Source organism: Pristiophorus japonicus, chromosome 1 (genome assembly GCF_044704955.1).
Source record: "Pristiophorus japonicus isolate sPriJap1 chromosome 1, sPriJap1.hap1, whole genome shotgun sequence".
In the NCBI taxonomy this organism is placed as follows: Eukaryota; Metazoa; Chordata; class Chondrichthyes; family Pristiophoridae; genus Pristiophorus; species Pristiophorus japonicus.
Window position 1 is genome coordinate 516,491,114 of NC_091977.1, and position 144,179 is coordinate 516,635,292.

Sequence of the window (144,179 nt, forward strand, 5' to 3'; positions counted from 1 at the left end):
TTGTTGCCATGGCTAGTTTCAACTAATTTTAAAGCAAATGTGCAGTCTAAATAATAATAATAACTTTTATTTATATAGCACCTTTAACGTAGTAAAACGTCTCAAGGCGCTTCACAACAGTGTTACAGACAAACAGATAAATGTGACACCAAGTCACAGAAGAAATTAAGGCAATGATCAAAAGCTTGTTTAAAGAGATAGATTTTAACGAGCTTCTTAAAGGAGGAAAGAGAGGTAGAGAGGCGAAGAGGTTTAGGGAAGGAGTTCCAGAGCTTAGGGCCCAGGCAGCTGAAGGCACGGCCACCGATGGTTGAGCAGTTATAATGAGGGATGTTCAAGGGGCCAAAATTTGAGAAGTGGAGACATCTTCTGGGATTGTGAGGCAGATAAAGATTACAGAGATAGGGAGGGGCAAGTCCATGGAGTGATTTGTAAACAAGGATGAGAATTTTGAAATCGAGGCGTTGTTTAACTGGGAGCCAATGTAGGTCAGAAAGCACAGGGGTGATGGGTAATCTTGACTTGGTACGGGTTAGTACACGGGCTGCTGAGTTTTGGATGACTTCACGTTTACGTAGTGTGGAATGTGGAAGGCCGGCCAGGAGTGAGTTGGAGTAGTCAAGTCTAGAGGTAACAAAGGCATGGATGAGGGTTTCAGCAGCAGAATAGCTGAGGCAGGGATGGAGGCGGACAATGTTACGGAGGTGGAAAAAGGCGGTTTTAGTTATACCGCGGATATATGGCTGGAAACTAATTTCAGGGTCAAATATAACACCTAGGTTGTGAACAGTCTTGTTCACCCTCAGATTGATGTCAGGGAGAGGGATGGAGAGAGTGGTTAGGGAACGCAATTTGTGGCAGGGACCAAAAATAATGGCTTCGGTCTTCCCAATATTTAATTGGAGAAAATTTCTGCTCATCCAATACTGGTGTCGGACAAGCTGTCTGACAATTTAGATACCAAGCAGGAGTCGACAGAAGTGGTGGAAAGGTAGAGCTCGGTGTCGTCAGCGTACATGTGGAAATTACTCACAACAAACTTCCACAATCACATGGAGTGATTGAGGCGAAATACATTTAAGGGGAAGCCAGCTGATAGGAGAAAGGAATAGGAGGATATGTTAATATGGTGAGATGAAGTAAGGTGGGAGGAGGCTCGTGTGGAGCATAAACATTGGCATAGATCCGTTCAACTGAATGGCCCATTTCTGTGCTCTAAATTTTATGCAATTCTATGTAATTTCCACGTTGCAGAAAATAAAAAGAAAGACTTGGATTTACATAGCGCCTTTCACGACCACCAGACATCCCAAAGCATTATACAGCCAATGAAGTACTTTTATAGCGCAGTCACTGTTGTAATGTGGGAAACGCGGCAACCAATTTGCGCAGAGGCAAGCACCCACAAACAGCAATGTGATAATGACCCGATAATCTGTTGTTGTTCTGCTGATTGAAGGATAAATATTGGCCAGGACACCGCGGATAACTCCCCTGCTCTTCTTCAAAATAGTGCCATTGGATCTTTTACGTCCACCTGAGAGGGCAGAGAGCGGTTTAACTTCTCAACTGAAAGTACGGCACCTCCAACAGTGCAGCATTCCCTCAGCACTGCACTGAAGAGTCAGTCTTGAGTGGGACTTGAACCTACAACCTTCTGATGAGAGTGCTGCCCACTGAGCCACAGCTGACACAATAGATTTATTGTAAGAAAAATTGTGCATTGTTTTATTATTGAAATTGTAGGGTAGGGTTTGCCAATTCAGCACTCACAAAGTAATTCTTGGCACAGGGTGTCTAATGTCCCAATATGTCCGGATGGTCTGCACCTGGGCAGGACCGGAACCGATGTCCTCGGTGGAATGTTTGCTAGAGCTGTTGGGGAGGGTTTAAACTAATATGTCAGGGGGATGGGAATCTATGCAGGGAGGCAGAGGAAAATAAAAAGGGGGCAGAAGCAAAAGTAAGAGTGGAGGACAGAGAAATCAAGAACAAAAATCAAAAAGGGCCACATTACAACATAATCCTAAAAGGACAAAGAGTGTTAAAAAAAAACAAGCCTGTAGGCGCTGAGTCTCAATGCGAGGAGCATTCATAATAAGGTGGATGAATTAACTGCGCAGATAGCTGTTAATGGATATGATGTAATTGGGATTATGGAGACTTGGCTCCAGGGTGACCAAGGCTGGGAACTCAACATCGAGGGGTATTCAATAGTCAGGAAGGATAGACAGAAAGGAAAAGGAGGTAGGGTAGCAATACTGGTTAAAGAGGAGATTAACGCAATAGTAAGGAAGGACATTAGCTTGGATGATGTGGAATCTATATGGGTAGAGCTGCAAAACAACAAAGGGCAGAAAACGTAGGTGTGTACAGACCATCAAACAGTACTAATGAGGTTGGGGATGACATCAAACAGGAAATTAAGGATGCGTGCAATAAAGGTATAGCAGTTACCATGGGTGACTTTAATCTACATATAGATTGGGCTAACCAAACTGGTAGCAGTACGGTGGAGGAGGATTTCCTGGAGTGTATAAGGGATGGTTTTCTAGACCAATATGTCGAGGAACCAACTAGAGAACAGGCCATCCTAGACTGGGTCTTGTGTAATGAGAGAGGATTAATTAGCAATCTTGTCGTGCGAGGCCCCTTGGGGAAGAGTGACCGTAATAGTGTGGAATTCTTCATTAAGATGGCGAGTGACACAGTTAATTCAGAGACTAGGGTCCTGAACTTAAAGAAAGGTAACTTTGATGGTATGAGACGTGAATTGGCTAGGATGGGCTGGAGAATGACATTTAAGGGGTTGACGGTGGATAGGCAATGGCAGACATTTAAAGATCACATGGATGAACTTCAACAATTGTACATTCCTGTCTGGCATAAAAATAAAATGATGAAGGTGGCTCAACCATGGCTAACAAGAGAAATTAGGGATAGTGTTAAGTTCAAGGAAGAGGCATATAAATTGGCCAGAAAAAGCAGCCAACCTGAGGACTGGGAGAAATTTAGAATTCAGCAGAGGAGGACAAAGGGTTTAATTATGAGGGGGAAAATAGAGTTTGCTGGGAACATAAAAACTGACTGCAAAAGCTTCTATAGAAATGTGAAGAGAAAAAGATTAGTGAAGACTAATGTAGATCCCTTGCAGTCATAATCAGGTGAATTCATAATGGGGAACAAGGAAATGGCAGACCAATTGTACAAATACTTTGGTCTGTCTTCACTAAATAACCTCCCGAAAATACTGGGGGACCGAGGGTCTAGCGAGAAGGAGGAGCTGAGGGAACTGAGGGAAATCCTTATTTGTCAGGAAATGGTGTTCGGGAAATTGATGGGATTGAAGGCTGATAAATCCCCAGGGCCTGATAGTCTGCATCCCAGAGTGCTTAAGGAAGTGGCCCTAGAAATAGTAGATGCATTGGTGGTCATTTTCCAACATTCCATGGATTCTGGATCAGTTCCTATGGATTGGAGGGTAGCAAATGTAACCCCACTTTTTAAAAAAGGAGGGAGGGAAAACAGGAAATTATAGACCGGTTAGCCTGACATCAGTAGTGGGGAAAATGCTGGAATCAATTATTAATGATGTAATAGCAGTGCATTTGGAAAGCAGTGACAGGATCAGTCCAATGCAGCATTGATTTATGAAAGGGAAATCATGCTTGACAAATCTTCTAGAATTTTTTGAGGTTGTAGCTACTAGAGCGGATAAGGGAGAACCAGTGGATGTGGTGTATTTGGACTTTCAAAAGACTTTTGACAAGGTCCCACACAAGAGATTAGTGTGCAAAATTAAGGCACATGGTATTGGGCTAATGTAGTGACATGGATAGAGAACTTGTTGGCAGACAGGAAGCAAAGAGTGGGAATAAACGGATCCTTTTCAGAATGGCAGGCAGTGACTAATGGGGTACCGCAAGGTTCAGTGCTGGGACCCCAGCTATTTACAATATATATTAATTATTTAGACGAAGGAATTGAATGTAATATCTCCAAGTTTGCAGATGACATAAGAACATAAGAACATAAGAATTAGGAACAGGAGTAGGCCATCTAGCCCCTCGAGCCTGCTCCGCCATTCAACAAGATCATGGCTGATCTGGCCGTGGACTCAGCTCCATTTACCCACCCGCTCCCCGTAACCCTTAATTCCCTTATTGGTTAAAAATCTATCCATCTGTGACTTGAATACATTCAATGAGCTAATCTCAACTGCTTCCTTGGACAGAGGACACTAAGCTGGGAGGCAGTGTGAGCTGTGAGGAGGATACTAAGAAGCTGCAGGGTGACTTTGACAGGTTGGGTGAGTGGGCAAATGCATGGCAGATGCAGTATAATGTGGATGTGTGAGGTTATCCACTTTGGTGGCAAAAACAGGAAGGCAGATTATTATCTGAATGGTGACAGATTAGTAAAAGGGGAGGTGCAATGAGACCTGGGTGTCATGGTACATCAGTCATTGAAAGTAGACATAGAAACATAGAAACATAGAAAATAGGTGCAGGAGTAGGCCATTCGGCCCTTCTAGCCTGCACCGCCATTCAATGAGTTCATGGCTGAACATTCAACTTCAGTACCCCATTCCTGCTTTCTCGCCATACCCCTTGATCCCCCTAGCAGTAAGGACCTCATCTAACTCCTTTTTGAATATATTTAGTGAATTGGCCTCAACAACTTTCTGTGGTAGAGAATTCCACAGGTTCACCACTCTCTGGGTGAAGAAGTTCCTCCGCATCTCGGTCCTAAATGGCTTACCCCTTATCCTTAGACTGTGACCCCTGGTTCTGGACTTCCCCAACATTGGGAACATTCTTCCTGCATCTAACCTGTCTAACCCCGTCAGAATTTTATATGTTTCTATGAGGTCCCCTCTCATTCTTCTGAACTCCAGTGAATACAAGCCCAGTTGATCCAGTCTTTCTTGATAGGTCAGTCCCGCCATCCCGGGAATCAGTCTGGTGAACCTTCGCTGCACTCCCTCAATAGCAAGAATGTCCTTCCTCAGGTTAGGAGACCAAAACTGTACACAATACTCCAGGTGTGGCCTCACCAATGCCCTGTACAACTGTAGCAACACCTCCCTGCCCCTGTACTCAAATCCCCTTGCTATGAAGGCCAACATGCCATTTGCTTTCTTAACCGCCTGCTGCACCTGCATGCCAACCTTCAATGACTGATGTACCATGACACCCAGGTCTCTTTGCACCTCCCCTTTTCCTAATCTGTCACCATTCAGATAATAGTCTGTCTCTCTGTTTTTACCACCAAAGTGGATAACCTCACATTTATCCACATTATACTTCATCTGCCATGCATTTGCCCACTCACCTAACCTATCCAAGTCGCTCTGCAGCCTCACAGCATCCTCCTCGCAGCTCACACTGCCACCCAACTTAGTGTCATCCGCAAATTTGGAGATACTACATTTAATCCCCTCATCTAAATCATTAATGTACAGTGTAAACAGCTGGGGCCCCAGCACAGAACCTTGCGGTACCCCACTAGTCACTGCCTGCCATTCTGAAAAGTACCCATTTACTCCTACTCTTTGCTTCCTGTCTGACAACCAGTTCTCAATCCATGTCAGTACACTACCACCAATCCCATGTGCTCTAACTTTGCACATCAATCTCTTGTGTGGGACCTTGTCGAACGCCTTCTGAAAGTCCAAATATACCACATCAACTGGTTCTCCCTTATCCACTCTACTGGAAACATCCTCAAAAAATTCCAGAAGATTTGTCAAGCATGATTTCCCTTTCACAAATCCATGCTGACTTGGACCTATCATGTCACCTCTTTCCAAATGCACTGCTATGACATCCTTAATAATTGATTCCATCATTTTACCCACTACCGATGTCAGGCTGACCGGTCTATAATTCCCTGTTTTCTCTCTCCCTCCTTTTTTAAAAAGTGGGGTTACATTGGCTACCCTCCACTCCATAGGAACTGATCCAGAGTCAATGGAATGTTGGAAAATGACTGTCAACGCATCCACTATTTCCAAGGCCACCTCCTTAAGTACTCTGGGATGCAGTCCATCAGGCCCTGGGGATTTATCGGCCTTCAATCCCATCAATTTCCCCAACACAATTTCCCGGCTAATAAGGATTTCCCTCAGTTCCTCCTCCTTACTAGACCCCCAGACCCCTTTTATAACCGGAAGGTTGTTCGTGTCCTCCTTCGTGAATACCGAACCAAAGTACTTGTTCAATTGGTCCGCCATTTCTTTGTTCCCCGTTATGACTTCCCCTGATTCTGACTGCAGGGGACCTACATTTGTCTTTACTAACCTTTTTCTCTTTACATATCTATAGAAACTTTTGCAATCCGTCTTAATGTTCCCTGCAAGCTTCTTCTCATACTCCATTTTCCCTGCCCTAATCAAACCCTTTGTCCTCCTCTGCTGAGTTCTAAATTTCTCCCAGTCCCCAGGTTCGCTGCTATTTCTGGCCAATTTGTATGCCACTTCCTTGGCTTTAATACTATCCCTGATTTCCCTTGATAGCCACGGTTGAGCCACCTTCCCTTTTTTATTTCTATGCCAGACAGGAATGTACAATTGTTGTAGTTCATCCATGCGGTCTCTAAATGTCTGCCATTGCCCATCCACAGTCAACCCCTTAAGTATCATTCGCCAATCCATCTCAGCCAATTCACGCCTCATACCTTCAAAGTTAGCCTTCTTTAAGTTCTGGACCATGGTCTCTGAATTAACTGTTTCATTCTCCATCCTAATGCAGAATTCCACCATATTATGGTCACTCTTCCCCAAGGGGCCTCGCACAACGAGATTGCTAATTAATCCTTTCTCATTACATAACACCCAGTCTAAGATGGCCTCCCCCCTAGTTGGTTCCTCGACATATTGGTCTAAAAAACCATCCCTTATGCACTCCAGAAAATCCTCCTCCACCGTATTGCTTCCAGTTTGGTTAGCCCAATCTATGTGCATATTAAAGTCACCCATTATAACTGTTGCACCTTTATTGCACGCACCCCTAATTTCCTGTTTGATGCCCTCCCCAACATCACTACTACTGTTTGGAGGTTTGTACACAACTCCCACTAACGTTTTTTGCCCTGCAGGAACAGCAGGCAATTAAGAAAGCAAATGGCATGTTGGCCTTCATAGCGAGAGGATTTGAGTATAGGAGCAGGAAGGTCTTGCTGCAGTTGTACAGGGCCTTGGTGAGACCATACCTTGAGTATTGTGTTCGGTTTTGGTCTCCTAATCTGAGGAAGGACATTCTTGCTATTGAGGGAGTGCAGCGAAGGTTCACCAGACTGATTCCCGGGATGGCAGGACTGACATATGAAGAAACACTGGATCGACTAGGCTTATATTCACTGGAATTTAGAAGAATGAGAGGGAATCTCATAGAAGCATATAAAATTCTGATGAGATTGGACAGGTTAGATGCAGGAAGAATGTTCCTGATGTTGGGGAAGTCCAGAACCAGGGATCACAGTCTAAGGATAAGGGGTAAGCCATTTAGGACCGAGATGAGGAGAAACTTCTTCACCCAGAGAGTGGTGAACCTGTGGAATTCTCTACCACAGAAAGTTGTTGAGGCCAATTCACTAAATATATTCAAAAGGGAGTTAGATGAAGTCCTTACTACTAGGGGGATCAAAGGGTATGGCGAGAAAGCAGGAAGGGGGTACTGAAGTTGCATGTTCAGCCATGAGCTCATTGAATGGTGGTGCAGGCTAGAAGGGCTGAATGGCCTACTCCTGCACCTATTTTCTATGTTTCTATGTTTCTATGAGATGAGGAGAAACCTTTTCACCCAGAGAGTTGTGAACCTGTGGAATTCTCTACCACAGAAAGTTGTTGAGGCCAGTTTGTTAAATATATTCAAAAGGGAGTTAGATGTGGCCTTTACGGATAAAGGGATTGGGGATATGGAGAGAAGGCCGGAGTGGGCTACTGAAGTTGCATGATCAGCCATGATCATATTGAATGGTGGTGCAGGCTCGAAGGGCTGAATGGCCTACTCCTGTACCTATTTTCTGTGTTTCTATGTGCTCCCAGCTTGTGCCAGGGGACTAAAACACTGGCCATGATGTTCATGCAGGTTTAATTTAACATCCAAATTTTGTTGCTCCTATTGTCTTTCTGCAATATTCCACTCTTGACATCAAGGGACCATGCATGCCAACAAATACTCTCGACCCACTGCCTGCTTGTCTGCATTTACAGAAGAAAATTGGAATGGGTCAATCTTTCCACATCTCGCTGAGGTTGTCCTAGTGCCACTGTGACTCTGTTGGAATGGTCCTGCTTTGCAATCGGCTCTGCCCCTCACCACCACTCCTGGCTTGGACCTTAAGCTGCTGCTGGTTAAAATCAAATGCACATTGAAGGAAGCAAAGAAAGGGATCGAAATTCGGTTTCTTACGCCGCCCATTGCCGCCGGAGAGAGGCGGCTGACAGGCGGCTAATTGCTTACCGTTGGCGACGACCGGGTTCCTGGGCTCACTGTAAATTTAGTTGGGCGGTGGGGGCGGCACCAAGACGTACCGCTGCGTGCTCGGCCGCCACCCACGTGGTGATGTCATCGAGCGTGCAACGCCCCCTTGTTGCCACCGCTGGGAAATTAGGTGAGTACAGTGGCCTTACCGGCAGGGGATCCCGAGGCGGTAGTGTCCAGGGGTCAAGCTAAGTGATTATGTTTATTTTTTTTTAGCATTTGTGTTTTAATGGGATCAGTGGGGAAGTGTGGGTGAGGGAAAGTGTCGGAAAATGTATTCTTTTTCATTTTTTTCATCTCACATGCTGGCAGCCTACTGTCGGGAAATTTGGTCGGCCTTCTGAAATGCTGCTCGATTGGCGCCCGAGGATGTGTGTGCAATGCCACTTTTAGTGCTGCTCTCTCATCTTTGGGCAGAAAGACTGAATTTTGCAGTTTGAGGTGGCACCTACCGCCTGGCGTTAAAATCAGCACTCAGCCGGTGTCACCGCCTCAACAACGGCGGGAGCGAATTTCGACACCAAAGTCCTTTTGAAGTGTAGTCACTGTTGTAATGTAGGAAACGCGGCAGTCAATTTGTGCACAGCAAGCTCCCACAAACAACAATGTAGTTATGATCAGGTAATCTGTTTTCGTGATGTTGGTTGAGGGATAAATATTGGCCAAGACATCATGGACAACGCCCCTGTTCTTCTTCAAAATAGTGCCATGGGATCTTTTACATCCACCTAAGAGAGCAGGCAGAGCCTCATCCTTAATGTCTCATTCAAAAGACAGCACCTCCGCCAGTGCAGCACACACTCAGGACTGCAGGGAAGTGTCAACCTAGATTTTGTTGTACTCAAAGTCTCTGGAGTGGGACTTGAACCCACAACCTTCTGACTCAGAAGTGAAAGTGCTAACCATTGAACCACAGCTGATAAAGGAGGCAACTGGAAGTCTCGTCAAATGAAAGTGGCCTATCGACCCGCCTTGAATGATAAAATAGGTTTTGCCACTTGTACTTCTAAGGACGCAGGGAAAGGGTAGGCAGGAATTCCTGATCTCATGGGAATTTAACACAATAACCCACAACATACCATAGCATTTGATCCCTGGAACCGCAACAGATGTTAATGAGGTGGGATTTTGGTTGGGGATTCAAAGGAAAAAAGTGCGCTGTGTGAACTGTGGGAGGGGGGGAAGCTACCTTGACAACCATGATAGAAATTTAAAAAAAATATGATGAGGTTTAGTCACAGTGAGCACTAACACATAGCCTGAAATTTCTCTATAAGGGGTCTCTTCAAGTTTCACCACAATCGTCTGATCCAATGCTTAAGTTATGGCAAGCCTGTGCCCCACTGCACCTTCAGTATAACTATTTATGATATAGGACTATATTCAGGCCCAGGACGGATTACGGGTGCCTCGAGCCCTGGGCAGTCCCCGGCCATGGGCCCGCTACTCCCATTCACATCCTGCAGCAAATGACATTAGTGAGCCAAGTCACAGGGCACTATACTGAGTATGCATCAGGTCAAGGTCAGGTCAGGTCTACATCTCAGGTTATGTTCTCATTGATACTATGACGACACTCATTTAATATTTTATTATGTTTCCAAACAATCAAGCCGATAACTTGATGAAACCCTGTATAAACAGTAAACAACAACACTTTAATTTTTAAAACTCCTTATATTTTGAAACTAATTCGACAATGACATCAATTTAGAACAAGACAGCGCAATTTTTTTGGAAGACCATCATTTGTCATTTGCATTCCATTTTCTCCACTGAGGCAACTACAAGTATAATATTACATTGGTCTTTTCCTAGACTTTTGTCAGCTAAACTCGTCAATGATTTTCGAGAAGTCAAGTCCTCTTAGTACTTCGCTCTCGATGCTCATGATTGAAAGACTATTAAGTCGATTTTGTCCCATTCGGTTCCTGACCTCATCCTTGATGTGTTTTAGTTTCCAAAAGCACCGCTCATCACTGCAATTTGATACCATCATCGACAGATATATCGGAACAGCTATTTCAATGTTAGAAAAGGTTTGGGTGAGGGCGTGTGTATGGAGGAATTGGTACATCGCTGACTTAGTTTGTTTGACACAAATTGAGGTTTGAAGCTCTGTTGAGGATGCCACCGAACTAGAAAACTGGATGAATTCACTTTCAATCAGAGGTTCCAGATCTTTGGGATAGGAGCGGGCAAGATTTGTTATGGCTTGCTTGATCTCATGAGTTGAGAGAGCGGCTAGCTTGGACAGGAATTTAACTTACAGTTGATTTCCTTGTATGCTTCAAGCTGGTGTTTCAAGGTACTGATTAGTTGATCAATGATGACAACATAGAAACATAGAACATAGAAAATAGGTGCAGGAGTAGGCCATTCGGCCCTTCTAGCCTGCACCACCATTCAATGAGTTCATATCTGAACATGCAACTTCAGTACCCCATTCATGCTTTCTCGCCATACCCCTTGATCCCCCTAGTAGTAAGGACTTCATCTAACTCCTTTTTGAATATATTTAGTGAATTGGCCTCAACAACTTTCTGTGGTAGAGAATTCCACAGGTTCACCACTCTCTGGGTGAAGAAATTTCTCCTCATAGAAACATAGAAACATAGAAAATAGGTGCAGGAGTAGGCCATTCAGCCCTTCTAGCCTGCACCGCCATTCAATGAGTTCATGGCTGAACATGAAACTTCAGTACCCCATTCCTGCTTTCTCGCCATACCCCTTGATCCCCCTAGTAGTAAGGACTTCATCTAACTCCCTTTTGAATATATTTAGTGAATTGGCCTCAACTACTTTCTGTGGTAGAGAATTCCACAGGTTCACCACTCTCTGGGTGAAGAAGTTTCTCCTCATCTCAGTCCTAAATGGCTTACCCCTTATCCTTAGACTGTGACCCCTGGTTCTGGACTTCCCCAACATTGGGAACATTCTTCCTGCATCTAACCTGTCTAAACCCGTCAGAATTTTAAACGTTTCTATGAGGTCCCGTCTCATTCTTCTGAACTCCAGTGAATACAAGCCCAGTTGATCCAGTCTTTCTTGATATGTCAGTCCCGCCTAGCCGGGAATCAGTCTGGTGAACCTTCGCTGTACTCCCTCAATAGCAAGAATGTCCTTCCTCAAGTTAGGAGACCAAAACTGTACACAATACTCCAGGTGTGGCCTCACCAAGGCCCTGTACAACTGTAGCAACTCCTCCTGCCCCTGTACTCAAATCCCCTCGCTATGAAGGCCAACATGTCATTTGCTTTCTTAACCACCTGCTGTACCTGCATGCCAACCTTCAATGAGTGATGTACCATGTCACCCAGGTCTCGTTGCACCTCCCCTTTTCCTAATCTGTCACCATTCAGATAATAGTCTGTCTCTCTGTTTTTACCACCAAAGTGATAACCTCACATTTATCCACATTATACTTCATCTGCCATGCATTTGCCCACTCACCTAACCTATCCAAGTCGCTCTGCAGCCTCACAGCATCCTCCTCGCAGCTCACACTGCCACCCAACTTAGTGTCATCCGCAAATTTGGAGATACTACATTTAATCCCCTCGTCTAAATCATTAATGTATAATGTAAACAGCTGGGGCCCCAGCACAGAACCTTGCGGTACCCCACTAGTCACTGCCTGCCATTCTGAAAAGTCCCCATTTACTCCTACTCTTTGCTTCCTGTCTGACAACCAGTTTTCAATCCATGTCAGCACACTACCCCCAATCCCATGTGCTTTAACTTTGCACAATAATCACTTGTGTGGGACCTTGTCGAAAACCTTCTGAAAGTCCAAATATACCACATCAACTGGTTCTCCCTTGTCCACTCTACTGGAAACATCCTCAAAAAATTCCAGAAGGTTTGTCAAGCATGATTTCCCTTTCACAAATCCATGCTGACTTGGACCTATCATGTCACATCTTTCGAAATGCACTGCTATGACATCCTTAATAATTGATTCCATCATTTTACCCACTACCGGGTATGTCAGGCTGACTGGTCTATAATTCCCTGTTTTCTCTCTCCCTCCTTTTTTAAAAAGTGGGGTTACATTGGCTACCCTCCAAAAATTGCAGTTAGCAGAGAATGGTTTTGATCCATCAACCTTTGGGTTATGGGCCCAGCACGCTTCCGCTGCGCCACTCTGCGGCTGGAACACTTTAGTTTTGAATTGCTCCTTGGGTGACAGCTCCTTCAGCATCACCATCGTCATAGCGGCGGTTGTGTACCCGGAAGCACCTCTGAGCTGAATTGTACTCGTTGTGGCCAGACAATTTAATCATTAGGTCTTCGAAGTCCTCAAACTCTGTCCTCTGGGTCTTGACAAAATCGACAAGGGACTCGAGTAAGGACCCATGACATTCAGATTCAAGCCAGTCTCTTGAAGCGAGAGATTGGTCAGGTGAAAGCGCTTCAAGACTGTGTTCCAAATAACAATGAGAATACAGATTGCGCGTCCAAAATCCAGAGTTCCGGAATCCGTAATGTTCCGGAATCCGGACTTCGGATCGATTGGTGGCAGGGTCGACCGGAATCCGTAAATGTTCCGAAATCCAGACCCGCCGACCCTGCCGACCTCGAGGCCTCGCCGCTGCCCGACCTCGGGCCTCGCCTCCACTCGCCTCGCCTCACTCGCCACCGCTGCCCTTACCCACCGCTCCCCTCACCTCACTCGCCACCGCTGCCCTTACCCACCGCTCCCCTCACCTCACTCGCCACCGCTGCCCTTACCCACAACTCCCCTCACCTCACTCGCCACCGCTGCCCTTACCCACCGCTCCCCTCACCTCACTCGCCACCGCTGCCCTTACTTGGGGCCCCCTCACTGGCCCGGTCCAACACCCCCTCTGCGACGGGGCCCGCCAGCCTGAGCACTTCCTTGGCGGTGGAGCCCGCCCGAACACTTCCACTGCGACGGGGCCCCACCCGAACACCTGCTTGGCGGCTGGGCCCTGCCCGACGACCTCCTTGATGGAGCCGACGACCTGAACAGCTCCTCGGAGACGTTCCGAAATCCGGAAATACCCGAACCTGGGCTAAGGTGTTTCCGGATTTGTGATGTCAGAAAGACGTTCCAAAGTCCGGAAAAATGCAAAATCCAGAATGGCCTCGGCCCCAATTTGGGATGCGGCACCTGTAGCTGAATCCAATTCGCCCAGTTTGTCAAGGATCATTTCGGCATTCAACTTTCTGTTCCACGTCAGTTGCAGGGATTCCAACACTTCGCATATGGGAGTGTAAGGGCTGACATTGCTTCATATCTTGCTGACCATCGAGTAGCAGAAAGCTGTTTGACAACAGACAGCCCTAAAGGCTTTAGTTTTTCATAAAGCAGTCGCCAGCGATACATCAATACAGAGAGAAAAGTTATGACTTTTGTACAATGTCAAAAAATGTAACGATCACTGGACTGCATTTGGCACTGTTTTTCCCCACAAGGTTGAGTGAGTGCGCTGCGCATGGTATAAATATCGTATATGGACATTGCTCTTTGATGATAGTTTGGACACCAATGTATTTCCCACTCATATTTGAAACATTATCATCAGATTGTCCATGACAATTTTGTATGTCAATCCCATTCTCATCCAGAAAGGCCAGTATTATTTCTCCTATTTCTTGTCCAGTGTGACCCCGATTATCGGCAAGAACTTTAGGAACCTTTCCTCAGGACCAGTCGGTAGAACATAGTGGACGACAAATGTCAGCTGATCCGAGTGTGTGACATCTGGCGTTGAATGAACAGATATTGAATAGAACTTCGCTGATTTCAATTCCTGGATAATTGTCTCAAGTATTTTTCCACCCATCAGACTAATCGGTTCTTCACAAGGGGTGCAAGACAAGTATGAAGTATGCCTCTTGCCTTTGTTGGTGAAATGCTTGATGTGTTCTGCAAGAAATGCATCGTAGTTTGTGAGAACCTCCAGCACACCCAGATAATTACCATTACTTGGAGACCCTACGATGTTGTCTCTGCCTCGCAATGAAAGACCTCGTTCACAGAGAAACGTTATCGCACAGACAGCCCGCTCTAGCACCTTGCGCCAGTACTGCCGGTCATTTTCAAACTGAAAGACAATATGACCATCCACACAACCAGTGCCTGCTTGTCTACTGCACATTACCATCATGGCTTCTCTATGCTGGTGGGCTGTTTGCATGAGGTGAAATCCTCTCATCTCCATGCTTCCAGTCATTAAACCCATGAATAAAGTGACTACTTTGTTCGTGCTGTGACCTTGCAAGCAAAGCAGAATACTCTACCGTTTGAAGGTGAATAACAGAGCCACATTCGCTCCACACATTCCCGGGTGCACACGGGTGAAGAAGGACTTCGAGCAGTATCGGCGACATCCTTCCTTGGCATGAGCTACGCCGGAGTTTTGGAAGTCTTTATCACAGTTTCAGCAGTCCTCACTACCTTTTGTAATCCAATGTCTTTGCATGTCTTCAGAGATATTGTCTCCCCACAGCCCAATGTCACTCGTAAGTTGCGCCTTTTTCAGCTCAGTATGCGCCAGTTGGTTTTCATCTTCTTCAACTTTTTGAACTTGGAGCTCCAACTCGGCCAACTCCGGGTCTGGTGCCACCAGTGGTGTCGTTGTTGAAGTTGACTGCACAGCGTCGTCTTGGCCTTCATCTTCATGATCGTGTGTTTTAATTGGAAAAATTATTTAGTTTAAGTAGTTTAGCGACTTCCCGTCTCATCGCATAACGTGCCCTTTCTTTTTCTTTGCCCCCGATTTGTGTGTAGAATGCATCTCTAGAAGAAGGGCATCGAGAGTCTGTTTGCATCAAGTGGAGAATAACATGCGCCTGGGCCCTCGCGGCTTCACTCCGCTCTTGCTACGTCACTTATGTCGATACTGTTTACCCTTACCATTAACCCGAACCTCTATGGGCCCCACTCTAGACTTGGGCCCCGGGCAACTGCCCCACCTGCTCCCCACCCCCTCTTAATCCATCCCTGTTCAGGCCTGTTCTTGAGTTGTCAGCTTTTTTGAAAGTGTCGCTCAGCTTTTGTTAATTTTCTAGCAGCCGAAATTGATGGCCTTGCTGCCGGCTGCTGCCGGGATCTGCCGACAAGCCTCTTCAGGTTCCATCCTGCACCAGTTTGCACTTGGGCTGGAACGGGGGGGGGGAGGGGAGAACCGCCGGGAACCGTCCGCTGATGTCAGCGGACAGCCAAGTCATGCAGGTGAGCCGTCGAGATGCCAGATTGTGGCGGGCGGGAGTCGGCGCCAGCAGTGGGAAGGCCTGCTGCGAAGAGGCTGGTCTATCCCTGGCGGTAAGTACGAAGACCTGCAGAAAAAGGTTAGTGAACTTTTTTTTAAATTTTCTTACAGCGACTTACCTACATGGGGTCCCCTGAAGGTGTTCTGTTTTTTTTTATTGATTTTTCTTTTTAGCTCTTCAACCCTCCCTGGGCCTGACTCCATCCTCGGCAGTACTTGGGCAGCAAAAGCCTTTGCCACCGAGGCTGGGAGCTCCCGCCCGCTGCCACCCAGATTGACGGTGTAAGTCCCTCTTTTGCCACCGGGTGCCCTTTCAAGGACCTTTTTGCCGAAACTCCCGCCCAACGTACCGTCAGGCATCTCAGCGGCCATCGGCGGTCCTTTGGGTGGCCCTTGGCCTTCACCAATTTTGGCCCTTCCACTTTGGTATATATAAGGTTTGGAACTAAACCAGGTACCAGGTTCAATCTAGGACATCATTCGTTGCTAATATTCATATGAAAAGATAGGTACAGCATCAACTCGGTAACTCGGGACCTAGGAGCTAAATTAAAAAGTAGGACCTTAAAAGTTGTAATCTCAGGATTGCTCCAAGTGCCACGTGCTAATCAGAGTAGGAATTTCAGGATAGCTCAGATGAATACGTGGCTTGAGGAGTGGTGCAGAAGGGAGGGATTCAAATTCCTTGGACATTGGAACCGGTTCTGGAGGAGGTGGGACCAGTACAAACCGGACGGTCTGCACCTTGGCAGGACTGGAACCAATGTCCTAGGGGGAGTGTTTGCTAGTGCTGTTGGGGAGGGGTTAAACTAATATGGTAGGGGGATGGGAACCTATGCAGGGAGACAAGAGGGAAGTAGAATGGGGGCAGAAGCAAAAGATAGAAAGAAGAAAAGTAAAAGTGGAGGGCAGAGAAACCCAAGGCAAAAAGTGCCACTTTACAGCAAAATTCTAAAGGGGCAAAGTGTGTTAAAAAGACAATGCGATGAGTATTCGGAATAAGGTGGACTAATTAACTGCGCAAATAGCAGTTAATGGATATGATGTAATTGGCATCACGGAGACATGGCTCCAGGATGACCAAGGCTGGGAACTCAACATCCAAGGGTATTCAACATTTAGGAAGGATAGACAGAAAGGAAAAGGAGGCGGGGTGGCGTTGCTGGTTAAAGAGGAAATTAATGCAATAGTAAGGAAGGACATTAGCCTGGATGATGTGGAATCAGTATGGGTGGAGCTATGGAATACCAAAGGGCAGAAAACGCTAATGGGAGTTGTGTACACACCACCAAACAGTAGTAGTGAGGTTGGGGGCAGCATCAAACAAGAAATTAGGTATGCGTGCAATAAAGGTACAGCAGTTATCATTGGCGACTTTAATCAACATATTGATTGGGCTAAGCAAACTGGTAGCAATGCGGTGGAGGAGGATTTCCTGGAGTGTATTAGGGATGGTTTTCCAGGGGCCTGATAGTCTGCATCTCAGAGTACTTAAGGAAGTAGCCCTAGAAATAGTGGCTGCATTGGTGACCATTTTCCAACAACCTATCGACACTGGAGCCGTTCCTATGGACTGGAGGGTAGCAAACGTAACACCAATTTTTAAGAAAGGAGGGAGACAGAAAACAGGTAATTATAGCCTGGCATCAGTAGTGGGGAAAATGTTGGACTCAATTATTAAAGATTAAATAGCAGTGCATTTGGAAAGCAGTGACAGGATCGGTCCAAGTCAGCATGGATTTATGAAAGGGAAATCCTGCTTGACAAATCTTCTGGACTTTTTTGAGGATGTAGAGTGGACAAGGGAGAACCAGTGGATGTGGTGTATTTGGACTTTCAAAAGGCTTTTGACAAGGTCCCACACAAGAGTTTAGTGTGCAAAATGAAAGCACATGGTATTGGGGGTAATGTATTGATGTGGATAGAGAACTGGTTGGCAGACGGGAAACAGAGAGTCGGGATGAACGGGTCTTTTTCAGAATGGCAGGCAGTGACTAGTGGGGTGCCGCAGGGCTCAGTGCTGGGATCCCAGCTATTTACAATATACATTAATGATTTGGATGAGGGAATTGAGTGTAATATTTCCAAGTTTGCAGATGACACTAAGCTGGGTGGCGATGTGAGCTGTGAGGAGGATGCTAAAAGGCTGCAGGGGGAATTGGACAGGTTAGGTGAGTGGGCAATCACGTGGCAGAGTCAGTATAATATGGATAAATGTGAGGTTATCCACTTTGGAAGCAAAAACACGAAGGCAGAATATTATCTGAATGGCGGCAGATTAGGAAAAGGGGAGGTGCAACGAGACCTGGGTGTCATGGTACATCAGTCATTGAAAGTCGACATGCAGGTACAGCAGGCGATGAAGAAGGCAGATGGTATGTTGGCCATCATAGCTAGGGGATTTGAGTAAAGGAGCAGGGAGGTCTTACTGCTGTCGTACAGGGCCTTGGTGAGGCCTCACCTGGAGGGTGAGGGTTCAGTTTTGGTCTCCTAATCTGAGGAAGGAGGTTCTTGCTATTGAGGGAGTGCAGCAAAGGTTCACCAGACTGATTCTCGGGATGGCAGGACTGACATATGAGGAGAGACTGGATCGACTGGGCCTGTATTCACTGGAGTTTAGAAGGATGAGAGGGGATCTCATAGAAACGTATAAAATTCTGAGGGGACTGGACAGGTTAGATGCAGGAAGAATGTTCCCGATGTTGGGGAAGTCCAGAACCAGGGGACACAGTCTAAGGATAAGGGGTAAGCCATTTAGGACTGAGATGAGGAGAAACCTCTTTGAGTGAACAACTCTCTAACCTGTGGAATTCCCTACCGCAGGGAGTTGTTGATGCCAGTTCATTGGATATATTCAAGAGGGAGTTAGATATGGCCCTTGCGGCTAAAGGGATCAAGGGATATGGAGAGAAAGCATGAAAGGGGTACTGAGGGAATGATCAGTCATGATCTTATTGAATGATGGTGCAGGCTCGAAGGGCCAAATGGCCTACTCCTGCACCTATTTTCTATGTTTCTATGTTTCTAGACTGAAAGTGGATTTGGATTCAGAATTTTAAATTTCTGAGACTGATGGCTACAGGACACAGAATACTAAAATCTGTAGTTACACGAGAGAGATCTTAAGAAGAAAGTCCTCCAATTATATACTTCATGAAGCATTCTTCTCATTTTACTTAAATTGTGCTGCAGCAGTGTCATAATTCACAATAGCACTAAGTGCTGTATACAGCTATAAAATCAAATAACTATTCAAAATATTGATGGCTTCTTAGATACCCTTGCCTTTTAAAGGACAAACACAAAACTTCTCATGTTATTCCATGTACATGATCCAGTATCAACATAGTAGTAGTAGACCATTTCACTAGCATTGCTTCAACTGTTGCAGACACTGAGCCAAGTCAGAACAATGCATACACAATGGAACAGCAAGAGGAACATATGACATGTTAAGCAATGTCTGAAAACAATAACAGAAGGTCCCTTGTTGTCAACCAGACTAAAATGAACTGTGCAGTGTTCTCACATTACTGAACAAAACAAAGGCACATTCAAGCGAAAGATTGTAGGTTTCAGGCTTTTGAACAGAAGGCTGCTTCGAATTAGATAGCAATACCTATGAGGAGATGTTATACAAATTAGGGTTCTATTCTCTAGAATTTAGAAGATTAAGAGGTGATTTGATCGAAGGTTTCAAGATATTAAGAGGAACTGATAGGGTAGATAGAGAGAAATTATTTCCACTGGTTGTGGAGTCTAGGACTAGGGGGCATAGTCTAAATATTAGAGCCAGACCTTTCAGGAGTGAAATTAGGAAACACCTCTACACACAAAGGGTGGTAGAAGTTTGCAACTGTCTTCCGCAAATAGCAGTTGATGCGAGATCAATTGTTAATTTTAAATCTGGGATTGATAGCTTTCTGTTAACCAAAGATATTAAGGGATATGGGGCAAATATGGGTATATGGAGTTAGGTCGCAGATCAGCCATGATCTCATTGAATGGCAGAACAGGCTCAAGCAGCTGATTGGCCTACTCCTGCTCCTGTGGGCTCAGTAATGAGGTTACCAGGGAACAGAAAATAGCAGTGGTTAAACTAATGATTTGGTCAAGTGAATGTGCGATGGCTTCCTTTGAAATTTCTCTGTCCATTAACTCAATGGGAGCATTGACTGGTTTATTTTAAATGGTTTAGTGCCTATGGTAAAAAAAATTGCAGAGAGAACCCTGGTATGAGTGTGGTGACCATTCATACAAGGACTGAGCAATCATACTTTCTACCCTTTATGTCAATTAAAGCCCAGATCACAAGGTAACATCTTTCCAAAGTGTTACTCCTCATTGTGTATCGTCTTTGTAACCACTCATAGCCTCAAACACTCAAACGCAGCATTTGAAGTAAAATATTGTATATAACATTATTACATAGACATTTGGATGAGTAGACATACGATTGATCATGCTTGATTATAGGATATTGTTGACATATACTGCGACAATGTGGAGCTACTGAGCCGTGACTGAGAATAGCTATTGTGTTTGCATTGTGAGGGGATGCTGGATAATCTATTGTTGAAATAGTTCTCCGACTATTTTTAAAATGAAGACTCCAGTGTGTGAACTTTTCACATTTTTGAGTTGTTTTGAGGAGAGAATGAGCTTGTGGTGAATCAGAATTAGATTCGGTGTAATTGTATTCCAATTGTCGGTGCCTATAATTCTCATATATTCAAGCACTCTAATAACGACTCCACGAGGTAAGGGTATAGTACTTGAACTGCAGTGACCTTAGTCCGTTTATTGCAGCTCCTTGAGTGAGGACACCAAGAGGTGAGCTCCCTTTTATACTTGGTTACCTGCAGTGTGCGGGTGACCTGTCGGTCTCCAGCAGTAGCACCCTCTGGTGGTACAGGTATGGTGTATACAGTGTGAAGGTAAATTCAGTGGTCTAGTGTTACAGTATATTAATTAACATACATAACAACACTCCCCCCTAAGTCTTGTGCCACAGGCTTTTGAACGTATTCTCTGGCCCTCGACTTGAGTGCCCAAAGCCCTTGCACTTTGTCTTTGCTTGGGAATGGCTCTCTCCCTGTGGACCCCCAAGTCCTTATTGCCATGACATTGGGAAGTGGTCGGTAGTGGACGGTTGGAGGTTGTAGTGAGGGTTGTGTGGGTCCTGAGTGTGATCCATGTGTTCATGGTTACATAAATCCATTCCCCCACCCCCGCCCTCCCCCCTCCCATACATGTGTGTGGCTCAACACCTGCATTGCCATACATGTAGAGTGAGTAAAGAATCTGGTTGGTTATGTCACCGTTTGTGAGTTCAGCAGTGGTGGAGCAAGTATATGTTATAGGTAAGGTACATGCATCATATTGTTTGGGTGGGTGAGGACGTTTAGTGGTGGGCAGTGCCACAGGGTGGTGTGGCCTCCCTGTCCTCCATTGAGGACTGCAAGGTCACCCTGCTGCCCTTCATGGTGGTGGAAGTCTGATCATCCCAGGTGCCGCCGGGAAAACTGGAGGGTACTGGCCTCTTGCTCCCAGTGCTGGCTCTGGTGGCCAGGGGGTAGAGCCTATCCGGGGCAGGTTGCCAGTGGTGGTGGCTGTACCGTCCATTGATCGCTGGCACTGCAGTGGGTATGCTCCTACTGTGTGTGTGTGTGTGTGTGGGAACCCTCCCTGGGACATCACATTGGTCCCGGATATATGACCAGATAGCCCGCTGGACCTGGATGTTTCCCAAGGGGGGGTTATCTTTGGCATTGTTGGCATACATGTAGAACCCGGCATCATTTCTCATTTTATCATTAGCATTCATGATACATTGGCTCCGACCGCAACCAGCCGACTCGACATTGTTATTTGTCTTTACACTTTCACCTTTGTCCATTACAACACTTTCCTGTGCACTATCAGTATCTCTGTGCAAGATACATTTGAATACCTGCCTTTGTTAGTTACATTTGTCTCATTTGCATTACCAGCATCACTGTTCAACAGTACGAATTTGAACATAAGAACATAAGAACATAAGAATTAGGAACAGGAGTAGGCCATCTAGCTCCTCGAGCCTGCTCCGCCATTCAACAAGATCATGGCTGATCTGGCCGTGGACTCAGCTCCACTTACCCGCCCGTTCCCCATAACCCTTAATTCCCTTATTGATTAAAAATCTATCTATCTGTGATTTGAATACATTCAATGAGCTAGTCTCAACTGCTTCCTTGGGCAGAGAATTCCACAGATTCACAACCCTCTGGGAGAAGAAATTCCTTCTCAACTCGGTTTGAAATTGGCTCCCCTGTATTTTGAGATTGTGCCCCCTAGTTCTAGTCTCCCCGACCAGTGGAAACAACCTCTCTATCTCTATCTTGTCTATCTCTTTCATTATTTTAAATGTTTCTATAAGATCCCCCCTCATCCTTCTGAACTCCAACGAGTAAAGACTACTCAATCTATCATCATAAGGTAACCCCCTCATCTCCGGAATCAGCCTCGTGAATCGTCTCTGTACCCCCTCCAAAGTTAGTATATCCTTCCTTAAGTAAGGTGATCAGAACTGCACGCAGTACTCCAGGTGCGGCCTCACCAATACTCTGGACAGTTGCAGCAGGACCTCCCTGCTTTTGTACTCCATCCCTCTCGCAATGAAGGCCAACATTCCATTCGCCTTCCTGATTACCTGCTGCACCTGCAAACTAACTTTTTGGGATTCATGCACAAGGACGCCCAGGTCCCTCTGCACTGCAGCATGTTGTAATTTCTCCCCATTCAAATAATATTCCCTTTTACTGTTTTTTTTTTCCCCAAGGTGGATGACCTCACATTTTCCGACATTGTATTCCATCTGCCAAACCTTAGCCCATTCGCTTAACCTATCTAAATCTCTTTGCAGCCTCTCTGTGATCTCTACACAACCCGCTTTCCCACTAATCTTTGTGCCATCTGCAAATTTTGTTACACTACACTCTGTCCCCTCTTCCAGGTCATCTATGTATATTGTAAACAGTTGTGGTCCCAGCACCGATCCCTGTGGCACACCACTAACCACCAATTGCCAACCTGAAAAGGACCCATTTATCCCGACTCTCTGCTTTCTGTTAGCCAGCCAATTCTCGATCCATGCTAAAACATTTCCTCTGACTCCACATACCTTTATCTTCTGCGGTAACCTTTTGTGTGGTACCTTATCGAATGTCTTTTGGAAATCTAAATACACCACATCCATCGGTACACCTCTATCCACCATGCTCATTATATCCTTAAAGAATTCCAGTAAATTAGTTAAACATGATTTCCCCTTCATGAATCCATGTTGCGTCTGCTTGATTGCACTATTCCTATCTAGATGTCCCGCTATCTCTTCCTTAATGATAGCTTCAAGCATTTTCCCCACTACAGATGTCACTTACATCACTTTTTGAGTACTATCAGCATTTCTGTGCAAGGTTACATTTGGATACCTGCCTTTGTTAGTTATATTTTTCTCATTAGCATTACCAGCATCACATAGAAACACAGAACATAGAAAATAAGTGCAGGAGTAGGTCATTCGGCCCTTCGAGCCTGCACCACTATTGAATAAGATCATGGCTGATCATTCCCTCAGTACCCTCTCCCTGCTTTCTCTCCATATTCCTTGATCCCTTTAGCCATAAGTCTAATTCCCTCTTGAATATATCCAATGAACTGGCATCAACAACTCTCTGCGGTAGGGAATTCCACAGGTTAACAACTCTCTGAGTGAAGAAGTTTCTCCTCATCTTGGTCCTAAATGGCTTACCCCTTATCCTAAAGACTGTGTCCCCTGGTTCTGGACTTCCCCAACATCGGGAACATTCTTCCTGCATCTAACTTGTCCAGTCCCATCAGAATTTTTTATGTTCCTATGAGATCCCCTCTCATCCTTCTAAACTCCAGTGAATACAGGCCCAGTCGATCCAGTCTCTCCTCATATGTCAGTCCTGCCATCCCGGGAATCAATCTGGTGAACCTTCACTGCACTCCCTCAATAGCAAGAACGTCCTTCCTCAGATTAGGAGACCAAAACTGAACACAATATTCCAGGTGAGGCCTCACCAAGGCCCTGTACAACTACCGTTCAACAGTACATTTATATACTTGGATTCATTAATTACACCTTTATCATTAGTGTTACCGATATCACTGTACAAAGAGCGGAACTGCCCCTTTAATTGTTTTGGGTTGCCAGTCTCCTTTAAGAGGACCTTGCAATCTTTACCCCAATCCGGTTCGCTGCTCGGCAACACGTGTTGCTCCCTCAATGCTGCCTCTCGTGATCTGGTCGCGGCCATCTTGATTTCAGGTGCTTCACCTCGTGGTGTGGGCGCCGTCTTCTTTCTCTCCACGAGGTAGGCTGCGGTGATCTTTTTCTCCCCAGGTTCTGCAAACGGAAGGCGGGAATCTACCTTCTGCGACGATCTTCTTCCCTCGGAGTCCTGCCGCTGGAGCCCGGAAGGTGAGGTCTGGTCGTTCAGGTTGGATCATCTCGCTGTCGAGTTGTGCAGTCTGTGTCGTCGCCACCCAGTCGAACTGGACGGTAGGATTTTCAGGTGCTGCGATGGATCCAAGTTTGGAGCCACATAGGATGTCGATCGCCAGGGCCTGGGGGCTTTCCCCGCTCCAACAGATTTGGATTTGCTTCATCCATCTTCTTCCCAGCAGCGTTGGACCATCACCGGCAACGATCCACAAAGGAAGCTTGTGCACCGCGCCGCCATGGGACACCTGGACATCCACGCTGCCAACGACTGCGATGGTGTCATTTGTGTAGGTGAGCAGCTTCGCCTGGATTGGGAACATTTTGGATTGTTTGGCGCGATTGTCCCAGAGTTTCTCAAAGGCCGTCTGATTCATCAGCGATTGGCTCGCCCCTGTATCGATCTCAATCGAGACTGGAACACCGTTAATTTCTATTTCCATTTTTCACAGGCAATTCTTGTTCGTACTTCTCTTCCAGGGCCTGAACCGCGTCGTCTTCAACAGCTCTGGAGCCTGGGTGATCAGCGACTCAGTGAGTTAAATTTCTTCTACACATTCGCTGGAGGTGACCTTTAGTGTTACAGCCTTTGCAGGTATAGTCTTTGTAGCAGCACTGGTGAGCCCTGTGGTTTCCTCCACAGCGCCAGCACGGGGCTAGCTGGTTGCCCATGTGGCGGACTCAGGGTTGGGGACTTGGGGCAGCAGCCTTGCCTCAGAAAGGCGCCATTTGGTTCACTGTACTCGTCGGGTTCTGGGGGTGTGAGTCATCATCCTCTTGGAGTTGCAGACCGAAATCATGAATGCCTGGCTCACTTTGATTGTCTTTTGCAGGGTGATCGTAGTGTCCGCAGAGAGCAGCTTATGGAGGAGGCCCTCGTGGTCGATTCCGATAACGAAGATGTCCCTTAGTGCTTTGGTGAGGTGGTCGCCAAAATCACACGGTGCAGCCAATCTTCTCAGATCTCAGCCCTGTAGAACCGGTGCCTGGCTGTGAGGATGCTCTCTTTAAGTTTGAGTTGTTCTTGTATTATAGTTATGATATAGTTATGATATAGGTCTTGGTCGTCATCTTCGCTGGGGCTAGCAGGACCCTGACGAGGCCCTGAGCATTGGGCCCACAACTGCTGAGCAGGATGGCTCTGCGCTGATCAGCCAGCGAGGTCGGTGTGTCTCCAGCCAAGTCATTCGCGATGAAAAAGTGTTCGAGCCTTTCCACAAAGGCATCCCAATTTTCCGATCAGCGAATTGTTGGAAATTGCTTAGGTTAGACATGTTGTGCGTGGAAATTCGTAACCTCGTCACCAGTTGTAGTATATGCAAGTATTCTAATAATGACTCCACGAGATAAGGGTATAGTACTTGAACTGTAGTGACCTTAGTCCGTTTATTGCAGCTCCTTGAATGAGGACACCAAGAGGTGAGCTCACTTTTATACTTGGTTACCTGCAGTGTGCAGGTGACCCTTAGGTCTCCAGCAGTAGCACCCTCTGGTGGTACAGATATGGTGAATACAGGGTGAAGGTACATTCAGTGGTTTAGTGTTACAGTGCATACATTAACATGCATAACAACCATAACCAAAGGTATTAATGGATATGGGGCAAATGCGGGTATATGAAGTTAGGTTGCAGATCAGCCATGATCTCATTGAATGGCGGAACAGGCTCAAGCGGCTGACTGGCCTACTCCTGCTCCTGTGGGCTCAGTAATGAGGTTACCAGGGAACAGAAAATAGCAGTCGTTAAACTAATGATTTGGTCAAGTGAATGTGCGATGGCTTCCTTTGAAATTTCTCTGTCCATTAATTCAATGGGAGCATTGACTGGTTTATTTTAAATGGTTTAGTGCCTATGGTTAAAAAAGTGCAGAGAGAACCCTGGTATGAGTATGGTGACCATTCATACAAGGACTGAGCAATCATAACTTCTATCCTTTATGTCAATTAATGCCCAGATCACAAGGTGACAACTTCCCAAAGTGCTACTCCTCATTATGTATCATCTTTGTAACCACCCATAGCCTCAAACGCAGCATTTGAAGTAAAATATTGTATATAACATTATTACATAGACATTTGGATGAGTAGACATACCATTGATCATGCTTGATTATAAGATATTGTTGACATAGACTGTGGCAATGTGGAGCTACTGAGCCGTGACAGAATAACTATTGTGTTTGCATTGTGAGGGGATGCTGGATATTCTATTGTTGAAATAGTTCTCCAACTATTTTTAAAATGAAGACTCCAGTGTGTGAACTTTTCACATTTTTGGGCTGTTTTGAGGAGGGAATCAGAATGAGATTCTGTGTAATTGTATTCCAATTGTCAGTGCATACAATTACATAAGAAATAGAAGCAGAAGTAGGCCATTCAGCCCCAGGGAACCTGCTTCGCCATTCAATAAGACCATGGCTGATCTTCTACCTCAACTCCACCTCCACGCCCTATACCCACATCCCTTGATTCCTTTAGTATCCAAAAATCTATCGATCTCTGTCTTGAATATACTCAACGACTGAGCCTCCACAGCCCTCTGGGGTAGAGAGTTCCCAATGTTGGGGAAGTCCAGAACCAAGGGTCACAGTCTGAGGATAAGGTGTAAGCCATTTAGGACCGAGATGAGGAGAAACTTCTTCACCCAGAGAGTGGTGAACCTGTGGAATTCTCTACCACAGAAAGTAGTTGAGGCCAATTCACTAAATATATTCAAAAGGGAGTTAGATGAAGTCCTTACTACTCGGGGGATCAAGGGTTATGGCGAGAAAGCAGGAAGGGGGTACTGAAGTTTCATGTTCAGCCATGAACTCATTGAATGGCGGTGCAGGCTAGAAGGGCTGAATGGCCTGCTCCTGCACCTATTTTCTATGTTTCTATGTTTCTATGTTTCCAAAGATTCAGCGGCACTGAGTGAAGAAATGTCTCCTCATTTCAGTTCGAAATAGCCGACCACTTATTCTGAGACTGGACGAGGATATGGAGGATATGGAGTGGGTACAGAAGAAGTTCACCAGGGATGAGAATCTTCATTTATGTGGAAAGATTACGCACAGCAGCCCACAAACAGCAATGTGATAATGACCAGATAATCTGTTTTAGTGATAAATATTAGCCAGGACACCGGAGAGAACTCTCCTGCTCTTCTTTGTAATGGCATCTTTTATAAGAACATAAATAGGAGCAGGAGTAGGCCATATGGCCCCTCGAGCCTGCTCCGCCATTTAATACGATCATGGCTGATCCGATCATGGACTCAGGACCACTTTCCTGCCTTCTCCCCATAACACCTTATTCCCTTATCGTTTAAGAAACTGTCTATTTTTGTCTTAAATGTATTCAATGGCCCAGCTTCCACAGTTCTCTGAGGCAGTGAATTCCACAGATTTACAATCCTCTGAGAGAAGAAATTCCACCTCATCTCAGTTTTAAATGAGTGGCCCCTTATTCTAAGATTATGCCCCCTATTTCTAGTCTCCCCTATCAGTGGAAACATCCTCTCTGCATCCAACTTGTCAAGCCCCCTCATAATCTTTCGATAAGATCACCTCTCATTCTCATTATGTCCACATGAGCGGGCAGACAGGGCTTCAGTTTAACATCGCATCAGAATGATGGCACCTCCGACAGTGCAGCACTCCATCGGTACTGCACTGCAGTGTCAGCCTGGATTTTGTGTTCAAGTCCCTGAAGTGGGACTTGAACCCACAACTTTCTGACTAAGAGGCGAGAGTATGCTACTCTCACTCATCATAGGCAGTCCCTCGGAATCGAGGAAGACTTGCTTCCACTCTAAAAATGACACCTTAGGTGATTGAACAGTCCAATACGAGAACCACAGTCTCTGTCACAGGTGGGACAGACAGTCGTTGAGGGAAAGGGTCGTTGGGATTGGTTTGCCACACAGATTTTCCACTGCCTGCGCTTAATTTCAGCATACTCTCGGCGTTGAGACTCGAGGTGCTCAGCCCCCTCCCGGATGCACTTCCTCCACTTAGGGCAGTCTTTGGCCAAGGATTCCCAGGTGTCGGTGGGAATGTTACACTTTATCAGGGAGGCTTTGAGGGTGTCCTTGAAACGTTTCCTCTGCCCACCTTTGGCTCGTTTACTGTGAAGGAGTTCCGAGTAGAGCACTTGATTTGGGAGTCTCGTGTCTGGCATGCGAACAATGTGGCCTGCCCAGCAGAGCTGATCAAGTGTTGTTAGTGCTTCAATGCAAGGGATGTTGGCCCGATTGAGGATGCTAACGTTGGTGCATCTGTCCTCCCAGGGGATTTGCAGGATCTTACATAAGAACATAAGAAATAGGAGCAGGAGTAGGCCATACGGCCCCTCGAGCCTACTCCGACATTCAATAAGATCATGGCGGATCTGATAATGGACTCAGCTCCACTTCCCCGTCCGTTCCCCATAGCCCCTTATCCCCTTATCATTTAAGAAACTGTTTGTTTCTGTCTTAAATTTATTCAGTGTCCCAGCTTCCACAGCTCTCTGAGGCAGCGAATTCCACAGATTTACAACCCTCTAAGAGAAGAAATTCCTCTTCATCTCCGTTTTAAATAGGCGGCCCCTTATTCTAAGATCATGCCCTCTAGTTCTAGTCTCCCCCATCAGTGGAAACATCCTCTCTGCATCCACCTTGTCAAGCCTTCCCATAATCTTATATATTTCAATAAGGTCACCTCTCATTCTTCTGAACTCCAATGAGTAGAGGCCCAACCTACTCAACCTTTCCTCATAAGTCAACCCCCTCATCCCCGGAATCAACCTAGTGAACCTTCTCTGAACTGCCTCCAAAGCAAGTATATCCTTTCGTAAATATGGAAACCAAAACTGCATGCAGTATTCCAGGTGTGGCCTTGCCAATACCCTGTACAACTGTAGCAAGACTTCTCTGCTTTTATACTCCATCCCCTTTGCAATACAGGCCAAGATTCCATTGGCCTTCCTGATCACTTGCTGTACCTGCATACTATCCTTTTGTGTTTCATGCACAAGTACCCCCAGGTCCTGCTGTACAGCGACACTTTGCAATCTTTCTCCATTTAAATCATAACTTGCTCTTTGATTTTTTTTTCTGCCAAAGTGCATGACCTCACACTTTCCAATATTATACTCCATCTGCCAAATTTTTGCCCACAAACTTAGCCTATCTATGTCCTTTTGCAGATTTTTTGTGTCCTCCTCACACATTGCTTTTCCCCCCATCTTTGTATCATCAGCAAACTTGGCTACGTAACACTCAGTCCCTTCTTCCAAGTCGTTAATATAGATTGTAAATAGTTGGGGTCCCAGCACTGATCCCCACTATAGTTACTGGTTGCCAACCAGGGACTGAACCATTTATCCCGACTCTCTATTTTCTGTTAATTAGCCAATCCTCTATCCATGCTAATATATTACCCGTAACCCCGTGAACTTTTATCTTGTGCAGTAACCTTGTCAAATGCCTTCTGGAAGTCCAACTACACCACATCCACTGGTTCCCCTTTATCCAGCCTGTTCATTACATCCTCAAAGAACTCCAGCAAATTTGTCAAACATGACTTCCCCTTCATAAATCCATGCTGACTCTGCCTGACCGAATTTTGCTTATCCAAATGTCCTGCTACTGCTTTTTTAATAATGGACTCCATCGTTGGTGGTATTTTTCCAGCTACTCACTGAGCCATGGCTGGCACCATTAAGTGTGTCATTCGACTCTCTATTTACACTGTGTGGACATGGATGGTGGGGCGGTGAGCCATACTTTGTTGGAACAATGCCTGTAAATTTGTCAAAGGGTTGCCGACGAGATTTGAAAGAAAACATCCCAGTAAACTGCCTGAGGATGCCCATACAATGTGTGGTTCAGTTGTTGAACTGATTGCTGGGAAGTAAGTGGCAAATACAGTCTTTTAAGCAATGAAGTCATAAAGTCATTATTCTTGGCTCAGTTTCAATACATAGTGAGTCATAAACAAGTCGAGACCACTCTCATTCCTGTGGGTCCCTTTGTTAAAAGCAAGGGGATGTTGTAAGAGTGGAGCCAACCTGTCTGTAATTCTGTGCTTCAATGATTTGTTGGGGATGGTTAACACAAAAAGGGGCGAGTTATTCTGACCCACAGGTCATTCAGAAGCAGTGTATGTCTTTGTTAAAAGTCGCAGTTTTTCTTAGTTTTTGTGTAACCAGAACACTTTATTTAACTAGATCTCTATTCATGTTCTGTACCTAGCAGGTATAAATCCTTACCTTTAGGATAGAGTGTCAAAGCTACCTGATCATGTTACAAGCAGAGCTAAGAGTGTCACTTAATTGCGAGTAGTCTAAGATTAAGGAAGACGAGAGGGAAACCCGCTCAGATATTGCCACTCAAGTGTAAGGTCTGTTCAATCGGAACCGACGATCCAGTGAGACAGATAACCCAAACGAGAAGGAGTTCATTGATTCAACACTCAGAAGATAAGAACATAACAACATAAGAAATTGGAGCAGGAGTAGGCCATTTGGTCCCTCGAGCCTGCACCACCATTCAATAAGATCATGGCTGATTTGATCTTGGCCGCAATTCCACTTTCCTGTCCATTCCCCATGACCCTTGACTCCCCTTGACTCCAGAAGCTAATGCCTGTGACCCAGGAAAGGAAGGTGCTTGATCCAAACATGCAAGTCATGAGGATGTGGTTGTGTAAGCTCTGAACATTGCTAATCACATGCAAAGGTTTGAGCTTTTTGATAGACTGGCTGTTCAAAGTTAGTCAAAGATACCTGTCAGCTATCTAAGGAATGACACTTAAAGTAATCTCACCAATATAGCACCTCAGACTCTGGTCACTGCTATAGTTAATACTCAGCAACTGTTGGTGCTGGCTTACAGTGGTACACTGAATTGGCTGTGTAACCTTCGTCACCTAAGAACTCACTTTTAGAGTGGAAGCAAGTCTTCCTCGATTTCGAGGGATTGCCTATGATGATGATGATGTAACCTTTGCTACTTGTTTTGTTAAGTAACTCTGTCCATTAATGATTTGTTACTCAATTTCTAGGTCCTCTGATTACATTTATATGTTTCTAATAAGAATTTGGACTCCCAACTTGGTTACAGCATGGAAGAAGGCCATTCGGCCCGTCGAACCCATGTCGGCTCTCTGCTAGAGCACCTCAGCTAGTCCCACTCCCCCACCCTTTCCCCGTGGCCCTGCAAATATTTTTCTTTCAGGCGCTTATCCAACTCCCTTTTGAAAGCCGTGATTGAATCTGCCTCCACCACCCTTTCAGGCAGTGCATTCCAGATCCTAACCACTCGCTGCGTAAAAAAGATTTTTCTTACATCGCCTTTGGCTCTTTTGCCAATCTGTGTCCTCTGGTTCTCGACCCTTCTGCCAGTTTCTCTCTATCTACTCTGTCCAGAACCCTCATGATTTTGAACATCTCTATCAAATCTCCTCTTAATCATCTCTGCTCTAAGGAGAACAACCCCAGCTTCTCCAGTCTATCCACATAACTGAAGTCCCTCATCCCTGGAATCATTGTCATAAATCTTTTCTGCACCCTCTCTAAAGCCTTCACATCCTTCCTAAAGTGTGGTGCCCAGAATTGAACACAATACTCCAGTTGTGGCCAAACCAGTATTTTATACAGGTTCATCATAGTTTCCACACTTTTGTACACTATACCTCTATTTATGAATCCCAGGATCCCGTAAGCTTTTTTAATCCCTTTCTCAACCTGCCCTGCCACCTTCAACGATTTGTGCACATGTACCCCCAGGTCTCTCTGTTCATGCAACCCCTTTAGGATTGTATCCTTTAGTTAATATTTCCTCTCCTCATTCTTTCTACCAAAATGTATCAATTCACACTTTTCTGTGTTAAATTGCATCTGCCACGTGTCCGCCCATTTCACCAGCCTGTCTATGTCCTTTTGAAATCACTATCCTTCTCACTGTTCACTATACATCCAAGTTTTGTGTCATCTTCAAATTTTGAAATTGTGCCCTGTACACCCACATCCAAGTAATTAAGAAAAGCAGTGGTCCTAGAACTGACTTTAAGTTGTGATTTGTAACCAATAAATAGTGCTTATGGCTGGCTTCTTCCTTGATGATTTGGCAAGAAAGAGTTAACTTGCTCGTTCAGCAGCTTCAAAGTAACCTAATCGAGGGTTAGTTATTCAATTCATTTTGATCCAGAACAGGTCAGTGTAAGGCAGTTCAGCAAGCCAAGCCAGGCAGCACTCATCCTTAGACGTACGCTGAGAGATAAAGCCCCAGATGGTTCTGAAGTTAAAGGAGAGAATTAAAGATTTGTCTGATTCCTTGACATGTATTTGTCACTCCTGTACTGTCACAGAAACTCTCATCCACGTCTTTATCACTTCCAGAATTGTCTACTCCTGCAACCTCTTCACTGACCTCTCACGCTCAACCCTACATAAACTCCAACATTACCACCCATACCCTGCGCAAAATCTCGCTCACCTATCACTCCTGTCCTCACCACCCTCCAGAGGATCACTGTTCCCCCAATACATGCATTTCAAATTCCTTGTCCTTGAATACAAATCCCCTCGTGGCCTTGCTCCACTCAACCGTTGCAATTTCCTCTAACCTTATATCCCTGCTTGCCATCTCAGCATTGCTGTGTCTGGCCTGCTCCATATTCCTCAGCCCCTTCCACCAACACCTCCCCACGTCGCCACAATCTCCCCACCCTCACCGCCCCGCTATGCTTGCTGTATTTTGGTGCATTATCCTTCACCCCCTCAACCTCTCCGCAGCATTTTCCTTCAAACCCTCTCCTCCATTGTCATCATCATAGGCAGTCCCTTGAAATCGAGGAAGACTTGCTTCCACTCTAAAAGTGAGTTCTTAGGTGACTGAACAGTCCAATACGGGAATTACAGTCTCTGTAATTACAGTGGGGCAGTCAGTGGTTGAAGGAAAGGGTGGGTGGGGAGTCTGGTTTGCCGCACGCTCCTTCCGCTGCCTGCGTTTGTTTCCTGCATGCTCTCAGCGACGAGACTCGAGGTGCTCATTGTCTAGTTCCATTCGACTGCTGTTGCATGGTCCCATTTCTACTTATCCAAATGCAGCCAGTCCTTCTCCACCAAAAGATTTTCATCCCTCCCTCTCACTCTCACCTTCAAGGTCCCCCAAAGATCTATCCTCAGCCCCTCCTCTTTCTTATATACATACTGCCCTCTTGGTGGCATTCCCAGGGTCAGCTTTGTAGCCTGATGATATCCAGCTCTTACTCCCCATCAAATCGCTCAACCACTCGACTGCTTTCGCAATTTCAGACCGCTGTTCTGGCATAAAGTCTTGAATAAATCATAACTTCCTCCAGTTCAATATTTAAGATCAAAGCAATTATCTTACGCCAACTCTGCTCCCTTGCCACGATTCCTTCTCTAGCTACTTTCTCAGGCCGAGCTAGACCGTTCAGAATCTTGGCACCCTCTTCAACCCTGAGCTCAGCCAGAAACCACACATCCAATCCATCACAAAAAAACGTTTACTCCTACCCCCACAACACTGCCTGCCTCCACCCGTAACTGCTGAGATCTCTATACAACAACAACAACTTGCATTTATATAACGCCTTTAATGTAGTGAAACGTCCCAGGGCGCTTCACAGGAGTATTATGAGATTTAAAAAATTTGACACCGAGCCGCATAACAAACAAAAGTTTGGTCAAAGAGCTATGTTTTAAGGAGCATGCCTTCATCGTCTCCAGGCTCAACTAATCTAACATTCTCCTCGCTAGCCTCCTATTCTCTCCACTCGACAATCTCCAATTTGCTTAAAACTCTACTAAGTCCCACTTACCATTGTCCTTGCTGACCTGTGCTTCCTCCCCATTCACACATAGGTTTAATTCAAAATCCTTGTCCTCATCTATAAATATCTCCAGCGTCTTAACCTATTTTATCTCTGCATTCTCCTCCAGTCCCATATCCCCAAATATTCTTCTACTCTGTCTGTGGCCACCTGTGCATTCCCTCTTCCTTTGCCCCACCTTTGGTAGCAGAGCTTTCAACCATCTCCGACCTAACCTATCTCTCTCTACCTTTAAAAACCTCTTCAAGAGCAAGCTCCTTGACCAAGCTTTCAGTCACCCGATCTAATCTCTCCTTTCTTGCTCAGTATTCAATTGACTCACAACTATTTGTAAAGCACGTTGTGATGTGTCTTTATGATAAAGCAGTGATATAAATGCAAATTGTGTTCATGAGGTTCAGGTGTTAAAAGCTTGGATCTACTTATTTAACTTTAATAGGTTCGCATTTGGGAAGCTCTAATGGAAGCTGAATTGTGCAGATTTTTGGGGGTTGAATGTTTACAAATGCAACCAAACAGAAATGGCAATATTGATTGTTTTTTGGTTTGTGTGATTGGTTCAATCTAGGTTGCCTCAACTCATATGCTGCTGAAGCCCTCATCCATGCCTTTGTTAACTCTAGACGTGACTATTCCAACTTACTCCGGGCTGGCCTCCCACATTCTACCCTATGTAAACTAAAGGTGATCCAAAACTTGGCTGCCCGTGTCCTATCTCACATCAAGTCCTGCTTACCCATCGCTCGTTGTTAAGCAGTGCCTCAATTTCAAAATTCTCATCCTTATTTTCAAATCCCTCCATATCTCTGTAATCTCTTCCAGCCCCACAGCACCTCCGAGATGTCTGTGCTCCTCTAATTCTGCCCTCTTGAGCATCTCTGTTCATAATCACTCAACCATTGGGGCCGTGCCTTCTGTTGCCTAGTCTCCAAGCTCTGGGGCTCCCTGCCTAAACCTCTCTATCTCTCTTTCCTCCTTAAAGACGCTCCTTAAAACAGACCTCTTTGACCAAGTTTCTCCTTCTGCGGCCCGGTGTCAAATTTTTTATGTCATAATACTCCTGTGAAGCGCCTTGGGACCCTCGACCCCTCCGTTCTTGCAAACTACCACACCATCTCCAACCTCCCTTTCCTTTCCAAAGCCCCTGAACATGTCGTGGCCTCCCAATCCGTGCCCATCTTTCCCACAATTCCATGTTTGAATCCCTCCAATCTGGTTTCCACGCCTGCCATAGTACCGAAACGGCTATCATCATAGTCACCAATGACAGTCTCTGTGATTGTGACAAAGGCAAACTATCCCTCCTCGTCCTTCTTGACTTGTCTGCAGCCTTAGACATGTTTGACCGCTCCATCCTTCTCCAACACCTGTTCATCTTCGTCTAGCTGGGTGGGACTGTACTTGCCTGGTTCCATTCTTATCTACTTATGCGGCTCGGTGTCAAATTTCTATCTCATGATACTCGTATGAAGCGCCTTGGAACATTTCACGACAATAAAGGCACTATATAAATGGAATTTGCTGTTGTTCTTGTTGTTTCACTGCATTAAAGGTGTTATATAAATACAAATTGTTGTTGTTGCAGGTTCATGATCTTTTTGATTGATATCTATAACATAATTTCTGAACCAATCACGGTCAAAACATGAACCAATCAGAACTATCAATGTATCGCAATTGTGTGGGACAGGTTCGATGGACCAGATGGTCTTTACCTGTCTGTCATTGTTTGTAAGTTTGTATTTTTGTACGCATAGCACTGCCCCCCAGTCATCAAGATTCATGGTACGGCCCTCGACAATGTGGACCACTTCCCATACCTCGGGAGCCTCTTATCAACAAAGCAGACATTGATGCAGAGATTCAACATCGCCTCCAGTGCGCCAGTGCAGCCTTTGACCACCTGCGGAAAAGAGTGTTCAAAGACCAGTCCCTCAAATCTACCACCAAACTCATGGTCTACAGGGCTATAGTAATACCCGCCCTCCTGTATGGATCAGAGGCATGGATGTTCAGCCATGAACTCATTGAATGGCGGTGCAGGCTAGAAGGGCCGAATGGCCTACTCCTGCACCTATTTTCTATGTTTCTATGTTTCTATGGATGATGTACAGAAGACACCTCAAGTCGCTGGACATATATCACCAACGATGTCTCCGCACGATCCTGCAAATCCCCTGGGAGTACAGGTGCACCAACATCAGTGTTGTCGCTCAGGCTAACATTCCCAGCACTGACCACACTCGATCAACTGCACTGGGCAGGCCACATAGTTTGCATGCCAGACACGAGGCTCCCTGAGCAATTGCTCTATGTGGAGCTCGTTCACGGCAAACGAGCCATAGGTGGGCAGTGGAAACATTACAAGGACACCTCAAAGCCTCCCTGGTAAAGTGCGACATCACCACTGATGCCTGGGAGACCCTGGCCGAAGACCGCTCTAGGTGGAGAAAGTGCATCCGGGAGGGCATTGAGCTCTTCGAATCTCAATGCCGCGAGCGTGAAGAGGGCAGGCCCGGGCAGCGGAAGGAACGTGCGGTAAATCAGTCCCACCCTCCCTTCCCCGACGAGTGTCTGTCCCACCTGTGATAGGGTCTGTGGCTCTCGTATTCAGCCACCAAAGGACTCACTTTTGGAGTGGAGGCAAGTCTTCCTCGATTCCAAGGGACTGCCTATAATGATGATGATGAGAAAGCTTTTGTTTGAGGATTTGCAAGATGGACGTAGCAGGCTAAAATTGAGAGAGATGCATTCTTTAATCGGTTATTCTCTTTTTTCTTTTTCGTTCCCCTCCTCACTTTACTCTTCTTCTCTCTTAATAGTGTTGTTTGCTTGTTGGGTTGTGGTGGCTGTGATTCTAAAGGTATCCGCAACCGAGACACCAGGATGGTATGTTGCCTCCCTGGTGCAAGGGTCAAGGATGTCTCGGAGCGGGTACAGGACATTCTGAAAAGGGAGGGTGAACAGCCAGTAGTCGTGGTGCATATAGGTCCCAACGATTTAGGTAAAAAATGGGATGAAGTCCTACAAGACGAATTTAGGGAGCTAGGAGCTAAATTAAAAAGTAGGACCTCAAAAGTAGTAATCTCAGGATTGCTACCAGTGCCACGTGCTAGTCAGAGTAGGGATCGCAGGATAGCTCAGATGAATATGTGGCTTAAGGAGTGGTGCAAAAGGGAGGGATTCAAATTCCTGGGACATTGGAACCGGCTCTGGGGGAGGTGGGACCAGTACAAACCTGTACCCGGGCAGGACCGGAACCAATGTCCCAGGGGGAGTGTTTGCTAGTGCTGTTGGGAGGAGTTAAACTAACATGGCAGGGGGATGGGAACCTATGCAGGGAGACAGAGGGAAATAAAATGGAGGCAGAAGCAAAAGATAGAAAGGAGAATAGTAAAAGTGGAGGGCAGAGAAACCCAAGGCAAAAAACAAAAAGGGCCACATTACAGCAAAATCCTAAAGGGGCAAAGGTGTTAAAAAGACAAGCCTGAAGGCTCTGTGCCTCAATGTGCGGAGTATTCGGAATAAGGTGGACGAATTAACTGTGCAGACAGCAGTTGATGGATACGATGTAATTGGCATCACGGAGACATGGCTCCAGAGTGACCAAGGCTGGGAACTCAACATCCAGGGGTATTCAACTTTTAGGAAGGATAGGCAGAGGAAAGGGAGGCGGGGTGGCGCTGCTGGTTAAAGAGGAAATTAAGGCAATAATAAGGAGGGACATTAGCCTGGATGATGTGGAATCGGTATGGGTGGAGCTGTGGAATACCAAAGGGCAGAAAACGCTAGTGGGAGTTGTGTACAGACCACCAAACAGTAGTAGTGAGGTTGGGGACAGCATCAAACAAGAAATAAGGGATGTGTGCAATAAAGGTACAGCATGGGCGACTTTAATCTACATATTGATTGGACTAGCCAAACTGGTAGCAATGCGGTGGAGGAGGATTTCCTGGAGTGTATTAGGGATGGTTTTCTAGACCAATATGTCGAGAAATCAACTAGACAGCTAGCCATCCTAGATTGGGTGATGTGTAATGAGAAGGGATTAATTAGCAATCTTGTTGTGCGAGGGAAGAGTGACCATAATATGGTAGAATTTTTTATTTAGATGGAGAGTGACACAGTTAATTCAGAAACTAGGGTCCTGAACTTAAGGAAAGGTAACTTCAACGGTATGAAGCGTGAATTGGCTAGAATAGACTGGCAAAGGATACTAAAAGGGTTGACGGTGGATAAGCAATGGCAAACATTTAAAGATCACATGGATGAACTTCAACAATTGTACATCCCTGTCTGGAGTAAAAATAAAATGGAGAAGGTGGCTCAACCGTGGCTAACAAGGGAAATTAAGGATAGTGTTAATACCAAGGAAGAGGCATATAAATTGGATAGAAAAAGCAACAAACCTGAGGACTGGGAGAAATTTAGAATTCAGCAGAGGAGGACTAAGGGTTTAATTAAGAGGGGGGAAATAGAGTACGAGAGGAAGCTTGCAGGGATCATAAAAACTGACTGCAAAAGCTTCTATAGATACGTGAAGAGAAAAAGATTAGCGAAGACAAACATAGGTCCCTTGCAGTCGGATTCAGATGAATCCATAATGGGGAACAAAGAAATGGCTTACCAATTGAACAACTACCTCGGTTCTGTCTTCACGAGGGAAGACACAAATAACCTTCCGAATGTACTAGGGGCCAGGGGTTCTAGTGAGAAGGAGGAACTGAAAGATATTCTTATTAGGCAGAAAATTGTGTTAGGGAAATTGATGGGGTTGAAGGCCGATAAATCCCCAGGACCTGATAGTCTGCATCCCAGATTACTTAAGGAAGTGGCCTTAGAAATAGTGGATGCATTGGTGATCATTTACCAACAGTTTATCGACTCTGGATCAGTTCCTATGGACTGGAGGGTAGCTAATATATCACCACTTTTTAAAAAAGGAGGGAGAGAGAAAATGGGTAATTATAGACTGGTTAGCCTGACATCAGTAGTGGGGAAAATGTTGGAATCAATCATTAAGGACAAAATAGCCATGCATTTGGTAAGCAGTGACAGGATCGGTCCAAGTCAGCATGGATTTATGAAAGGGAAATCATGCTTGATGAATCTTCTGGAATTTTTTGAGGATGTAACTGGTAGAGTGGACAAGGGAGAACCAGTGGATGTGGTGTATTTGGACTTTCAAAAGGCTTTTGACAAGGTCCCACAAAAGAGATTGGTGTGCAAAATTAAAGCACATGGTATTGGGGGTAATGTACTGACGTGGATAGAGAACTGGTTGACAGACAGGAAGCAGAGAGTCGGGATAAACGGGTCCTTTTCAGAATGGCAGGCAGTGACTAGTGGGGTGCTGCAGGGCTCAGTGCTGGGACCCCAGCTCTTTACAATATACATTAACGATTTAGATGAAGGAATTAAGTATAATATCTCCAAGTTTGCAGATGACACTAAACTGGGTGGTGGTGTGAGCTGTGAGGAGGATGCTAAGAGGCTGCAGGGTGACTTGGACAGGTTAGCTGAGTGGGCAAATGCATGGCAGATGCAGTATAATGTGGATAAATGTCAGGTTATCCATTTTGGGGGCAAAAACATGAAGGCAGAATCTTATCTGAATGGTGGCAGGTTAGGAAAAGGGGAGGTGCAACGAGACATGGGTGTCATTCCTCATCAGTCATTGAAAGTTGGCATGCAGGTACAGCAGGCGGTGAAGAAGGCAAATGGTATGTTGGCCTTCATAGCTAAGGGATTTGAGTATAGGAGCAGGGAGGTCTTACTGCTGTTGTACAGGGCATTAGTGAGGCCTCACCTGGAATATTGTGTTCAGTTTTGGTCTCCTAATCTGAGGAAGGACATTCTTGCTATTGAGGGAGTGCAGCGAAGGTTCACCAGACTGATTCCAGGGATGGCAGGACTGATATATGAGGAGAGACTGGATCAACTGGGCCTGTATTCACTGGAGTTTAGAAGGATGAGAGGGGATCTCATAGCAACGAATAAGATTCTGATGGGACTGGACAGGTTAGATGCAGGAAGGATGTTCCCGATGTTGGGGAAGTCCAGAACCGGGGACATAGGCTTAGGACAAGGGGTAGGCCATTTAGGATTGAGATGAGGAGAAGCTTCTTCACTCAGAGAGTTGTTAACCTGTGGAATTCCCTGCCGCAGAGATTTGTTGATGCCAGTTCATTGCATATATTCAAAGAGTGAGTTAGATATGGCCCTTCTGGCTAAGGGGATCAAGGGGTATGGAGAGAAAGCAGGAAAGGGGTACTGAGGGAGCGTTCAGCCATGATCTTATTGAATGGCGGTGCAGGCTCAAAGAGCCGAATGGCCTACTCCTGCATCTATTTTCTATGTTTCTATGGGCCCAAGTTGCGGGCCGCGCCTAAAACGGCGCAGCCCGGACCTGGACACCGTTTTTCGCGCCAGAAAGTGCGCCTAAAAAAAACTTACCTATTCTCCGGCTCCCTGCAGGTCGTTTGCAGCTGGGCGCGGTGCAGCACAAGCTGTAGGGGGCGGAGCCTAGTCCCTGCGCTGAAAACAGTGCCGGCACCTCTGCACATGCGCGCTATAGTGGGTGTGCATGTGCAATAGCTCCAGGAGCCCAAAACTGTGGGAGGGACCGAAGCACGCAGCCCCTAGCCCTGGCCGAATGGCCTCACTGGGGCTGCGTGAATAAGGCTCCTCCCACCCGACCAGACCGGGTCCGACCCCCGCACTCTCCCCCCCCCACCGCCCTCCCCCGGACCTCCGCTACTCTCTCCCCATCCCCGGGCCTCGGCGACTCTCTCCCCACCCCCCCCGGATCTCCGCGACACTCTCCTGCCCCCCCCGCGACTCTTCCGCACTGGACCTCCCCCCTCCCCGACTCTCTCCAACCCCCCCCCCCTCCGGACTCCGCGACCCCCCCCCCCCCCGAGACCCGACGCCATCTACCTGTAAATCCAGCCCGAGTTCTTGGGCCCGGCCGTTCAGCCTCCCTCTCTCCTTCCCTCCCCCCTCTCCTTCCCTCACCCCCCTCCTCTCTCCCCCCTCCTCTCTCCTTACCCCCCTCCCTCCCTCCCTCCTCTCTCCTTCCCTCCCCTCCTCCCTCCCTCCACTCTCCTTCCCTCCCCTCCTCCCTCCCTCCCTCCCTCTCTCCTCTCTCCTCCCTCCCTCCCTCTCTCCCTCCCTTCTCCCCCTCTTCCCTTCTCCCCCTCTTCCCCCCTTCTCCCCCTCTTCCCCCCTTCTTCCCCCTCTCCTCCCCCCTTCTTCCCCCTCTCCTCCCCCTTCTCCCCCTCTCCTCCCCCCTCTCCTCCTCCCCCTTCTCCTCGCCCCTCCTTCTCCTCCTCCCACCACCCCCACCCCTCCTTCTCCCCCCCGCCCCCACCTCCCTCCTCCCTCCTCCTCCCCTCCCTTCTCCCCTTCTCCCCCTCCCCTTCTCCCCCTCTCCCTCTCCCCCTCCCCCTCCCCCCTTCTCCCCCTCCCCCTCTCTCCCTCTACCCCCCTCCTCCCCCTCCCCTCGCTGTCAGAAACACAGAGACTGACAGACAGAGAGTGAGAGACACACACACAGACAGACAGAGAGATAGAGACACTGACAGAGACACACTGGGGAGGCCGTCCCAGCATGCTGTTGGAGGACTCCCGGTGCTGCAGTCGGTAAGTAGAAAATGTTTTATTTATTGATTTTTTTTTTAAATTATTTTTTATTAATTATTTTGATTAATTTTTTGGTTGATTTATTGATGTATTTATCACTTATTATTGATGATGGCTCTTTATTTGTAAAACTGAAGTGTTTAATGTTTGTAAACTTCCCTTTAAACCCCCCCCCCGCACCATTCCCTACGCCTAATTTGTAATCTACGCCTGATTTTCTAAAGTGTAGACAAGGTTTTTTCGAACGTACAAAAATCTTCACTTACTCCATTCTAAGTTAGTTTGGAGTAAGTTTTCACAGCCTAAACTTTGAAAACAGGCGTAAGTGGCCGGACATGCCCCCTTTTGAAAAAAAAATTCTGTTCCAAAGTGAAACTGTTCTAACTGACTAGAACTGGAGCAAATTAAATGCCGAGAATTCAAATTTCTAAGATACTCCATTCTAAACCAGTTGCTCCAAAAAAACAGGAGCAACTCAGGCCGAAACTTGGCCCTTGTATTTTTATCCAGGGCTTTCTGCTAACTTGCTGAAGTGTCAATTCTTCATGAGTGAGCCCAGCCAGGGAGGGTCTGAAAACCCACAATATTTACGGGCATTTGGGGCACTATAGCGGTGAGCAGATACAGTTTTTGAGGCAAGACCCGTTATGCAAGATCTCTGCCCTGTTTGTCCTGTGCCAGAGGGTTTCCGCCCCCTTTTTCTGGTGGATGATAAAAGTGCTCTCAGCCAGTAGAAATGGAGCTGAACAAAGTGGGAATGGCCAGTTTATTTACAACAGACAGTTGCAATCTGATCTGCATCCGTAAGGAAACATGCCTTCCTGCAAAAGTGCCAATTTCTCTCTACAGCAGTTGTCTAGAATCAGACCCTGCCAGCATTGGCACTCTGCAGCAAACAACAACAACAACAACTTGTATTTACACAGCACCTTCAACCTAGTGAAACATTCCAAGGCGCTTCACAGGAGTATTATGAGATTTAAAAATTTGACACGAGCCGCATAAGTAGAATTTAGCACAGGTGGCCAAAAGCTTAGTCAAAGAGGTAGGTTTTAAGGAGCGTCTTGAAGGAGGAAAGAGAGGTAGACAGGCGAAGAGCTTTAAGCAGGGAGTTCCAGAGCTTGGGGACTAAGCAACAGAAGGCATGGCCACCGATGGTTGAGTGATTATAATCATGGATGCTCAAGAGGGCAGAATTAGAGGAGTGCAGACATCTCGGGGATTGTGGGGCTGGAGGAAATTACAGAGATAGGGAGGGGCGAGGCCATGGAGGGATTTAAAAATGAGAATGAGTATTTTGAAATCGAGGCATTGCTTAACCGGAATACAATGTAGGCAGCGAGCACAGGGGTGAGCGGGACTTGGTGCGAGTTAGGACACGGGCAGCCGAGTTTCGGATCACCGCTAGTTTATGTCGGATAGAATGTGGGAGGCCAGCCAGGAGTGCGTTGGAATAGTCAAGTCCAGAGGTAACAAGGGAATGGATGAGGGTTTCAGCAGCAGATGACCTGAGGCAACAGCAGAGATGGGCAATGTTACAAAGGTGGAAATTGGCGATCTTAGTTATAGTGCAGATAAGTGGTCGAAAGCTCATTTCAGGGTCAAATATGACACCAAGATTGAGAACAGTCTGGTTCAGCCTCAGACAGAAGCTGGGGAGAGGGATGGACTCAGTGGCTAGGGAACGGAGTGTGTGGTGTGGGCCGAAAACAATGGCTTCGGATTTCCCAATATTTAATTGGAGAAAATTTCTGCTCATCCAGAACTGGATGTCTGACAAGCAGTCTGACAATTTAGAGACCGTGGATAGGTCAAGAGAAGTGGTATTGAGGTAAAGCTGGGTGTGCCAGCGTACATGTGGAAAGTGGCGTGGTGTTTTCGGATGATGTCGCCAAGGGGCAACATGTAGATGAGAAATAGAAGGGGGCCAAGGATCAATCTTTGGGGTACACCAGAAGTAACGATTCGGGAGCAGGAAGAGAAGACGTTGCAGGTGATTCTCTGGCTACTATTAGATAGATAAGAATGGAACCAGGCGAGTGCAGTCCCACCCAGCTGGACGACGGTGGAGAGGCGTTGGAGAAGGATAGAATGGTCAACCATGTCAAAGGCTGCAGACAAGTCAAGAAGGACGAGGAGGGATAGTTTTCCTTTGTCACAGTCACAGAGGATGTCATTTGTGACTTTGATAAGAGCTGTTTTGGTACTGTGTCAGGTGTGGAAACCAGATTGGAGGGATTCAAATATGGAATTGCAGGGAAGATGGGCATGGGTTTGGGAGGCGACAACATGTTCAAGGACTTTGGAGAGGAAAGGGAGGTTGGAGATGGGGCGGTAGTTTGCAAGGACTGAGGGGTTGAGCGTTGGTTTCCTGAGAGGGGTGATGACAGAAGATTTGAGGGAGAGGGAGACAGTACCTAAGGAGATAGAACTTTAAAAAATGTCAGCTAACATGGGAGCCAGAAAAGGAATTGTTAGGTCAGCAGTTTGGTGGGAATAGGGTCAAGGGAGCAGGAAGTGGGTCTCATGGACAGGATGAGCTCAGAAAGGTCATAAGAGGAGATTGGAGAGAAACTGGAGAAAGATGTGAGGTCAGGGTTAGAGCAGGGGCTACCTTAGAGAAAGTTTGGCCCGGTGGGCTAGTGGAAGGGAGGGAAGAGGCAGAGGCGGCCGATCGAATGGTCTTAATTTTAGAGTCCATGAGCTCCTCACACTTATTGTCAGAGTTGAGCGTGGATACTGGGGAGAGGGGTTTAAAAAGATGGTTAGCAATGGAGAATAGAAGCCGGGGTTTATCTTTACTTTCCAGAATGATTATGGAACAATGAGCGATTTTGGCAGATGTGAGCAGGACCAAATTGTGCTTTGTGTGGTCCAGCCAGATCTGGCGGTGAACGGCTAAACCAGTTGTCTGCCAGGTCCGTAACATTATCATTTCTTCCCCGCCCTGTCCCAGCTAGCGAGCACAGCAGATGGACGCCCATACACTTTAATAACTTGCCTCATCCTGGGTATTCTGACAGGGTCACAATCTTAAATTGTTGGTGCTGAGAACGTCACATTGCAGCATCATTAAGGCAGTGGAGCAGCATTGTGGAATTTCAAACCCAACGATTTGACCAAGTTCGGGGGGGGGGGAAGTGGACACATTACAGCTTTTTAAAAATTCGTTCATGGGATGTGAGCGTCGCTGGCAAGGCCGGCATTTATTGCCCATCCTGAATTGCCCTCGAGAAGGTGGTGGTGAGCCGCCTTCTTGAACTGCTGCAGTCCCTGTGGTAAAGTTACTCCAACTGTGCTGTTAGGGAGGGAGTTCCAGGATTTTGACCCAGCGACGATGAAGGAACGGCGATAAATTTCCAAGTCAGGGTGATGTGTGACCTGGAGCGGAACTTGCAGGAGATGGTATTCCCAAGCTGAGCTCAATCCTATCCTGACTTAATGCACAAGACCATTATCAAGTATGGGTCACTGGACAGCATAATCAGTAGCAGTAACCTTCACTGATTTTGGCTTCCCTCTGGTCTTTATTGCTTACTGACTTATTCAATTTACTCACTGAGGGAAGCTACATCTTCCAATCTAATAATTGCTCAATTGCCACATCGCTATTTTGTGAAAGCGCATGAGATGCCCAATTTTTGCCAAACAGAAAAGCTTATTTATAATTCATCTAAAAAAGGAAACATTTGTAAGTTTTAACAATCCTTAAAGGACATAGGGCCCGAATTTGATGGCCTCACCGCCCACTGCCACCGACATTCCTCTTCGGGTTCCACCCAGTACCACTTTCGATTTGGGCTGGAGCAGGCGGGAGGGGAGAACCGAGGGAACCGTCCGCTGACGTCAGCGGGCGGCCGAATGGCGTAAGTGGACTCCCGCCCACCGTGATGCCATATTCATGCGGGCGGGAGTCGGTGGGAGTCGGCGCCAGAACAGGGGTGGATCGCCGGCTGGAAGCTGGTCTGTCCCCGACGGTGAGTATCTTAAAAAAAGATTGGTAAACATTTTTTAAATATTTTTTTCAAAGCGACTTACCTGATTGGGGTCCCCCGAAGGTGTTTTTTTTATTTCTGATGCTTTTTCTTTGCAGGTCTTCGACCCTCCATTGGCCCGACTCCATTCTCGGCAGCACTTGGGCGGAAAGCACCTTTGCCGCCGAGAATGAGAGTTCCCACCGGCTGCCGCACAGATTGGCATCATAAGTACCTCATTTGCCACCCGCTGACCTTCGAGGGACCTTTTTGATGAAAACCCCGCCCAAAGTACCGTCGGGTACCTCGACGGCCATCGGCGCTCCTTTGGGCGGCACTTGGGCCGGCGGGGGCCTTCATCAAATTCGGGCCCATAATTTGGTGGTCATATAAGTCACCAAGTGAAATTCTCAATAGAAAGATTAATGCTTGTCAACATCGATCCCGCTTTATAGACCTTTCAAACTGTGCAGAAGCTGTGCAGGGAAAACTATTGTCAATTGTCTGCCACGAGACATTCATTGAGATTGCTCTGAACTCATTCATTAAAAAAACTACAACAACACAAAAACAAAATACCGCGGGTGCTGGAATCTGAAATAAAAACAGAAAATGCTGGAAATACGCAGCAGGTCAGGCAGTATCTGTGGAGAGAGAAACAGAGTTAACGTTTCAGGTCGATAACCTTTTGTCAGAACTGGAATAAGTTCGAGATGTAACAGGTTTTTAAGCAAGCGTAGGGGCAGGGAAAGGGGGGAGGGGGAGGAAAGAACAAAAGGGAAGGTCTGTGATAGGGTGGAAGGCAGAAGAGATTAGGGAGACAAAAGAGATGATGATGCAAGGTGAAGGGTCATCAACCTGAAATGTTAACTCTGTTTCTCTCTCTCCACAGATGCTGACTGACCTGCTGAGAATTTCCAGCACTTTCTGTATATATTATAATTTAATGAACTAGTTGAAAATGGAAGTTAACTCCTTGCATCACCACATTGTTACCACTTTCTGATTATATTTGAATTATTGTGGTAAATTTTCTTCTTCACCACAAAGGTCCAGTCGAGCGGATCACCCATCCATTGTAAAACCCGTCTGATTTTCATACATTGATTTCTGACAGATGAAAAACAGGGTGGGAGGTCTATTACGGGTGGGCAATGCCTTCCGCCAGATTACTGCCCATGCGGTGAAGACAAAAAGTTACCCCACTTACTTTTGGCATTTGAGCCTGGGAAGTATTTTAAATGGGTTGCCACCTCTATTAAACAGCTGACAGAGGCAAGTTAAGCACTTGACTGTTAATAGCACCCACTGCAATTTCTCTGCTTTGGTTCCCAGTAATGTTGATGAACTTCATGAAGACAAATTTCCTCAGGAGATCTATTGGGGGAAGATCTGCCCACTCACTGTTTGTGATCCTGGCCCTGTTTTGCTTTCTGGCATCGGTGGCACTTACGCGAATTGGACTGTGCCATTAGCAGCACAACCGAGGTGTCCACCTCAGGAACTCGGCCATGCAGACCTGCCACAGCCTAGCAGTGCTGGTCCTAGGAAATTGAGAGAATAAAATTAGCTATCTTTTGAGGAGCCAGTTTCCGTCATTTTAACAGTACGGAAATCCCAGGCACTGGTGAACTACAGCTGGAGTATTGTGTGCAGTTTTGGTCTCCTTACCTAAGGGAGGATATATTTTCCATAGAGAAAGTAAAACAAATTCTGTTTCCTGGGATGGAGGGATTGTCCCATGAGGAGAGATTGGGTAGAGTAGGCCTATATTCTCTAGAGTTTAGAAGAATAAAAGATGATCTCTTTGAAACATACAAAATTCTTACAGGGCTTGACAGGGTAGATGCAGGGAGGATGTTTCCTCTGGCTCGGGTGTCTGCTGCCAGGGGTCACAGTCTCAGAATAAGGGGTTGGCCATTTACATACAAACATAGAAATTTACAGCGCAGAAGGAGGCCATTTTGGCCCATCGTGTCCACGCCGACCGACAAAGAGCCACACAGCCCTCGGTCAGCAGCCCTGAAGGTTACATGTAAACCTACAAACAATGAACAATGGCGGAAAGGCAAAGAGCACCCAGCCCAACCAGTCTGCCTCACACAACTGCGACACCCCTTATACTGAAACTATTGTGTTCCTAACACAGATGAGGCTGCACACAAGGAGGTTAAAGTAACAGTGACCTCAGTCTTTATTAAGACACTCCAGAGTGAGGAACAGGCCTGAGGGGCCGGCTTATATTCAGTGCTCCCAAGGGATGCTGCGATCCCTTGGGACTTCAGGGGATGACCTCCCTGGTGGCGGAACATGGGAGTGCATACTTTACAGACACACAACATCACTCTCCCACCAAAGTCAAAGTGAAAACTATTTACAAGGTGAGGCGGTCAGGAGCCTTTCTTTCCCTGGTGGACCGCCTCGGTACAAATGTCTGTTCTGATGTGTTGGCTGTGCCCTCGCTGGGCTGGCGTGTTGTTGGCCCTGCAGGGCTGCTAGGTGAGCCTGGCCTTGCTGGGCTGTTGGGCGTGATGGGTTCGATTTCCTGGTCCGGCGTGGTGTCGTTAATCCTTTGTGGGCTCGAAAAAGGTGGTGACTGCTGTTGGCTGTTCAGGGCAGTCTGTGAACCACAGCCTCGTTTGGTCCAGGTGCTTTCTGAAAAATTGTTCATTGTCTAGTTTGACTACAAACACCCTATTCCCTTCTTTAGCTATCACCGTGCCCGCGATCCACTTGAGACCATGTCCATAGTTTAGCACATACACAGGGTCATTCAGATCAATTTCCCGTGACACAGTGGCGCGACCATCATTTACATTTTGTTGCTGCTGCCTGCTCTCTACCTGATCATGCAGGTTGGGGTGAACCAGCGAGAGTCTGGTTTTGAGTGTCCTTTTCATGAGTAGCTCAGCCGGGGGCATCCCTGTGAGCGAGTGGGGTCTCGTGTGTTAACTAAGCAGTACTCGGGACAGGCGGGTTTGAAGTGAGCCTTCTGTGACTAGTTTAAGGCTCTGTTTGATGGTTTGTATTGCCCGCTCTGCCTGCCCATTGGAGGCTGGTTTAAACGGGGCCGAGGTGACATGTTTGATCCCATTGCAGGTCGTGAATTCTTTAAATTCGGCACTGGTGAAACATGGCCCATTGTCACTGACCAGTATGTCAGGCAGGCCGTGGGTGCCAAACATGGCCCTCAGGCTTTCAATGTGGCGGTGGCGGTGCTTCCCGACATTATTTCACATTCAATCCATTTGGAAAAAGCATCCACCACCACCAGGAACATTTTACTGAGAAACGGGCCCGCATAGTCAACATGGATCCGCGACCATGGTCTGGAAGGCCAGGACCACAAACTTAGTGGTGCCTCTCTGGGCGCATTGCTCAACTGAGCACATACGCTGCATTGCCGTACACAGGACTCTAAGTCAGAGTCAATACCGGGCCACCACACATGGGATCTGGCTATCACTTTCATCATTACCATGCCTGGGTGTGTGCTGTGGAGACCGAGATGAACGTCTCTCTGCTCTTTTTTGGTAGCACTATGCAGTTACCCCACAACAGGTAGTCTGCCTGAATGGACAGCTCGTCCTTTCGCCGCTGGAACGGCTTGATTGGCTCTTGCATTTCAACGGGATGTTGGCCTAGCTCCCATGCAGTACAGTTTTTTTAGCAGCAGAGGATCTTGGCTGGTCCAAGTCCTAAACTGGCGGGCCATGACAGGTGAGTTATCATTTTCAAATGCTTTCATGACCATCAACAAGTCTGCGGGCTGCGCCACCATCAACAAGTTTGCAGGCTGCGCCATTTCCACCCCCGTGGTGGGCAATGGTAGCCGACTGAGAGCATCCGCACAGTTCTCGGTGCCTGGCCTATGGCGGATGGTATAGTCATACGCTGATAGCGCGAGTGCCCACCTTTGTATGCGGGCTGAGGCTTTAGTATTTATCCCCTTGTTTTCAGTGAACAGGGATGTGAGGGGCTTGTGATCGGTTTCCAGCTCAGATTAGAGGCCAAGCAGGTACTGATGCATTTTTTTACCCGAACACACACGCTAATGCCTCTTTCTCAATCATACTGTAGGCCCTCTCAGCCTTCGACAAGCTCCTGGAAGCATAGGTGACAGGTTGCAACTTCCCCGCAACGTTAGCTTGTTGTAATACACACCCGACTCCGTACGACGACGCGTCACATGCTAGCACAAGTCTTTTCCACGGGTTATACAATACAAGCAGCTTGTTGGTGCATAAAATGTTTCTGGCTTTCTCAAAAGCAATTACTTGATTTTTTCCCCATAACCAGTTCTCACCTTTGCGCAATAACACATGTAGGGGCTCTAAAAGGGTGCTTAACCCGGTAGAAAGTTACCAAAATAGTTGAGGAGTCCCAGGATTGACCACAGCTCCGTGACGTTCTGTGGCCTGGGCGCATTCCTGATAGCCTCTGTCTTGTCGTCTGTGGGCTGAATGCCGTCCGCCGCGATCTTTCTCTCCAAAAACTCCACTTCTGTTGCCATGAAGACGCATTTCGACCTCTTCAGCCGCAGCCCTACGCAATCCAGTCGCTGGAGGACCACCTCCAGATTTTGTAGGTGCTCGGCGGTGTCCCGAACCGTGACCAATATGTCGTCCTGAAAGACCACTGTGTGTGATACCGACTTAAGTAGGCTCTCCATGTTTCTCTGGAAGATCGCTTCAGCCGACCAAATTCCAAACGGGCATCTGTTGTAGATGAACAGTCCCTTGTGCGTGTTGATGCAGGTGAGGCCCTTTGAAGACTCCTCCAGCTCCTGTGTCATGTAGGCCGAAGTCAGGTCGAGCTTGGTGAACGTCTTGCCTCCTGCTAGCGTCATAAATAGGTCATCTGCCTTCGGTAGCGGGTATTGGTCCTGTAGCGAGAAACGATTAATACTTACTTTATAATTGCCGCAAATCCTGACCGTGCCATCACTTTTGAGTACTGGAACAATCGGGCTGGCCCACTCACTGAATTCCATTGGGACGATGATGCCCTCGCTTTGCAGCCTGTCCAGCTCGATTTCCACTCTCTCCCTCATCATGTGAGGTACCGCTCGCGCCTTGTGGTGAATGGGTCGTGCCTCTGGGACCAAGTGGATCCGCACCTTCGCCCCGGAAAAGTTTCCAATGCCTGGCTCAAAAAGGGAAGGAAATTTGTTGACAACCTGGGTACATGAGGCCTCATCGACATGTGATTGCGCTCGGATGTCATCCCAGTTCCAACGGATTTTGCCCAGCCAGCTCCTTCCAAGCAGTGTAGGGCCATCGCCCGGGACAATCCAGAGTGGCAGTTCGTGCACTCACTGTGCCCTCGTAGGTAACCTTGACCATAGCGCTGCCCAGGACAGTGATAAGCTCTTTAGTGTACGTTCTCAGGTTCGTGTGGATGGGGCTCAGGGCTGGTCTGAATGCCTTGTTGTACCACAGTCTCTCAAACATCTTTTTACTCATGATGGATTGGCTAGCGCCAGTGTCCAGTTCCATGGCTACGGGTAAGCCATTCAATTTTACGTTTAGCATTATAGGTGGACATTTTGTCGAAAATATGTGCTCCCTGTGTACTTCAGCATCTGCCTCCTCTCTCTGAGGCTCAAAATTGCTTTGATCCACCATGGACCGCTCTTCCTATGCCACGTGGTGGTTAGCAGGTTTTTCAGAGCTTTCAGCTTATTTGCAAGCTCGTTGGGGGTGCCCCATTGTTCCACAGCTCTTGCAAACATACCCTTTGAAGCAGCATGAATAGGCTGAATGGAAGCCTCCACAACGCCAACAAGGTGTGAATTGCCTTGCAGTCATCCTTTGTTGGCGACTCTGAGTCATCTGGGTCACTTGAGGCCTGCTGGCAGTTGCAGACTCGTGGGTTCTGCCTTGTACATTTCTGCTCGCAAACACAGTTCCAGTTAATTTATGAACATTGCTAGCACTTGTGTGCTGAGAGATTTGTTTGGTGTTATCACTGGTGGACATAAACGCCTGTGCTATCGCAATGGCCTTACTGAGGGTCGGTGTCTCTCCAGTCAAAAGTTTTCGTAGGATGGTCTCGTGGCCAATGCCCAGTACAAAAAGGTCTCTGAGCATTTGCTCCAGGTAGCCATCAAACTCACATTGTCCTGCAAGTCGCCTTAGCTCGGCGACGTAGCTCGCCACTTCCTGACCTTCAGATCGCTGGCACGTGTAGAACCGATACCTCGCTATCAGCAGGCTCTCCCTCGGGTTATGATGCTCCCAAACCAGTGTACACAGCTCCTCATTCGACTTATCTGTGGGTTTCACCAGAGCCAGAAGATTCTTCATGAGGCTGTAGGTTGGTGCCCCGCAGACTGTGAGGAGGACCACTCTCCTTTTTGCAGTGCTTCCTTCTCCGTCCAGCTCGTTGGCTACAAAGCACTGGTCTAGCCGTTCGACATAGGCTTCCCAGTCCTCACCCTCCGAGACCCTCCAGGATGCCCACAGATTTCTGCATCTTTGCGTTGGATTCGTATTCTCGTCGCCAGTTATTGTGTTCCTAACACGGATGAGGCTGCACACAGGGAGGTTAAAGTAACAGCGACCTCAGTCTTTATTTAGACACTCCAGAGTGAGAAACAGGCCTTAGGGGCCAGCTTATATACAGTGCTCCCAAGGGATGCTGGGATCCCTTGGGACTTCAGGGGATGAGCTCCCTGGTGGCGGAACATGGGAGTGCATGCTTTACAGATACACAACAGAAACCTACTACACTCTACCCCAACCGGAGCCATGTGATCTCATGGCAGAGGCAAAAACCAGATACAAACCCCGGCAAATTTAAGTAGAATAAAATCTGGGAAAATTCCTCTCTGACCTATCCAGGCAATCAAAACTAGTCCAGGAGATCACCCTGGCCGTATTCAATTCCCTGCAGTACTTACCATTATATCTGCGCTGGCCAGCAATAGGTTATCCAGTCTAATCCCAATTACCAGCTCTAGGTCCGAAACTCCGCAGGTTACAACACTTTAAGTGCCCATCCAACCATCTCTTAAAAGTGGTGAGGGTTTCTGCATTCACCACTCTTCCAGGCAGCTATGTTCCAGATCCCCACAACCCTCTGCATAAAGAAGTCCCCCCACCCCTCAAATCCCCTCTAAACCTTCCACCAACCACCTTAAAACTAAGCCCCCTCGTAATAGACCCCTCCACCAATGGAAATAGGCCCTTACTATCCACTGTGTCCAAGCCCCTCAATATTTTGTATACCTCAATGAGGTCTCCTCTCAACCTCCTCTGTTCCATTGAGAACAAACCCAGACTATCCAATCTGTCCTCATAAATAAGGTTTTCCATTCCAGGCAACACCCTAGTAAATCTCCTCTGCACCCTCTCTAATGCAATCACGTCCTTCCTATAATACGGTGACCAGAACTGCACACAGTACTCCAGCTGTGGCTGAATCAAAGTATTTTACAATTTAAGCATAGTCTCCCTGCTCTTAGATTCTATGCCTCAGCCAATAAAGGCAAGCATTCCATATGCCTTCTTAACCACCTTATCCACCTGGCCTGCAACTTTCAGGGATCTGTGGACAAGCACTCCAAGGTCCCTTTGTTCATCTACACTATTAAGTGGCCTACCGCTTAATGTGTATACTCTTTCCTTATTAGCCCTCCAAAAGTGCATCACCTCACACTTCTCGGAATTAAATTCCATTTGCCACTGCTCTGCCCACCTGACCAGTAGATTAATATCCTCCTGCAGCCCATGACTGTCCTCTTCATTATTAACCACACAGCCAATTTTAGTGCCATCTGCAAACTTCTTAATCATACTCCCTATATTCAAATCTAAATCATTGATATATACCACAAAAAGCAAGGGACCCAGTACTGAGCCCTGCGGCACTCCACTGGAAACATCCTTCCAGTTACAAAAACATCCATCAACCATTACCCTTTGTTTTCTACCTCCAAGCCAATTCTGGATTTCGGACTGAGATGAGGAGAAACTTCTTCACACAGAGGGTGGTGAACCTTTGGAATTCTCTACCCCGGAGGGCTGTGGCTCAGTCTTTGAGTATATTCAAGACAGAGATCGATAGATTTTTAGATATTAAGGGAATCAAGGCATATGGGGATAGTGCAGGAGAGTGGAGTTGAGGTAGAAGATCAGCCATGATCTTATTGAATGGCAGAGCAGGCTCGAGGGGCCGAATGGCCTACCTCTGCTCCTAATTCTTATGTTCTTTTAAGATTTATGTGACTCCAGCACCCACGCAACTCTGGATGCCAGGGCCATACAGCCATCCCTTGAACATTGTGTTGTTGAGGGCACAAATGCAGGAATGATATTGTATGTATTTATTTGCATGCTCCCACTCCCAAATGAACTGAAAATTATGAGAGGCAAAAAATGAGGAAAAGGCCCAGAGTACCTCGGCCCTAACCATATTTCTGTCACCACCTGCCCTAAATACTGCATTGGTATGACCAAACGTCTGAAGAGAAATGGCCATTTCTTGACAGGACCAACTTAGGAGGGCTGAGGGTTCCTTGAAAGCTCTGTTCTTTGAGGTACCCCTCTCACTGACTGAAGGAGTGGATTTATTCAGGGTATCCACCTGTTCAAAACTCTGACATAAGATGATGCAATCTGGTGCATTTCTGGGTAAATTTAAGGAAAACTATGTTGGACCCAAATATTTCTGTGACAGGGCATCAAACGGTGCTCTTGCCCATTTAATCTCCACGATATTTTGCTGCAAATGCAAGATGGAAATGGCCCAGCACCTAGAGGACATCTGGAACCTGAGTGAACAGTGCATGTAACTGGCTATCTCCTTGACCAATCACATTGAAGGATTGTGAAATTAACAGCGCAGGGTCTGAACAAGCAAGGAGAATTCAATTTCAGATCAGGAACATAAAGAGAGGGTAAGAAAGATTGGCTTCAGAGAGAAAGAGAAAAGAGGCAGAAATGAAAAGTTATAAAAAATTAATTAAAAAACAATTCTCCAACAATTAAAATCTGAAGGAATGAGACTTCACACTTGCATTAGTTAATTTTCAGTGCCAGAAAGGTTGACTGGCAGTAATTAACACTTATCATGACATCAAAAGAGTACTTAGACAAAAATGGACAAGCCCTAACTTTCTGTGGTGAGTTTAGTCCATATCTAATATGCAAGTACAAGAACTTCACGCCGTTAAATGCATTTGGATGGTGAGTCAGGCGGTCAGATGCAGTTTTCGCAAAGCTAATGGTGGAGCGGCGCATTTTGAACAGCAACTTTCCAATTTTTGCATTTAACTTCGCCTGAAATTGCTGTGCGATTTGTGGTTAAATAATGGTGAGCACTGTGAGCCTCACCATTATGTTGACAGCAAACCCAGGGCCAATTTCTCACACGTGGGTGCACTCACTCAGAAATTATCATTAGCGTTATTAGATTACGATTGCTTAAGGCAGTATCTGGCTTCTTGTTGCAAAGATCGGCAATACATTTGTCCTTGTGCTAGTGGCAATTCTGCTCCTCATTTGCTCTGCGACTGGTTTGTTTAAGTGTCCAATGCGCATGCTTACTTCAGGAGTGAATGTAGTTCAGTAAATAAGGAGCACCACATTAAACAGAGGTCTAAGTCAAAGCTACAGGCACTATATCTGAATGTGCGAAGCATTCACAACAAAATAGGTGAATTAATAGCGCAGATATAAATTAATAGGTTTGATCTAATAGCCATTACGGAGACGTGGTTGCAAAGTGACCACGGTTGGAAATTAAATATTCTAGGATACTTGACTTTTAGAAGAGATAGGCAAAATGGAAAAGGAGGAGGCATAGCCCTGATAATAAAGGATGGGATAAAGACAGTAAAGAGAAAGGATCTCAGCTCGGAAAATCAAGAAGTAGAATCGGTTTGGGTGAAGCTAAGAAACAACAAGGGACAGAAAACATTGGTGGGAGTTGTTTATAGGCCCCCAAAAAGTAGTGGTAATGTAGGGCACAGCATAAATCAGGAAATTAGAGTTGCCTGTAACAAAGGTAATACAATAATCATGGGGGACTTTAAACTACGTATAGACTGGGCAAACCAAATTTGCAGTAATAGTGTGGAGGACCAATTAATGGATTGTATACAAGATGGTTTTTTAAATCAGTTTGTTGAGGAACCAACTAGAGAACAAGCTATTTTAGATGGAGTAATGTGCAATAAGAAAGGGTTAATTTATAACCTTGCAGTAATGGGGCTCTTACGGTAGAGTGACCATAATATGATAGAATTTTACATAAAGTTTGAAAGGGATTTAGTTAAATCTGAAAACTTGTTCTTAAATATAAACACAGGAACTACGTAGGTATGAGGGGCGAGGTAGATTGGGAAACTATATTGAAAGATATGATGGTAGACAAGCAATGGCTAGCATTTAGAAACATAGAAGCATAGAAAATAGGTGCAGGAGTAGGTCATTCGGCCCTTCGAGCCTGCACCACCATTGAATAAGATCATGGCTGATCATTCACCTCAGTACCCCTTTCCTACTTTCTCTCCATACCCCTTGATCCCCCTAGCTGTAAGGGCCATATCTAACTCCCTCTTGAACTTATCCAATGAACTGACATCAATAACTCTCTGCGGCAGGGAATTCCACAGGTTAACAACTCTCTGAGTGAAGAAGTTTCTCCTCATCTCAGTCCTAAATGGCCTACCCCTTATCCTAAGACTGTGTCCCCTGGTTCTGGACTTCCCCAATATCGGGAACAATCTACCCACATCTAACCTGTCCCGTCCCATCAGAATCTTATATGTTTTTATGAGATCCCCTCTCATCCTTCTAAACTCCAATGTATAAAGGCCCAGTTGATCCAGTCTCTCCTCATATGTCAGTCCTGCCATCCCGGGAATCAATCTGGTGAACCTTCGCTGCACTCCTTCAATAGCAAGAACATCCTTCCTCAGATTAGGAGATTTAAAGAATCAATACATAATTTGCAACACATACATTCCTTTAAGGCATAAAAATCAGGAAAACTGGTCCAATCGTGGCTAACAAGAGAAGTTAAAGATAATATTTGATGAAAAGAAGAGGCTTATATGTTGCCAAAAAGAGCAGTAAGCCTGAGGATTGGGAGGATTTTAGAATTTAGCCAAAGAGGACCAAGAGATTGATAAAGAAAGGGAAAGTAGAATATGAGAGTAAACTAGCGAGAGACATAAAAACAGACTGTAAAAGCTTCTATAGGTATGTAAAAAGGAAAAGATTAGCAAAAGTAAATGTGGGCCCCTACAGGCTGTGACAGGAGAAATTATAATGGGGAATAAGGAAATGGCAGAGAAATTAAAGAAATTCTTTGTATCTGTCTTCACGAAAGAAGGCACGATAAACCTCCTGGAAATAGTGGGGTACCAAGGGTCTAGCAAGAATGAGGAACTGAAAGAAATTAGTATTAGTAAAAAAAAATACTGGGGAAATTAATGGGACTGCAAGGTGATCAATCCCCTGGAGTGATGGCCTACATCCTAGGGTTCTGAAAGAGGTGGCTACAGAGATAGAGGATGCAAGGGTTGTCATCTTCCAAAATTCCACAGATTCTAAAATGGTTTCCACAGATTGGAAGGTATCTAATATAATCCCACTATTTAAGAAAGAAGGGAGAGAGAAAAAGGGGAACTACAGACCAGTTAGCCTGACATCAGTAGTAGGGAAAATGCTAGAATCTATTATTAAGGATGTGGTAACAGGGCACTTAGAAAATAATAATAGGATTGGGAAGAGTCATCATGGGTTTATGAAAGGGAAATATGCTAGCATGGATTGAGGATTGATTAACGGACAAAAACCAGAGAGTAGGAATAAACGGGTCATTTTCGGATTGGCAGGCTGTAACAAGTGGAGTGCAGCAAGGGTCAGTGCTTGGACCTCAGTTATTCACAATCTATATCAATGATTTAGACGAGGGGACCAAATGTAATATATCCAAGTTTGCTGATGATACAAAGCTAGGTGGGAATGTAAGTTGTGAGGAGGATGCAAAGAGGTTTCAAGAGGATATAGACAGGCTAAGTGAGTGGGCAAGAACATGGCAAATGGAATATAATGTAGGGAAATGTGAAGTTATCAACTTTGGTAGAAAAATAGAAAAGAGTATTTTTTAAATGGTGAGAGATTGGGAAACATTTGTGTTCAGAGGGACCTGGGTGTCCTTGTACACAAATCACTGAAAGTTAACATGCAGGTACAGCAAGCAATTAAGAAACCAATGTTAGCCTTTATTACAAGAGGATTTGAGTATAAGAGTAAAGACTTACTGCAATTATATAGGGGCCTGTTGAGACCACACCTGGAGTATTGTGTACAGTTTTGGTCTCTTTACCTGAGGAAGGATATACTTGTCATTGAGGGAGTGCAACAAAGGTTCACCAGACTGATTCCTGGGATGGGGGATTGTCCTATGAGGAGAGATTGAGTAGACTAGGCCTGTATTTGCTAGAGTTGAGAAGAATGAGAGGTGATCTCATTGAAACATACAAAATTTTACAGGGTTTGACAGGGCAGATGCAGGGAGGAAGCTTGCAGGAAGGAGACGCTGCAAGGCGTTTTAGATAGGTCGAGTGAGTGGGCAAACACTTGGCAGATGCAGTATAACGTGGATAAATGTGAAGTTATCCACTTTGGTAGGAAAAACATAAGGACAAAGTATTATTTAAATGGTGATGAATTGGGAAGTGTCAATTTACAGAGGGACCTGGGTGTCCTTGTACACCAGTCATTGAAAGCAAACATATAGGTGCAGCAAGCAGTTAGGAAGGCAAGTGGTATGTTGGCCTTCATTGCAAGAGGATTTGAGTACAGGAGCAAGGATGTCTTCCTACAGTTATACAGGGTCTTGGTGAGACCGCACCTGGAGTATTGTGTGCCATTTTGGTCTCCTTACCTAAGAAAGGATATACTTGCCATAGAGGGAGAGCAGCAAAGGTTCACCAGACTGATTCCCGGGATGGCAGGACTGTCGTATGAGGAGAGATTGGGTCGACGAGAATTTAGAAGAATGAGAGGGGATCTCATTGAAACGTATAAAATTCTGACTGGGTTGGATAGACTGGATGCGGGGAGGATGTTTCCCCTGGCTGGGAAGTCTAGAACAATGGGTCACAGTCTCAGGATACGGGGTATGAAATTTAGGACCGAGATGAGGAGAAATTTTTTCACTCAGAGGGTGATGAACCTGTGGAATTCTCTATCACAGAAGGCTGTGGAGGCCAAATTACTGAATATGTTTAAGAGGGAGATCGATAGATTTCTAGAAACAAAAGGCATCAAGGGGTATGGGGAAAAGCGGGAATATGGTGTTGAGATAGAGGATCAGCCATGATCATATTGAATGACGGTGCAGACTCGAAGGGCCGAATGGCCTACTACTGCTTCTATTTTCTATGTTTCTATGCCCTGGCTGGGGAGTCTAGAACCAGGGGTCACTGTCTCAGAATAAGGGATTGGCTATTTAGGACTGAAATGAGGAGAAACCACACAGAAGGTGGTGAATATTGGGAATTATCTACCCCAGAGGGCTGTGGAAGCTCAGTCTTTGAGTATATTCAATACATAGATCGATAGATTTTTGGATATTAAGGGAATCAAGGGATATGGGGATAGTGCAGGAAAGTGGAGTTGAGGTAGAAGATCAGCCATGATCTCATTGAATGGTGGAGCAGGCTTGAAGGGCTGAATGGTCTACTCCTGCTCCTAATTCTTATGTTCTTATGTGCTATGTTCTAGTCGACTAGTTCTAGTGGACATTAAAGATCTAACACCACTATTGGAAGAAGAGCAGGCAGTTTTCCCACTGTCACGGACAATGTTCCTCAAAAGATGCCGTTGAAGAATTTAGTTCACTGTCCATTGTTTTGACAGAGACATTAACTAATTTATTTATTGAGTTAACACCTCCAATAAAATAGCAAATAGAGGAATGTTATGCAAACTGATTGGGCATTCGTCCAAATATATTGCCAATAGTAATTTCTAGCCTCTGCTTTATCTATCATACCCTCCGTATCCTTATTTCACATACTCTCACACATACACTGAATCCATACTGAATTCTTGCATACTGTGGAGATTGTTCAGTTACCAGGGATCATCAACTCGTACATTCCCTTTCCGCACCCACAAAAGAAAAAAAATACCTGAAATTTATATAGTATTATGGAAACAGTTCAAAACATTTTGCACATTAACTTACTTTTCGAGTGATGGTAAACTTGGCAGCCACACAGTGCCAGCAACATGCCACTGCTGAATTACTAGTTATGATTTTTGGTGGTATTTGTTGAGGGAGGGCCAGTGACTGTGTCAATAGGAGAACTTCCTGCTCTTCTTCCAATAGTGGCATGGGATTTGTTACATCCCCCTGAACAAAAAGAAAATAAATATTTGCAATTTTATAGCATCTTTTATGACCTCAAGATATCCTGAAGCGCTTTACAGCAATGAAGTACTTTTGGAATGTAGTCACTGTTGTAATGTGGGAAACGCAGCAACTAATTTGCACACAGCAAGCTCCCAAAAACAGCAATGTGATAATGATCAGATAATGTGTTTTAGTGCTGTTGATTGTGAGGTAAATGCTGGCCAGGACACCGGGGATAACTCCCCTGCTCTTCTTCGAAATAGTGCTATGGGATCTTTTACCATTTGGTAGGAAAAATAAAAAGGCAAATTATTATTTAATTGGGGAGAGATTACAAAATGCCGCGGTACAGAAAGCCTGGGGCTCCTTGTAAATGAAACACAAAAAGTTAGTATACAGGTACAGCAAGTAATTAGGAAGGCAAATGGAATGTTGGCCTTTATTACAAGAGGGGTGGAGTATAAAAGTAGGGAAGTCCTGTTACAACTGTACATGGTGTTGGCGAGATCACACCTAGGGTACTGCGTACAGTTTTGGTCTCCTTATTTAAGGAAGGATAAACTTGCATTGGAGGCAGTTCAGAGAAGGTTCACAAGATTGATTCCGGAGATGAAGGGGTTGCTTTATGAAGAAAGATTGAGCAGGTTGGGCCTATACTCATTAGAGTTTAGAAGAATGAGAGGTGATCTTATTGAAACATATAAGATTCTGAGCGGGCTTGACAGGGTAGACGCAGAGAGGATGTTTCCCCTCGTGGGGGAATCTAGAACTAGGGGCGTAGTTTCAGAATAATGGGTTGCCCATTTAAAATGGAAATGAGGAGGAATTTCTTCGCTCAAAGGGTTGTGAATCTTTGGAATTCTCTATCCCAGAGAGCTGTGGAGGCTGGGTCTTTGAATATATTTAAGGTGGAGATAGACAGATTTTTGAATGATAAAGGAGTCAAAGGAAATGGGAAGCATGCAGGACTGTGGGGTTGAAGCCAAGATCAGATCAGCCATGATCTTATTGAATAGCGGAGCAGGCTCGAGGGGCTAAATGGTCTACTGTTGCTCCTATTTCTGATGTTCTTATGTTTACGTGCACCTGAGAGGCCTCGGTTTAACGTCTCATTCGAAAGACAGCACCTCTGACAATACAGCAGCCCCCTCAGCACTGCACTGGAATGTCAGTCTAGATTTTTTGTGCTCAAGTCTCTGGAGTGGTAGATATGACCTTTTTTTAACATTCTATCTGAACGATGGTACCTGTCGCAATGTGCCAGCCCTCATTACGGCCTGGAGTGTCAGCTTGGTTCAGGGTGGCTGATTGGCCTGCAGCGCTCTTGTGATTGAGTTACACGGATAGACTGGAGAAGCTGGGGTTGTTCTCCTTAAATAAGAAAAAAAGACTTGCATTTACATGGCACTTTTCATGACCACCGGATATCTTAAAGCGCTTTACAGCCAATGAAGTACTTTTTGGAGTGTAGTCACTGTTGTAAAGTGGGAAATTAGAGCAGAGAAGTTTGGGAGGAGATTTGATAGAAGTGTTCAAAATCATGAGGGGTCTAGACAGAGTACATAGAGAGAAACTGTTCCCATTGGCGGAAGGGTCGAGAACCAGAGGACACAGATTGGCAGAAGATCCAAAGGCGACATGAGGAAAAACTTTTTTACGCAGTGAGTGGTTAGGATCTGGAATGCACTGCCTGAAAGGATGGTGGAGGCAGACTCAATCGTAGCTTTCAAAAGGAAATTGGATAAGTACCTGAAGGAAAAAAAATTGCAGGGCTACGGGGAAAGGGCGGGGATTGGAACTAGCTGAGGTGCTCTTGCAGAGAGCCGGCAAAGGCTCGACAGGCCGAATGGCCTCCTTCTGTGTTGCAACAATTCTATGTTTCTATTCTATGACTCTACAGCAAAATTAGAATACTTGGGAGAGGAGTGGCAAATGTCTGATACAAGTCCAACTTAGCGGGACCCGCTAAGTAGCCAATCAAAACGTAGAATTCTCACAGACAGCGAACAGGAAGTGAGTAAGCTCTTAAAATTCAAACTTTTAAAAAATGCTAGAGAGAGCAAAACAAAATTGGGGCTCCCACATGGGGGAAAAGCAAACCTGAAATAAAGATGAACAAACTTTAAAAAAAATTAAAATTAAAAATTAAAAATCTTTTTTTAATAGTCAATATGCTGTTAAAATCAGTTACACCTAATCCCTTTGGGTCTAATTATTAGTGGGGAATTTAACAGCATACTCACTGCGAAAGGACAAAAGTTTTCATCAGTTTCAATAATTTAAGAGATTTCACTGACTGTCGGCTCTGTGATGGGGTCAGCGGGGCAGGGGGTCACTGCCAGTTCGCCATCATCCCGACCGCTAATTCCGGGGCACAGATTATTTAATGTGTCCACAAGAGTAAAAGAACGAAACAAATTGTGCCATTTTCCAACTTTGTCTTTTAAAAATTGACTAGTACAAATGAAGTTCGTTTCAGTCTTATTTTGTAATTAATTCTGCTTACTTATAATCGGGATGGTTTGAAAGGGCGCCAGGCTGCTAAAACAAGGGCTGCTCACTGTAATCGCAAACCCGGGGGTCTGGTCAATTTCACTTCTGACAGTCTGACTGGTCAGTAAGTGGCTGGTTGCTTTATTTTAAACAACGCTATGACATTAAAGTAAGGCTGGTTTGAAAGAGAAGCTGTTAGCTCCCCGCACGCACACCCCACACCTGTATATAATGGCGCTTTATTTCATTCACTTTGTTGATAAGAGGTATGGGAAATGGTCCACGTTGTCCAGGGCCGCACCGTGGATCTTGATGACTGGGGGGCAGTGGTGTGCGCCGAGGTCAGGCTGGTGGAGGACCTTTGTCTTACGGATGTTTAGCGAAAGGCCCATGCTTTCGTACGCCTCAGTAAATTCGTCAACTATATCCTGGAGTTCAGCCTCAGAATGTGCGCAGACACAGGCGTCGTCCGCGTATTGTAGCTCAACGACAGAGGTTGGGGTGATCTTGGACCTGGCCTGGAGGCAGCGAAGGTTAAAAGCTTCCCTCTTATCATTAAAAGTAGACATTGATGAGGAGATTCAACACCTCCTCTAGTGCGCCAGTGCAGCCTTCGACCGACTGAGGAAAAGAGTGCTCGAAGACCAGGCTCTCAAATCTATCACCAAGCACATGTCTACAGGGCTGTAGTAATACCAGCCCTCCTGTATGGCTCAGAGGCATGCACCATGTACAGTAGACACCTCTCCGCAAGATCCTACAAATCCCCTGGGAGGACAGGCGCACCAACATCAGCGTCCTCGTCCAGGCTAACATCCCCAGCATTGAAGTACTGACCACACTCGATCAGCTCCATTGGGCAGGTCACATAGTTCGCATGCCAGACACGAGACTCCCAAAGCAAGTGCTCTATGCGGAGCTCCTTCACGGCAAATGAGCCAAAGGTGGGCAGCGGCAACGTTACAAGGACACCCTCAAAGCCTCCCTGATAAAGTGCGACATCCCCACTGACACCTGGGAGTCCCTGGCCAAAGACCGCCCTAAATGGAGAAAGTGCATCCGGGAGGGCGCTGAGCCCCTCGAGTCTCAATGCCAAGAGTGTGCAGAAATCAAGCGCAGGCAGCGGAAAGAGCATGCAACAAACCAGTCCCACCCACCCCTTCCCTCAACGAATGTCTGTCCCACCTGTGACAGGGTCTGTGGCTCTCGTATTGGACTGTTCAGCCACCAAAGAACTCACTTCAGGAGTGGAAGCAAGTCTTCCTCGATTCCGAGGGACTGCCTATGATGATGATTTCATTCCCAGTCTATCCCGAGTATAACCCCTCACTCACAGTTGCAGTGTGCCCAACTCTTTATTGAATGAATGCTGGGGGTTCGATTATTTACAAACTGCACTTCCACCAATGTATTCGGTAAAATCGATTTGTTTTCTTTTCCTGATAAATGGATGGACTCGTATGAAAGGAGATAAAAAAAAACATAAAATGGTGGAAATACTCAGCAGCAGACCAGGCAGCATCTGTGGAGAGAGAAACAGAGTTGACATTCAGAACTGGGAAAAGTTAGAGATATGGCAGGTTTTAAGTCAGTACGGAGGCGGGAAAAAGGGGGGAGGGGAGGAAAGAACAAAAGGGAAGGAAAGATTAAATGACAAAAAGGATGATTTTGTGCGGGGATGGAACAGCGATTATCACAGTGGTGTTAATGAAGCAAACTTGATTCTCTCCATTGATTTTATGGTGGGGGGGGGGTGCAGCAGAGCTATGATAAGTCACTGTTTAATTTTTTCTGAGAGAGTCCTGTTGTGCAGGGCAAAAGTTCCAGCAATTTGTGGGCTTGTAATTTTCTGTCACAAAAACAGTGAGACTAATAGCGCAAATGCTACAGCAGCTTCAGGCAAGGGGCAGATACCCGGTTGAATGCAGAAATCCAAAAGTTGTTGTTCGAGATGTGCCGCTCCGGCATTAACTTTGTGAAAACAGCACCTCGCTGTCCAGCTCACCATTGAAATGCAGTGATGTTCCCATATTTTAACTCACCATAGAAAGTGATGTCTTGTCCATTTCAGTCCAAGTACCCTTGTAACAGCGTGATAACTGTTAATTACTGCCAAACAACCTCTCTGGCACTAAAAGTTAACTATTACAAGTGTCATTCCTTCAAGTTTTAAGGGGTTGTTGGCGATTTTAGAAATGTAAAATTTGTAATGACATATTTTGTTTACTTTTTCTTTCTGTCCATTGTTTTCCTCTCTGTGTCAATCCAATCTTTCTTTCCCTCTCCTTATTTCTCTTTCTGCACCTGATTTGACATTAAATTCACCCACTCTAATTTACACTTCCTTCTCAGTCCTTACGCTGTTAATTTCGCAATGCTTCAGTCTGATTGGTTCAGGAGTTACATTGTTGGTTGCCCTGCTCGCTCAGGTCTAAGATGCCCGGTTTCCCTCGCTGCCCCATTATCATCTTGCACCTCCAGCAACCTGCCGCACAAAAAAGTTAAGAACCTAAACATGCAAGGGCAATGTCTAAATAACGGCAGCCACAGTTGGATACCCAACCATTGAAAATTATGACCCATGGGTGTGATGTACAAAACGGCATAAGTCAGTCATGCCGTAATTTGCTTGATTCTCTACGCCATAATAATGGTGTACGCCGTTGTTTTCAGCCAATTCAGGCCCTACCATATTAATAATTTGGTTCAATTTATCTCCGATCCTACTGCTTAAATGTGATTAGCAGATTTATCATTTAAAATCTCTTCAATTTTTCAGGAAGTCTACCAGAGTTGAGAGACAAAAACAAGATCCGGTTTCTCACTGGAGACGTTCAGAGACGCACAAACAGCAGTGTCCTCTGGCAAATGTCTAAATAATTACCACTGACGGATTCCATACTTTACTGAAGGATCAGTAGAATTAAAGTGGGACATTTGCTGCCATGTGCAGTGGCACAAAAAGAATCTTATTCTGTTTAGAATGTGCCTTTTAACATGTAGCTTATTTTTGTGACTTTTTGTATTAAAAGCAGTTATGCGTGCTTAACTTTGGCCGTTGGCATTTTGAATTTGTTCTTTTATTTCTCTCCCTCTCCTCCTAAACAAACTGACTCAGGTTGGGTTACAGCTCCATTGGTGGCCAGCCATTTGTGAACCTGGACAATTGCGCTAGGATTTTCCTCTCTCCTTCTGCCATATCCACCCATCCAAGTTTTTGAACACAATTGGGATGGGTGAAAGCAGCCACCCATTCTGTCGAGCCATTGGCTGTTTTTAATTACCCTCCAGTTTCCTGCTGGAGGTGACAGGTGACATGTAATAAGTCCCCATATATGGTTGGGAATTTCATAATGATATTCAAATGACAAAAATAGATCATCCGACACATTTTCCATTATTTGTGCCATGACAACACTGGTCGCCAAGGATGCTGGTTCATCCCGGACATTCAATGTTGCCATGGCAGCAAGGGGGAGTGTTTAAAGTTTGTTGACCATCGCTGCTTAACTACACAAGTGGAGCCTTTGCTTTTTAGAGTTATGTTCTGGTTATGTATCGTATCAAGTAGTTCTTTACTGTTATTATTCATTTTTAACATTTCCAGTTTGCTCCCTTCAAAGCATCGATCATACAGTTGATCTAAAATTAGACTATGACCATAGAAAAATGCATATTCCTTCTGTAGTCTGTAATTGGTCATGAGTTTCCAGCAATCGTGGACAAGGTCCAATAAATTAACAATCAAAAGCTACATCAGATCGGCAGGCCGTAAACCACAGTGTCCTCCATCTCAATGCGGGCTACATTGCTCGCATGCCAGACACAAGACTCCCAAAGCAAGCGCTCTACTCGCAACTCCTACGCGGCAAGCGAGCCCCAGGTGGGCAGAGGAAATGTTTCAAGGACACCCTCAAAGCCTCCTTGATAAAATACAACATCCCCACCGACACCTGGGAGACCCTGGCCAAAGGCCGCCATAAATGGAGGAAGAGCATCTGGGAGGGTGCCGAGCGCTTCGAGTATCGTCGCCGAGAGCATGCAGAAATCAAGCACAGGCAGCGGAAGGAGCGTGCGGCAAACCAGACTCCCCATCCACCCTTTCCTTCAACGACTGTCTGTCCCACCTGTGACAGAGACTGTAATTCCCATATTGGACTGTACAGTCACTTAAGAACTCACTTTTAGAGTGGAAGCAAGTCTTCCTCGATTTCGAGGGACGGCCTATGATGATGATGACGTTCAAGGATAGTAAAGGCAGGGAATGTTGGGGCTCCATTTCCTCTGGTGCTGACACGACACAGAGCTCAGGCTGCCATAACATAACTTGTATTTGTACACGACCTTAAACTTTAAAAAGGTAGGTTATTGAGCACATTTGTATGGGTTTTGGGGTTTAGAAAAGCGAAGAGGGAGTTACAGATAATAGGGCTAAGAAGGCAGAGAACTTTGCCACCAAGTGAGGAACGTCAAGATGATGTTCATGGGATGCACATGGTCTAGCGCAGCTAGATTGGGCAGTTGAGGAGGCGGACCGAGTCAGGATCAAAGCGCATTGGCCCCGTACTTGGTGGAAGCTAAGTTCCGCCCAAGCGTTGCCCAAAGGACCACTGAGATACCGGACGGTACTTTGGGCGGGAGTTTTGTGGAAAAGTCCTGGAAAGACCGCCCGGAGACAAAAAAGCGACTTACACCCTGAATCTGCAGCGAGCGGGAGCTCTCAATCTCGGCGGCAAATGCAATCCTCGGCAAAGTACCACCGACGATTGAGTCGGGCCCAGGGAGAGGGGAACATATAAAATGTAACATTTTCAAAAAATAAAAAAAAACACTGGAAAGCCTTCAGGGGACCCCATCCATCTAAATTGCTGGAAAACAATAAAGAAAATAAGTTTTTTTTGCAGATCTTCTTAATTACCGTTGCGGTTAGACTCGCCTCCACGTGGCGGTCCTTCGCCCTGCTGCAGCGAACTCCTCCCCGGACTCGGCAGGCGGGAGGACACTTAGACACGTAGCGCGCTAGTGGACGTCAGCAGGAGGTTCCCAGCGGTCTTCCCTCCCCGCCGGCGGGAGGCCTCCACCAAAGTCGCTCAGAGGGGAGACCACCCAGAAAACCCGGTGGCAGTCGGCAGTAGCGGGCGACAGCAGGCGGTGAATCCACCAAGTTGGGGCCCATTGAGTTTTTAGCAGAAGCCAAATAGAATGTTCGACAGTACACGGTGTCTTGGAATACAGGGGTCGAAATTGCCCCTCGCCCCGTCTGGGGGCGGTAACTTTCTTGGCCCGGGTCAGTTATCGTTGGGGCGGGAAGTCCCGCCCCGGCGTGGAATTGCTGTCTCAGGCCTCCGTGTCATTTCAGGGGCGCTCCCGAGGCATCAGCGCGACACTGAGGTCAATGGCGCGTTGAAGAGGTCAGCGCTATGCCCCTTCCCTTCAGCTAAAGGGGAGGGCTGCTACAATGGGCCATCAGGGTCAATCTCAACCGGGCCAGCAGCCCGGCATCCAAATTGGAGTGTGGCAGTGCATGATGGCAGCCCGGTCGAGTCAAGTGCTGCCATTGTCGGGCCGACAAAAGAAATGGCAGCCCGAGGCACATAAGGCCTCCCCTTTAGGGGGAACCCCAAGGGGATGTTGATCCGCGCCATCCTCGCGTCCCGCAGCATGCAAAGCGGTTGTGCTGGGCGGTGAGGGGTTGGCGTGCATGGCGATGACGTCATCGCCGGGTGCACGTCGGCCGGGGGCCGTGGCGGGACGTGGCGCTAACTTCAGATCACCCCCAAATTCTCGGGGGCAACTTCACCCTGGCGCAACCGCCGCCCGCCCAGGGCGAAAAGGCAATTGCGCCCCGTTAGCAACTCCCAGCGGCGCTAACAAGCAGCAAATATGGGGCAATTTTGGCCCCTGTACAGACTTTCATGTTACATTCCGGATAATCTCTCCTAGATCAGATGCCTCTCCTGAAGGAGTCAGCAATTTGCGACTTTTTCCTTTTCAGGTGCGATATTTGTCTGATACCACTGCAGCCAAGTTTCAACAGATAGCAAAAGGTAGGAAGGAGAAAAGCAAGAGTGGAGGGCAGAGAAATCAAGGGCAAAAATCAAAAAGGGCCACATTACAACATAATTCTAAAAGGACAAAGAGTGTTAAAAAAAAAAAGCCTGAAGGCTCTGAGTCTCAATGCGAGGAGCATTCGTAATAAGGTGGACGAATTAACTGCGCAGATAGCTGTGAACGGGTATGATGTAATTGGGATTATGGAGACATGCCTCCAGGGTGACCAAGGCTAGGAACTCAACATCCAGGGGTATTCAATATTCAGGAAGGATAGACAGAAAGGAAAAGGAGGTGGGGTAGCGTTGCTGGTTAAAGAGGAAAGTAATGCAATAGTAAGGAGGGACATTAGCTTGGATGATGTGGAATCTATATGGGTAGAGCTGTGAAACACCAAAGGGCAGAAAACGTTAGTGGGAGTTGTGTACAGACCAACAAATAGTAGTAGGGAGGTTGGGGATGGCATCAAACAGCAAATTAGGGACGCGTACAATAAAGGTACAGCAGTTATCATGGGTGACTTTAATGTACATATTGATTGGGCTAACCAAACTGGTAGCAATACTGTGGAGGAGAATTTCCTGGAGTGTATTAGGGATGGTTTTCTAGACCAATATGTCGATGAACCAACTAGAGAGCAGGCCATCCTAGACAGGGTCTTGTGTAACGAGAGAGGATTAGTTAGCAATCTGGTAGTGTATGGCCCCTTGGGGAAGAGTGACCAGAATATGGTAGAATTCTTCATTAAGATGGAGAGTGACACAGTTAATTCAGAGACTAGGGTCCTGAACTTAAAGAAAGGAAACTTCGATGGTATGAGACGTGATTTGGCTAGGATAGACTAGCGAATGATACTTAAAGGGTTGACGGTGGATAGGCAATGGCAGATATTTAAAGATCACATGGATGAATTACAACTATTGTACATTTCTGTCTGGCGTAAAAATAAAACAGGAAAGGTGGCTCAACCGTGGCTAATTTAGGGAAATTAGGGATAGTGTTAAATCCAAGGAAGAGGTATATAAATTGGCCAGAAAACAGCAAACCTGAGGACTGGGAGAAATTTAGAATTCAGCAGAGGAGAACTAAGGGTTTAATTAGGAGGGGGGAAATAGAGTATGAGAGTAAGCCTACAGTAGATGCATTGGTGGTCATTTTCCAACATTCCATGGACTTTGGATCAGTACCTATGGATTTGAGGGTAGCTAATGTAACCCTACTTTTTAGAAAAGGAGGGAGAGAGAAAACAGGGAATTATAGACCAGTTAGCCTGAATTTGGTGGTGGGGAAAATGCTGGAATCAATTATTAAAGATGTAATAGCAGCGCATTTGGACAGGATCGGTCCAAGTCAGCATGGATTTATGAAAGGGAAGTCATGCTTGACAAATCTTTTAGAGTTTTTTCAGGATGTAACTAGTAGAGTGAATAAGGGAGAACCAGTGGGTGTAGTTTATTTGGACTTTGAAAAGGCTTTTGGCAAGATCCCACACAAGAGATTAGTGTGCAAAATTAAGGCACATGGTATTGGGGGTAATGTATTGACGTGGATAGAGAGCTGGTTGGCAGACAGGAAGCAAAGAGTGGGATTAAACGGGTCCTTTTCAGAATGGCAGGCAGTGACTAGTGGGGTGCAGCAAGGTTCAGTGCTGGGACCCCAGCTATTTACAATATACATTAATGATTTGGACGAAGGAATTGAATGTAATATCTCCAAGTTTGCCGATGACAGTAAGCTGGGTGGCAGTGTGAGCTGTGAGGAGGATGCTCAGAGGCTGCAGGGTGACTTGGACAGGTTAGCTGAATGGACAAATGCATGGCAGATGCAGTATAATGTGAATAAATGTGAGGTTATCCACTTTGGTGACAAAAACAGGAAGGCAGATTATTATCTGAATGGTGACAAAGGGGAGGTGCAACGAGACCTGGGTGTCATGGTACATCAGTCACTGAAGGTTGGCATGCAGGTATAGCAGGCGGTGAAGAAGGCAAATGGCATGTTGGCCTTCAAAGTGAGAGGATTTGAATATAGGCGCAGGGAGGTCTTGCTGCAGTTGTACAGGGTCTTGGTGAGACCACACCTTGAGTATTGTGTGCAGTTTTGGTCTCCTAATCCGAGGAAGGACGTTCTTGCTATTGAGGGAGTGCAGCGAAGGTTCACCAGACTAATTCCCGGGATGGCAGGACTGACATATGACGAAAGACTGGATCGATTAGCTTGATATTTAGAAGAATGAGAGGGGATCTCATAGAAACATATAAAATTCTGATGGGACTGGACAGGTTAGCTGCAGGAAGAATGTTCCCAATGTTGGGGAAGTCCAGAACCAGGGGTCACAGTCTAAGGATTAGGGGTAAGCCATATAGGACCGGGATGAGGAGAAACTTTTTCACCCAGAGAGTGGTGAACCTGTGGATTTCTCTACCACAGAAAGTTGTTGAGTCCAGTTCATTGGAAATATTCAAGAGGGAGTTAGATGTGGCCCTTATGGCTAAGGGGATCTGAGGGCATGGGGAGAAGGCGGGAGTGGCGTACTGAAGTTGCATGATCAGCCATGATCATATTGAATGGCGGTGCAGGCTCGAAGGGCCAAATAGCCTGCTCCTGTACCTATTTTCTATGTAACAGATAATATTCAGCAAATCATTTGTATTTAATTATTTGTAACCCATTTTTATATTAAAAATTTTAATCAATTAAACTTATTTTGCTTCTGGTATCCTGGCCAAAGAAATACCTGCTGTGTTGCCAAATGATATAGACCCAGAAGGTTATTCTGCGCTCAATTAACTGGTCTCATCGAACGGAGTGCCGGTAATATTGCAATTACTAACCGTAGGATTGCTAGGCTTAGTGGGTAAAATCAATCGGCCAGGTATCCCACTCACGATCACTATCCAGCAATCTCTACTGAAAAGTGTGCGTGTATGGACACCTCCAACAGTCAATTATCCCGTGATCATGACAAATTGCTTTACAATCCTCCTAGAAATTTTTGAGGATGTAACTAGTAGAGTGGACAAGGGAGAACCAGTGGATGTGGTGTATTTGGACTTTCAAAAGGCTTTTGACAACGTCCCACACAAGAGATTGGTGTGCAAAATTAAAGCACACGTTATTGGGGGTAATGTACTGACGTGGATAGAGAACTGGTTGGCAGACAAGAAGCAGAGAGTCGGAATAAATGGGTCCTTTATAGAATGGCAGGCATTGACTAGTGGGGTGCCAAAGGGTTCAGTGCTGGGACCCCAGCTATTTACAATATACATCAATGATTTAGATGAAGGAATTGAATGTAATATCTCCAAGTTTGCAGATGACACTAAGCTGGGTGGCGGTGTGAGCTGTGAGGAGCAGGCTAAGAGGCTGCAGGTTGACTTGGACAGGTTAGGTGAGTGGGCAAATGCATGGCAGATGCAGGATAATGTGGATAAATGTGAGGTTATCCACTTTGGTGGCAAAAACAGGAAGACAGTGTTATGTATCTGTAAGGCATGCACTCCCATGTTCCGCCACTAGGGAGCTCATCCCCTGAAGTCCCAAGGGATCCCAGCATCCCTTGGGAGCACTGTATATAAGGCCCCTAAGGCCTGTTCCTCACTCTGGAGTGTCTTATTAAAGACTGAGATCACTGTTACTTTACCCTCCCTGTGTGCAGTATCATCTGTGTTAGGAACACAATAACTGGCAACGAGAATACGAATCCAATGCAAAGATGCTGCAAACTGTGGGCATCCTGGAGAAGTTCTCGGAGGGTGAGGACTGGGAAGCCTCTGTCGAACGGCTAGACCAGTGCTTTGTAGCCAACGAGCTGGACGGAGAAGGAAGCGCTGCAAAAAGGAGAGCGGTCCTCCTCACAGTCTGTGGGGCACTGATCTACAGCCTCATGAAGAATCTTCTGGCTCCGCTAAACCCACAGATAAGTCATATGAGGAGCTGTGTACACTGGTTTGGGAGCATCTAACCCAAGGGAGAGTGTGCTGATGGCGAGGTATCGGATCTACACATGCCAGTGATCTGAAGGCCAGGAAGTGGCGAGCTACGTCGCCGAGCTAAGGCGACTTGCAGGACAATGTGAGTTTGATGGCTACCTGGAGCAAATGCTCAGAGACTTATTTGTACTGGGCATTGGCCACGAGACCATCCTACGAAAACTTTTGACTGGAGAGACTCCGATCCTCAGTAAGGCCATTGCGATAGCACAGGCGTTTATGTCCACCAGTGATAACACCAAACAAATCTCTCATCACACAAGTGCTAGCAATGTTCATAAATTAACTGGAACTGTGTTTGCAAGCAGAAATGTACAGGGCAGAAACTACGAGTCTGCAACTGCCAGCAGGCCTCAGGTGACCCAGATGACTCAGAGTCCCCAACAAAGGATGAATGCAAGGCAATTCACACCTTGTTGGCATTGTGGAGGCTTCCATGCAGCCTATTCTTGCCGCTTCAAAGCTCTGCAAAACCTACTAACCACCACATGGCAGAGGAAGATCGGTCCATGGTGGATCAAAGCAATTTCGAGCCTCAGAGAGAGGAGGCAGATGCTGAAGTACACGGGGTGCATACATTTTCGACAAAATGACAACCTATAATGCTAAACGTAAAATTGAATGGCTTACCCATAGCCATGGAACTGGACACTGGCACTAGCCAATCCACCATGAGTAAAAAGATGTTTGAGAGACTGTGGTGGAACAAGGCATTCAGACCAGCCCTGAGCCCCATCCACACGAAACTGAGAACATACACCAAAGAGCTGATCACTGTCCTGGGCAGCGCCATGATCAAGGTCACTTACGAGGGCACAGTGCATGAACTACCACTCTGGATTGTCCCGGGCGATGGCCCCACACTGCTTGGAAGGAGCTGGCTGGGCAAAATCCGCTGGAATTGGGATGACATCCGAGTGCTATCACATATCGATGAGGCTTCATGTACCCAGGTTCTTAACAAATTTCCTTCCCTTTTTAAGCCAGGCATTGGAAACTTTTCCGGGGTGAAGGTGCAGATCCACTTGGTCCCAGAGGCACAACCCATTCACCACAAGACGCGAGCGGTACCTCACATGGTGAGGTAGAGAGTGGAAATCGAGCTGGACAGGCTGCAACGCGAGGGCATCATCGTCCCAGTGGAATTCAGCGAGTGGGCCAGCCCGATTGTTCCAGTACTCAAAAGTGATGGCACGGTCAGGATTTGTGGCAATTATAAAGTAACTATTAATCATTTCTGGTTACAGGACCAATACCCGCTACCTAAGGCAGACGACCTATTTGCGATGCTGGCATGCGGCAAGACGTTTACCAAGTCCGAGGTGACTTCGGCCTAAATGACGCAGGAGCTGGAGGAGTCTTCGAAGGGCCTCACCTGCATCAACACGCACAAGGAACTGTTCATCTACAACAGATGCCCGTTTGGAATTCGGTCGGCTGCAGCAATCTTCCAGAGAAACATGGAGAGCCTACTCAAGTCAGTACCACACACGGTAGTCTTTCAGGACGAAGTATTGGTCATGGGTCGGAGCACCTACAAAATCTGGAGGAGGTCCTCCAATGACTGGATCGGGTAGGGCTGCGGCTGAAGAGGTCGAAATGCGTCTTCATGGCAACAGAAGTGGAGTTTTTGGGGAGAAAGATCGCGGCGGACGGCATTCGGCCCACAGACGCCAAGACAGAGGCTATCAGGAACGCGCCCAGGCCACAGAATGTCACGGAGCTGCAGTCGTTTTTGGGACTCCTCAACTATTTTAGTAACTTCCTACTGGGGTTAAGCACCCTTTTAGAGCCCGTACATGTGTTATTGCGCAAAGGTGAGTATGGGGAAAAAAACAAGTAATTGCTTTTGAGAAAGCCAGAAACATTTTATGCTCCAACAAGCTGCTTGTATTGTATAACCCGTGTAAAAGACTTGTGCTGGCATGTGATGCGTCCTCGTACGGAGTTAGGTGTGTATTACAACAAGCTAATGTTGCGGAGAAGTTGCAACCTGTCGCCTATGCTTCCAGGAGCTTGTCTAAGGCAGAGAGGGGGGCTCACATGCAGGTACAGCAAGCAGTTAGGAAGGCAAAATGGTATGTTAGCTTTTATTTCAAGGGGATTGGAGTATAAAAGTCAGGAAGCCTGTCTGCAATTATATAAGACTCTCCTTTGCATAATATATTTTACAAATAACTTTATTCAAATATGGACTTATTGGTAAGATCATAGGTTAGTAAACCTCAAAGATCTCCTTTTTGGGAATGAGAATTCCAGTGTGTCTTTTTGTTCCTCATATTAGCAGGGTCATTTAGAAAGTGATATCTCTTCCTAATAATGTCTTACTAGACAAAATATTCATGATTATGGGATCTGGTTGATATACTATCCTTGTTCACACCATATTAAGGGAACCCTGCTATCATAACTAGAAAGTGATTTGCCATTATGATCTAACTTGCCTTAGGAGTAGGAGTAAATGGGGACTTTTCAGAATGGCAGGCAGTGACTAGTGGGGTACCGCAAGGTTCTGTGCTGGGGCCCCAGCTGTTTACACTGTACATTAATGATTTAGACGAGGGGATTAAATGTAGTATCTCCAAATTTGCGGATGACACTAAGTTGGGTGGCAGTGTGAGCTGCAAGGAGGATTCTATGAGGCTGCAGAGCGACTTGGATAGGTTAGGTGAGTGGGCAAATGCATGGCAGATGAAGTATAATGTGGATAAATGTGAGGTTATCCACTTTGGTGGTAAAAACAGAGAGACAGACTATTATCTGAATGGTGACAGATTAGGAAAAGGGGAGGTGCAAAGAGACCTGGGTGTCATGGTACATCAGTCATTGAAGGTTGGCATGCAGGTACAGCAGGCGGTTAAGAAAGCAAATGGCATGTTGGCCTTCATAGCGAGGGGATTTGAGTACAAGGGCAGGGAGGTGTTGCTACAATTGTACAGGGCCTTGGTGAGGCCACACCTGGAGTATTGTGTACAGTTTTGGTCTCCTAACCTGAGGAAGGACATTCTTGCTATTGAGGGAGTGCAGCGAAGGTTCACCAGACTGATTCCCGGGATGGCGGGACTGACCTATCAAGAAAGACTGGATCAACTGGGCTTGTATTCACTGGAGTTCAGAAGAATGAGAGGGGACCTCATAGAAACGTTTAAAATTCTGACGGGGTTAGACAGGTTAGATGCAGGAAGAATGTTCCCAATGTTGGGGAAGTCCAGAACCAGGGGACACAGTCTAAGGATAAGGGGGAAGCCATTTAGGACCGAGATGAGGAGGAATTTCTTCACCCAGAGAGTGGTGAACCTGTGGAATTCTCTACCACAGAAAGTTGTTGAGGCCAATTCACTAAATATATTCAAAAAGGAGTTCGATGAAGTCCTTACTACTAGGGGAATCAAGGGGTATGGTGAGAAAGCAGGAATGGGGTACTGAAGTTGCATGTTCAGCCATGAACTCATTGAATGGCGGTGCAGGCTAGAAGGGCCGAATGGCCTACTCCTGCACCTATTTTCTATGTTTCTATGTTTCTATGAAACATATAAAATTCTGACAGGATTGGGCAGGTTAGAGGCAGGAAGAATGTTCCCGTTGCTGGGGAGTTCCAGAACCAGAGGTCACAGTCTAAGGATAAAGGGTAAGCCATTTAGGACCGAGATGAGGAGAAACTTCTTCACTCAGAGAGTGGTTAACCTGTGAAATTCTATACCGCAGAAAGTTCGTTAGATATCTTCAAAAGGGAGTTAGATATGGCCCTTATGGCCAAAGAGATCAAGGGGTATGGAGAGAAAGCAGGAACGGGGTATTGAGGTTGAATGATCAGCCATGATCTTATTGAATGGCTGTGTAGGCTCGAAGGGCAAATGGCCTGCTCCTGCACCTAATTTCTGTGTTTCTATGTTTTTATGTGATTACTTACTATTCTATTCTCAAAAATAGTTACAATGGCCCATAATTTGCGGCCTCTCCAAGGTGCGCTCATGCCCATAGAGGCCACGCAATGTTCCGGGTTTTCGCGTGCGAAGCGCATGCACGTAAAACCCCGAACTTGCGATCTGTCAAGAATCTTATTGACAGATCCAACGCACCCACGGGAAAAGGGCATCCGCGGACGGAGAATTGAGCTATTTGCCCAACCTTTGCCCAGTGAATGTTCGAGAAACTTTTACGCCTGGTAAAAGCATGGTCTGCTTTTATCAGCGTAAGAGTTTACGTGAACATAAAAATAGACTTTTTTCAATCAGTGAAACATTAGAAAACCTGTGCAATAAGGAAAGGTTATTTTTAGCTCATTTAAGACATGCAAATTTATTTTTCAAAAAATTTTTATTTATTTGATGGGTACATGTATTTTTTGGGGTATTCACATTCATGCTTATAGGGTTTCTGTACATACGGAATCCCCATAAGCATGAATGGGGATCCCCTTTCTTTGATTGGTTGGGCCGGTCAACGTGATCCCAGGGGAGCCTGCGAACCACCTGCGCCCCTGGGATACGTGGGCCTTTACACAGGCCGACAGGTATAAATCCAGGAGCACAAGTCGCCACGGATCCAGGACCATCAGGTCGGTTCATAGGGGCCGAAATTGATGGCCTTACCGCCCACTGCCGCCGAGATCCGCCAACATTCCTCCTTGAGTTCCATCCTGTGCGAGTTTCCACTTGGTCTGGAGCGGGCGGGAGGGGAGAACCGCCGGGAACCGCCCCCTGACGGTAGCGGACGGCCAAGTGGCGCAGGTGACCTCCCGCCCGCCGAGTTGCCAGATTGGTGCGGGCGGGAGTCGGTGCCAGGACGGGGAAGGACCGCTGCGAAGAGGCAGGTCTATCCCCGACGGTAGGTATGAAAACCTGCAAGAAAAGGCTAGTGAATATTTTTTAAACTTTTTCTTTACAACGACTGATCTGGATGGAGTCCTCTGAAGGGGTTCCGATGGTATTTTTTTGGTGATTTTTATTGCCAGCTGCTCGACCCTCCCTGGGCCCGACTCCATTCTCGGTGGCAATTGGGCGGCAAGCGTCTTTCCCGCCGAGAATGAGAGCTCCCGCCTGCTGCTGCCTAGATTGACGGCGTATGTCCCTCTTTTGTCGCCGGGCGCCCTTTCAAAGGACTTTGTGCCGAAACTCCCAGCCAAAGTACCGTTAAGTATCTCGGTGGCCATCGGCGCTCCTTTGGGTGGGCCTTGGCCTTCACCAATTTTGGACCCCTAGATTTTTTTCTGTTCAGAGGCAGCTGCCGGCGGTAGTATTTACAGCATAGAAACAGGTCATTAGGCCCAATAGGTCCATGCTGGTGTTGATGCCGAGAATGAGAGCTCCCGCCCGCTGCCACCCCACCCTTCTTCATCTAACCCCATCAACATATCCTTCTATTCCTTTCTACCTCATGGGATTATTAACAACACCTCTCAAACCCGCGACCTCTATCACCTAGAAGGACAGGGGCAGCAGGCGTATGGGAACACCATCACTCCAAGTTCCCCTCCAAGTCACACACATGGTCGGTGGGTCCAAAATCCTGGAATCCCCTCCCTAACAGCACTGTGGGAGTACCTTCACCACTCGGACTGCAGCAGTTCAAGAAGGTGGCTCACCACATCTTCTCAAGAACATTTAGAGATGGGTAATAAATTTTGGCCTTGCCATCAATGGCCATATCCCATGAATGAATAAAAAAAAATCTAGCTTCTCCTTAAATGCATCCATGCTATTCACCTCAACTACTGCTTGTGGTAGCGAGTTCCACATTCTGACCACTCTCTGGGTAAAGAAGTTTCTCCTGAATTCCCCATTGTATTTATTAATGATTATGTTACATTTATGGCCCCTAGTTCTCTCCCGTAAGTAGAAACATCTTCTTTGGGTCTACTCTATATAACAGGATGAGTTAGGTGAGGTACTCGGGCGGTCGGGGGGGGGGGGAATGAAAAATTCCCATAATATTCTTCTCCTCTATGGACCCCAAGTCATGCCTCAGGCCTAGACACCCGGGCGGGCTCACATCCACCATTCAATTAGCCAATGCTCCTGGTCTCAAGCTCGGTAGTGACTTCACCTATTGTCCCTGACCTAACCCAGGCCAGTGGCATGGGAATATATGGCTTGTAATCCATGCCCCCAGCCAAAGCCCCTCCTATACTGCTAGCCCCCACCCCAGTCAATCTCCTGCAGAATCTCTGGACTAAGTCTCGACCCAGGGTACCTGGCTGGCAGCCTTCTTTGCAGGCGTTGAACTGTACTTTCGCTGGAGATGGCCATGGATCTTCAGCTCCCTGAGGTCCATGAGATTCAATGCAGCACATTGCCCAGGAACTGTACTCCTTGTTACTCAATGCAAAGCTTGTAATCCACCTGAACAGGCTGCTGTGCTCTTTTGGATTCTTGCTTGACTGGAACTCAAGCGACAATTCAGGCTTTGGCAGTTGATGTAAGTACAGTATTGCAGTCAGCTGCACAGACTAATGTAAGCAACTTGAGGGCTGGTTTACAATCTGCTCCCAGTTTGAGAAGCCTGCGTGCTGATATGCTGCGAAGCGTTTTGCTTTTGTTGACTTGGAGGCTACTAAGCACTTAGCTTCGAGCGGTTGTTTGGGTGAGGTTAGGAACATTTTTTTTAAATTAAGAACTTGAGGTAAAGGACATATCACTCATGGATTTGAAAGGGATTTCAATGGACAATAATTCTTGCCATTCTTTTAGTCAGATATAGCTCCATGAACACCTCAATTGGTCTTCCAGTCAACATTCAATATATGTCCATGGCCTTGTCCCTCCCTATCTTAGTAACCTCCTCCAGCCCTGCATCCCTCTGAAATTTCTGCACCCCTCCAATTCTGGCCTCTTAAGTATTGCCGATTCTCCACCATTGGTGGCCATGCCTTCTGCTTTTGAGACCTTAAGCTATGGCATTCTCTCCATAAACTATCCGCCTCTCTATCTCTCTCCTGTTTTAAGATGCTCCTAAATACCTACCTCTTTGACAAAGTTTTTGGTCACCTGTCCTAATATCTCCCTATGTGGCTCAGTATCAATTTTTGCTGGATATCGCTCCTGTGAAGCGCCTTGGGATATATTACTACGTTAAAGGTGCTATATAAATACGCTGTTTCTGTTGTTTATATATTGCTTAAGGACTCAAGTGAAGTTAATAAGGGTGTTGCAAAGTGGCAGTAATGACCTGAAGTGATACTTGGCCACCAATACTAACATTTCACAATAAACAGTACATTATATTTACACGATCTCCTAATGTCAGGAAGAAAAAGAAAGTGTGACAGAGGGCCCTCTGGCCGACAGTGAAGCATAGGCCGAGTGGAAACTCTAAGGGCCAGATTTTCGGCAGGTTTGCGACCAGGTTTTCACTGCGATTTGACCCTCCGCAGCGAAAACCCAGTCGGCGGGATCCTTGGGTACCTCTTTGCGGCAGCGCTTCCAAGTACCGCTGGGGAGAGGAGCGCTGACGTGCAACGATGCAGATTGTGTTTGCGTCGTACTTTCGGCACACTCTCAACCCTTATGCCACGCCCAGAATATCGACAGGTCAAACCTGTCGGTGCAGCCCTGCCAGCAACAGTAAGTATGAAAACCTGCAAAAACATAAGTTAAAGTTTATATTTTTTAATTATTTTGCAGCAATTTAGTAGCTAAGGGTTTTGTGAATGTTTTATGAATGTTTTTTGGAATTTTAATTTTTATTTTTTTCCCCCTCCCAAGGCCTCTCCCTCAGCACTATCGGTCCTGGACTAAAGTTGCCGAAACTCGCGGCTTGTGCCACGAATCGTCGGGCAAGGCCGCTGTAAAGTCCTTACTCTACAGTATGAAACCACATGAGGCACATTCTGGGGACAAGGTCACTCTGCGACCTTAACTCTTTATTCACAGGACTCCAAAGACAATGACCCTGCATGGGACCTCCCTTTTTATACCTGTGTGATCAGGTAAGGAGTGTCTCCCACAAGTTCACCCCTTGTGGTCAAGGTGTGTGTCTAGGTTGAGTGTATACAGTAATACAGTGGTGTTACATTGTAGTTACATACATGACATCACCTCCCCACTACCTCCCCCCAAAGTCTTATTGGGATCATAGGTTTAGTCTTTCAGGTGGTCTACGCACCCTTGTGGAGCGCCGCAGTTGGGGCTCTGGTTGTTGGACACGGACGTGAGTGTCTGTCATCTGTGGTGATTCCGGCCTGTCCGGGCTGACCACAGGGACTGTGCATTCTTCTGATTGCTCTTGTTGCTCGTTCACTGGCAGTGTTGTGAGCTCCATCTCATGGTCTTCTTCAGGTTCCTCCGTGTCGATGCTGAACCTTTTTTTTACTTGGTCTAGATGCTTACGGCACATCTGACCATTGTTGAGTTTTACCACGATGACCCTCTTCTCCTCTTTGTCAATTACAGTGCCCTCAAGCCAGTTGGGCCCTATGGCGTGATTGAGGACAAATATAGGATTATTTATTTCTACACATCTCCCCCTCGAATTACGGTCATGGTACTCGTTTTGTGACCGGCGCAGTCCTGACATGGTTGATGCCATTGTCCGACATAAACTCTCGGAATTCGTAGCTTGTGAAACATGGACCATTATCACTAACCAAGATGTCTGGCAAGCCATGGGTTGCAAAGATCGCACGTAGGCTTTCCACAGTGGTGGATGACGTGCATGAATTCAGAATGATGCATTCGATCCATTTCAAGTACGCATCTACCACAATGAAGAACATCTTACCCATGAACGGGCCCGCGTAGTCAACATGAATGTGTGACCATGGCCTGGTGGGCCAAGACCACGGGCAGAGCGGGGCCTCCCTAGTGGCATTACCCAGCTGGGCACTCGTCATGCACCTGCGAACACAGTGTTCCAGGTCTGAATCAATTCCAGGCCACCAAACATGTGACCGGGTAATGGCCTTCATCAGCACAATGCCTGGGTGCTCGCTGTGGAGTTCCCTGATGAATGCCTCCCTGCCCTTCTGGGGCATAACTACCCAGCTGCCCCATAGTAGGCAGTCGCTTGGATGGAGAGCTCATCCATCTGTCTGTGGAACAGTCTGACCTCCTCAGGGCATGCTCCATGTGCGGGCGCCCAATCCCCAGCAAGGACACATTTCTTAATCAGGGATAGGAGGGGATCTCGGCTTGTCCAGATTTTGATCTGGTGGGCTGTGATGGGGGAGCCTCGCTGTCAAAGGCATCGACAGCCATGACCATCTCAGCGCTTTGCCCTCTCAGTGGTGGCCAGTGGAAGCCTGCTGAGCACGCCAGCGCAATTTTCAGTGCCGGGCTGGTGCCGGATGGAGTAGTCATAAGCAACCAGCGTGAGAGCTCATCGCTGTATGCGAGCTGATGCGTTGGCATTGATGGCCTTGCTGTCTGACAACAGGGATGTTAATGGCTTGTGGTCCGTCTCTAATTCAAACTTCCTACCAAAGAGGTACTGATGCATTTTTTTTACACCATAGCCACATGCAAGAGCTTCCTTCTCGACCATCCCATATCCCCGTTCTGCTTGAGAGAGCGACCTGGAGGCATAAGCCACAGATTGTAGTTGACCCTCAGCATTGCCCTGCTGCAACACGCACCCAACCCCATAGGACGATGCATCACATGTCAGAACCAATTTTTCACAGGGGTTGTACAGGGTCAACAACTTGTTTGAACAAAGTAGGTTTCACGCCCGATCAAAAGCCCATTCCTGACAGTCCCCCCAAAACCAATCGCAACCCTTACGCAGAAGCACGTGTAGCGGCTCCAACAACGTGCTTAAGTTCGGCAGAAAGTTCCCGAAATAGTTCAACAGTCCCAGGAATGAACGCAACTCCGATGTGTTGCAGAGCCTGGGTGCTCGTCGAATTGCCTCTGTTTTGGATTCGGTGGGCCGAATCCCATCTGCAGCAACCCTCCTGCCCAGAAATTCAACCTCAGGAGCTAAGAACACACATTTAGACTTCTTGAGTCGCAGGCCTACCCGGTCCAGTCGGCGTAGCACCTCCTCCAGGTTGTGGAGGTGTTCCTCGGTGTCTCGACCCGTGATGAGGATGTTGTCCTGGAATACGATCGTTCCAGGAATGGATTTAAGCAGGCTTTCCATATTTCTTTGAAAAATCACGGCCACTGATCGAATGCCAAACAGGCACCTGTTATAAACGAACCGTCCCTTGTGCGTGATGATGGTGGTCAGTAGTTCAGATTCGTCGGCCAGTTCCTAGGTCATATGGGCTGAAGTGAGGTCCAACTTGGCGAACAGCTTGCCGCCTGCCAGCGTGGCGAAGAGGTCCTCCGCTCTCGGGAGCGGGTATTGATTTTGTCGGGATGCCCGATTGATGGTGGCCTTGTAGTCGCCACAGATCCTGACAGAGCCATCCACTTTTAGGACGGGAACGATGGGGCTCGCCCAGTCGCTGAATTCAACAGGCGAGATGATGCCCTCTCTCAACAGCCGGTCCAATTCACTCTCGATCTTTTCCCGCATCACATACGGCACCGCTCTGGCTTTGTGGTGCACTGGCCTGGCGTCCAGGGTGATGTGTATCACTACTTCAGTGCCTTTGAAAGTCCCGACGCCAGGTTGGAATGGTGAATTGAATTATTGTAGGACTTGTGAGCACGAACTTCGCTCCACAGATGACATTGCGTGAACATCCCCCCATTTCCAGTTCATCTCGGCTAACCAGGTCCTGCCCAACAGTGCGGGTCCATTGCCCGGGACAATCCAGAGCGACAGCCGATTCACTAACCCATTGTGTGTGACAGCCAACATTGCACTGCCTAGCATCGGAATGATTTCTTTAGTGTAAGTCTGTAATTGTGTCTCAATACATGCTAATTAGGGTCTACTGGCTTTAAGTGGCCATAGCTTCTCAAATTGCTGAACGCCCATGAGTGACTGGATGGCCCCAGTGTCCAGCTCCATGCGTACTGGGATACCGTTTAATAAAACCCTCATCATCATTGGTAGCGTTTTGGTGTATGAACTGTGAATATTCGCCACATGGACCCACTGAACCTCGGCGTCCATCGATTTGCCCCAAAAATCATCCTGCCTCAAAGAACCCTCTTCTGGTCCATCCACCTCATATATTAGTCTGCTGCAGACTACCTGCACATTCGAGCTAATTGGCCACTGAGATTGCAATTCCTGCAGACAAACTGTTGAAATCTGCAAGATCTAGCTGAGTGTTTTCCCCCAAACCTCCAACATGAGTTAAAGTTTCCATTGTTGGGAACAAAGGGACTATGACCAGGCATTCCGCGCTGACTGTCCCTTTGACTGCTCTTAAGTACCCTATTAGTGGGTGTCAATGGCCCCATCCCGGGCCGCATTGTCCACTGTGAAGATGTGAATGTCTGTTCAGCCTGCCATTGTTTCTGTTGAAGTCTATTGCTGCCTGGGGAATGTCGGACTGTCCCTGCCTGCCTGCGGGGTTCTGAGTCGCATTGATGATGTTGACGCCGTGATCCATCGCCGCGTTAGAGGCAGAATTGCGCACGTATATTATTTTCGTCTCTTTCTCTCTCGTCATGAAAGTTTGAGCTATCAACGCCGCCGCTTCCAAGGTCAAATCCTTGGTCTCAATTAATTTGCAGAAAATTCCCGCATGACCGATGCCCTCGATAAAGAAGTCCCTTAGCATCTCCCCCCTGCAGGCGTCTGTGAACTTACAGAGGCTAGCCAAACGCCGGAGGACCGCTACAAGTCTGGTATGCTCTGTCCTTCATAACGTCGGTGGGTGTAGAATCTGTGTCGGGCCATGTGTCTGCTACTCGCCAGTTTGAGGTGCTCCCCGATCAATTTGCTAAGTTCTTCAAAGGTTTTGTCCGCCGGCTTTTCCGGTGCTAGTAAGTCCTTCATGAGCGCGTAAGTCTTTGGTCCGCAGCTGTTCAAAAGATGAACCCTTCGCTTGTCGGCCGCTGCATCCCCCAGTCGTTCTTTCATAATGAAGCTTTGCTGAAGCCTCTCAACAAAATCATCCCAGTCTTCCCCAACACAGTACAGTTCCTCTGTGCTACCGGTGGCCATTCTCATGGATCGTGAATTCCCGTTTCTCATCGCCAATGTAAAGTCCTTACTCTACAATATGAAACCACATGAGGCACATTCTGGGGACCTTAACTTTTTATTCACAGGACTCCAAAGACAATTACCCTGCGTGGGACCTCCCTTTATATACCTGTGTGATCAGGTAAGGAGTGTCTCCCACAAGTTCACCCCTTGTGATCAAGGAGTGCGTCTAGGTTGAGTATATACAGTAATACAGTGGTGTTACATTGTGGTTACATACATGATGTGCCAATAAAGGCCAAAAGTTCGGCCTAAAAACAGTAGCACAGCGAAAAAGGTAATTGTGGCGTAAAACTACTGTTTTCGCCGAACCTAACATCTAGCCCTAAGTATAAGAATATAAGAATACACAACTGAGGACACAACTCTGGCCTTGTTGGAACAGAGAAATTCACCAGAGAGTGGGAGATGTGTCGAACCTGCCTGTTCACGTGGGTACAAGTTCAACTTGAAATTCGTGTAGGAAGCTCATTATCATGAGTCGGACGTGCAGCCACCACTAACGACACTGCTTATTGGCTGCCTGTTTATTGGCTGCCTGTGGGAAATCGGGCTTCGCTGACGCCACTTAAAGGCAGTCTGCACCTCTTAAAGAGGACGTGCACTATGGCTGCAGTCATTAGGGAAACTTCACAATTGAAGCTTTGAAATGGCTGAAACAGGTAACAAAAGGGCACCCAGGTTCTTGGATGTAGCATTGGAGGCTCTGGACCTGGCAGTGGACAAGGGGAGGGTGATCCTGTTTTCCCCTGGGGAGAAGAGAGCCCTCCAGGCAACACCTGCACTACGAGTGTGAAGAGGTGGCTGAAGAGATCAATGCTAGCAGTTTAGATCACAGGACATAGAATCTCTGGAGGGATATTGAAAGTTCAGAGGTAACATTTAAAAAGATATTAGGAATACAGAGAGAGAGCATGAAAAATTCTCAGTAAGTAAAATTAAGGAAAGCCCAACGATATTCTATGAATATATTAAGAGCAAGAGGATAACTAAAGAAAGGGTAGTGCCTATGAGAGACCATGAGGATAATCTCTGTGTGGAGGTGGAAGATGTTGGATTGGTTCCTAATGAATACTGTGCATCTGTTTTTACAAAGGAAAGGGGGCAATGCAGATATGGCTAGCGAGGAGGAGTGTGAAATTCTGGATGAAATAAACATAGTGAGAGAGGAGGTATTAAGGGGTTTAACAGCTTTGAAAGTAGATAAGTCCCCAGGCACAGATGAAATGCATCCCAGGCTGTTGAGCGAAGCAAAAGCGGAAATAGCAAAGGCCTTCACTATCATTTTCCAGTCCTCTTTGGATTCAGGCATGGTACCGGAGGAGTGGAGGACTGCCAATGTAGTACCCTTGTTTAAGAAGGGAGAAAGGGATAGACCGAGTAATTACAGGCCTGTCAGCCTAGCCTCAGTGGTGTGAAAATTATTGGAAAATATCCCAAAGGACAGAATGAATCTACATTTAGAAAGGCAAGAATTAATCAGGGACAGTCCGCATGGATTTGTTAAGGGAAGATTGTGTTTGACAAAGCTGATTAAATTTTTCGAGGAGGTAACCAGGAGGGTCAATGAGGGCAGTGCACATGACATAGTATATATGGATTTTAGCAAAGCTTTTGATAAGGTCCCACATGGCAGACTGGTCATGAAGGTAAAAGCCCATGGGATCAAGGGCAAAGTGGCAAATTGGACCCAAAATTAGCTTAGAGGTAGGAAGCAAAGGGTAATGGTTGATGGATGTTTTTGTGACTGGAAGGGTGTTTCCAGTCGGGTTCCGCAGGGCTCAGTACTGGGTCCCTTGCTTTTTGCGGTTTAGATCTATGACCCAGATTTGAATTTAGGGGGTATGATTAAGAAGTTTGCAGATGATACTAAAATTGTCTGTGTGGTTAATAATGAAGAGGAAAGTCATGGACTGCAGGAGGATATCAATCTACTGGTCAGGTGGGCAGAACAGTGGCAAATGGAATTTAATTCGGAGAAGTTTGCCGTCTAATAAGGAAAGGGTATACACATTAAGCGGTCGGTCACTTAATGGTGTAGATGAACAAAGGGACCTTGGAGTGCTTCTCCACAGATCCCTGAAAGTGGCAGTCCAGGAGTATAAGGTGGTTAAGAAGACATACAGAATGCTTGCCTTTATTGACCAAGGCATAGAATACAAGAAACATAGAAACATAGAAACATAGAAAATAGGTGCAGGAGTTGGCCATTCGGCCCTTCGAACCTGCACCACCATTCAATAAGATCATGGCTGATCATTCACCTCAGTACCCCGTTCCTGCTTTCTCTTCATATCCCTTGATCCCTTTAGCCGTAAGGGCCATATCTAACTCCCTCTTGAATATATCTAATAAACTGGTATCAACAATTCTCTGCGGTAGAGAATTCCACAGGTTCACAACTCTCTGAGTGAAGAGGTTTCTCCTCATCTCAGTCCTAAATGGCTTACCCATTATCCTTAGACTGTGACCCGTGGTTCTGGACTTCTCCAACATCAGGAACATTCTTCCTGCATCTAACCTGTCCCGTCCCATCAGAATTTTATATGCTTCTATGAGATCCCCTCTCATTCTTCTAAACTCCGATGTATAAAGGCCCAGTCGATCCAGTCTCTCCTCATATGTCAGTCCTGACATCCTTGGAATCAGTCTGGTGAACCTTCGCTGCACTCCCTTAATAGCAAGAATGTCCTTCCTCAGATTAGGAGATCAAAACTGAACACAATATTCCAGGTGATGCCTCACCAAGGCCCTGTACAACGGCAGTAAGATCTCCCTGCTCCTATACTCAAAGCCCTAGCTATGAAGGCCAACATACCATTTGCCTTCTTCACCGCCTGCTGTACCTGCATGCCAACTTTCAATGACTGATGTACCATGACACCCAGGTCTCGTTGCACCTCCCCTTTTCCTAATCTGCCGCCATTCAAATAATATAATGCCTTCATGTTTTTGCCCCCAAAGTGGATAACCTCACATTTATCCACATTATACTGCATCTGCCATGCATTTGCCCACTCACCTAACTTGTCCAAGTCACCCTGCAGCCTCTTAGCATCCTCCTCACAGCTCACACCGCCACCCAGCTTAATGTCATCTGGAAACTTGGAGATATTACACTCAATTCTTTCATCTAAATCGTTGATGTATATTGTAAAGAGCTGGGTTCCCAGCACTGAGCCCTGCGGCACCCCACGAGTCACTGCCTGCCATTCTGAAAAGGACCCGTTTATCCCGACTCTCTGCTTCCTGTCTGCCAACCAATTCTTTATCCACGTCAATACATTACCCCTCATACCATGTGCTTTAATTTTGCACATCAATCTCTTGTCAAAAGCCTTTTGAAAGTCCAAATACACCACATCCACAGAGCAGGGAGGTTATGCTTAAATTGTATAATACACTGGTTCGGCCACAGCTGGAGTATTGCGTGCAGTTCTGGTCGCCGTATTATAGGAAGGACGTGATTGCACTGGAGAGGGTGCAGAGGAGATTTACTAGGATGCTGCCTGGAATGGTGAATCTTAGCTATGAGGACAGATTGGATAGGCTGGGTTTGTTCTCCTTGGACCAGAGGAGGCTGAGAGGAGATCTCATTGAGGTGTATAAAATTTTGTGGGGCCTATTTCTCTTGGTGGCGGGGTCAATTACGAGGAGGCATAGTTTTAAGGTGGTTAGTGGAAGGTTTAGAGGTGAATTGCAGGGAAGCTTCTTCACCCAGACGGTTGTGGGGCTCTGGAAGTCACTGCCTGGATGGGTGGTAGAGTCAAAAACCCGCACCACATTGAAGGGTAACTTTGAAGGTATGAGGCGTGAATTGGCTAGGATAGATTGGCGAATGATACTTAAGGGGTTGACAGTGGATGGGCAATGGCAGACATTTAGAGACCGCATGGATGAACTACAACAATTGTACATCCCTGTCTGGCGTAAAAATAAAAAAGGGAAGGTGGCTCAACCGTGGCTATCAAGGGAAATCAGGAATAGTATTAAAGCCAAGGAAGTGGCATACAAATTGACCAGAAATAGCAGTGAACCCGGGGACTGGGAGAAATTTAGAACTCAGCAGAGGAGGACAAAGGGTTTGATTAGGGCAGGGAAAATAGAGTACGAGAGGAAGCTTGCAGGGAACATTAAGACGGACTGCAAAAGCTTCTATAGATATGTAAAGAGAAAAAGGTTAGTAAAGACAAACATAAGTCCTCTGCAGTCAGAATCAGGGGAAGTCATAACGGGGAACAAAGAAATGGCAGACCAATTGAACAAGTACTTTGGTTCGGTATTCACTAAGGAGGATACAAACAACCTTCCGGATATAAGAGAGGTCAGAGGATCAAGTAAGAAGGAGGAACTGAGGGAAATCCTTATTAGTCGGGAAATTGTGTTGGGGAAATTGATGGGATTGAAGGCCGATAAATCCCAAGGGCCTGATGGTCTGCATCCCAGAGTACTTAAGGAGATGGCCTTGGAAATAACGGATGCATTGACAGTCATTTTCCAACATTCCATAGACTCTGGATCAGTTCCTATGGAGTGGAAGGTAGCCAATGTAACCCCACTTTTTAAAAAAGGAGGGAGAGAGAAAACAGGGAATTATAGACTGGTCAGCCTGACATCGGTAGTGGGTAAAATGATGGAATCAATTATTAAGGATGTCATAGCAGCGCATTTGGAAAGAGGTGACATGATAGGTCCAAGTCAGCATGGATTTGTGAAAGGGAAATCATGCTTGACAAATCTTCTGGAATTTTTTGAGGATGTTTCCAGTAGAGTGGACAAGGGGGAACCAGTTGATGTGGTGTATTTGGACTTTCAGAAGGCTTTCGACAAGGTCCCACACAAGAGATTAATGTGCAAAGTTAAAGCACATGGGATTGAGGGTAGTGTGCTGACGTGGATTGAGAACTGGTTGGCAGACAGGAAGCAAAGAGTAGGAGTAAATGGGTACTTTTCAGAATGGCAGGCAGTGACTAGTGGGGTACTGCAAGGTTCTGTGCTGGGGCCCCAGCTGTTTACATTGTACATTAATGATTTAGATGAGGGGATTAAATGTAGTATCTCAAAATTTGCGGATGACACTAAGTTGGGTGGCAGTGTGAGCTGCGAGGAGGATGCTATGAGGCTGCAGAGTGACTTGGATAGGTTAGGTGAGTGGGCAAATGCATGGCAGATGAAGTATAATGTGGATAAATGTGAGGTTATCCACTTTGGTGGTAAAAACAGAGACAGACTATTATCTGAATGGTGACAGATTAGGAAAAGGGGAGGTGCAACGAGACTTGGGTGTCATGGTACATCAGTCATTGAAGGTTGGCATGCAGATACAGCAGACGGTTAAGAAAGCAAATGGCATGTTGGCCTTCATAGCGAGGGGATTTGAGTACAGGGGCAGGGAGGTGTTACTACAGCTGTACAGGGCCTTGGTGAGGCCAAACCTGGAGTATTGTGTACAGTTTTGGTTTCCTAACTTGAAGAAGGACATTCTTGCTATTGAGGGAGTGCAGCGAAGGTTCACCAGACTGATTCCCGTGATGGCGGGACTGACATATCAAGAAAGACTGGATCAACTGGGCTTGTATTCACTGGAGTTCAGAAGAATGAGAGGGGATCTCATCGAAACGTTTAAAATCCTGACGGGTTTAGACAGGTTAGATGCAGGAAGAATGTTCCCAATGTTGGGGAAGTCCAGAACCAGGGGTCACAGTCTAAGGATAAGGGGTAAGCCATTTAGGACCGAGATGAGGAGAAACTTCTTCACCCAGAGAGTGGTGAACCTGTGGAATTCTCTACCACAGAAAGTTGTTGAGGCCAATTCACTAAATATATTCAAAAAGGAGTTAGATGTAGTCCTTACTACTAGGGGGATCAAGGGGTATGGCGAGAAAGCAGGAATGGGGTATTGAAGTTGCATGTTCAGCCATGAACTCATTGAATGGCGGTGCAGGCTTGAAGGGCCGAATAGCCTACTCCTGCACCTATTTTCTATGTTTCTATGTTTCTCTGAAAAGGTACTTGGACAGGCACTTGAAGTGCTGTAACCTGCAGGGTTATGGACCTCGAGCTGGTAAGTGGGATTAGACTGGATAACCTCTTGTTGGCTGGCGCAGATACGATCGTAATTATTTCAGGGAATCGAATACGACCAGTGTGAGCTCCTGGACTAGTTTCGATTGCCTGGATGGTTCAGAGAGGAATTTTCCCAGATTTTTTTTTCCAATTGGCCTGGATTTTTATCAGGTTTTTTGCCTCTCCCAGGAGATCACATGGCTCCAGTTGGGGTGGAGTGTAAAACTGTCGCGATGCATGGGGTATCGCAGTTGTGTGGTGCGGACTGATTGGGCCGGATACTCTTTACCTTTCCGCCATTGTTTATTGTTCATAGGTTTATCTGTAACCTTCAGGGCTGCTGACTGAGTGCCATGTGGCTCCAACATGGCCTCCTTCTGCACTGTAAATTTCTATGTCTATGGTTCTATGACAGGGCTGCAATGCCAGAAATAGTTTGATGACCTCACCAGAGTTGATAAGATAAAAATCGTACCTCTCACATCAGTTACTCTCTCCTCACACCGGCAGTCTCAGTACTCACAACACTCCTCTGTGAGGTGAGTAAATGGTTAAATGCCACAAGCTGATAATCTCCCTCTTATTTTTACCAAGAGACAACAGCTCAGCAGTGTAGCCTGGCAAAAAGCAGACGGCATCTTTGTACAAAAAATATACGATGCCAGAGTCAAAGGATTTGCTGGTCACACTCACACACATACACACATACTCACACACACTCTCACACACACACACACATACTTACTCACACATACATACTCACTTACACACACACACACACTCACTCACATACACAAACTCACACACACACACACTCACTCACTCATACACACAAACAGACACACACACACTCACTCACACACACAAACTCACACACACACTTATTCACACATACACACTCACTCACACACACACACACTCACTCACGCACACAGACTCACACACACAAACTCACACACACACACACACACACACACTCACTCACACACATAAACTCACACACCCACACACAAACTCACATACACTCACTCACACACACAAACTCACACACACAAACTCACTTCCACACACACACAAACTCACACACACACAGACACACTTACTCACACATACATACTCACTCACACACACACACACACACTTACTCACACACACAAACTCACACACACACACTCACTCACTCATACACACAAACAGACACACACACACTCACTCACACACACAAACTCACACACATACTTACTCACACATACACACTCACTCACACATACACACACAAACTCACACACACACTTACTCACACATACACACTCACACACACACACACTCACTCACACACACACTCACTCACGCACACACTCACACACACAAACTCACACTCGCACAAACACACACGCACACACGCACACACGCACACACACATACTCACTCACTCACTCCACACACAAACTCACACACCCACACACAAACTCACATACACTCACTCACACACACAAACTCACACACACACACACTCACGCATACACACACTCACTCGCACACACATTCACTCACTCACACACACAAACTCACACACAAACTCACTTCCACACACACAAACTCACACACACACAAACGCACACACACACATACACACACACATACACACCCACACTCACACACACACACACTCACTCACACACACACTCACTCACACAAACTCACACTCACACAAACACACACGCACATACACTCACTCACACACACAAACTCACACACAAACTCACTTCCACACACACAAACTCACACACACACACACAAACTCACACACACACACAAACTCACACACACACACACAAACTCACACACACACATACACACACACTTACTCACACATACACACACACTCACTCACACACACACTCACTCACGCACACACTCACTCACGCACACACTCACTCACGCACACACTCACACACACAAACTCACACTCACACAAACACACATGCACACACACACACTCATTCACTCACACACACAAACTCACACACCCACACACAAACTCACATACACTCACTCACACACACAAACTCACACACACACACAAACTCACTTCCACACACACACAAACTCACACACACTCACTCACACTCACACTCTCACTCACACTCATTCACACAGACACACACACTCTTACTCACACACACTCTCACTCACACAAACTCACACACACACTCACTCACTCATACACTCACACACACATTCACAAACAAACTTTCTCACACACTCTCACTCACACAAACTCATACACACTCTCACTCACACAAACTCACACACAAACTTTCTCACACTCACACACTCTCACTCACAAAAACTCATACACACACTCACTCACACACTCATACACACTGACACACAAACTCTCTCACACTGACACACAAACTCACACATTAACTCATATATCATCATCATCATAGGCAGTCCCTCGGAATCGAGGAAGACTTGCTTCCACTCTTAGCATGAGTTCTTAGGTGGCTGTACAGTCCAATACGAGAACCACAGTCTCTGTCACAGGTCGGACAGATAGTCGTTGAAGGAAAGGGTGGGTGAGACTGAGCCTGCGCCTGACTTCTGCGTGCTCTCGGCGACGATACTCGAGGAACTCAGAGCCCTCCAAGATGCACTCCCCCCACTTAGGGTGGTCTATGGCCAAGGACTCCCAGGCGTCAGTGGGGTTGTCGCACTTTATCAGGGAGGCTTTGAGGATGTCCTTGTAACGTTTCCTCTTCCCGCCTTTGGCTCGTTTGCCGTGGACGAGTTCCGAGTAGAGCGCTTGCTTTGGGAGTCTCGTGTCTGGCATGTGAACTATGTGGCCTGCCCAGCGGAGCTGATCGAGTGTGGTCAGTGCTTCAATGCTGGGGATGTTGGTCTGGTCGAGGACGCTAATGTTTGTGCGTCTGTCCTCCCAGGGGATTTGTAGGATCTTGCAGAGTCATCGCTGGTGGGATTTCTCCAGCGACTTGAGGTGTCTACTGTACATAGTCCACAGCTCTGAGCCATAAAGAAGGGCGGGTATTACTACGGCCCTGTAAACCATGAGCTTGGTCACAGTTTTGAGGGCCTGGTCTTCAAACACTCATTTCCTCAGGCGGCCGAAGGCACACTGGAGGAGGTGTTGGATCTCGTCGTCAATATATATTCACACACACGAACTCACACACACACACATTTCTCTCCCCAGTCTGGTGCCTCCTGATTTCTTTTGATCCTACGTTTCCTCAGCCCTGCACTTTTTTAGCATACTTGGGGCTGCTAAGCACGTAGCGCAGGTCCCATGGCCCAACAGACAGAGCATGATCAGTGATTGAGCCCATCATTGGCCCTCCCCTTTAAGCAAGCGAAGGAGCCTCTAATACCTGCACACTGCACGGAATATGGTTCAGCACTCTGCCACTACCGTCCCTATCACCCCCTTTAGTGCTCCAAAGGAAGTGGTAGCACTTGATTTAACGCTCCACTTCCCTCTGGGAGCTCTAAAGCTGATGTTCCCGGGAGCAGCAAATCGTTTTTGCCTGGCGATAATTTTGCGCTCCTTCAAAAGTTATTGCCCCAAACGGAGCAGCACACAATTTCTAAACCAATATTTTTTAAATGGCGAGAAACTATTAATTGCTGGTGCTCAGAGAGTTTTAGCTGTCCTCGTACAGGAAACACAAAGTTAGCCTGCAGGTACAGCAAAGAATTAAGAAGGCAAATGGCATGTCGGCCTTTATTGCAAGGGGGTTGGAGTACATAAGAACATAAGAACATAAAAAATAGGAGCAGGAGTAGGCCATACGGCCTCTCGAGCCTGCTCCGCCATTCAATAAGGTCATGGCTGATCTGATCATGGACTCAGCTCCACTTCCCCGCCCGTTCCCCATAACCCTTTATCGTTTAAGAAACTGTCTATTTCTGTCTTAAATTTATTCAATATTTCAACTCTCTGAGGCAGCGAATTCCACAGATTTAAAACCCTCTGAGAGAAGAAATTCCTCCTCATCTCCGTTTTAAATGGGCGGCCCCTTATTCTAAGATCATGCCCTCTAGTTCTAGTCTCCCCTATCAGTGGAAACATTCTCTCTGCATCCACCTTGTCAAGCCCCCTCATAATCTTATACGTTTCGATAAGATCACCTCTCACTCTTCTGAATTCCAATGTGTATAGGCCCAACCTACTCAACCTTTCCTCATAAGTCAAACCCCTCATCGCCGGAATCAACCTAGTGAACCTTCTCTGAACTGCCTCCAAAGCAAAGCATATCCTTTCGTAAATATGGAAACCAAATCTGCACGCAGTATTCCAGGTGTGGCCTCACCAATTCCCTGTATAACTGTAGCAAGACTTCCCTGCTTTTATACTCCATCCCCTTTGCAATAAAGGCCAAGATACCATTGGCCTTCCTGATCACTTGCTGTACCGGCATACTATCCTTTTGTGTTTCATGCCCAAGTACCCCCAGGTCCTGCTGTACAAGAGTACAAGAGTAAGGAAGTCTTACTACAATTGTACAGGACTTTGTTGAGACCACACCCAGAGTATTGTGCACAGTTTTGATCTCCTTATCTGAGGAAGGACATACTTGCCTTTGAGGAAGTGCAACAAAAGTTCACTAGCTTGATCCCTGGAATGAGAGGGCTGTCCTATGAGGAGAGATTGAGTAGATTGGATCTATACTCTGGAGTTTAGAATAATGGGAGGTGATCTCATTGAAATATATAAGATACAGAGGGGGATTGAGAGGCTAGATGGTGAGAGGTTGTTTCCCCTGGCTTTAGAGTCGAGAACTAGGGGGCATAGTCTTAGGATAAGTCGGTCATTTAAGACTGAGATGAGGAGGAATTTCTTCACTTAGAGAGGGTTGTGAATCTTTGGAATTCTCTACCCCTAAGGGCTGTGGATGCTGAGTCATTGATTATATTCAAGGCTAATAGTTAGACTTTTGGAGTTTAGGGGAATCGAGGGATATCGGAATCAGGCGGGAAAGTGGAGTTTAGGTTGAAGATCAGCCATGATCTTACTGAATGGCGGAGCAGGCTCGAGGGGCCGTATGGCCTACTCCTGCTTCTAATTCTTATGTTCTTATGATCGTAACACACTTCTTAAGGCGAGAGAGAGATAAACACACAACAATACATTTTAAATCACCACAGGTTTATTCTCAAATGTTAGCCAAGTCAATTTTTAAATATATACTTTATTTGTCAATTGAATTACGTTGTGTTTATTGCTGTGAATTCAAGGGCTAAAAGGAGGGTGTACGTTAAATGTTGCCGACACTCGTAACCATTTGGCTCACCATGCATAAATAGTATTTCAATAGTGACTGCAACCAAGGGCTGTTGAATCAACAACTCATTCCCCTTTGACATTACGAAAGAGATTGACAGGGCGTTTACAGTGGCCTCAGCTTTAAGGTCATTTCTGCAAATACTTGAGAGGAGTCTGTGTGGCAATAAGTGGACCGTGAGAACATTTGTTGAACCACAACATGAGCTCAGGCACAAGTTCAATTCACACGCTGTAATTGGGAATAAAAGCTGCAGCACTGAAATAAGAGTGTGGGCTGACATTGTTGCTTCATCGATGAGCCTCAGGCTGTTGATTTACTAATGCTTTGAATAACTAAAATATAATTAAGCGATTGGGTCAATTCAGCATCATTTTGCAGTATTGATGAGCAACAGAAATAGCCCCAAGGATGTCAGTGAGCACTCCTCTATTATCTATTGCAACCTTTGATGTACGTCAGTGTTGGAGAAACGGACATTCTTCCACCCAGCAACAGCCTCAGTTGTTCCCAGGTGAAAGAAAGCGTCCCACCCTGCTGTAGTACTGTACCTCAATCCAATCGCAGAAGGCCACTTCACACCACATGCATCCCTGTGACATTTCCATTCCCACTCCAACCATCTCCATGGCCCCTTTCAATAATACTGCTGATCTAATGTAGGTTATAGGAAGATTTGTGCTTCAGCTTATTCCCCTAGTAATTACTTCCAGTCTGCTTAAACTATCACTTCAGCGTCACAGTCTAGCATTCTGTTATCATAAAAGGTGACAGCACAGAAAGAGGTCGTTTGGCATATCATGTCTGCTCCACACGATCGACCAACAGTAATCCCATGCTCCTGCATGCTTCCATACTTTTAATATTCTTCTTTTTCAAGCAAATATCTCATTCTCTTTGAAAAGTACTTATGGAATCTGCTTCAACAATTTGAAGCAGAGATTTTGCATTCTCACCATTCTCTGTGCAAAGATATGTTTTCTAACCTCTCCCCATTAATACTTTTGTTTGTGCCTTCTCATTTAGACCGTGCCCTCTCGTTACTGCCTCAGCAACCAATGGAAACTATCTATCACTATGTAGCCTTTCAGAGTCACTCATCATGTCACCCATCAAACTGCTGCGCTCTAGTGGAAAAAGTCTTGGCTGCTCAAGTCTCTCTTCATAACTGTAAGCTTTTGCCCCTGATAACGGCCTAGTATGTCGAATACAAAAGCAAAATACTGCAGATGCTGGAATCTGAAATAAAAACAGAAAATGCTGGAAATCTCAGCAGGTCAGGCAGCATCTGTGGAGAGAAACAGAGTTAACATTTCGGGTCTGTGACCCCAGGGTTCTGACGAAGGGTCGTCGACCTGAAACGTTAACTCTGTTGCTCTCCGCAGGTGCTGTCTGACCTGCTGAGATTTCTAGTGTATCTAATGCTGGGCCTTTCCCACTGCTTTTAAATCCCTTTTATAATGAGATGTCAAAAACAGTACCCAATACATCAACCATAGCCTCGGGTCTTTACAAGTTCAACATTATCGGCCTGAAAAAAAATTACAGGGAACATTGTCCGTCACTGCGTCTGACCACTCGCAGGCACCAGCTCAGAAAATGGCACGGCACCAAATGTAAGGGTAGTATAGAGGCGGGATCTGCACATGGTAAGGCACTGGGCCTGAGTGGGCTGCAGCAAGGCCTGGGGGAAAGGGTACCGAGTTCGCGCACGAGTTCTGCTGCACACGACTCAGATGGTGACCTTGATGGGGAGGCCTCCAGAAGAAGGGTGATGGGCACGCAGGTGGAATTGCTTGGTGCAATGGCAAGCCTGCCAGAGAGCCTGTTGTCAATGTTTAGGAGCATGGAGCTGTTCGGCTCCAGCATTGGACAGGGCTTTACGCAGAGTCCACGGTTTCCAGGATGGAAATGACGGGCAACTCCAGGAGAGGGTTTGTGGACCCAGCTGCGTGTGATGGGCGAAGTCGCGGCTTCCATTGCAGCACAGGCGGAAGTGTCCCAACGTCTCAGTGCAGCAGTGGAAGCGCAGACTGCTCTCCTTCAAGCTCAGCTTGCTGCCACACAAGTTCAGACTGCTGCCATTGTCACTGGGTCTATGAGTGTCGAAAGGGGCTTACAGCAGGGTGTCACAGCAGGCCAGCAATCTGTCCTCCTACAGCTTGCTAGGATTGCTGATGCGGCGCCCCGGGGGATTGACTGTGGGCCTGTGGAGCAAGAACCTGCCGTCCTCTCTCAGGATGACAGCATTCGCACTGCCACTCCGCCATTGCCCTTGTCGCTGCCTGTCATCCAGCCAGCCCAGACTACTGCTGCACATGCCCAGGTAATGTTCCACCTGCCATACTGCAGCCACTGGGGGACCAATGTATAGGAGCACTAGAGTCGGTAAGAACATAAGAAATAGGAGCAGGAGTAGGCCATTTGGCCCCTCGAACCTGCTCCGCCATTCAATAAGATCATGGCTGACCTAATCATGGACTCAGCTCCACTTCCCTGCCCGCTCCCCATAACCCTTTATTCCATTATCTCTCAAAAATCTGTCTATCTTCGCTTTAAATATATTCAATGACCCAGCCTTCACAGCTCCCTGGGGCAGAGAATTCCATAGATTTACAGCCCTGAGAGAAGAAATTCCTCCTCATCTCAGTTTTAAATGGGCAGCCCCTTCTTCTGAGACTATGCCCCCTAGTTGTAGATTCTCCCATGAGTGGAAATATTCTCTCTGCATCCACCTTGTCGAGCCCCCTCATTATCTTCTATGTTTCAATAAGATCACCTCTCATTCTTTTGAACTCCAATGAGTACAGGCCCAACCTGCTCAACTTTTCTTCATAAGTCAACCCTTTCACCTCAGGAAGGCACACGAGTGGCAGACACTAAGGGAAAGCACAAGGGTTGATATTGTAATGTTCATTGGATTGCGATAAATTTATGATTTGTGTTTGGAATGTGTGTTTTGTGGTGGCTCTCATTTCAGCTTTGTGCCCAGGAAGAGGCTGTGATGTTCCGTGACGGAGGGATGGTATGATGGGGAAGTGGTGAGCAACAGGGATCTGAGGTTTCATTCACTGGAATCAGAGACTGATGAGGCATTGACGGAGAGCCCATCCAGAATGGGAATTTGCTGCCGGCCTCCTCCCTCGTTCCTCGTCCTCTTCCTCCTCCTCCTCTCCTTCTCCTCCTCCTTTCCCTTCTCCTCGTCCTCTCCCTCCTCTTCTTCCTCCTGAGGTGATCACACAATCCCTGGTAGCAAGGACTGTGCCCCCATGATGGTCAAGTGGTGAAGCATGCAGCAGACTACCAGGAAATGGGACATTCGCTCAGCCGAGTACTGGAGAGCTCTGCCCGAGAGCTCAGGGCAGTGGAACCGTTGCTTGAACACCCTGATGGTCTGCTCAATGATGTTCCTGGTATCAGCATGGCTGTCATTATGTGAGTGCTGGGCAGGAGTTGTAAGGGTTGCGGAGGGGAGTCATGAGCCAGGTGCAGGGCGGATAGTCCTTGTCTCCGAGCACCCACCCTCGAGTTTGACGTGGTGGCTGGAAGATTGCTGGCACCCCGAACTGGTGCAGATAGAAGGCATTATGACTGCTGCCAGGAGAGCGGGCACTGACCATCATGGTGCACTTTGTGAGGTTGCATAAGAACTGCGCATTAAGTGAGTGGTAGCCTTTGCGGTTAAGCAACATCTCATTGTGTCATGTATTCAACCAGCATTGTAACCCATGTATAAACTGATCTAAGTTGTACACCGTGAGAACACTGACCACTAGGTGGTGAACTTGTGGGAGACACTCCTAACCTAGACCTTCAGATATAAAAGGGGAAGCTCCACCCACTTCCTGCACTTGAGTGCTAAGGAATAAAGGACAGGTCACAAACTGACCTTCTCTCAAGCATGGGCCTCGTGTGCATTTATACTGTATAGTAAGGACGTATCACATTGAATAGAATCATAGAAGTTTACAGCACGGAACAAGGCCATTTTGGCCCATCGTGTCCATGCCGGCCAACAATAAGCTATCCAGCTTAATCCCACTTTCCAGCTTTAGGTCTGTAACCCTGCAGGTTACGGCACTTCAGGTGCCATCCAAGTACTTTTTAAAATGTGGTGAGGGTTCCTGCCTCTACCACCCTTTCAGTGAGTTCCAGACCCCCACAACCCTCTGCGTGAAGAACGTTCCCCTCAAATGCCCACTTAACCTTTTACCAATTACTTTAAATTTATGCCCCCTGGTTGCTGACTCCTTTACTAAGAGAAATAGGCCCTTACTATCCACTCTATCTAGGCCCCTCAATTTTATACACCTCAATGAGGTCTCCCCTCAGCCTCCTCTGTTCCAATGAAAACAAATCCACTCTATCTGATCTGTCCTCATAGCTTAGATTCTCCACTCCCAGCAACATCCTCGTAAATCTCCTCTGTGCCCTCTCCAGTGCAATCACGTCCTTCCTGTAATGCGGTGACCAGAACTGCACGCTGTGGCCTAACTAGTGTTTTATACAGATCAAGCATAACCCACCTGCTCTTGTATTCTATACCACAGCTAATAAAGGCAAGCGTTCCATATGCCTGCTTAACCACCTTAGCTACCTAGCCTGCTACCTTCAGGAATCTGTGGATGATGTAATGTATGTATGCCTGAGTTTACCTGCCACCAGGGGGACCGACCGTCGGTGGTCCTTGGGCCACAGACACACATGTGCAGCCCTTGTATATAAAGAAAGCCTCCATGTTTAATCCTCACTTTGAGAGCGAGCTCACACCTGATTGAGTTCACAGTACTAAGCCGATTGAGTTATTGCATACGCAACTGACATGCACTCCAAGGTCCCTTTGTTCCTCTACACTTCTCAGTGTCCAACCATTTAGAAACATAGAAACATAGAAAATAGGTGCAGGAGTAGGCCATTCGGCCCTTCGAGCCTGCACCACCATTCAATAAGATCATGGCTGATCATTCACCTCAGCATCCCTTTCCTGCTTTCTCTCCATACCCCTTGTTCCCTTAAGCCGTAAGGGCCATATCTAACTCCGTCTTGAATATACCCAACGAACTAGCATCAACAACTCTCTGCGGTAGGGAATTCCACAGATTAACAACTCTCTGAGTGAATAAGTTTCTCCTCATCTCAGTCCCCTTATCCTTAGACTGTGTCCCCTGGTTCTAGACTTCCCCAACATCGGGAACATTCTTCCTGCATCTAACCTGTCCAGTCCCATCAGAATTTTATATGTTTCTATGAGATCCCCTCTCATCCTTCTAAACTCCAGTGAATAAAGGCCCAGTCGATCCAGTCTCTCCTCCTATGTCAGTCCAGCCATCCCAGGAATCAGTCTGGTGAACCTTCGCTGCACTCCCGCAATAGCAAGAACGTCCTTCCTCAGATTAGGAGACCAAAACTGAACATAATATTCCAGGTGAGGCCTCACCAAGGCCCTGTACAACTGCAGTAAGACCTCCCTGCTCCTATACTCAAAATCCGTAGCTATGAAGGCCAACATACCATTTGCCTTCTTCACCGCCTGCTGTACCTGCATGCCAACTTTCAATGACTGATGTATCATGACACCCAGGTCTCGTTGCACCTTCCCTTTTCCTAATCTGCCACCATTCAGATAATATTCGGCCTTCGTGTTTTTGCCCCCAAAGTGGATAACCTCACATTTATCCACATTATACTGCATCTGCCATGCATTTGCCCACTCACCTAACCTGTCCAAGTCACCCTGCAGCCTCTTAGCATCCTCCTCATAGTTCACACCGCCACTCAGTTTAGTGTCATCTGCAAACTTGGAGATATTACACTCAATTCCTTCATCCAAATCATTAATGTATATTGTAAATAGCTGGGGTCCCAGCACTGAGCCCTGTGGCACCCCACTAGTCACTACCTGCCATTCTGAAAAGGGCTCATTTATCCCAACTCTCTGCTTTCTGTCTGCCAACTAGTTCTCTATCCACGTCAGTACATTGCCCCCAATACCATGTGCTTTAATTTTGCTCACCAATCTCTTGTGTGGGACCTTGTCAAAAGTCTTTTGAAAGTCCAAATACACCACATCCACTGGTTCTCCCTTGTCCACTCTACTAGCTACATCCTCAAAAAATTCCAGAAGATTTGTCAAGCATGATTTCCCTTTCATAAATCCATGTTGACTTGGACCGATCCTGTCACTGCTTTCCAAATGCACTGTTATTTCATCTTTAATACTTGATTCCAACATTTTCCCCACTACTGATGTCAGGCTAACCGGTCTATAATTACCCATTTTCTCTCTCCCTCCTTTTTTAAAAAGTGTATTGATGTGTATTCCATTTTCAGGGTTGGAATATGATGCCTGCAAAGCCATGTGTGTGCAGTTGATGGCACCCTGCACCATGGGGAAGCCCGCTAACCTGCCAAAGCCCCATGCGCACTCATCCTGCTGCTCTCTGTTCAGGGAGAAGACAATGACATCCCTTCTCCTGGAGGAAAGAGTCTCTGTGACCTCCTAGATACAGCGATGGACAGTAAACTGGGGATGTTAGCTCTGTCTCCTGCTGCAGACTAAAAGTATCTGCTGGCGAAGAAATTGAGGTGACCTTGAGGGCCACAGGGAGAGCCAGATTTGCCGTGCTCTGGGACTGCAGGTCTGGTTGCAGGAGATGGCAGAGTTTTGTGACCACCTCTCTGCTCCTGGCTGAAGTACAGGGAGGAGAACTGCTCTCGGATGACACAAGGTGGGTAAGCATTTCTGTTGAGAGCACTCCTGGCTCCCCTCGCTCTGTGAGCACCTTCTCCTTTTCTTCGCTAGCTCCAGTCCCTCTCCCAAAGATAGTCGAGCATAGGGGGGGCTGCCAGTAGAGCCCCCATGACTGTGAGCAAGTGTTATGAGCAAAATCCTTTAAATGAGAATGAAGGAATTCTCCACCTGCACCAACACTCCTTGTGGCCTCAGGAACTGGAAACAAGTTTAGAAAGCTGCAAGAGTTGCAGAAAGTTACACAGAGCCAGTCAAACTGAGAAACCATGTCAGTTGCAAGTTTTTGCTGATGATCCCTTTAAATAACGCCGGTGGAGCCTCCTTCCTGCGGCTGAACACTTGGTCAGCTGGTTGTGATTAAGAGAGGCCGATAAGTGGTGGGCTGATTGTGAAAATGGCGGATCGTGCGTCAAGTGAGCGTTGCACACTCATTGACATCACGATCTGCCTCATTTCCATTTCTGCACCGAGCGCCGACTGCCAACCTGCCCAAAATGGTGGACACCACGGGACCCACCAGAAGCAGATGGTAGCAAGGCGGCCGACATTTTTTCTTCAAAGCATGCCTTAACAGCCAGCATTAGATCCCAAAATTCCTAGAACAATGCTCCTCCTGGCTCCACAGCAAAACTATCATCATCATTGGCAGTCCCTCGGAATCGAGGAAGACTTGCTTCCACTCCTGAAGTGAGTTCTTTGATGGCAGAACAGTCCAATATGAGAGCCACAGACCCTGTCACAGGTGGGACAGACATTCATTGAGGGAAGGGGTGGGTGGGATTGGTTTGCCGCATGCTCCTTCTGCTGCCTGCGCTTAACCTCTTCACACTCTCGCCGTTGAGATTCGAAGAGCTCAACACCCTCCCGGATGCACTTTCTCCACCTAGGGCGGTCTTTGGCTAGGGACTCCCAGGTGTTAGTGATGATGTTGCACTTTATCAGGAAGGCTTTGAGGGTGTCCTTGTAACATTTCTGCTGCCCACCTTTGGCTTGTTTGCCGTGAAAGAGCTCCGCATAGAGCATTTGCTTAGGGAGTCTCATGTATGGCATGTGAACTATGTGGTCTGCCCAGCGAAGCTGATTGAATGTGGTCAGTGCTTCAATGCTGGGGATGTTAGCCTGGACGAGGACACTAATGTTGGTGTGCCTGTCCTCCTAAGGGATTTTCAGGATCTTGCGGAGTATCGTTGGTGATATATCTCCAGCGACTTGAGGTGTCTTCTGTACATCGTCCATGCCTCTGAGCCATACAGGAGGGTGGGTATTACTACAGCTCTGTAGACAATGAGCTTGGTGGTAGATTTGAGGGCCTGGTCTTCAAACACTCTTTTCCTCAGGCGGCCAAAGGCTGCATCGGCTCACTGGAGGTGATATTGAATCTCCGCATAAATGTCTGCTTTTGTTGATGAGAGACTCCTGAGGTATGGGAAGTGGTCCACGTTGTCCAGGGCCGCGCCGTGAATCTTGATGACAGTAAGACTATGGGCCATTGCTGGCCCAAGCTTAAATCCCTCCCATTCATAGTCCTCCCAGGACTTTTCGTTGACCCTTTGCATGAAATTCAATATTTGGACCTGCTGGACAATGTAAAAACTCAATTTTTTTCCCGTGTACAAATATTGTAGTTTGAATTTCCTTAGTTGTCAATGTCTTCCTTTTGCTTTCCTGCATCCTCAGTTCCTTTCTACAACTTTGAAATTCGAATTCAAAATCTTCCTCAAAACAACCACAGAATGGTTGATGTGGGAGATGGAATTAAAATGACACTGGAGCAGGAGAAGATGTTCCACTGCAGTTGGAGCTGAGTCAACACTGTTGGGCAGCGAATGTTACTTACCACTTATCAGCCCGTATTCTTACGAAGTAACAAAGATATATGCCCCAAGTCGGGATGGCGTGTGATTTAAAAGTGAAGGTGTTCATGCAACGATGTTGCTCTTGTCTTCCTCAGAAGTAGAGGTGGCAAGGCAAGGAAGTGGTGGTGAAAGAACCTTGATGAGTTGTTGCAGTGCACCATGTAGATCGTACATACTGAGCACTGTGCACTGCTGAGCACCTCGAGTCTCAACACCGAGAGCATGCAGAAATCAAGCGCAGACAGCGGAAAGAGCGTGCGGCAAACCAGTCCCACCCACCCCTTCCCTCTGTCCCACCTTCCCACCTGTGACAGAGTCTGTGGCTCTCGTATTGGACTGTTCAGCCACCAAAGAACTCACTTCAGGAGTGGAAGCAAGTCTTCCTCGATTCCAAGGGACTGCCTATAATGATGATGCACTGCTGAAGGAGCAGGTGATAAAGAGCACAGTGACAGGGGCAGCCATCAAGTGATCAGCATGTTGACGAGCTTCTTGAATGGTTTTGAGGCAGTACCCATCCAGGCGAGTGATGAGTATTGCACCAAAATCCTGACTTGGACTGTGCAGATTATGGACAGGCTTTGAGAGATCAGCAGATGAGCCACTCATCACAGAGTGCCCAGCCTCTGTCCTGCCTTTGTAGCCATAGTGTTGCTGTGGCCTGTCCAGTTCAGGTTCTGATCGGTGCTGACCCCCAGGACATTTTAGATTGGGCTGTCAGCGATGGTGGTGCCGTTGAAAGTCATGGAGAGGAAGGTGGGTTTTTTCTTGGCCAAAATGGTCATTATCTGGCAGTCATATGGCTAAAATCTTACCTTCATTTGTCAGTCTAAATCTGAACGTCTCGCAGCGATGTCAGTAAAATGGACGACAAGCCAAAGAGTTAGAGGTTAGGTGGGGTGACAAAAAGTTTGTTCGAAAAGTAGATTTTAAGGAGCGGCTTAAAGGAAGACAGGAAGCTGGAGAGGTATAGGACTTTAAGAATTTTAGAGAGGGTGTCTAGGTGGCTGAATAGGCAACTGACGATGATCAGATGAAGAAAGAAGGAATGCACAATAGAACACATTCTGAGGAATGGCGAATGGAGGTGGGGGCGGTGGGTTATAGGGCTGGAAGAGCTTACATAGATAGGGAAGGGCGTGACCATGGAAGGATTAAAAGACCAGCATGAGAATTTTAAATTTGAAGCTTTAAGAACATAAAAACATAAGAAATAGGAGCAAGAGTAGGCCATACGGCCACTCAAGCCTGCTCCGCCATTCAATAAGATCATGGCTGATCATCAACCTCAACTCCACTTTCCCGCATGATCTCCATATCCCATGATTCCCTTAGAGCCCAAATATTGATCAATCTAAGCCTTGAATATATTCAACAACTGAGCATCCACAGCCCTCTGGGATAGAGAATTCCAAAGATTCACAACCTCCTGAGTGACCTTCAATTGCCTTTGTGTTGTCAGACTGCTTGTCTTCGATGAGCTGAAACTTCCTCCAGCTACATCTCAGTCCTACATTGTGGGTCCAGGACTCAAAGTCGGTCAGCAAGGATGGATGTATGAGTGCGACTTGGTGCAGTTTAGGGGCCAGACAGTAGAGTTTTAGATGAGCTAAAGTTAATGGAACGTGGTTGACAGGAGGCCAGCCAAGAGAGCACTGGAATAATACTGGAGATGACTAAAGTGCGGAAGAGGGTTTCAGCAGCAGATGGGCTGAGGTAGAGCTGGATGAAGATGACATTACAAAGGTGGAAGTAGGCAGTCTTTCTAATGGAGATAAAGTAAAGTCAGAAACTTGCTCAAGCTCAAACAGAGCACTATGATTGTGAACAATCTGGTTTAGGCTGATACAGTTTGTAAGGAGGGGTTGGGATTGGTGGTGAGTGTAGGGAGTTTGCAGCAGGACACGAAGATGATGGGTTCGCTCTTCCCAATGTTTAGCTGGAGGAAGTTTCAGCTCATCTAAGACAAGCAGTCTACAACACAAAGGCAATTGAAGGTCAAGCGTGATGATAGAGAGGTAGAGGCGAGTCTCATCAGCATATATATAGAAGCTGACCCCCAAGGCTGTGGATGATGTCACCAAGGGGCCAGGAATAGTTATTTGGGGGACTCCAGAAGTGAAGTTGTAGGGGTGGGAAAAGAAATGATTGCTAGAGATGCTCTGGCTATGATTGAATAGGTAAGAGTGGAAACCAGTGAGGGGGCTTCCATTGAACGCAGAGGAGAGGTATTGAAGGAGGATGGTGTGATCAACTTCAAAGAGGTTAAGGAGGATGCGGGGAGATAATGCACCATCGTCACCAACACAGAATGTCATTCTTAACTTTGGTTAGGGTGATTCTGATGCTGTTGGAGAGGCAGATATCTGATTGTCGGGGTTCAAGCAGAGATGTATCTGGGTAGCAACAATACATTCAAAGAAAATTGAGAGGAAAAGAAGTTGGGAATGGGATGGGATGGTAGTTAGTGAGGACAGAGGATCCAGGATGTGATGACAGCAGTTTTGAAAGATCTGTGGGGGGGTGGGGGGGGGGGGGAGCTAAGCAGTACTTGAACAGATGTAACCATTTACAATATTGTCTAAATCAGGGACCAAGAAGAGGAGTTGGGTTTCCCAGTTTAGTGGGAATGGGATTGAGGGAGCAAAAGATAGTTGTCCAATATCAGATGAGCTTGAAGAGAGCGGGGTAGCTGGGTGGGGTAGCCGTGGGACAATCTGGGAAGAGGGAGACGAGACACGAAGGCTAGGATGGGGACAGTGGGGGCAATGGGCGGGTGGGGGGGATTTTGACTTAAAGGGAAGGGGAAGCAGCAGAGTTAGCTAACTGGATGGTCTCTTCTTTGGAGAAGAAGAAATCTATGAACTCATTGCATTTGTTAGAGGTGAGGGTGGAGGGGGCAAGGGAGAGGAGATTAAGGAGGTGGTTGGCAGTCGAGAAAAGAAACATGGGTTACCTTTGTCCTTGGAGGATGATCCTGGAATAATGGGCCTTTTTGCCAGAGTAGAGCAAGATCTGGTAGAGCTTGACGCAGTCATACCAAGGCTACTGTAGGCTGGACTTTGCTGCTTAATTGTCAGAGGAATTGTGACTATGGAATTGTGACTATTTGATTATCAGCAAATAAATCCATTCCTGACCTTATAAAGGAGGAAAAGTCATTAATGAAGCAGTTCCCAATTCCTACATTCCTCAATGCAAACATTCCTCACTTTGCTGAGCACCAAATTCTGAGGGGGGGGGAAAGAAAGTAATGAGGATTTCTTGTTCAAACGTGTAGCAACCCATTGACTGCAATGTAATTCAGGCTGCACTAACTGTGCCAAGTAATCCTGAATAATGTCAATACAGTAATGTAAGGGCGGCAGTAATTTAATTTGATTGCAGGCCAAAGCAGCTTTAATGGCAGATCTGTGTAAACCACTATATTTCCAGACCACTTGAGCTCCAGACTTTCTATATATAGATTGAATCTTTCTATTAGTCTATCAAAATATTCATTTTTGGTCAATGCTGTATGTTAATCCATCTAAGGTAGTTACTATTAGTAGATATGGGTGTTTAGATGTGAAGTGTAAACCATATATGACTGCGGTGAGAACAGTTTCCTTATTAAGACATGCACATGTATGGTTTGAATAAAAGTTTAAATAGTTGTAAAAGTTGGTAGCAACTGTCCTCCCTTCTCCTCCAAAGTACAAGCAAAATACGCAGTACATTTGAATTTAAAAGGTTTTTGTTTCAATCTGTTCTAACACTATATTTTCACCTTCTATGTGGCGATCTGGCAGCCTGGCCATTGTAGAACCCATCCAATTTCCATCTCATTGCTTTTGATGGAATGAAAATGGGGCGGGTTCTAATGGGTGGACAATCAGCTTCACCAGTGTGCCGCTCAGGCAGTAAAAGAGAAAATCAACCCCCCTTTACCTTCCACGAGAGCCTCACTCAAAACGTGAATCTACTTTTCTCTTTCAAGTGCTGGCCAATCTACTGTGAATTTCCGACATTTCCTTTCACTGCTTTGTTGGTGCTCCACCAAGACTAACATGTTAAAATACTAAATCAATTTTTTTCATGCAATAATGTTTGCTTAGCTCCGTGTTGCCATGAATGTGTAGTACCATTACTTTACCACCTTAATTCAATTGATTGTAGACATGTTTACTGTAATTTCTCATGGCCAGTATAAACTAGCTTTCAGTAGCTACAGCAGAGTTGTGTTTTACCCTGTATGGACATTTTCCAGCATGACACTGTTATTAAATAGCACAATAGCTGCTTACTGGGATTGTTTCCATGGAACTTAATAGTGACCCATTTTGAATCACATTTGTAACCTACAGGGACGTAAATTATCCCACTTCCAGGTCTTTGTATGAATGTCGCTTAATTGGGCATTCTATACGATAAGGAGATAAGGGGTTATGGAGATTGGGCAGGGAAGTGGACCTGAGTCCATGATCGGATCAGCCATGATCTTATTAAATGGCGGAGCAGGCTCGAGGGGCAGTATGGCCTACTCCTGCTCCTATTTCTTATGTTCTTATGATCTTATTCTAATGGCTGGTTCAATCTGATTAACAGAAGTTATAACCGTGCTCTGTTGCCATGCAGTAGAAGAGGAACTAATAGCCCTGAAGATTTTACTAAATTTATGTTGTGCGGGGGTGAAATCAATCTTCGGCAATAACGCAAATCGGATGATAAATCGGCAGACTATTTTACACCCTGCCCAATATTTTTTTTCCATTGCAAGAATCCGATGCCCTACCCCCTTTGTGGGCATCACTGGAAAGGCCCACCCCTAAGGGACTAGAAAAATCGATTTTTGGTGATAGCAGTATTTTTTCGACAAAAATACATCTATGACTCCGCTACCACTACGAGGCCTAAAATTCGGGCTCAAATGCACCCAGCGGTAAAAATCGTCGTTGCACAAGGACTCGTGGCGCAAACCGCAAATTTTCGGCAACTTTTCTCCGAGGTTGAGTTGGGCATGGGGGGGGCAAAAAAATTGCAATAAACAAAAAATTTAAAAATCACATAACATTCTCAAGACACTTAACTATCGAATCGCTGCAAAAGAATTAAAAACTAAAAACTTTAACTTACCTTTTTTGCAGGTCTTCATACCTACCGCTGTTCCAAGGGCTGCAAAGCAGGTTTTTCCCGGGCGGGTTTTTTCATCGTAACTACATGGGTTCTGTGAGCCAAATTTTTGGTGAAAGTGCTATTTCCAGTCTTGCACACTGGCGGTCCGCTCCCAATGGTACTTAAAGACTGCCGGCGAAAGATTTCTCCAAATTTCCCGGTTCACCGTGTTTTCGCCAAAAACAGCACAATATCGCCGAAAGACCAGGCACAAGATTGGCGAATTTCCAGCTCTTAGTATCCAGGTACAGCTGAGTGGCTTGCAAGGCCAGTTCAAAGCGCAGTTAAGAATCATCCACATTGTTGTGGGACTGGAGGCCAGGCTGGGTAAGGGCAGCAGATTTCCTTCCCTTAAGGTCGGTGGTGATCAAGTTGGGTTTTAATGATATTCCGACAGCTTAGTGGTCACTTTCTATTTCCAGATTTTTTTAATTATTATTTATTTTTAAACTGAATTCGAATTCTCAAAAATCCATACTGGGATTTGAACTCATGTTCTCAGGATTATTAGTCCAGGTCTCTTGAGTACTATTCCAATAATTTAGCTACGACTCTGCCTTACACATCTAATAACTGGCTATTTATTCCTGTACTCCAACTACAGATGGCGGGTGCCTGGCTGTCACATACAGGACAATGGCAAATAAATGCCCAGGACGCAGATAAATTAACATTTGTAAACGCAAATGGGCTTCTGTTCCGCACTACCCCTTTAACAGAAATTGACACGACTTAATGTAAAGACGTAAATGAAGCTAAGTTTGAGTGTCCATGAATTAACCCCAAAAGGTTCAAATCAGACCACTTCACATTCAAAATTCAGTTCAGTTGTTTTTCCAACTTTATATTCGATGAGTGCCATCAAATGCACAGAAAAGGCATTTAATATACAGTCACTGATTCCACAGACTTCCCCTAAACACTCGGTGCATCTCTGCAGTGTTATCAATCTGATAGTTCTAAAATCAAACTGGTGTCTATATACATCATATCATCATAGGCGTCCCCTCGATCGAGGATGACTTGCTTCGAAGAGTTCACAGATGTTTCAATGAAGGACCCGATGTTCCATCCTGAACTCCAATTGAGGAAGATGCCTGTGCGTGGATTTTTTTAACGTGTGGTGACCGTTGCATACCAGCCACCACACGGGCTTGACAGAGCTAGGCCTTTATCCAGTGGCAAGGGTTAACCAGGACGACTGGAGACTTGCTGTGCTGCACGGACCTGGTGCGCGCACATATCACAGGGTGGGCTGTTCCATGCTGCCCCTGGGCCCTCAGCTGTTCTGGGCCCCGTACCCTTATTTGCCGCACCTCCGCCACAATCACTCGCCGTTCCTCCGCCACAAACATTCACCGCATCTCTGCCACGATCTCTCGCCACTCCTCTGCCAAACATTCGCCTCAGCTCTGCCACGATCTCACACTGCTCCTCCGCCACGATCTCTCGCCGCGCCTCTACCATAAAAACAATCACCGCACCTCCACCACGATCTCTCACCGCTCCTCCGCCAAACAATCACCGCACCTCCGCTACGATCTCTCACCGCTCCTACGCCATAAGCTCTCGCCGCCCATCCGCCCCGACCTTCCCACTCCTCTGTACCTGGGCCCCGCCGATGTTCCTGCCCACGCTCCAAAACGGCGACCAGGGTTTTGATGACATCACCTAGCCGCCCATCTCAAAATCGGCGCACATTTGGAGCAGCTCGCGCTGGAGGTTGAAGTGGTAAGCCGCTCCAGCTCTTTTATCTCCCGACCTGTGGAGCTGTTCTCTCACAGATCCGCTGTTGTAAAACATGGGAAGATGAATTTGTTAAAAATTGTATCCTGCCTCTTAATTAAGACCACTTCCTGCCTCAGTACAAAGGATCCAAGCAGATCAAAGATCATCAAGTAAGAAAGACTTAGATTTATAGAGCGCCTTTCACGACCATCATCATTATTATAGGCAGTCCTTCGGAACCGAGGAAGACTTGCTCGCACTCCCAAAGTGAGTTCTTTGATGGCTGAACAGTCCGATACGAGAGCAGGTGGGACAGACGTTCGTCGAGGGAAGGGGTTGGTGGGGCTGGTTTGCCGCGCACTCCTTCCGCTGCCTGCGCTTGGTCTCTTCACGCTCTTTGCGTTGAGACTCGAAGAGCTCAATGCCCTCCCGGATGCAATTTCTCCACCTCGGGTGGTCTTCGGCCAGGGTCTCCCAGGCATCAGTGGTGATGTCGCACTTTACCTGGGAGGCTTTGAGGGTGTCCTTACCATGAAGGCTCGTTTACCATGAAGGAGCTCCGCATAAAGTATTTGCTTAGGGAGTCTCGTGTCTGGCATGCGAACTAAGTGGCCTGCCCAGCGAAGCTGGTCGAGTGTGGTCAGTGCTTCAATACTGGGGATGTTAGCCTGGTCGAGGACACTGATGTTGGTGTGCCTGTCCTCCCAAGGGATTTGCACCACCACGACCACCAGACGTCTCAAAGCGCTTTACAGCCAATGAAGTACTTTTGGAGCGTCGTCACAGTTGTAATGTGGGAAAAACCATGCTTCAGTCTGTACGCCGCTCACTTCTGCATAATATGGTCCTTCCATCACAGCAGTGCAATTGTCTTTGTAGAGTAAGCTACGCTTAAAACTGTGGATAAAGCTATCACTCATCTCCGCCACACTCCTGGCGAAGTTACGGCGGCAGAGTACAAAAAATAATTTAAAAGTCCAATGGAATGGTGGCCTTTATTTCAAGGGAGCCGGGATAGAATGGGGCAGTAATTACATTACAGTTGTATAAAGCTCTGGTTAGAGCAGATCTGAAGCACTGCGTTCAGTTCTGGGCACCACACCTCAAGAAGGATATATTGGAGTTAGAGTGATTGCAGCGCAGAATGATACTGGCACTAAAAGGGTTAAATTGTGAGGACAGGTTGCATAGACTAGGCTCGTATTCACTTGAGTATAGACGATTACAACAGGGACTACCCTTCAAAAAAGAACTTCATTGGCTGTAAAGCACTTTGGGATGTCCAGTGGTCATGAAAGGGGCTACATAAATGCAAGTCTTTCTTTATATAATTGAGGTGTTTCAGATGATTAAAGGATTTAATAGGATAGATAGAGAGAAAACTATTTCCTCTGGTGGGAAGTCCAGTGCAATGGGGCATAACCTTAAATTAGAGCTCAGGCATTCAGGGGTGGTGACAGGAAGCATTTCTTCACAGAAAAGGGTTGTGCAAATCTGGAACTCTGTCCCCCAAAAAGCTGTCGAGGCTAGGTCAATTGAAAATTTCAAAACTGACACTGAAACCTAATGGTCATAGAACCTAGGCAGATAGAGGATTTAAGATACAGATCAGCCATGATCTAATTGATTGGCAGAACAGGCTCGAGGGGTTGAATGGCTTACTTTTGTTCCTATGTTCCAGAGCAGGAAGAGCTCTGAGGAAATTTAGGCCTGGATGGAGCTTTACCCAGTATCTCGCCCCATTATATATTATGGTGGAGTATTTGAGGCTGACACTAGTGCCAAATTGTCTCATCTGGATCACTTACAAAACCTCCAATTAAAAAAAAAGCAATCATTTTAGTTAACATTTAATTCAATTGCAATAAATTAAAAACTAAAAAATGTTAAACGCAACAGTAGACTGTGCCAACAACGGCCGATTTTCCGAAAGAGTGGACATGGAGCGGGGGTTGGGCAGACGATCACACCACCTACCCGACGGCCTAGCGAGAACCCAAACCATTGTTATGGTTGGTCCTCATTTGAATGGAATCGGCGAGCTGCCAACGCTCGATGTTTTTCAGCATGATCGAGGCAGTAGGCCCCCCCCCTCATTGTCTCTTCCAACAGAGCTAAATAGTTCCCCTTACATAGTACATAGACACAACACTAGTCAAGAGGGAGCTTGGGAGCACATCTATGAATAAAGTAACAACACGTTTTTTTTTAATAGTATAGGATTAAAAATTGGTTCGAATGTATGATATTGGTAAATAAATTCAGGAATGTTGGAGGGTTTGGTACGTAAGGACGTGGTAGTGTCTTTCTCCTTGAAGTGGTGCTGTGTGAAGACTGGTCTGAATTCATTATCATATCAATCATCCTTAGGAGGGAGAGTTGGAGCAACACACCAGCTGTATGCGAATGAGAGTCTCTGCTGCGCACAAATAAAGAGGAAGAAAATATCGACATGACCCCTTGTATTATCCACTACAACAGCCAGGCAGACTTGCAGATGATACGGCCTCCTGCGGGTCATTTCAATGAAGTTGTTATGGCAACGTGTCTGCACGAAAGACCCGGCGATTGCGTTCTCCCTCTATTTTTTTTAATACACACCAGTTTCCCGATTTCTCTCTTGGTCAGCAGTCACCTCAGGTAACAAGACGAGGGAAATAGATTAATGGGGACATTAGCTGCAATAAAGTTTCAGCAGCAATCGCCTCTAATGATCTGCCGTGCCTGGAGGGCAGCAAGAAAGGCTAACCGTGTGGGATTGACAAACCAGTTTTACAAAATCAATAAACCTGGCTAATGCAGCCAAGTTCTCTCAGATCGGGAGCCAGGTGGAGCTCGGAATAAAATACAGTATTCCCAAAGGCCGGACAAGGCAGGAGCTGGCTCCCCAATGGCTGATCCATTAAAGGAACAAAACGCTTAGTACAGGAGGGGATGTAAACCATATTCATTAAGCCTTTGTGATCCATACATTCCTTGGTGCGCTTTGTAGATTTCATATTAAAATGTGTTGAGAGCTGAACACAATGTTCCTTCCACCCCTTTAAACACGTGCAATGACCTTGTATCCAGTCGTTTCATTTTGTTTTTAAATGTTATTTGAAATTAATTGTAGAGATTCTCATTCATAGGAGATCCCTGTAAATGGGCTAAAACTAAAGAGGGGTCAATGCTACAAATCAAAATAAAATCAGATAATGTTAGAAATGCACAGCGGGTCCATTTGCACCCAGAGCATTAACCCAAATTTTGACTGATCTGTTGTGTGTTTCAAGTACTTTCTGTTTTTGTTATTGATGGGGGAGGGGAGAAAGAACATGGAGCATGCCCAATATCAGTCCTGAAGAGCTTTATATCCTTTTGACATAATATAAAGTGATACCAGTGGAGGGGAACGTAAACAGAGATCATGTCTGTGAATGTGGTGCATTATCCCTCTTCATCCTCCACGACCTCTCTGCATTCTTTGACGCAGTTCCCACACCCTCCTCCAATGCCTCTCCCCCATTGTCCAGCTCCGTGGGACTGCTCTTGTCTGATTTCAATCTTGCCCATCCAATCATAGCCAGAGCATCTCCAGCAATGGTTTCTCTTCCTGCCCTGACACCATTACCTCTGGATTCCCCAAATAAACTATCTTTAATCTCCTCCTCTTCCTAATCTGCATGCTGCCCCTTGGTAATATCATCTGCAGACACAATGCCAGCTTTTACATGTATACCCATCACCTCGCTCTTTCCACTGCCTCTGTGTAGTCCCACTGCTTGTCCAACAATCAGTTTTGGATGAGCTGCAATTTTCTCCGGTTACCCATTAGGGAAACTGAAGCCATCATCTTCGGTATCCACATAAAACTCTATACTCTTACTGTTGTGTATGAAGAAAGAGTCAGACTGAATACTGTGAGCTCAAAGTAAAGTGTGACCTTGGTCTTTTATTGCAGGTCTCCAAAGTGCCTCTCCAACCTGTGAAGCCTTCTTAAATACCTGTGCTCCCAAGGGATTATGGGATCCCTTGGGACTCTGGGGAATGAGCCCTCTGGTGGCTGTACAGAGTAAATACAAGTCCACATATATTATTCTTACGATCAATTCTATCCCCTTTCCTGGCTATTATCGGAGACTGAGCCAAACTGTTTGCAGCATGTGAATTATCCGTACAGTACCATCATCGGTTGGTCGATTTGCTCTTTTGAATGTATCCTCAAGCTGAACCTATGACTCCATACCCTCTCCATCACAAGGACCGCTTTCTTCAACTTACAGAAGATTGCCCGCCTCTGCCCCTCCCTCTGCCCATCTGCTGCTGAAATCCTCATCCAGGCCTTTGTCGCCTCCAGACTCGACTGTTCCAATGCTCTTCTGGCTGGCCTCCTATCTTCCACCTTCCGTACACTTCAGCTCATCCAAAACAGTGCTGGCCGAGTCCTGTCCTGCACCAAAGTAGGAGTCTCTATTGGCATTGGGTGTCTCAGAGTTTGGAACATCTAGATTAAAGAGTGATGTCAACTGGAGAAGAACCATGGGGGCCAAATTGCCACTTTTTATAGCCCTCCGGGGGGGGCAAGAGAGTTTTCGCCCAGGGAAATTGCCCTGGAGTTTGCGGAGGCACTGCTACGGCTGCTATGGTTAGCGCCCCAAGCCGCCACACAACCGCCGATGACGTCATCCGCTACTCATGCCGCTGCTTAAAGGGGAGGGCACCAGCAGTACTGAGGGAGCGCTGCACTGTTGGAGGTGCCATGTTTCCGATGAGACATTAAATCGAGGCCCCATCTGCTCTCTCAGGTGGCCGTAAAAATTCCTAAAACACTATTTCGAAGAAGAGCAGGGGAGTTATCCCTGGTGTCTTACCCAATATATATATATCCCTCAACATCACTAAGAAAGCAGATTATCAGGTCATCATCCAATTGCTGTTTGAGGGAGCTTGCTGTGCACAATTTGGCTGCTGAGTTTCCCACATTACAACAGTGACTACACTTTGAAAGTACTTAATTGGCTGTAAAGTGCTTTGGGACGTCCAGTGGTTGTGGAAGGCGCTATTTAAATGCAAGTCTTTCATTTTTTTTCTTTTTTTCTTAATACCCTTTGAAGTGCCCTAGCAAGCCAACCAGTTGTAAAAGCAATCCAAACACCAAGATGAGAGCACTATCTCTATGTAGACTGCAACAATTCAACCACGGACTAACTATTACTCAGGCAATAAATGTGCCCACATCTTGAAACAAATATGGAAAAATAGAAACTAAGAAATCTGTGCATAATTATAGTTTGTTTCCAACAACACTGAAATTATTTCAAATAATGAAGGGAATTGCAAACAAAGGGAATGTGTGTTAATCATTTAAGAGAGCTGTTAAAGAGCTTATATTAACAGAAAAGTTAAGCAGCTCTGTTGCCTGCGTAATACTCATCAATAATGATCGCTGCAATCTCTCAATTTGCTGCTTTATATCTGCTCCTGAGGGCAAGTTTCAAGAGGTCAAGTGAAGAGTCTTGACACCGATCAGTGTTGACGCCATCAGCATGGATTCGCAAGTCGTTTTATTTATTCTTGTTCACAAACGAGTTTCTCTTTAATTTTACAGCATGGAATTATCCTTGGATAATGCGCCCACTGGGATAACAAATTATCTGAAGGCAACCTATGAATGGTGCCCTGATGAGAGTAAAAGGGCTTTAAATGTTCATGTCAGAAGACATGGAGCCACACTATAGGCTGCCTGTCCAGACACTGGCTCATTAAAAATCTCACCGCTCACAAACCCACCAGGCAGCTGCATCGTAACGTCTATTCAGGACTTTAGCTTTGACCCAGTGGAGGCGATTTGAATAATGCATGTTAGCGATGCGCTTGAGCCACACAAGATTCTCATTGCAGGATAAGGAGTTTATTCAAACTTGGGCAAATACGCTAATCTAAAAAAAATCAGCAGGAGCTGATCAACAGCTGACCCGGTCTTAGAAAAAGTAACAGCTCAAAAATGACCCTCAAAGTGAGATATAGATAGATAGGCGCAGTGAGTGGGCACAAATTTGACAGATGGACTATCATGTGGGAAAATGTGAGGTTGTCCACTTTGGTAGGAAAAATAAAAAAGCAAATTATTATTTAAATGGAGAGCAATTACAAAATGCTGCGGTACAGAGGGACCTGGCGGTTCTTGTGCATGAAATGCAAAAAGTTAGTATGCAGGTACAACACGTAATCAGGAAGACAAATGGAATGTTGGCCTTTGTTGCAAGGGGGATAGAATATAAAAGTTGGGAAGTCTTACTACAACTGTACAGGGCGTTGGTAAGACCACACCTGGAGTACTGCGTACAGTTTTGGTCTCCTTATTTAAGGAAGAATATACTTGCATTGGAGGCAGTTCAGAGAAGGTTCACGAGGTTGATTCCTGAGATGAAGGGATTGTCATATGAAGAAAGGTTGAGCAGGTTGGGCCTATACTCTTTGGAGTTTAGAAGAATGAGAGGTGATCTTATTGAAACATATAAGATACTGAGGAGGTTTGACGGTAGATGTAGAGAGGATGTTTCCCCTTATGGGGAAATCTAGAACTGGGGGCATAGTTTCAGAATAAGGGGTCGCCCATTTAAAATAGAAATGAGGAGGGATTTCTTCTCTCAGAGGGTTGTGAATCTTTGGAATTCTCTATCCCAGAGAGCTGTGGAGGCTGGGTCTTTGAATATATTTAAGGTGGAGATAGACAGATTTTTGAATGATAAGGGAGTCAAGGGTTATGGGGAGCAGGCGGAGAAGTGGAGTTGAGGCCAGAATCAGATCAGCCAGGATCTTCTTGAATGGGGGAGCAGGCTCGAGGGGCCAAATGGTCTACTCCTGCTCCTATTTCTTATATTCTCATGTTCTAATGTTGAAGAGGAGAAAATTGCAGGGCAATGGGGAAAGAGCAGGTGAATGGGATTAGCTGGATAGCACTTTCAAAGAACTGTCACACCCGTGATGGGCCGAATGACCTCCTTATGTGCTATAAAATTCTATGGGGCGCGGGGGGGGAAATTGAGTAGCGCCCCGTTTGGGGGGTACTAACAGCCGCGAGGCGGGAGTTCCTGCGCCAGGCGCAGAGGTCCCGCCCCACTCGCGATATTGGGGCTACCGTCCCCGAGAGGAAATGGAGCGCAAAATAACAGGGTTCGGAAGCACAGGGAGATGGGTGCAGCGCTATGCACTGGGACGTGTAGTGCTGCCATGTAGAAGGGGCTCTCCCCTTCATTAAAGGGGAGGGCCAAGCTGCAGACTCTGCCTGGACCACCGTGGAGCGGGGTGCCGTGCCATCAGTCCAGCACTTAAGCGGAGTCATCATCATCATCATCATCATCATCATCATAGACAGCCCCTCAGAACCGAGGAAGACTTGCTTCCACTCTTAAAATGAGTCATTAGGTGACTGAACAGTCCAATACGAGAGCCACAGTCCCTGTCACAGGTGGGACAGATAGTCGTTGAGGGAAGGGGTGGGTGGGACTGGTTTGCCGCACACTCTTTCCGCTGCCTGCGCTTGTTTTCTGCATGCTCTCGGCATTGATACTCGAGGTGCTCAGCGCCCTCCCGGATGCCCTTCCTCCACTTAGGGCGATCTTTGACCAAGGACTCCCAGATGTCGGTGTTGATGTTGCACTTTATCAGGGAGGCTTTGAGGGTGTCCTTGTAATGTTTCATCTGCCCATCTTTGGCTCGCTTGGGGTGCAAGGAGTTCCGAGTAGAGCGCTTCCTTTGGGAGTCTCGTGTCTGGCATGCGAACGATGTGGCCTGCCCAGCGGAGCTGATTAAGTGTGGTCAGTGCTTCAATGCTGGAGATGTTGGCCTGGTCGAGGACGCTAACATTGGTGCATCTGTCCCCCCAGGGGATTTGTAGGATCTTTCGGAGACATCGTTGGTGGTATTTCTCCAGCGACTGCTGGCCAAGAACGGGGAAACACTCATCAAGGACACCAAGGCAGTCAGGGCCCGCTGGAAGGGGCATTTTGAAGATCTCCTCAATCAAGACTCTGCCTTTGACTCAACTCTTCTCGACTCCATCCCGCAGCAAGTGGAGTGCCAGGCTGCCAGATTGCAGCATGGACCCCACATTGAAGGATAGAACGGGTCACGACATGTAAGCCGGACAAATTTTTGTTTTGCGCACGCCACCCGCCGCCCCTTTAACTAGTGCCCCGTGAGTGGCTGGCAGCCTGGTGCGCGCCCCCTACAGCTGGCGCTGTCATCGCCCGGCACAGCTTCAGTGGGGCGCTCCCGAATTTTTCCTCCGCCGTAGTGGAACGGGGCGCTACGGGTTACCGCTACCACTAATCTCCCGTGGAATTTAGCGCCCGGCACAAAGTTACTAATGGGTGGCGCAAACGACTCCAATTTCTCCCCCTTACGATTCAATAGATTGTGACAGATGAAGATGAAGAGTTGCACTGGACTTGCAGTGGGACATGTGGTGATAACTTACGCTGGCGACGTGCCCAATACTTGATCACTTTAATCGTAGCGATACTCGTAGCGATACACTACAGAAGGGAGCTGTGAGTGCTGCAGATTTGAGGGTTATTTTCTCGGAGGACCTGAGGACATGAGCGGACGTGACTGGAATACTGCGTGCAGTTTTGGTTTCCATATTTACGAAAGGATATACTTGCTTTGGAGGCAGTTCAAAGAAAGTTCACTAGGTTGATTCTGGGGTTGGCTTATGAGGTTGGGCCTCTACTCATTGGAATTCAGAAGCATGAGAGGTGATCTTATCAAAACGTTTAAAATTATGAGGGGGCCTGACAAGGTGGATGCAGAGAGGATGTTTCCACTGATGGGGGAGACTAGAACTAGAGGGCATGATCTTAGAATAAGGGGCTGCCCATTTAGAACAGAGATGAGGAGAAATTTCTTCTCTCAGAGGGTTGTAAATCTGTGGAATTCGCTGCCTCAGAGAGCTGTGGAAGCTGGGACATTGAATAAATTTAAGACAGAAATATACAGTTTCTTAAACGATAAGGGAATAAAGAGTTATAGGGAGCGGGCAGGGAAGTGGAGCTGAGTCCAAGATCAGATCAGCCATGATATTGAATGGTGGAGCAGGCTCGAGGGGCCGTATGGCCTATTCCTGTTTCTATTTCTTCTGTTCTTATGCTCTTATAAGTCAACCCTCTCATCTCCGGAATCAAGCTCGTGAACCTTCTTTGAACTGCCTCCAAAAGCAAGTATATCCTTTCTTAAATATGGAAAACAAAACTGCACGCAGTATTCCAGGTGTGGCCTCACCAATACCCTGTATAACTGTAGCAAGACTTCCCTGCTTTTACACTCCATCCCCTTTGCAATAAAGGCCAAGATACTTTTGGCCTTCCTGATCACTTGCTGTACCTGCATACTATCCTTTTGTGTTTCATGCACATGTCCCCCCAGGTCCTGCTGTACTGCAGCACTTTGCAATTTTTCTCCATTTAAATAATAACTTGCTCTTTGATTTTTTTTCTGCCAAAGTGCATAACCTCACACTTTCCAACATTATACTCCATCTGTCAAATTTTTGCCCACTCACTTAGCCTGACTATGTTCTTTTGCAGATTTTTTGTATCCTCCTCACACATTGCTTTTCCTCCCAATTGTATCATCAACAAACTTGGCTACGTTACACTCAGTCCCTTCTTCCAAGTCATTAATATAGATTGTAAATAGTTGGGGTCCCACCACTGATCCCTGTGGCACCCTACTAGTTACTGATTGCCAACCTGAGAATGAACCATTTTTCCCTACTCGCTGTCTTCTGTTAGTTAGCCAATCCTTTATCCATGCTAATATATTACCCCCCACCCCGTGAACTTTTATCTTGTGCAGTAACCTTTAATGTGGCACCTATGTTCTTATGTTCTTATGTGACCATGAAAGTTTAGATTTTTGACAAATTATTTCGGATCCTGCTAAAATTCTGTCTTTCAGGCCAAGAATAATTTCTTCTGGTAGTGTTACAGGTAAAATAAACATGAAAATAAAAGTAGTTGTATGGACTTCAACAAATCAAAGTAAACGTGTTACCACCATCTGTTAAAACAAAGCATGGAGGAATGTCATATGAATGTGTTAATTATCCGTGTGCTACCATCAGCAGCTCTTTAGAGCACTAGAGTAAAACCCATTACACACTGCTATCGTTAAAAAAAAAGTATAGCAGAGCAAGCTGAACTTTGTACTCAATTTTGCTGGGGCCCATTGAAATGCATGCTGTGCCTGGGCAGCGCACTGGAATAGCATTGTATCTGACATCACTTCCCCATGGTCTGATTTCCTTACTAGGCTCATTTTCATCTTATGAGTGTTAAGTGGGCAAAAGGTCTCCCATTGGGTGCAGTCATGAGAGGAGAATACATTGAAGTGGATGCAGAGAGGATATTTCCACTCATAGGGGAAACTAAAACTAGGGGACATAATGCTAGAACCTCCACTTTTGTGCTTATCGTCCAAAAATGGGAATTATTTCCAGTGTGGGCGTTAAAAAAGGGTTTTCAGATCGCCAGCTTCTCACCCATTCTCAAAACGCTTTGTTTCCGTTTTTGAAAATGAGCATTATCGCGAGCGGTATCAAATGGGCGGTAGCGTTAAATTTTTTTCATCCCCTGCCGTAAAGTGTGGCTGTCCTTAGCAACAGCATGGCAATGATTCCCGTGATTCTCGAAGTCAAGGGTCATCATGACATGCACAGAAGAGGAGACAGAGAGAGAGGGAGCTCAGAGGGACTGAAGGCGTGGCTGGATGTGGTGTGGCTGCTTTGGAGGAAGGAGGGAGACTTTAGAGCTTCACAGCAAGTAGGCAAACAAAAAGTAGCTGTTACCAGCCACATATTTGACCGACTTTGGGCTATAATGGAGAGAGAAGAGGAGGCATCACAGCACGCTGTGGAGACTGATGCTGAAAAGAGCAGTGAGGTGGGAGAGGAGCACATTGGAGGGCGCAAAAGAGCCAGGAGGTTCTCGGACGAGGCAAATGCCTCCCTCCTGCAGGAGGTCGAGTTACACTGGGGTGATTTGACCCAGGGAGGGCGTGGGAAGCCCACCCCAAAGGCCTACCAGAGGATATGGATCGAGATAGCAGAAGTGGCCTTGTCGGCAACCAATGCCGCAAACGATGGAACGACCTTGTGGGATCCGTAAGAGTAAGTATTACATTGATTTATATGTACTTATGTATTTATATAATTTGATTTGTAACAGTCATGAGTGACTATCATCAGATGTGAGGTCTTTCACTTTTACCGGGAATGTTTTACTCAAAGCCTGTGGTCACGATGCACATCTTTAGGTAAAGAATGATAATTATCATAATAATGATTACATCTGTCGGTTATGTGTTATGTCAGTGTCTGTGACAGTACCTAGCAATGATATCACGCAATTATCTCATGCCATATCATCCTGTCACTTTTTACAGAAGAAGCTATCGACGATGAGGTCCGTGCAGAGGCGAACGGGTGGGGGGCCACTAGTCCCCAGCGACATCACTGACATGGAGGAGCGTGTGCTCACACTCGTGGGGAAGCACCTCCGGACAGTCAGGGACACATCTGCAGAGCCTGAAGTGATGCCAAGTGAGTAAAGCTTACACCATTGCGTAATGTAAAGTCAATAGATGCCACACCCACTCATATCCGAACAATCATATATGACAGATGATTTCTAAAATTGTCATAGAAATAATGATGGCCTAATGAAAATCGTTGGAATGCAGTTGATGGTCGTGAAATGTGATGTCTCCGATGATTTTGAGAGCGGTGGTGCTTTTGTCGTGCATATGCTGTGTGTAGAGCTGCACTCACCTTGTCACCCTAGCACCCCCTTCTCCTCTAATAACCTCATTTGTGTTTTTCAGCTCAGCCAGCAGCGCATCCCAAGGCAAGACCACAGAGGCCAGAAGGTGGAGGCGTGGGGCAGGAGTCGAAGGACGATCCTACATCTGGTGCTGAGGAGCTCCGATTGTCGCCCGTCAATCCGCTGGGTCTGTTCTCCATGGATGAGAGCGTGGATTTCGTGAAACCTGCATCGCCACACTCCAGAAGCCATTCCACCCCAAGCCATCTAGTAGTCCTCCGGTCATTCCCGCCTCCACTATGGAGGTACCGACCCCAAGCACCTCGCCACAGGGCACCACATTTGTCCCTAGGACGGCGCCGACCCCGCGGAGGCCTCGTGGACGTGGCAGGTCTGTTCCACGAGTGCCACATGACAACGGAGAGATGGTACAGTTGTCCAGGAGGACTGTAGACTTTGGTGACCAGCTCATCGAAGCATTGTGGGGGCATATCCCGACAGCTGGCTGCCATGACCGAGTACATTCCGCGGATGGCAGAGGCCCTGGATACGATAGCCAGGAACACTGCTGCCACAGGCCTCCCAGTGGTCCCCGAGCGCTGCGCTCCATCCCTAGGTTCCACACCATCACTGTGAATGACAGATGAGAGCAAGAACCAAGATCCTGCTTCTGCATCAGAGAATGTTGCCCCCTCAGCACCCCCCGCTCCCATACCCGTGCATGGCAGATGAAGTATAATGTGGATAAATGTGAGGTTATCCACTTTGGTGATAAAAACAGAAAGACAGACTATTATCTGAATGGTGACAGATTAGGAAAAGGGGAGGTGCAATGAGACCTGGGTGTCATGGTACATCAATCATTGAAGGTTGGCATGCAGGTACAGCAGACGGTTAAGAAAGCAAATGGCATGATGGCCTTCATAGCGAGGGGATTTGAGTACAGGGGCAAGGAGGTGTTACTACAGTTGTACAGGGCCTTGGTGAGGCCACACCTGGAGTATTGTGTATAATTTTGGTCTCCTAACTTGAGGAAGGACATTCTAGCTATTGAGGGAGTGCAGCGAAGGTTCACCAGACTGACTCCCGGGATGGCGGGACTGACCTATCAAGAAAGACTGGATCAAGTGGGCTTGTATTCACTAGAGTTCAGAAGAATGAGAGGGGATCTCATAGAAACGTTTAAAATTCTGAAGGGTTTAGGCAGGTTATGTTAAGTCCTGACTATAATGTACTGACTTACACGAGACACATGCTGAAGTCAAGGTCACTCAGGACCTGCACCTTTAATTCACAGCTCTCCCACGCTGCACTTGCCTGAGACCTCCCTTTATATACCTCAGTGGGACAGGTATGGAGTGTCTCCTGCAAGTGCACCCCTGGTGGTAAGGTATGCTTATTGTTACAGGTCATATCCAGTTACAGTCATGTATAGCATGGTAAGATACAGTTATATATAGTAATGTGAGATACATGACATCCATGTATATAGCATAGTAAGATACAGTTACATACAGTAATCTGAGATACATGACATCACCCTCCCCCAAGGTCTTACTGCCTTTATAGATTCAGTCTCTCAGGTGGTCTGCGCTTTCGCGTGGAGCGTCTTAGTTGTAGTTCAGTTGTTTGCCTTGGTGCCTGTGTTTCATTCGGTGTGATTGCTGGTATCACGCCTGGGCTGTCTGTTTCGTTCAGTGTGATTGCTGGTATCTTGCCTAGGCTGTCTGTTGAAACTGCCCTTTCCTCAGGTTGTTCCACTTGTCTGTCCACCGGGTGTGGTGTGAGTTCCACATTGTAGTCTGCCTCTGGTTCTTCAGTGTTATCAGTGAATCTACTTTTTACTTGGTCTACATGCCTCCGGCAGGTTTGGCCATTGTCCATTTGTACAACCAGTAGCCTGTTTCCCTCTTTGTCTGTTACTGTCCCTGCAAGCCATTTGGGACCCCGGCCATAGTTTAGCACAAACACTTTGTCCCCTATCTCATTCCACCTCCCCCTCGAATTTCGGTCATGGTACTCAGTTAGCTTTTGACGCTTAGCCTCAACAATTTCATGCACGTCTGGGATGATTAACGAGAGCCTGGTCTTTAAGGTTCGTTTCATCAATAGTTGCGCGGGGGGAACCCCAGTCAACGAATGCGGACGAGACCTGTATGCCAGCAGCAGTCGCGACAAGCGTGAGACCTTGGATTCTGAGCATGCCTTGTTTAATGATCTGCACTGCTCGCTCCGCCTGGCCATTGGAGGCCAGCTTGAAAGGTGCCGTCTTAACCGTGATTTATACCATGGTCAACTATAAAATCGTGAAATTTTGCACTGGTGAAGCACGGACCATTATCACTGACCAATATGTCAGGAATGCCGTGCGTTGCAAACGTGGTTCTAAGGCTCGCCACAGTGGTGGAGGTGGTGCTCGAGTTTAAAATGGTGCACTCGATTCATTTTGAAAATGCATCAACGAGGAACCTTTTGCCCATGAATGGGCCCGCATAGTCTACATGCACCCGCGACCACGGTTTGGTGGGCCAGGATACAGGGGTTTAGGGGGGCCTCCCTGGGGGCATTACTGAGTTGGGCACAAATGGTGCACTGACGGACACAGAGCCCCAAGTCCGCGTCAATGCCAGGCCACCAGACATGAGATCTGGCTTTGGCCTTCATAAGGACGATCCCTGGGTGCTCGCGATGGAGCTCCCGGACAAACGCCTCCCTGCCTCGTAAGGGCATAACTACTCGGCTGCCCCACATCAGGCAGTCTGCCTGTAGTGAGAGTTCATGCATGCGCCTATGGAAGGGTTTGACCTCCTCGGGGCAGGCATCGCGAGCCTCTGCCCAGTCACCGGTTAAAACGCATCTTTTAACTAGAGATAACGTGGGGTCGCTGGTCGTCCAGGCTCTGGTTTGGCGAGCCGTCATGGATGAACCTGTGGATTCAAAGGCATTGATTGCCATGACCATCTCACAGTCCTGTTCGTCAGACCCTTCCGTGGTTGCCAGGGATAGCCTGCTAAGCGCGTCGGCACAGTTGTCTGTGCCTGGTCTGTGCCTTATCGTGTAGTCGTAAGCCGCCAGCATGAGTGTCCACCGTTGAATGCACGCCGAGGCGTTGGCGTTGATTGCCATGCACTCGGATAGTAGGGATGTGAGGGGTTTGTGGTCGGTTTCTAATGCAAACTTGGCCCCGAAAAGGTATCGGTGCATCTTTTTGACACCGTACACGCATGCGAGCGCCTCCTTCTCAACCATACCGTACCCGCGCTCCGCCTGCGAAAGTGACCTGGATGCATAAGCAACGGGCTGCAATTTACCCGCACCATTGACGTGCTGTAAAACGCACCCGACCCCGTACGCTGACACATCACACGTAAGGACTAACTTTTTATCTGAGTCAAAAAAGGCTAAAAGACTCTTGGAACATAGAAGGTTGCGTGCCTTATTGAAGGCACGTTATTGGGCGTCCCCCCAAAACCAATCGCACCCCTTTCTGAGTAGCATATGGAGAGGCTCCAGCAGCATGCTCAAGTTCTGCATAAAGTTCCCAAAGTAGTTGAGCAGCCCGAGAAAGAATGGTAAGATACAGTTATATACAGTAATGTGAGATACATGACAGGTTAGATGCAGGAAGAATGTTCCCAATGTTGGGGAAGTCCAGAACCAGGGGTCACAGTCTAAGGATAAGGGGTAAGCAGCCATTTAGGACCGAGATGAGGAGAAACTTCTTCACCCAGAGAGTGGTGAACCTGTGAAATTCTTTACCACAGAAAGTTGTTGAGGTCAATTCACTAAATATATTCAAAAAGGAGTTAGATGTAGTCCTTACTACTAGGGGGATCAAGGGGTATGGCGAGAAAGCAGGAATGGGGTACTGAAGTTGCATGGTCAGCCATGAACTCATTGAATGGTGGTGCAGGCTCGAAGGGCCGAATGGCCTACTCCTGCACTTATTTTCTATGTTTCTATGTTTCTATGTTTCTAACTACTGCATCTGTCTTCATCCCCCCAAATGAGGCACCGCCTGAGGAGCTCCCCGGCCAGGCGCTGTGGAGCGAGGAGGGGAAGGGGTAGAAGTGGGGAGAAGGGGAGGGAGGAAGGAAAGTGAGGTGCATGTGCGCAGGTGACGGCTGTGTTAAATCTCCATCTGGGTGTCTGCAATTTGTTGCAATGTATGGGGGCTGGGGACCACGCTCCTGCTTTGCCTTTGTATTCTGTGTTGCTGGACATGTTGAACATGTGATTGATGTCAATGGTGGAAAAAGTGGGGTGTGGGCGGAGGTTGGGTGTTATTGGCTGTGATACTTATGATTTCAGACTAATGTTGGTATTAAACTTTTGTTATTGAACATAATCTTGTTGCGCATTGTCTCAGATAGCTGGACCATTACACACTATTGATTCCTTAATATGAAAGGGTTTAATACAACTTAACATTAATCAACATAAACGTCAACTGGCACCAAGGTGATGGGCACCATTGATGTCTGAGCTGCACACACAGCAGTATGTCAGTGTTGTCACTCACATCAACGCTCTTTCAGGCAAATCGTTCAGATTTCAGATCCTCACGTAAGAGTGGGATTTAAAAAATGCCAGCCACACCGCTAGCGTTCGTTCAAGTGAATTTATAATGGGGAACAAAGAAATGGCAGACCAATTGAACAAATACTTTGGATCTGTCTTCACTAAGGAAGACACAAATAACCTTCCGGAAATACTAGGAGTTCGAGGGTCTCGTGAAAAGAGAAACTGCAGGTAATCCTTATTAGTCAGGAAATTGTGTTAGGGAAATTGATGGGATTGAAGGCTGATAAATCCCCAGGGCCTGATAGGCTGCATCCCCGAGCACTCAAGGAAGTGGCCCTAGAAATAGTAGATGCATTCGTGATCATTTTCCAACATTCTATTGACTCTGGATCAGTTCCTATGGACTGGAGGGTAGCTAATGTAACACCACTTTTTCAAAAAGGAGGGAGAGAGAAAACGGGGAATTATAGACCAGTTAGGCTGACATCGGTGGTGGGGAAAATGTTGGAATCAAGTATTAAAGATGAAATAGCAGCGCATTTGGAAAGCAATGACAGGATCGGTCCAAGTCAGCATGGATTTATGAAAGGGAAATCACGCTTGACAAATTTCCTCGAATTTTTTGAGGATGTAACTAGTAGAGTGGACAAGGGAGAACCAGTGGATGTGGTGTGTGTTGTACTTGGGCTTTCAAAAGGCTTTTGACAAGGTCCCACACAAGACATTGGTGTGCAAAACTAAAGCACATGGTATTGGGGGTAATGTACTGACGTGGATAGAGAACTGGTTGGCAGACAGGAAGCAGAGAGTCGGGATAAACGGGTCCTTTTCAGAATGGCAGGCAGTGACCAGTGGGGTGCCGCAGGGTTCAGTGCTGGGACCCCAGCTGTTTACAATATACATCAATGATTTAGATGAAGGAATTGAATGTAATATCTCCAAGTTTACAGATGACACTAAGTTGAGTGGTGGTGTGAGCTGTGAGGAGGATGCGAAGAGGCTGCAGGGTGACTTGGACAGGTTAGGTGAGTGGGCAAATGCATGGCAGATGCAGTATAATGTGGATAAATGTGAGGTTATCCACTTTGGTGGCAAAAACAGGAAGACAGAATATTATCTGAATGGTGACAGATTAGAAAAAGGGGAGGTGCTACGAGACCTGGGTGTCATGGTACATCAGTCATTGAAGTTTGGCATGTAGGTACAGCAGGCGGTGAAGAAGGCAAATGGCATATTGGCCTTCATAGCTAGAGGATTTGAGTATAGGAGCAGGGAGGTCTTACTGCAGTTGTACAGAGCCTTGGTGAGGCCACACCTGGAATACTGTGTTCAGTTTTGGTCTCCTAATCTGAGGAAGGATGTTCTTGCTATTGAGGGAGTGCAGCGAAGGTTCACCAGACTGATTCCCGGGATGGCAGGACTGACATATGAGGAGAGACTGGATCAACTGGGCTTGTATCCACTGGAGTTTAGAAGAATGAGAGGGGATCTCATAGAAACATATAAAATTCTGACGGGATTGGACAGGTTAGAGGCAGGAAGAATGTTCCCATTGCTGGGGAGTTCCAGAACCAGGGGTCACAGTCTAAGAAAAAGGGGTAAGCCATTTAGGACCGAGATGAGGAGAAACTTCTTCACTCAGAGAGTGGTAAACCTGTGGAATTCTCTACCACAGAAAGTTGTTGTGGCCAGTTCATTAGATATATTTAAAAGGGAGTTAGTTATGGCCCTTATGGCCAAAGACATTGAGGGGTATGGAGAGAAAGCAGGAAAGGGGTACTGAGGTTGAATGATCAGCCATGATCATATTGAATGGCAGTGCAGGCTCGAAGGACCGAATGGCCTACTCCTGCACCTAATTTCTATGTTTCTATGTTTCAGAACAGTTGCACTTTTTGTGGGTGGTTTTTTGGGCGAGCGATATTGTGGGCGATATGTGTGCGAGGTGGGGAAAGTGACGGTGGGCGATCTCCTGGGCGTTAGTTTCGCTAAATGTGCTCTTTACGACAAAAAATAGTGGGCGGGCGATATTATTGAATTTCGACATTAATTGCGTGCGGAAAGTAACGCTGGGTGATATTATGGGCATTGATTTTGCCCATTCTGATGATTCTGCCCAAAAAAAGTGGCCGCGCTGTAATATTTTTTCCTGACGTTAATGCTCAGCGATAAGTTTTCTAAAAATGCCCATCAGTTTCCATTTTGTGCCAAAATGATGATATATTTTTTTATGGCCTTTGAGCAGAAGCTAGAGAAGTACAGGAGGGAGAAAGGAATAGAAGATTTTGCTGGTCAGTTAGATGAAGTAGGGTGGAACGAGGCTCACGGAGCATTAACACCGGCATAGACCAGGTGGGCTGAATGGCCTGTTTCTGTGCTGAAAATACTATGGGCCAGACTTTCGACTTCATTGTTGCCGATTTTCTCGGCGTTACAGCTGGTTTTTTTGCCCGGCGAGAGTTTGCACACAAGTTTTTTCCTTGTTATCGCCCACATCAGAAGTCGCCCGCCGGGACCAGACCGCCCGCGTGCAATGCGGAGAATAACCGCCAGGGCGTAAGTTTGGGCTCAACCGCCGGCATCCAGATTGCCGAGAGAACCACCCTGTAAAAGCTGCTTAAACAGGGCGGTAAGGGGGGGGGGAACCCTGCAAAGAAAGGTAGATGGAAGGTTATTTAATTATTTATTGAAAACCTTACCACGGCGATTAGGCTTAAAACTGCCTTGGGAATGCTTGATAAATGTTTTTTTTTATGTAATGATAATTTTTTCTTTGGGTTTTCCCTCCTCCCTAGGCCCAACCACAGCCTCGGCCTAAATTTTTGTCCATTCCGGTAACGACCGCCCATTTGGCTAACTTTCCACTTACCCGCCGAGAGACCGCCGGGAATGAGTGTGCCACGCCGACTTTTTCCACCGGGCGATCAGTACCACACACCTTTACCCTCAAAATGCAAATTCTCGCCCGTTTTATTTCGCTGAGCGTTAGCGATCCTTCTCAGCGGGCAATCGGGCGTTGAGGACCTTTGTGGAAAGTCTGGCCTATAGTAATAAATATTCTGGTGTGCTTCTGCGGAGTGATTTTTGCCAGAAGGTGATTGCTAAAGTGGGAGCGCAAGGGAGAAAGATTTTGTGTCAACAATAAGAATGAGTGCGTAATCTCTCAGCACGCCTGTAGCGAGAGCTGGTCACAGCTACACACTGATAACAAGGCCACTGAGCAGCAACTGCAGGAAGTAGGGCAGAGGTGGGCTGCCCTATTTCCCTACCATTGAAGGACGGGTATGATGGCCAAAGTAGTGCAAGAGGTGACTAAGCCCCTCAACAGCAGCAGCACCATGCCAGGGTTTACAAGCTCACCGGGAGGGAGAACACAAACGTGAACCTTTACACAGACTTTAAAATGTTTTTGAGCCAGCTGGCAACTAGCCGGTGTTTCCCATTACTCAATTTAATAAGCCAGCCAACGCAGCTGGTAAGGTTGGTACAGCTCGTGCAAATATGGATTGACTAACTGGTTACAAATCGCACTCCCTCCACACAAGTATCTGCAAGGATCCAATGCAAAGATCAATTAGACCACCCTCGCAGTGTTTATAATTCCTTTTGAATTCCAAGGTAAAGAGAGTTCGAATACAAAAGCAAAATACTGCGGGTGCTGGGCCTGCTCAGTGTTGCCAGCATTTACTGTTTTTATTATAAAAGAGAGCTCAGTAACTCTCCGAGATCTCTGCGCTCCTCTAATCCTGGCCTCTTGAGCCTCCCCGATTTTAATCGCTCCACCCTTGGTGGCCGTGCCTTCAGCTGCCAAGGCCCCAAGGCCTGGAATTTAATCGCTAAACCTCTCCGCCTCTCTTTCCACCTTTAAGATGCTACAGGGCTGGATTTTCGCAGACTTTGCGACCGGGTTTTCGCCGCGATTTCACCCTCCGCAGCAAAAACCCGGTCGGTGGGATCTTTGAGCACCTTTTTGCGGTGGTGCTTCCACGTACCGCCGGGGAGAGGTGCATCGACGTGCAACGATTGCATTACCGTCTTACTTTCAGCTCTCTTCCGACCCGTACGCCATGCCCAGAATACCGACAGGGTCAAACCTGCGGAGCATGGAAACATAGAAACATAGACAATAGGTGCAGGAGTAGACCATTTGCCTCTTCGAGTCTGCACCACCATTCAATATGATCATGGCTGATCATGCAACTTCAGTACCCCATTCCTTTCTCTCCATGCCCCTTGACCCCTTTAGCCGTAAGGGCCACATCTAACTCCCTTTTGAATATATCTAACACACTGGCCTCAACAACTTTCTGTGGTAGGGAATTCCACAGGTTCACAATTCTCTGAGTGAAGAAGTTTCTCCTCATCTCGGTCCTAAATGGCTTACCCCTTATCCTTAGACTGTGACCCCTGGTTCTGGACTTCCCCAACATCGGGAACATTCTTCCTGCATCTAACCTGTCCAATCCTGTCAGAATTTTATATGTTTCTGTGAGATCCCCTCTCATTCTTCTAAATTCCAGTGAAAATAAGCCTAGTCGATCCAGTCTTTCTTCATATATCAGTCCTGCCATCCCGGGAATCAGTCTGGTGAACCTTCGCTGCACTCCCTCAATAGCAAGCCCTGCCACCAGCCGGAAGTATGAAGACCTGCTAAAAAGGTAAGTTAAAGCTTTTATTTTTTAATTATTTTTCAGCGATTTAGTAGGTAAGGGTTTTGTGAATATTTTGTGAATGTTTTTTTGCAATTTTTGTGTTCCCCCCCCCCCCAACCGTCCCAAGGCCTCTCTCGCAGCGCTACCAGCCTCGGACTAAAGTTGCCGAAACTCGCAGTTTGTGCCGCGAGTCCTCGTGCAACGCCACCTTTATAGAAGTAAAGGCCGAAATTTAGGCCTAAAAACTGTAGCGCAGCGAAAACAGTAATTTTGCCGTAAAACTACTGTTTTCACCGACAACCGAAATTCTAGCCCAAACTCTTTGACCAAGTCTCCTTATGTTGCTCGATGCCAAATCTTATTTGATAACGCTCCTGTGCAGCGCCTCGGGACGTTTTACTACATTAAAGGCACTATATAAATTCAAGATGTTATTGTTATTGTCATGGCGGTTTTATATGCCTGTACCGGGGGGAGGCAGAATTTAACAGGAGGTAGGCCACAGCTACTGGAGGAGGGCCTGCTACAGTTTAGAAATTCGAAGCTGTAATAGAGCTCCTCCTGGTGGACCACTGCTCCACTTAGTGGGCTACTGATGTACTGCAACTACTGATGTAAATAATAAAGAATCATGCGGCAAGGTCACATGATGACAATTTTCTGTTAAGAGCCATTTTGTGTGTAGTGTGCTTCTTAGTGACGTCGTGAGAATATATCGCATAAGCAAAGGGTGGTACAGCTCCAACGACGAGAGTTGAGAATGCAGGCAGGAGATGGTGAAACAGGTGGGCATGTCTTCACTGAAGGCTTGTTGTTCTCTTTCCTTCCTTCCTAATCCTCGTCAATAAGTCTGAAAGTGTCAAATTACTCATTCAGGTGAGAGTGGTGATGAAGCCTATGAGCACATGTGGCTTTATTTTTGCTCCTCTTTATACCTTCAGAGAAATGGCAGAGCAACCAGAGGCCAGACTCTCCATGAAACTGCAGGAAGCAGCTTATCCAGCTCCCCGTTATAATTCCACAACTTGGCATGCAGAAGCCCCAGTTCTATCCCAATACAGAGCATGAGGAGACGTGGACTCACTGAACACTGGGGAGCAGGAAAAGGAATAAAAGGCGCCTTCCCCAGCATCTGCACAAGTTCTGTATCTCGGTCTCGGTGGCCCTGCATTCAACAACTAATTGTATTTATAATAGCGCTTTTAACGTAGTAAAACGTCCCAAGGCACATCACAGGAGCAAAAGTTGACACTGAGCCACATGAAGGAATATTAGGGCAGATGACAAAAGCGAGGTCGAAAGAGGTAGCTTTTAAGGAGCGCGCTCAAAGGAGGAACGAGAGGAAGGGAGGCTTGGAGCAGAGGAAGAGAGACTCAGGGGAGGAATTGCTGAGCCGAGGACCTTAGCAGCTGAAGGCACGGCCACCAATGGAGTGATTAAAATCAAGGACGCTCAAGAGGCCAGAATTAGAGGAGCACAGACACCTCGGAGGGTTGTGGGTCTGGAGGAGATCACAGAGATAGGGAGGGGCGAAAACAAGGGGCTGGGAAATTCGCTGGGATTCCGCCCCTCTCGCGGGGCGCAACAGAGGCGCTAAACGGTTGGCAGCCGCAAGCGCCGGCATTTGCACCGCTCGGCAACTTCAGTGTGCCGGTACCGGTGGCAAGAGGAGTATCGCGGGGAGCGTCGTGCCGGTTACAACGCCCCCGGTATCGATCCGCTTTCCAAATTTGTTTTGTGCTGAACCCGTAGCGTCCCGTATTGACCCCACCAGAGAAAGTTGCCATGCAGAGCTGTGCCGGTGGTGGTGAAGGAAGCAATGACTGCACGAGGTTAGTGTGATTGTGTTTTTTTCTTTATGCGCTTTAACTTTATTTGGGGTGTGTAATATATCGGGAATGTTTATTTGTGCTTTTTGTTCCGATTTTTATGTTGCAGGGTGACCTCTCGGTACAAAGTCGGCTCTTTAGTGCAAGATATTCAGTTGCTCACCCGACCTAACGCCCAAAGAGAAATGTGCAACACTTCCCTTAGCGTTCCACTCCGCTGTCAGTGTGCAGCTGCTGAATTTTTGGGCTGCCGAGGCAAACTATTTCCTGACATTAACTCCTCAAAGAAACATTAACCTCATTTCTAGCCCAGAGGTGAGAATTTTAAACTTGAGGCATTGCTTAACCGGGAGCCAATGTAGGTCAGAAATAAAATGTTTTCAGAGTATGCAAGAGTGTTGCAGCCACTGGGTGATGTGCCGAGTAGCTTCCATGCCTTAGTGACTAGTGGGGAGGAGTGCACATCCTGCATGTGGGAAGTGCTGATGCATGGTATTGAAAGCATGCAGATAACCACGGAGCAAGTGTCAGCTCGAGGACCATCTGCTGCCCAGCCTCTCACACTTACTATTATTAGGTTCTTTCATGAATATTCAGACTGCTGCAATAGGAACACAAACTGTGCTGTGGCAGCCTCCCTGAGGGGGAGTCAAGGGTTATGGGGAGCGGGCGGGGAAGTGGAGTTAAGGCCAAGATCAGATCAGCCATGATCTCATTGAATGGCGGAGCAGGCTCGAGGGGCCGTCTGGCCTACATCTGCTCCTATTTCTTATGTTGTTAGGACAGGCTCACAATAGAGGTAGCTCAAAAAAGATGGGAAATGTTCTCTGCCACTGCCAATTCTACCGCGGATGTCTGACAGCCCTCAGACCTATGGGCGGGAATGGCAGAGTGGTCATGGAGAATGGGAAGGCTACAACTGACTACGAGTGTTGGTGCTATTTCTCCAAAAGGCTCCACTTCCACTGTTATCAAACTTTCCCTCTTGACTGCGCACGAGCCTGAAAGCAGGCAGGTCGAGGCTGTCCTTGAAGAGCCATCTTGGGTCCTTGAGCCACTCACAGCAGCCATCTTCTGGCCCCGCTCCTGCTTCAGGGGAACCACTTATACGAAGCATCAGGATGCAGCCACTGTTACAGAGAGTAATATACCGGAAAGAGTTAGGTTGACGTTTACAACTAGATGTTTGTGCAATAAATGTGTAGACTGCAGATTGTGCTTTGTGCAAAGCCACTTTGACGTTACTGGGAATTAAGGTCTTTGCAATAGGCTAAATACTGATAGGGCCTGTAGATAGATTCAGAATGCATTTTTCAGTGATGCAGAGGATGATCAAGAATGTAATTAAAGACATTGTCATGAGAAACATTGCAAGTTTGTGGAGTGCATGGCAGCCATTATGATCCTCGATACCTTCCCTGGATTATATTGCAGGACAGCCAGGAACAAATGAGGCATCAGAACCTTTACTTCAGAACGCAAATGGTGTTCTCAAAGTTCGCTCAAGTGGAATCATGAGCTTCATTATATTTATGCTCTACATCATTAGATGGAGCCCACAGTGATATCATTAACCATGGCAACAGTGGGCAGCCAAGATCTCCTAGCAGCCAGCAATTTCGTTCTTGCCCTTCTTCAAACAAAGGCAGAGTGTTGACTTGTTTGAGGATGGTGTAAGCTGCTAGAGAACCTAAAGCATTCTCCTGGACAATTTTTGTGCCAGTGATCACATGCTAGCTGGACATTAAATGGAGAAGTAGCTTTTCCAATTCATGTAAGGGGCAGACCCACAGTCAGCCTGTCAGTCACTCCCTGCAGCTTGAGCAGGTCGATAGAGGCTAGGGGTACGTACTTGCGACCCCACCAAAATCCACGGAGAAAGCAACGTATTGTTTTGCCCCAATAAGCCATCCATGACCTGGTAGATGCACCAATGAACTCCTGAGTAGCTGATGCAAACCATGTCACTGGTGGCCTCCTGAACCCCTGCATTGGCCCAGAGATTGAGTGCTGTTGAAATCTTCATTAATTCAGACAGTGTGTTAGAAACTCCACACCATGGTTACAGGTCTATTCCCAGCTGGTGACACAACTGTTTGCAAACTTCCCTACTAAACTGGAGCATTTGGAGGTGTTGCTCCTCACTACAGACTAGGGATGTCCATGAGGGCCAATAAACCCATTCAGTCAGGTATCTCCAAACGGATGCTCTCTTCCTCTGGTGCGTTCTTACTGTTGTTGCCTCCAAGAACAACTTCCTGCTCATCCTCCTCCTCTTTAGATAGCACAAATACGGAGGGATTCCAAAGGGGGCTTCATCGGACTACTTTTACATCTGTCTTCACCGCAGCCAAAAACATGTATGAAACGTTATCCCTTTAAGATCTGGAATGGCAACAAAGCAATGACGTTTTCTCAGTAACTACATTTCCTGTGCTTGTGAATGCTTGCTGAATCAGGCCTCAAACACACAAGAAAGTCTTCGTTTTTGGTTCGCACCCCATTCGTATGCGGGCAGCTAGAACGCGGCCTTTTACTGGGTGCTGGGGCAGGTAATCGCGCGTCAGGTCATTCCTGTTATGTATGCAACACCTTGTAACCAGCATTCTACCGCCACCAGAGGGTGTATCTTTTGGAGTCCCAAGGGATCCCAGCGTCCCTTGGGAGCACTGCATATAAGCAGGCCTCCCATGCTATGCCGGCACTCTGGAGTCAGAATAAAGAGACTAAGGTCACACTTACTCAAGTTTACAGTACTCAGTCACATTGCTTTATTTGAGACATAACAGTTCCGACATCATAAACGTGTGAAAACGGATTCATTTGAATACCTGCGTCTTCTTCTGAAGTAGTGCTGTGAAGGCCTTCACAAATGAGGACAGGAAGTTTGTGGGTAGCCCATTTAGGAGCAGGGGCCCAACACACTACGGATCTCTGCCCATATTCCCAGTTGGCTGCCCCTCCCATCTGGATATTCCTGGGGCACTATCACCAGCTGTGCTAAGTGCGCCAGTATGACTAAGGCAAGGGAGAATGAAGGATTCTATCTGTGGCTTCCCGCATTTTCCCTATCGATCCTCCAGAGCCATGCAGAACATGTCGAACATGACTCAGGAAAACACTTGAAGCTTTCTATGTTCCACTTTCTGCTTATTTGGATAAAGTGCAACGTATGCGCCTGCTCTCGGTGGCGGCCGGCCTCCTCTCTCCCCCGTTGTTCACCAAATGAAAGTTTCTTCTGCTGCACACAGCGGGGCAGCTGTCGCAGGCTGCCTGACATCGGGAGCAGCCACAAGTCGGAATAGCTTGAAGATCCCCAGCGGACCCCGAGCGGGAACAGAAGGAAACCAGAGCCTGGCCCCTTCCCCGCATAAATAGCACCTACCAGCTGCCGCTGACACTAACAGGCAGCAAATGGAGCATGTGGGAACTACCTTAACCTTTTCAAGCATTAAAGCAGGGGAGCAGCCCAGAGCTGAAGTCAATTTTCAGTTTTACATACGTTTCGAGCAGGGAGGAATAATTAGGCACCATGAGGGGGAGAGTTATGATACTGAAGCATCATCAGATCGTTATCAATTATCTTCATTTAACAGAGCACACTCCGCATTGGCAAACACTTTTTTTGTCCGTTTACTGCACAATGACATGGATTGTGTTGGAACCACTTCCATGCATCACTTGCGCATGTTGTTGTAGTAAAAGAGACACATGACTGTTTTGTCCCTTCTCCCCCCGCTCCACACCCCGTCTACACAAAAGAAGATTTGTCAGAGAATTTTTCATTGAAGACGGCACCCCTTTAATAAGCTCATTTGTAACAAAAAAAACTCTCCTTTGCGTAAAGAAAGCATTTTGCTTCTCCAAAGGGGTAAATCAATTTGTTATACCCCGAGGCTATAGTCCAGACTGTGACCGGCTATGATACTATCGGAAGGCTGAGCTAATTTTAACTTCTGCCCCGAGGCTTTCACTGAAGGGTGATAGTTTGTATAGAAATGGATTCTCAGCCTGTTTGCATGATCGATTGTAGCCTTGTGATTACTGGCTGTTTTGGCAGTCACTGTCAGTACTTTTCATTGTCAGCCCACTTACAGTCAGGCAAATTATATGTAAAGTTCATACTAAAATGCTATAATATGCTGAAGTAAAAAATGTAAATTTCAGGGAGTGATGTTAAACTGAAGTGACCTCTAGTGTGCAGGAATATACTTCAGAGGGTTACACGGACTGGTCCTTGTAACTCGCTGGGCCCAATTCTCCAATTCTTACAATATACAACGGATGATCAGCATTATTAAAATTTGAATCATCTTCTGGTATTTTGGTTGTAGAGAACAGTTGAGTTTGAAATTATGGCCTGGATTTTCTGGGGCCTATGATCGCGTACATGGTGCGTACACGGCCACAAGTTCTCTGTTTCCGCGTGGGCTGCACGTGTGCGAAGTCCCGGAACTTGCGATCTGTCAAGTTTCAGCTTTATCAGATCCTCTGCATCCCCAGGAAATGGACATTCGCTGGCGGACAGTTGGGCTATTTGCACAACTACTGCCCAGTGAATGCCCGTGAAACTCTTACGCAGAGGTAGGCCCTTCTTTTACCAGTGTAAAGGGTTTCAAGAAATACTGAAATAATTAAAAATATATATATTTATACACTTCCACCATTAGTCATCCAAAACACCCAACCTCGCGGCCCCCTGCCTTCCCACGACCAATCAGAAACACTCATTTTGACTGATTTTTGCAGGCGAGTTCTCCCCGGTGTCCCGGCCAACACTTATCCCTCCATCAACATAACAAAAATAGATTATCTGGTCATTATCACGTTGCTGTTTGTGGGAGCTTGCTGAGTGCAAATTGGCAGCTGCGTTTCCTACATTACAACAATGATTACACTTCAAAAAGTACTTCATTGGCTGTAAAGCATTTTGGGACGTCCCGTGGTCGTGAAAGTCTCTATATACCGCAAGATCCTGCAAATCTGGGAGGACAGACGCACCAACGTTAGCGTCCTCAATCAGACCAACATCTCCAGCATCGAAGCACTGACCACACTCAACCAGCTCCGTTGGGCGGGCCACATTGTTCGCATGCCTGACACAAGGCTCCCAAAGCAAGCGCTCTACTCGCAACTCCTACACAGCAAGTGAGCCCCAGGTGGGCAGAGGAAAATCCCAGCTTATAAGAAATAGGAGCAGGAGTAGGCCATAAGGCCCCTCGAGCCTGCTCCGCCATTCAATAAGATCATGGCTGTTCTGATCATGGACTCAGCTCCACTTCCCCGCCCGCTCCCCATAACCCCTCATTCCCCCCATCACTCAAGAAACTGTCTATTTCTGTCTTAAATTTATTCAATGTCTCAGCTCCCACAGCTCTCTGAGGCAGCGAACTCCACAGATTCACAACCCTCTGAGAGAAGAAATTTCTTCTCATCTCAGTTCTAAATGGGCAGCCCCTTATTCTAAGATCATGCCCTCTAGTTCTAGTCTCCCCCATCAGTGGAAACATCTTCTCTGCATCCACCTTGTCAAGCCCCCTCATAATCTTATACGTTTCGATAAAATCGCCTCTCATTCTTCTGAATTCCAATGAGTAGAGGCCCAACCTACTCAACCTTTCCTCATAAGTCAACCCCCTCATCCCTGGGATCAACCTAGTGAACCTTCTCTGAACTGCCTCCAAAGGAAGTATATCCTTTCGTAAATATGGAAACCAAAACTGCACGCAGTATTCCAGGTGTGGCCTCATCAACACCTTATATAGCTGTAGTAAGACTTCCCTGCTTTTATACTCCATCCCCTTTGCAATAAAGGCCAAGATACCATTGTCCTTCCTGATCACTTTCTGTACCTGCATACTATCCTCTTGTTGTGCCACCACTAGCTGCTCCTGCTCATTCATGCTCCACGTGCCACCCACCGCAGTCCCCTCTTCCTCACTCTCCAATTGCCCTGGAATGGATGTCTGCGAACTGGTGCTTGGAAGGGGTGGAGTGTTTGAGGGTGCAAGTTGACATTGCTGGATGCCGAGAGGCCTGTCTCTTGGCTTGCAACACATCAGGAGGAGGCACACAGGGATGGGCGTGCAGATGCACTTGTCCCATGCCAATTAGGTGCCCTCCTCCCTCACTGACCTAAAACCACAAAACTAAAAAAAAACACACACAAATGCAAAAAATAGCGCAGCTCCTGACAAAAGGGAAAGATACAAGGAACAGCAAAGGGTGACAAAGCAGATAGTAAGGGAGTACGAAAAGAAAACTGCAAAGGATATCAAAATCAACACCAACATTTTTTACAATTTTATTAGGAAAAAGAGGATGGTCAGAAGTGATATTATCAATGACAATAAGGAATGGAGGACAGGTTGAATAATTACTTTGCGTCAGTATTAACAGTAGAGGAAGAGGACAGCATGCCGGAAATTCCAAGGAACCTAATATTGAAATGGGAACAGGGACTCAATAAAATTAAAGTAAGCAAAATATCAGTTATGAAGAAAGTAATGGCGCTACAGAATGACAAATCCCCAGGACTAGATGGTTTCCATCCCAGAAATTTAAAGGAAGTAGGCGAGCACATTGCAGATGCCTTAAAAATCTTTCAAAGTTCTCTCCATTCAGGAACCGTTCCTTTATATTGGAAAATTGTACATGTCACTCCGCTTTTTAAAAATGATGAGAGAGGGGAACCAGGAAATTATAGACCAGTTAGCCTAACATCTGTTGTCGGGAAATGACTAGACTCTATAATTAAGGAGAGGGTGACTGAACACGGTGGAAATATTCAGCTGATCAGAGAGAGCCAGCATGGATTTGTAAAGGGTAGGTCATGCCTGATGAATCTGGTTGAATTTTTTGAAGAGATGATTAGTGTAGAGGATAGGGAAATGTTTATGGATGTTATTTATATGGATTTCTAGAAGGCATTTGATAAAGTCCGACATAAGAGACTGTTAACTAAGGTTGAAGCTTATGGAATTGAAGGCAAATTATTGACCTGGTTAGGAAATTGGCTGAATGGCAGGAGACAAAGAGCAGGGATAATTGGCAGGTTCTCAAATTGGCAGGATGTGACTAGTGATGTTGGGGCCTCAACTATTCACTGTATTTGTTAATGACTGAGATGGCATAGAAAGTTATATCTTCAAATTTACCGATGATACAAAGATAGGCAGCATTGTAGGCAGTGTAGATGAAAGCATAAAATTACAAAGCGATACTGATAGATTAAGTGAATGGGCAAAACTCTGGGGTTTCAAGGTAGGCAAATGTGAGGGCATTTGAACCTAAATAGGATCGAACAGAGTATTTTCTAAATGGTGAAAAGCGAAGAACGGTGGAGGTCCAAAGAGACTTGTGGGTCCAGGTACATAAATCATTAAATTGTTGTGAGCAGGTACAGAAAATATCAAAAAGGCTGATGAAATTCTGGCCTTTATAAATTATACAAGGGGTAGACGTTATGCTGCAGCTATACAATGCCCTGGTTAGACCACACCTGGAGTACTGTGAGCAGTTCTGGGCGTCACACCTCAGGAATGATACAGAAATGATAAACTATTTCCGCTGGTTGGGGATTCTAGGACTAGAGGGGGATAGTCTAAAAATGAGAGCCAGACTTTTCAGGAGTGAAATTCTCCACACAAAGAGTGGTAGAAGTTTGGAACTCTCTACCGCAAACGGCAATTGATGCTGGATCAATTGTTCATTTTAAATCTGAGATTGATAGATTTCTGTTAGCCGAAGTTATTAAGGGATATGGGCCAAAGTGGGTATATGGAGTTAGGTTGCATATCAGCCATGATCTCACTGAATGGCAGAACAGGCTCAAGGAGCTCAATGGCCTACTGCTGTTCCTATGATCCTACAACCCTGCAAACTCTCCTGGGCACAATCATGGTGCAACTAATGGGAACCTATCCTGAAGAATTTCAGGCTCTCCATATTCCCCATGATTTTCTTTACTATTGTTAGACCTAGTTTAATCATATGTATCCCTTTTAAATTTAAGTTCAGTTTCAATTGCTCTACTTATGCATGGAACTCTATACCTTGAAGTGTCCCTTTCTACCTTACAGGAATATGTCTCTTTGTACTCTATACATCCGATATTTGCAGATTTTCTGTTCCGATCTGTTGACCAGTTTACTAACTTTTCCGCCAAGTAATTTGATGGCACATTCCACTTACCTAAAAAGTTTTAGGTGGAAGAACCCCCACAGAGTCCTGCTGAAGTTTAACCTTCTAAAATCGGCGCTTTACCAAAGTGGCTTCCCACTGCTTGTTCAGTTAGAACCACTAGAATCATCATCATCATCATCATAGGCAGTCCCTCGAAATCGAGGAAGACTTGCTTCCACTCTAAAAGTGAGTTCTTAGGTGACTGTACAGTCCAATACAGGAATTACAGTCTCTGTCACAGGTGGGACAAATAGTGGTTGAAGGAAAGGGTGGGTGGGGAGCCTGGTTTGCCGCACGCTCCTTCCGCTGCCTGCACTTGATTTCCGCATGCTCTCGGCGACAAGACTCGAGGTGCTCAACGCCCTCCCGGATGCTCTTCCTCCACTTGGAGCGGTATTGGGCCAGGGATTCCCAGGTGTCGGTGGGGATGTTGCACTTTATCAAGGAGGCACTGAGAGTGTCCTTGAAACGTTTCCTCTGCCCACCTGGGGCTCGCTTGCCGTGTAGGAGTTTCGAGTAGAGCGCTAGAGTATTGTCTCGCAGGCCATCCATAGCCAAGTTAGACCAATCAAAACCCCATTGAGCGGTTCAACCTTCCTGGTTCCATTGGTGAAGCAGGCTGACTAGTCCATCGCGGATTTGCCTGGTGCAGGTATCAGATTACAGAGTCTGCCGCAAGGGGCTGGTTTGGAAGCTTACATCACTAGCCGTGTCATCTTGACCACTCTCTAGGACCACCATCCTAACTTCTGAAAGACAGTGTGGGTTGTCGAAAATAAAATTAAAAAATAATTAGAATGTATAAAGCAACAAAAATGATGCACTAGTAACTCAATAAAGCCGGAGCACTGGGCCCAACGGACTCCTGAATATTACTATTACTATTCTGTCTTTCACTGTTTATTTTTGTTTCAGGTTTGCAGAATATTTGGAAATTCAAGGAAATAGGTGGAATTTTTTACATTCGTAACACTCGCAGCAGATGTCGTACAGCTTGGTCTGCTCTTCAACACATGTTCATACTGTTCAATTTATCTGCTTGTGGTTTGCGATTCGATCAATCTAAATTATTTTATTCATTAAAGAAGTACACAAAGTTACATCGAGTGCTTTGTTCTATACTGAACATAATTCCTTTTAGAAAAACCAGGACATAGCAGCAGAGAGGAGAGACAAGCTGCGTAGAAAACTAACAAGCAGCAACAGAACAAAGAATAGTGTGGGAAGAGCTTTTTATGTTGCACATAAATGAGGTAGACTTGGGTATAGAGAGTACAATTACAACGTTTGCGGATGATATAACACTAGAGTAATAGTGAGGAGGATTGCAGCAGATTTCAGGAGGCCAAAGACAAATTGGGGAAATGGGCAGACACATGGCAAATGCAATTTAATGCCAATAAACTGAATTGATGCACTTTGGGAGGAACAGTATCATCTAAATTACACAAAAGCAAAAGACTGCGGAAGCTGGAAATCTGGTAAAAACAGAAAATGCTGGAAATACTCAGCAGGTCAGACAGCATCTGTGGAGATCGAAACAATGTTAATGTTGCAAGTCAATCACCTTTACTCGGAACTCCCGCACGAACGAGCCAAAGGTGAGCAGAGGAAATGTTACAAGGACACCCTCAAAGCCTCCCTGATAAAGTGCAACATTCCTACCAACATCTGG